General features: G+C 41.8%; 1 protein-coding gene across 1 annotated transcript; it reads left to right on the top strand.

Moving 5' to 3' along the window:
- The first annotated feature begins 87,671 nt into the window (after window positions 1–87,671).
- LOC145418777 (uncharacterized) lies at window positions 87,672–142,003 on the top strand. Its single transcript, XM_080287111.1, has 11 exons — window positions 87,672–87,806; window positions 92,023–92,036; window positions 92,935–93,064; window positions 126,873–127,064; window positions 128,582–128,618; window positions 129,499–129,662; window positions 131,349–131,507; window positions 135,502–135,574; window positions 136,635–136,828; window positions 139,117–139,248; window positions 141,800–142,003. Exons 1-11 carry the CDS (start codon window positions 87,672–87,674, stop codon window positions 141,812–141,814), a joined length of 1,245 nt encoding a protein of 414 aa, XP_080143237.1. The 3' UTR covers window positions 141,815–142,003.
- The last annotated feature ends 2,176 nt before the right edge of the window (window positions 142,004–144,179 follow it).

Below are 144,179 nucleotides of genomic sequence, written 5' to 3'. Positions count from 1 at the left end.
CCTTGGCAATGAAATTACCATTTTGGGTGATTTTAACATACACAATGTTGAATGGTTATTGCATTCTGCCCGGACTGATGACGCTGGTCTAGAATGCAAGCTGTTTGCGAAATCGTTTAATCTCACCCAGTTGGTAAAGCAACCAACGAGAATACCTGATAATCCTGACCATAATGCCCATCTCTTGGATTTATTCTTGACAAATAATCCAGATCAATACAGGATAGAGGTACTGTCACCACTTGGATCCTCTGACCACAATCTCATCAAAGCCTCATTAGTTAACCCTCCTACAGCTCCCCATTCCGAACCTGTCAGGGTGACCCGATGGCACTTTGACAGGGCAGACTGGGATGGATTTAGAAATTATCTTGCTGATGTTCCATGGCAGTCTTTCTTCTCTAGTGATCCCAATTCTACCCAGTCCCACATTTGTGACTTAATACTAGCTGGTATGGATTTATTCATACCAAGTCAACAATTCACTAAAAGATCAAACTCTCCAAAATGCTTTGATGGCAATTGTGCCAGAGCAACAGCCCAAAAGTCATTAGCATATAACTCTTACTTAAAATCAAAAACACCTGAATCACACTCCCAATATAAAATTGCTAGAAATCATGCAAAAGCTGTATTAAATCTATCTAAATCAAACTTTCTTCAAAAGCAAGCATCAAAACTACTTAACAACCCTAATGACAATAGAATATTCTGGTCAACTCTTAATTCTTTCAATAATAACTTTAACAAGTCATCCTCCATTCCCCCACTAAAATCTTCAGATGGCAATATTACAAATGACCCACGTGGGAAAGCAGATATCTTTGCTAGTACCTTTGCAAGAAACTCTACCATAGATGATACCAGCCAGAATGTCTCAGTACTGGAACTTGATTCTCCCGAAATTGCCCCACTTAAAATACAGACAAGATTTGTAAAATCCATCCTAGACAATTTACCTACCAACAAAACTCCAGGTCCAGATGGAATTCCGCCAATTGTTTTGAAAAAGTGTTCCCCTGAACTTGCCTCTGTCCTAGCTAAATTATTCAGACTATGCATACGTACTTCTTTATTCCCAAATTCATGGAAAGAAGCCAATATCCACCCAGTTCCGAAGAAAGGAAGTTCGTCGACCCCTCCAGTTACAGACCAATAGCTATCATATCTTCTCTTGGTAAGGTATTTGAAACTTTAATTAATAAGCATATTGTTAAACATCTTGAATCCAACAAATTAATTAATGATAGACAATACGGTTTTCGCCACGAAAGATCCACCATTGACATACTCAGTCTCTTAACTCATACCATCCATCAGTCAATTGATCTTTTTGGAGAAACTCATGCAGTAGCTCTTGATATCTCTAAAGCTTTCGACAGAGTATGGCACCGTTCCCTGCTGTCCAAACTCCCTTGCTATGGACTAACGTATTTTGTTCCTTTGATTTCTTCTTATCTTAGTGACAGGAAAATAAGAGTAAAAGTAGATGATGTATATTCGAATTTCCACTCAGTTAACGCCAGCGTGCCGCAGGGATCAGTTCTGGCGCCAACCCTATTTCTGGTTCATATTAATGATCTCTTATCTGTCACTCACAATCCCATTCACTCATATGCAGATGACTCAACACTACATAGTTCATTCACACTCAGACATCCATTTACAAAGTCTAATATCTCTACTTCTCAACTCAATACAGCCATCTCCATAAATCAAGATCTATCTACAATCAGTGAATGGGGACAAAACAACCTTGTCTCTTTTAATGCTAGTAAAACTAAATATATACAGTTTACTAATAGACAGATATTGCCAGATTCGTACATTACCTTCAGTGCTACTAATGTTCCCATCTCCAAAAGTATTGAAATTCTTGGTGTCTCACTTACAGTGCCCTCAGCTGGACCTCTCATGTCAGATCACTTGCTAAAACCACCTCAAAGAAACTTGGATTATTGTACAGAGTCCGTAACTTCTTCGCCGATGAGCAGTTAGCTATAATTTATAAGAGTCATGTGTGCTCTCAGCTTGAATATTCCTCACCCTTGTGGAATGGTTGTGGAGAGGTTGCATTAAGAAAACTAGACAAAATTCAGAATAAAGCTGTTAGAATCATTAACAACCCTGCCATTACATATAAACTACCTCCCCTGCAAGTAAGAAGGAATGTTGCCTCCCTTGCATTATTTTACAGATATTTTTTTGGCAAATGCTCAGACGAAGTTGCGTCCATGGTGCCACCTCTCCATGCCTTCCCTCGTGCTACACGGGCATCTGGTAGCGCTCATGACTGGAATGTCACTCAACCATATTGCAGAACTTCTGCCTATCAGAATTCTTTCATTCCCCGAACTGCATCTCTCTGGAACTCGCTTCCCCAGAGTTGTTTTCCTCCAAATTTCAACCTACAACTGTTCAAGTCTAACTGTTACAGATATTTTATGAACAGAGGACACCAGTAATCTGGTGTATGGATTATTTTTTTTCTCCATTTGTTTTTCCTTCCTCCGTTCTGTTATTTAAAAAAAAAAAAAAAAAAAAAAGGGGGGGGTTAGGCTTTGGTTAGCTTCCTTGACAGCTGTTGTGCCATTTAGATTGGCTTTGAACTTGTTTTTGGCCTGATTTGGATGGGTTTTGGGCTTGGTTTGGGGGGAAACCCGAGGCTGGTAAACACTCCATGTTACATGTTAAAAGTACTCTGATATACGATACCCCGCCTAACGATGGGGTTTTACCAAACCAATTACTGTACATTGTTAAACCGGTGTATGCCTGTATTTTATTTTATTTTATTTTGTGTGTGTGTGTGTATTTACCTATTTGTAGTATACAGGAAATGAGCAATGTTCGTGTTGTCCTGTCTCCATATCCACATTTATCTAGTCCACTTTTACACACATGAATGATTTTCTCCTGCACCACCTTTTCGTCTAAGTCGTTCCAAATATTTATGTATTTACCCTGTATTTTGTACCTAATTGTGATATACACGAAATGTGCTATGCTCGTGGGTTCACGTCGCTGTTTCTCAGTAAGTCAAATTTAACTTTAAACTCGTTTAAGTTTTTAGACTGGATGATCTCTTTGTCCAGGCTATTCCATAAGTCTGTACTTCTGTAAGGAAAGCTATATTTCTTGATATCCTTCAAGCAGCTTGACTTTTTCAATTTCATTCTGTGTCCTCTTTCATTTCTTGTCCTCTTATACCATAAAAACAGATCTTCTTTATCAATTTTATCTACTACCACCATACTCCTGAACACTGCAATCATGTCGCCCCTCTTTCTCCTTTCATCTAAGGAAGGCAACTCCAGCTTTTCCAGCGTCTCTCTGTATGACAGATCTGCCAGACTGGGGACCAACTTGGTTGCTGTTCTTTGTATTCTCTCAATCTTGGTTATATCTTTCTTTTTGTGTGGGGACCACACTACCACCGCGTATTCTAACCTGGGGCGGATCATGGCCACTATCAGTTTTTTCATCATCTCCTCATCCATATAATGAAATGCTACTCTTATGTTAGTCAAGAGTTTATACGTCTCTCTAACTATCTTGTTAATGTGTTTTTCAGGTGACAAACTATCTTGGACCAGCACTCCCAAATCTTTCTCTTCTCTCATTTTTGTGATTAATTCATTACCCAACAAATAATTCAGTGAAGGCCTCCTGGTACTTTTACTCATTTCCAATATTTTACATTTCTTTACATTAAATTTCATTTCCCACGTCCGGCTCCAATCATATATCCTATCCAGATCCTCCTGCAGTATTTTACAATCCTCCTCAACCTCTAGCTTCCTCAAGATCTTTACATCATCAGCAAACAGACTTGCATAACTGTTCACTCCATCTACCATATCATTTACGTAAATCAGGAACATTACTGGTTCCAACACCAAGCTTTGAGGGACTCCACTTGTTACTTCCCACCATCCAGACATCCTATCCTTTATTATTGTCCTCATTTGTCTGTCTCTCAAAAAGTCTCCTATCCATTCCAGGAGCTTCCCCTTCAGTCCTCCTGTATACTCTAGTTTCCACATTAGTCTCTTATGAGGTACCTGTCAAAGGCCTTCTCTAAGTCTAAGTACACACAATCCACCCAACCATCTCTCTCCTGTACCACATCCATCGCTCTTGAGTAAAAGCTCATCAAGTTGGAAACACATGACCTTCCACTTCTGAATCCAAACTGACAATCAGCCAAAATATTAATCTCCTCTAGATATTTTATCCATATGTCTTTCAGGATTCTCTCACACAATTTTACGACCATGCTGGTTAGAGACACTGGTCTATAATTCAGAGGTTCTTCCCTGTTTCCTCCTTTATAAATTGGTACCACATTTGCCCTCTCCCATTCTTGTGACACTTTCCCCTCTTCCAGAGAACACACGATTAAACTGTGAATTTTATCCGCCAGTTGTTCTCTGCATTCCTTCAGTACCCAATTAGAAATTCCATCAGGTCCTGGGGCTTTCCTTACATCCTGAGTTTCCAGTAATTTATACACTTCCTGTACCTCCACTTTTATATCTTTTATCACCGGTACATTTCTAATCACTCTCTCCCTTTCCAAAAACTCTTTTTCATTAGTGAAAACCAATTGGAAACATTTGTTCATTATTTCAGCTTGCATTGCTGCATCTTTATAGACCTCTCCTTTTACTTTCAGTTTGGTGATTCCTTCCTTTTGTTTCAGTTTGCCATTAACAAATCTATAAAACGGTTTGGGTTCATCCTTGCATTTGTCTATTATACCTTTTTCAAAATTCCTTTCTTCTTCTCTACATATTCTTGTGTATTCATTTCTAGTTCTTTTATATTCTTCCTTTGTTCTGTTGTTACCTCTCTTTCTCCAGTTGTTCCACGCCTTGTCTCTCTCTTTTTTTGCTATCATACACCTTCTATTAAACCACTCTTTTTTTCCTGTTTTCTCTCCCTCTTACTCCACTCCCAAATTATAGAGGTTTAGAAAGATATCCCACTTCCTCTGTATCTCTTGTTTCTATGAACTTTCTCCAATCTGCAGTTTCAAAAAATTTTCTCAATCCTGCAAAATTTGCTTTCCCAAAGTTGTATCTTCCCAGTCTATGAAGCTCATCTCTTGGCTCGACGTTCCCTATTATCATCTGGAACTTAATGACCACATGATCACTTTTTCGTATAGGACAGAAATATTTCAATAATTCTATTACATCGGGTTCTTTGGTAAACAGTAAATCTAACCTTGCTGGTGTGTCCTCACCTCGGAACCGTGTCTCTTCTTTAACCCATTGCCTCATCACATTATTCATTATTATATTTAATAATATAGTGCTCCACGAATCCTCGCTGCCTCCTGAGTCCCATTCCTCCCAGTTCACCTCTTTACAGTTAAAATCACCCACCAAAATGTGTGTGTGTGTGTGTGTTTGTGTGCGCCTGCGCGCAGTGAAGAAGGAACCAAAGGACAGGAGCCAGCAAGATTTTTCCCTCAAAGAAAAAAACAAAACAAGATAACATAGAGCCAGATTCAAGATCCATTCATTTTTAGGTGCCTGGACACACTGCATTTCAAACAAACAACCTTGTCTCATTTAATGTTAGTAAACTAACTATATACAGTTTACTAATAGACAGATATTGCCAGATTCATATATTACCTTCAGTGCTACTAATATTCCCATCTCCAAAAGTACTGAAATTCTTGGCATCTCACTTAACAGTGCCCTCAGCTGGACCTCTCATGTTAGATCACTTGCTAAAACTGCCTCAAAGAAACTTGGATTAATGTACAGAGTCCCTAACTTCTTCAATGACAAGCAGTTAGCTATAATTTATAAGAGTCATGTATAGAAAGAAAGAGGTGAAAAGATTAGTAAGAGAGAGTAAGAAGAGAGCGGATGAGGAAATTGGAAGGAACTTGAGTGTAAAGTGGACGGACTGTAAAAAAATGTTCTGGAAAGAGGTGAAAAGAGTAAGACGGTGGAAGTGAAGTTAGCAGGGGAGTGAAAGATAAAAATGGTAAATTACTAGTGGAGAAGGGAGAAAAAGTGAGCAGATGGAGAGAACACTTTAAGGAATTGTTGAACATAGAGGATGGAAGTAATGCGAGTATAAGTGGCTGGGGAATGGCTGGGAGAAGGAGGTAGGTGAGAAGACAAGAAGAAATCAGTAGGATAGAAGTTGTGGAAGCAATGAAGAAAGTTAAATTGGGGAAAGCCCCAGGAATTGATGGAGTGTGTGGTGAAATGCTGAAGTATGGGGGAGAGATAGTAGTAGAATGGATGTGGAAAATGTGCAGATTGGCCTGGGAGGAAGGTAGAGTCCCGGAGGATTGGAAGTCAGGTATAATTATTCCCTTGTACAAAGGAAAAGGGGAAAAAGAAGTGTGTGGTAATCATAGGGGCATCTGTCTTCTTAGTATAATAGGAAAAGTGTATGGTAGGATACTTATTGACAGAGTTAGATAAAGAACAGAGGAATTGGTTGGAGAAGAACAGGGAGGCTTTAGGAAGGGGAGAGGTTGTGTAGATCAGATATTCGTACTTAGATCTTTAGTGGAAAAGTTTCTAGAGAAGGGAAAGAAGTTGTATGTGGCTTTCATGAATTTGGAGAAAGCATATGACAGGGTGGATAGACAAGGATTGTGTAAAGTATTAAGAATATATGGAGTAGATGGGAAGTTGTTGAATGCTGTGAAGAGTATGTATGATGGTGCTGAGGCTGCAGTGTGTGTGGATGGTGAACTGAGTGAATTTTTCTCTTTGAAGGTTGGGTTGAAACAGGGATGTGTCATGTCTCCATGGTTGTTCAATCTGTACATGGATGGAGTAATAAAAGAGGTACAAGGTAGGGTAGTGGATTTTGGAGTGGCCCTGGTGAGAGAGCATAGTGTTTGGAAACTCCTTGTACTGTTGTTTGCAGATGATACTGTGTTGTTGAGTGAAGACGAAGGAGAGCAGCAAGGCTTGGTGGATGAGTTTGGGAGTGTGTGTAAGAAACGGAATCTAAAGGTGAATGTAGGGAAGAGTAAAGTGATGATCTTTGAGAGAGGTGAAGTCAGTGAATGTACAGTGAGGTTGGATGGTGAGGAATTGGAAAATGTGAGTACGTTTAAGTACTTGTGTAGTGTGATGAGTAAGGATGGAGGTTTGGAGGGTGAAGTGCTTGAAAGGGTACAGCAGGGAATAAAGGTTGCTGGTTTCTTGAAAGCAGTGATAAGAAGCAGGGAAGTGAGCATGGAAGTGAAAAAGTTACTACATGACAGTATTGTGATACCAACTCTAACGTATGGAAGTGAAGCTTGGACGTTGCTGGAAGGACACAAGTCAAGAGTGAGAGCAGTGGAAATGAGTTATTTAAGAGGAGCCTGTGGAGTCACATGGAGAGAGAGGCTGACAAATGAGGATATAAAGGAGCGTTGTGGTGTGGATGTGATAGGAAGCTTTAGGAGGAATACACTGAGGTGGTTTGGCCATGTGGAGAGGATGGAGGATGAAAGACTGATGAAGAGAGTGTGTGTGAGTGAGGTGGAGGGGGGAAGAGGGAGGGGGAGGCCAAGGATGAGATGGAGGGATGGGGTGGAGAGGTATATGAGAGAGGGGGGTATGAGTTGGGAGAGGGGCAGTGAACTGGTGGGGGACAGGGCGACGTGGAGGTGATTTGTTTGTGGCCACCCCGAACGGGATTGAGGTGTCTGGCAATAGATAGATAGATAGATGTGCGCCCTCAGCTTGAATATTGCTCACTCTTATGAATGGATGTGGAGAGGTTGCATAAAACAACTAGACAAAATTCAGAACAAAGCTGTTAGAATTATTAACAACCCTGCCATTACAAATAAACTACCTCCCCTACAAGTAAGAAGGAATGTTGCCTCACTTGCATTATTTTACAGATATTTTTTTGGCAAATGCTCAGACGAAGTTGCATCGATGGTGCCACCTGTCCATGCCTTCCCTCGTGCTATATGGGCATCTGGTAATGCTCATGACTGGAATGTCACTCAGCCATATAGAAGCAACAGGTCTAATGCACTACTGCATCAGTACACAGTTTGAATCACACCCCCTCCCCTTCCACTCCCTTAATCTCCTTTTGCCCAGCAGAGACAATAAAAGGGAAAGTGCTGAAGCATGTTTTATTAGTGAATGTTTGATCTTTTGATATGAACATAGTACACGTAAATAGCATAAGCAGATAATGGTGAACTGTATGTGTACTGAAATAAGCTATTTGGTAGGGCCTGTCTTAGTAGTTGTAGTTGTAGATCCAGGTTCATCTGAAATGTGCACCCAGTCACTTACATGCTGCAGCAGCCCTCCTTTTAGGGAAACAGGTAGGGAGATGAGGGATGTTTGTACAACCAGGCAGTGGAATTGACAGGTTATAGAGTGCCACCTCAAGAAAACATCCCTCTAATCTTTTAAACACAGTGTGCCCAGGCATCTCAAAATGAACAAATTTTGAATTTGACCCTCTTATGTTATTTTTATTTAGAGCTTCTAGCCTTTGGTTCCTTCTTCCTTACGTGAAAAAAATAAATAAATAAATCACACCAGTCTGTCACAAAACACTCCTTTATATCTTTTCAGTCCTTGCTCAGCCCTCTTTTTGCCCTGTAATCATTTATTCCTATCACCAGGGCCCTTTTTTATTTTACTCTATTCTTTTCTTTCTGTACTGCAATCAGAAGCACATATTAGTCTTCCCTTCAATACATCTTTCTTTCATGGGTGGCAGAGTGGTTACTAATGCTGGTATGAAGCTGCCAGCCTGTTAACACCAGGGAGAGAGACAGAGACAGACAGAGGAATAATAATACAAAAGGGAAAATGAGTACTGTACAAAGGAGAGTTCAGTGTGGTTACCAAGATGACACAGTGCCCTTGTATCCCAGGATGGTTTAGGAAAAGCTTGGCACAGGCTCAAAGGTCCCAAGTTACGAAGAGGAGCACTGCAGCATAAAAATTTCTTTGTATCTATTAGTCTGCCTATCTGTCAGGCTGTTCATTTATTCTTCTGGCAATCACATACTGTATTTATCTACCCAACCGTTTATATATCCGTTGTTGCCCCCAGCTTTATAAACAGATGTAGGGCTTGGAAGGAAGGGGAAAAATGAGGACAGAAGGAAGTAGCATATTAGGTTAATGATATGGATGGAGAAAATGAAATAGTGTAATGGAAATGACAGTAAAATATGGGAGGAAGAAATGAAAGTGAAAGTATACAACAAGGGAAAAATCAACAAATGGCCAGTGAAAGCCTGTCTGGGATGATGCAAGATTGCTGGCTGTTGCAAAGGAAGACAAGTTTTTTTTTTTTTTTTTTTTTTTTTTTTTTTTTTTTTATTTGAACAGAGAAGGAAAAACAAATTAAATGTGGGAAAATTAATCCGTACACTCCATACACAATACTACAGGTGTCTTCTCTTCCTGAAAAGATCTGTAACAGTTGGACTTGAGCTGCTGTAGGTTGAAGTTTGGGGGGAAACTAATCTGGGGAGAGTTCCAAAGAGAAGCTGAATGGGGGATTTGATTGGAACAGGGAGGAGCTTAGCAGTGTTGAGCCAGTGCAAGACCCACCAGCACAGATTAGGGAGATTGTATGATTGTACATCAAAATTACAGTTTCCCTTCATTAAATGTTGAAAAATGGTGGATGAACCATTTAAAAATGTTCTCTAATTACTTTTCATTTATCTGTATGCTTTCTATATCATCAACACCTCAAAAAGCATGAGGTTTATGCAGTTTGTGATATAAATAGTGGTAGGTGGGGGCACTCACCAATCATTCACTTGATGTAGTGCTGCTTTGGGTGTTTGCCCTTTCCTGTCTGCCATCCTTCTCTTCTGTCTTTCTTTCCTTCATTCTTTCCTCTTGCTTCTGCCTTCAGGTGACTTTACACTCTCCCTTCTGTCTTTCCTTCATTCTTTCCTCTTCCATCTGCCTGTGAGTGTCTCTACACTGAGTGACAAGCCAATTGGTTTCCTGTACCCCAGGAAACCATTTACTGTGCTGGATGGTAACCATATAACCAAATTATGGCTCCTGGTGGTTAAGTGGGTAATTAAGGTGTTCCAGTCAGATTGAGCCTGTGTAGGTTTACAGTACATCCAAGGGATGGTTGGGGTTTATTGCTCGTGTTATGCCACTCAGGGTTTAGTGAGAGTGGCCACTCTCATCTTAAATGCCAGGACCAACTTGCTTAGCCCCAGGCTCCTACGCTCCTCATGGGGCAACATAGGGTTGGATGGTGGATGGAACTATCATTCAGCTTTTTGCTGTAGGAAGAAAATGCAAACAACAGCAATGCTCACTGAAACTGTCAGTTGCTTGTTTAGAGATAAATTTTTGATTCTGTGTACTGAAAGTGTTGAAGCTGTTAGATAGAAACTTGTTATGAGAAGTGTCACTGAGAACATGGTAAGGGAGAAGGTGGGTGTAAAGGAATATTCATTGCCCAGCAGCTGCAGGAGAAACAGAGTAAAAGCTGTTCCAGTTGTTGTTGATCAGTCCCAGTTGTCTGGCTGAGCAGACCCATCAACTACAGGCAAGCAGTTGCTCCTGCAGGGCCATCCTGCACAGTGAATTGATGTTCCCTTGCAGCTGACAGTGCCTAACCACAGTAAGGCACTGAGAATATTGTGGAGGCCCAGTTTCTGGATGGACAGCGGATGTGCATCAATCCACCCAGTTGACGGTCACCATAGCAGGCTGCACATCACCCCATTATCTGGTTATATGGTTACCACCCAGCATTGTAAACAGCTTCCTCAGTTACAGGAAATCATTAGGCTTGTCACCCAGTGTAGAGCCTCCTGAACTGAGGAAGTAAAAAAAAAAAAAAAAAAGTGACAGGATGGATAGGGAGAAGCAGGAAGAGAGGACACACACAGATGGAATGAAAAAGGAGAATAAAGAAGTAAGCAGGCCTACATCAAATGAGTTGGAAGTTGGTTGTGGATTTGGAGAAGGCATTTGATAAAGTTCCACAGGTGATAGTAAAAATGGGCTGTGAGGAAGCTTTGTTTTATTGAATGGATTGTCAGGTTGGTGATGAAATTTAATGAATGGGCAGCTGCTGTACATCTGTTAGAGTGAATGGAGAGCTAAGAATTATCAGTAAGTCTTTACAGGAGTTCACATGAAACAGGAATAACAGGGTGCCTATTACCCAAGGTTAAGTTTATCAATAAGTCTATACAGGAGTTCACATGAAACAGGAATAACAGGGTACCTATTACCCAAGGTTAATTGGTGAGAAAAAACGGGTGGATGTGAGGCTACAAAGATAAACATGTGAGAAAAGAACAGAGAATAGACAGGATTAATACTGTCTTCCACCTTCTTCACCATCCAGCAAGGGAGGGAGGTAGGAAGAAAGGTAGGGAAGTGTTTGTAAAAAGACCAAACATTAGAGTTTTTATAGGGAAGGGAGAAGCGATGCACTAAATATTTAGTTATATACACTTCTAAAAGAAAAAGAAAAAACCCAATATGGCTTTTTTTTTTTTTTTTTTTTTTTTTTTTTTAAGATTGAGGTTATGGTAACAGACATTCACAGGAGTCATGCAGCACCAGCAGAAACCCTTTGACCTTGTCTGTTTATCTGTCTGTCTATCTGTCCAACTATTACTAGACACGTTAATCCCTCAAGGAGTGGCCACGGACAAATCGCCTCCACATCGCTCTGTCTTCTGCCATTTGGCTAACCTACCTCCAGCTCACAACTTCTCTGATATCTCTCTTCATTCCATCCCACCGTCTTAGCCTTAGTTTCCCTTCCACCTCACACACATACAGTCTCTTAATTAGTCTCATTCTCTGTTCTCTCCATGTGGTTAAACAGTCACAGAGTATTTCTCTTAACATTTTCAGTCACAGCCACATCCACAATGCTTCTCACCTTAATCATTTGTCATTGTTTTTCTGTGTAACTCCACATGCTTCTTTCAAATAACTCTTTTTCACTCTTTTTCCACTCTTCCACTGCTCTCACCCTTGGCTTGTGTCTTCCGACCAGGGATGAAACCAGCATGTTAACCCTTACACCGCGGGCATGTTTCCCAATGTTTTGCGTGTCCAGCGGGGTTATTCAGGCTCCGACAGACTCTCAAAAAATATTTGCCAAAAATCAGTTATTAGTCCTAGAATATTAAAATTACATATGCATATGGCACATACCTTCAGCTTTCTCCTGGGATGTTTGTTGAGCCTTCGTCGATTACCGTAGGACTTGTGGAGACCTCTGAAGTTGGGTAACGAAGTCTCCACTTTACACTTCCTGACAACCCGTAATATGATTACCACAGCCAGATATAAACACTACTCTGTGATTATCAAGTAGTTTGGGATCCATACTCCAAAAAAAACCTACTGTGAAAGCAATGAAAATTACGAGCGCGTATGACCTTCCCACTTGCGCTAGTTCGCTGTTGGTATTCTGTCATTTATTATTCATAAAACCCCTCACACTTTATATTTCTATTACTATATAACACTTATATATATCTGCAGTCTTTATCCATAAGTTTCCTTCAGTAGTATTAGTTTATTGTCACTGTAGGGATTCAATTTCTTTCTGCAAATACGTAGCATTCACTTTCTCGTCCTGTATACTAGCATTGAGAGTGAATGTCACTTTCACCTTCACTCTCATAACTCAAAGTATTCATACATGCTAGAGTGAAACTTTCACTTTCATTACTCCTAGGGTATATACTCGTATTCTTATAATACTATTCATTTACATTTCTATTTACATTCTCTATTTTATTTATTTTATTTACATTTCTATTTTATTTACACTGTGTTATGCACTGTCACTTGAAGTAACTTATAAAACTATTTTCCACTGTTCATGTATATTTACATTCATTACTTTCACTTGCTGTTTAAACATTATTTACAATTCCACTTGCACTGTTTTACTCAATAGAAAGATCGTAGTCACTCTTTTATCAATTGTCAGCCCTTTACCTCTTTCCACACGAGGTTTAGTAGGGGTTAAAGGTCACAGGGTCCTTTGCATGGGGGTGAAAAGTGGCTGAAGTCAGCAGGAGCAAACAGACGTACCTTCACATTGGAAGATGAGAGCGAACTGATAAGGGTGGGCCGGGGTGGTGGCCTACCTAGGGAAATGCATGACTACCAGCGTCAGCCTCTTGACAGCAGCTAATATACAGCAGTGAAATGATTGGCAGGAAATCTAGACAATACATTATAAATTAGGTAGTTCCAGGTGAATGTAAATATCACTTAGACTTCTCCCTTCCCTCCTTATATGTATATTTATTACGAAAATAGATTATACGGCATATTTCAAGGGGAAATAAACAGCGAAAATTAGCGAACGAGTGCACGTGAGGTGTTGTCAGGTGATAATTAGCCAATTCCAGGTGTATGGCACTATCACTTACCTTATTTCTTTTTTGTATATATTATTTGGTATAAGAATTGGGCATACGGCTTATTTCAGTGGATGAAATCAGTGAGAAATTCCAGGGAAGATTTACTTAGCGTAGCACGGCCGGGCAGGCGAGAGGATAGGGTAATGGAGGGGGGGGTAGGGAAGGGAGTCAAGAACGGGGAGAAATGGCTAAATTGTCAACAATGGATGGGAGTACAGATGAGATTAGGAGTGCTGACTAGTGTTGGACATTGGCAGTACTGATAGATGATACAAGCCAACGCTTGAAAGCCCGGGTGAATTCAAAATAACACAGAATCACAAAAGTGACGCCCCGCGGTATGATCCCTTGCTCCCAAGCGTCATGAAAGTGACGCCCCGCGGTTAAGGGGTTAAGCCTGTGGAGGAGTGTGGTACTGCCCAAGCTTAAATAAAAGTTCCATAGCAAGAGGGGAAGATCCTGCCACATCAAAGAATCCAAAACAAAGCCAGCAGTTTCATTATACCAGGGCTTAAGCTGGAACACCCTGCCTAGATATTTCACAAACATGCTAACCTGCACAAGCCAAAATTAGACGGTTTCGTGCACAAGATCGGAGACACCACCTCTTGCAGCATACAACACCATTGATCCAATGGCACTGTGTAACTGAGGCTGAGTGGCCGAGATCTCCATAGGGTGTCACAAGGTAGGGTCAGGCTTCACTTCCATATGGTAGAGTAGGGATCATAGTACTGTCATGCAAGTTTCTCTCTCTCTCTCTCTCTCTCTCTCTCTCAAGCTCAAGCTCAAGCTCAAGCTCACTTCCCCATTCCTTTTGAGATGCTGTCTCATATTCTCCATCAGCTCTGCCTAAACAGTGTCAGTCATCAGTGAAACTCCATGTAGGGTAATTTCCTTGGGCAAATCATATGTGCTGCAGCATAGTTACATATAAAGAAACACTGTCAGAATTCTGAAATGAAAGCAAAAAAACTTATATTTTTGCAGAGGTAAACGGCACCCATATAAAACAAACTGTTGGTGAACTTTCATGGATGAAAAATCTAGCCACCTAGTGTGACTCATTTGAAATTGTTTTGTGATTGAAAGTGCTTAGAGAAATATTTTAAGATGGTTTGGCTAAGTGGAAAGGATGGAGAATGACAGACTGGCTAGAAGAGTGTATGGAAGTCAGACTGGCTGAAGGAGTGTGTAAGAGAGCTAGAAGAGTTTGTGATTCAGGTGGAGGGGGGGGGGGAGAAGGAGGGGGAGACCAAGGATGAGGTGGAGGGATGGAGTGGAGAGATATATGAGGCAGTGGAGTGTGAGTTACAGAAGGGTAAGCCAAATAGAAGAAGACAGGGCCACATGGAGATTTGTTGGAGTCAGGTGGAGGGGGAAACCAAGGATGAGATGGGGTGATGGAGTGAAGGTAGATTTGAGAATGGATGTTGAGTTGCAGGGAGGTCAGCCAAATAGCAGAGGACAGGGCAATATGGAGATTTGTTTGTGGTCACCCTGTATGAGATTAAGGCATCTCACAACAGGTAGATAGATAGATAGACATCAGATGAATTAAAGCTAAGGACTACTGTAACCATCCAGTATTACACAAATGAACCTGTGTGTGTGTGTGTGTGTGTGTGTGTGTGTGTGTGTGTGTGTGCAGATTTTTATGGTATAGATAACTGAAAAAAGAAGCCTTGATGTATAAACACACCCTCAGTAGTTGACAAAATTATACCCAGCAAGGAGATATAAAATAGATGGTTGGTTCTGCACTTACTTAGGTAGAAATATAGAAGTGGTAATTTTTTTATTCTCAGTCTTTGTATGCTCATCATGTTGTATATAATTAGGGATTTTTTATTTTCATCATGTAAGGTGCTTAATGTTGCAGCAGGAGTTATGGTATAAAAATGTACATGAAAACATTATTGTGATGAGGATTGGTAGATTGAGATGGTTTGGGCATGTGGAGAGGATGCAGGATGGCAGTTGGGTGGGGAAAGTGAGAAGTGTGAACGTCAGGTGGGATTGTGAGAGACAGACCAAAAGAGGCCTGGGACAAGGTCATAGAGTGTGACCTCAGGGATAAGGGACTGAATAGGGAGTCTTGCACAGATCAAGTGATGTGGAGAGCTGCCATTAAATGTCTGCAAGCAGGTTGGAGCATTTATAAATGATACAGTATGATTTTATTTCACTTTCACTTCCTGTATTATTGTTCTATGATGAAAACAAGTAAAATAAATGAATATATTATTTCTTTAATGCCTTAACTGCATTAGGGGGTAAATCTGCCACGAATCCCCCCCTCCACTTTTTTTTTTTCTCTCTTTAGTGCTGGGTGTATTCCTGAATGTGGTCAAGTCTGATTCCTTTATTTGTATTGAAAGGCACTTTAATTCAGTCTTTGGTGACATTTTTTTTTTTTTTCACTCTTTAATTTGTAAACTCTGTAATGCAAGAGTTAATCATTACTTTCATTACTTCATGTATGCAACTGGTCAATTCTGGAACTGTCTGTGTATTTCCTACTGCCTATGATCATTAGTGTTTTAAATGCAGTGTGTCTAGGCATCTTGAAATGATTGGGTCTTGAATTTGGCTCTCTGTTTTTGTGTTTTTATTTTTTCTTGGAGGGAACAACCTTGTAGGCCTGTAGCCTTGTGCTCCTTCCATGCATAAAAAGAACTTGTCCCCAAATGATATTGTTCTTGATGCCACCAAATACTTTTTATTACCAGGTAAACTTAATCAAGGTTCAGAAGGAAAGGACTAATGTGTAATATAATTTTCAGGTGTGCGAGTTGATGTCAGCTGTGGAAGCTGCCTAGAGAGAGGTGGAAAGGAGAAGATGAAGAATCCCCAGCAAACTTGAAACTGTAATGGAACCTGCTTGTACACTGTGGTAAGTATGTGAATGTGATGCCTCTTTGTTCTTGTTATGGAATCAGGCCCATTTGAATATGAATCTGGTGGACTGCAAGCTGATGTTGCTCTACTCCTGCAGTCCACCATCCTCTTTTTTTTTTAAATAGGGCATTGAGGGAGGTTAAATATTAGTGCCACCAGGTGAAACCAACTCTCTTTGTGTCAGTTCTTTTAATTTTCACAGTTGAGGGTTTTATACAAGCCAAGGATGAATATATTTTTTTCCCCATCATCCTCCATACACGAGATAGGAAAAGTGTTGAGGGATGTTTAATTAATGGGGCAGCTCCACCACTCACTCACGTCAGTGCCACGACATGAAGGCACCTTAATCTAAGTAAAATAAGTCTAGTGTTGGACCTTGTAATGTGATGTGTTGTATATGTGTTGGTCAGGAAATTTTAGTCATCTTGGGCATGTGTTAGGAGTGTAATGCTGTATGGTAGTGAGACTTGGGCAGTAAAGGAAGAGGATATTCACTGGCTCAGACGTACAGATGACAGTGATTAGATGGATGTGGGGTGTGTCCTTGAATGCTTGGCCTGGGAGTCTAGGTTTACGATGGAAGAGTTGAGAGAAAGGACGAGACTTGAATGTACTCTTGCTTTCACATCAGGCAACTTTGTATTGAGTGACAAGCCTAATGGTTTCCTATAACCCAGGAACAGACGTACACCTCTGCGTGGTAACCATTTTTCAAGATAAATTGGAGCCAACTATGGTGCCCCTGTTAACTGAATGGAGAAATGGAAATGCGATATTCATCCAGGAACTAAACCTTCACACTATTCCCTGCTATCATCTGCAAGGGAATACAGACTCAGTGCATGAGAAGGGCAGTTACTTCCCTGCAGTTGATGGGTCAGCTCATCTAAACAGACCAGGGTTGATCAACAGCAACACCATCCCCTGGAGTGTGATATAGTCTGATTTCTTTAATTCTTTGTATTGAGAGGCAGATTAATTCAGCATATGGTGAAATTTTTTGGCCCTTTAGTATGTAAACTGTAGCCAGTGTATACTGTATGTGGACTGCAGGCTGGAGTGCTGCATTTTTATTATTGTTATACATTGAGTGAGTGAATGGTGAGTGTCTCCACCTACCACGAATAAAAATAATAATCCATCCATCCATCACCCAATCCTACATTGTCCCATGAGGAGCGTAGGAGCCTTGGGCTAGGCAGTTGGTCCTGACATAAGATGAGAGTGACCAGCCTCACGCATCCCCGAGTGGCATTATGTGAACAATAAACCCCAACCACCCTTTGGATATAAACCTTCACCAGCTCAATCCGACTGGAGTGCCATAATTGTCCACTAAACCACCAGGCGCCGAAATTTGGTTATATGGTTACCACCCAGTGTAGGAAATGATTTCCTGGTGTACAGGAAACCATTTGGCTTGTCACTCAGTGTAGAGTCACCCTGAGTGACAAACCAAATGGTTTCCTGTACACCAGGAAATCATTTACTACACTGGGTGGTAACCATATAGCCAAATTTTGGCGCCTGGTGGTTTACTGGGTAATTATTGCACTACAGTCGGATTGAGCCAGTGAAGGTTTATATCCAAGGGGTGGTTGGGGTTGATTGCTTACGTAATGCCACTCAGGGATGAGTGAGGCTGGTCACTCTCATCTTAACTGTCAGGACCAACTGCCAAGCCCCAGGCTCCTATGCTACTCATGGGGCAATGTAGGATTGGATGATGGATGGATGGATGGATTATTATTTTTATTCGTTGTAGGTGGAGGCACTCACCGTCCACTCACTCGATGTAGTGATGCTCCTGGGGTTCTGCCCTTTCCTTTCCTCCATCCTTCTTTCCTTCCATCCTCCTCTGTCATTCTTTCCTCTTCCTTCTGCCTGTGGGTGACCCAACACTGAGTGACAAGCCGAATGGTTTCCTGTACACCAGGAAACCATTTAATACTCTGGGTGGTAACCATATAACCAAATTTTGGCGCCTGGTGGTTTAGTGGACAATTACGGCACTCCAGTCGGATTGAGCCAGTGAAGGTTTATATCCAAGGGGTGGTTGGGGTTTATTGCTCATGTAATGTCACTCAGGGATGAGTGAGGCAGGTCACTCTCATCATAAATGTCAGGACCAACTTGCCTAGCCCTGGGCTCTTGTGCTTCTCATGGGGCGACGTAGGAATGGATGATGGATGGATGGTTGGATTATTTTTATTAGTATTAGTATTATTATTGACTCTGTCGGATACGTTAAGTGAAGCTACAGAGCGTGGTGAATGTTTTTGACATATCAGATAGAGCCAGGGTTCCGGGGGCTTGAATAATGAGCGAATGGAAGCATGACCCATTGGATTGGGCAAATTTGGTCTGTCTGAACATTGCTATTCCTCATCCTGCCCTAAGGTGGGAAAGGAGGTCAGGATGATGATGATGATGATCATTATTATTATTAGTAGTAGTAGTATTAGTATTATTAAAGACATTTGGCCAATTTTTACTACCATGTAATTAAACCCTACTGTCCCCAGGTGATATTGTTCTTGCTGCCAGCCAGATGCTTTTGTTAATCAAGGTTTGGAAGTTAAGGACTAATGTGTACTCTATTTTTCAGGTGTGTGAGTTGACCCAACTGTGGAAACTGCCAACAGAGAGGGGGAAGGAGAAGAAAGCCACATACCAATTAGCGACCAAATTAATATCAGCCAGCTGCCAAATTAATTCCAGCCAGCTGCCAAATCACGGTAATGCCAACCATCTGCCTCTACAGTACTCTCTGGTAAGCATCCTATTGTGATTTTTTTTTTTTTTTAATTATTTCTGTGGTCCCATCTGTATAGGAAACCAGAAGTTACTTTCTCGTACAGTCCACCATCCTCCTTTTTTGGGATATGGAGTTGAGGGAGAGGGAGGAGGAGACTGAGGATGTGGTGAAGGATTGGAGAGGTATATGAGAGAGGGGGTGTGTGAGCTGAGAGGAGGGCAGTGAATTGGCAGGGGATAGGACAACATGGAGGCAATTTGTTTGTGGCCACCCCTTACAGGATTATAGCGTCTGGTAGTAGATAGACAGATAGATAGTGTAGATATATTAAAACCAGGGACTAGTATCAATTTTAGTGTATATTTAATTTTTTACTGAGTAGATAAAGATGATGAATAGATAAAAGATGATAATGGAGTTGATAAAAGGTGAAAGGATGAGTTTTGTATGGAGGAGTACATGACATGGGTTGACAGCACTTATTTAACTTGAAAGGTGTTGGATGGGTTATTGGATAGGTGTTATGAAGTGCTTGCGTGTGTGTGGATAGTTATGCATGTGTGGTGATGTCAGGATTTCAGGGTCTTGAATAGTGAGTGGGAGTGTGGCCCATTTGGCATGCCATTGAGACAGAATAATTATTATTATTTTTATTTATTTTTATTTTTATTTATTTTTATTTTTATTTATTTATTTTTTTGACTAACTGAACCTTACCTCATCCTGCAAGGGTTGGAAGAAAGTTGCAGGATTTTTTTTTTTTTTTTTTTTTTTTTTTTTTTTTGGGGGGGGGGGGGGTATAACAGCTTTTACTTTACTTAACCCTTTAACCGCGAGTGTCATTCCAGAATGACATCGACAAAACTGGACCAAACCGCGGGTGTCATTCTGGAATGTTCGTGAATATTTTGAACACCGCGCGTTTTTCCTGTGCGCAAATTGTCTCACACAAGAGTAGCTGTCGAGTTCTTTCACGCCAGCCATCCCACACCTCCCTCCTCCCACCCCGAGGGGGCCCCCCCCACCCCTGCCCTGACACGCATCAGTCAGTATCTGTCCAGCTCTGTGCGTGATAATGGCGCTCCGTCCCGACTCATCGTTGCTCGCTTCCTCCTCGCAAATGATCAGTGCTAGTGTGCCTTCAACCTCTACACCGGTGAAGGAACTGCCGACGGCGAGGCAGAAGGGGTTGAGCACTCCAGAAATTAGAACAGAGCTGGACAAAACTGTAAGCTACTCTGGATTGTGGCAGTGAGAGTGATAAACTTACAGCAAGTAGTGACGATTTTGCAGTGATTGGTGGTGAACCCTTTACCATTGACAGTGACAGTGATGAAAGTGAGCGTGTAGTTTCCCCCCCACCACCCCCAACTTACTCTGGGAAAGGGAAGGCGCCTATGGGGAAAACTGGTGTTGCACGTGGGAAGGGAGTGAAGCACAGACTTCTGTCTCCTACACCAGGCCCTAGTAAGCATTTCCCACCACTTTCCCGTTCCCCTAGCCCTATTGCCCTCACATCATCTTCTTCTTCTGCCGTGCCCTCTCCTCAGTCTGCATCATCTGAGGAATATGAATTCCCAGAGCCTGCACAGCGAGGGAAGGCAGGCCGTGCAGGCAGGGTAAGCAGGGCAGGCCGGCCTAGAACAAAGGGGATGCGTGGCAGCTGGAGGGCAAAGCTGGGCGATAAGCGGGGAAGAAAGGGTCAAATTTCACCACGCACCAGGTCAGTAACCCCCCCGCCTGCCCCCCGCTCAGCTCCCTCACCCTCGCCACCCCCCCACTCACCGCCCCCGCACTCACCCCCCTCCCGCTCGCCTCCTGCCTCACCCATTGCCTCCACCTCAGCTCCTTCTCACGGGGAAACGAGTGCAATGCAACCTGCCACTTCCACTGAACCACGCACAGGGAAAGTTGATGCATTTGTTTGGTCTGACGGTGCGGATTTTCAGCCACACAATCCGCCGTTTGATATGACAAATTCTGGAATACAGCCTGCCTTTCCATGCAGCGCAGGAGATGATTTTGTTGACTACTTCCTGGCCTTCATGGATGACGAAATCGTGCAGCATGTCAGTGATGAGACCAATAGGTATGCAGCTCAGTGTGCAGCAGAAGGGCTGGGACGTATTGGCTTACCAAAGCAAGTGTCGTGGTTGCCTGTCGGGATCAGAGAGCTGTATGTGTTCTTTGCACTGATGTTCTTGATGCCCCATATCAAGAGACATGAGTTGGAGGAGTACTGGCTCATGGATGACATTACTTCTATCCCAACATTCGGGAAGTATATGTCACGGGATCGGTTCCGACAGCTGCTAGGATACCTGCACTTCGCTGACAATGGAAACCCGTCCCAAACTGACCCTTTGTGGAAAGTGAGGGATTTTCTCAACAGGATTAGGGATCGATTTATGCGATTTTTCCGTCCTATGCAGAAAGTCGTCATAGACGAATCCCTGGTATTGTTCAGAGGACGTCTCAAATTCATACAGTACATCCCCAGCAAACGCCACCGCTTTGGGATAAAGTTCTTTGTGCTGTGTGACTGTGAGACGGGGTATATCCTTGATTTTGTCATCTACTCTGCAAGCACAATGAACGTGAACAGGAAAGACCCCCTTGGCTTCTCTGGCTCCATTGTAAAAGTGCTGATGGAGAGGTATTTTGGTGGGAATCATGTGCTGTACACAGACAATTATTACACAGCACCGAAACTCTCCAAATACCTGGCTGAACACGGTATTGGCACTGTTGGCACTGTACGGAGCTATAGGAAAGAGTGGCCAAGTTTCCCAGAAGCATCATCCTCATCCAAGGGAGATGTGCACCTGAAGAAGTCAGACAAGCTTCTGGCGATCAGGTGGCATGACAAGAAGGTCGTGAATATGATCAGCACCATCCACAAGGGGGAATTGCAGAGAACTGGGAAGGTCAGCTACAGGACGGGAGAGCCAATCATGAAGCCTGATGCCGTCATTGATTACAATGTGAACATGAGACTTGTTGATAAGTCTGATATGATGATTGGCGAAATAGACTGTCTCAGGAGAAACACCCGATGGTACAGGAAGGCTTGCCTGCACATGCTCGGTATGTGCATGCTCAGCGCCTTCATCCTCTGCAAGACACAAGTCGGGGGCATAAGGCAACCATCCCTGAGACAGTTCTCCAAGACTGTCGTGCAGCAGCTGCTTGCACGATTTGGTCAGGTGACGGCATTGATCCCGAGGCGACACTCTGACACACAACCTGACCGTCTTGAGTGCCGCAATTACATGAGCCGGCACCAGCTTGTGAAATTGCCTCTTACAGCAGGCGGCAGGTTGTCACAGGGCCGCTGCAGAGTATGTCATAACACCACACGGAGGCCTTGGACGAGAAAAATGAGCACACACCAGTGCCAGGAATGCCAAGTCGCTCTCTGTGTGACTCCGTGCTTTGCCGAGTACCACTCTCTGAGTAAATACTGAAAGTGACAGTGATATACAGTGATGCGACAGTGACTTGCTTTACCAATAATTGTATAATGGATAATGTAGTAATAAGGGATATTTTGCCTAGAAAAAAATGTAAATATTGGCCAGTATAATAAGTGATATTGTAATAAGAGAATCTGCGGCACTTGTGTAATTCTGTGATGCGACAGTGACGCAATATAGTAATAAGTGCAGTGTAAATATAATGTATATTGCCCAGATTATATGTAAAATAATATTAGAAGTTAGAAATAATGAAAAGATCGCCGCTAACCAAACATCAGTGAGCGGGTGAAGCCGCAGTGAAGTGGGGCGCAGCCGCAGTGAAGTGCCTTTTACCTACCTCAGTGAACACAGAGTGGGTGTTTATCGTATGTGCAGTGTTCATATATGTTTATATTACTATTATCAGAGAGTGGTTGGCATTTGGTAATGGTGTGTGGGGCGTAAAATAGTGATTTTACACCCCTCACTTCTAACGGCACTGCCCGTCCTGTGAAAGTCAACAAAGTCATGAAACCTACATCAATGGAAAGCTGAAGGTTAGTACTTTCTAATGGTATCTTATTTTTTTCTCTAGCTTTATTCTGTGCAGAGTTATTAAGGTTTAAAGGTTTGTTTACATTTGGCTGAAACCCCCGCGGGAGAGGTCAGTCAGGCCAAAACAATGCCCGCGGTTAAAGGGTTAAGAAACCTGTAGTATGGGACCTTGTGATGCCGTCATAGCGCCTAGTTTATACTTGTTGCCACCAGACTGTTTTATTCATATTAGGAGAGACTTATGGGAGCTCAGTGGACTGCAGGCATGAAGTTAACCATCTGCTGCCGTCCACCATTTTCCTTTCTGGGAATAAGGAAGTACTTGAGGGACTATAACCAGGGAACTGAGCCAGGCAGATGATGTAAAATGGATTTGTTCATCTTAGGTCTTGTGTACTTGTAGTTGTAGTAGTTGCAACCCCAGGCACAGCAGAACATTAACCCAGTGGACTGCAGGCTGAGTTACCCTCTCGTAGTCCACCATTTTCTCGTTGGGGGATAGGTGTGGGATTGAGAAGTGTAAATGTAATCAAGCAGCCCCCCCCATCCTATTAGTGCCACTCCAGCACCAATACGTAATCAAGCAGCCTCCCCCATCCTATTAGTGCCACTCCAGCCCCAATACACCAGGGGTTAATTAAGATCTGTATTGAACTCCTCCACAGACAAAAGGGTTAAGTTATCAACAGTCCTAAAACCTTGCCTTATTTTCAGGGTGTGTCTGTTACTCAGGCTGCTGTTCCTGCAATTGCTGTGTTGGTGCTGCCATGCTGGAGTTGATGCTACCATGCTGGTGGTGCTGCCGTGCTGGCGTTGATGCTGCCATGCTGGTGGTGCTGCCCTGCAGGAATTGATCCTGGTGGTGCTGCCATGCTGGAGCCAGTGGTGCAGGCTAAATTTTTCTGTCGTTACTCATTGGCTATATCCAAGGTGTGGTTGGGGTTTATTGCTCACATAATGTCACTCAGGGATGAGTGAGGCTGATCACTCTCATCTTGAATGTCGGGACCAACTTGCCTAGCCCCAGGCTCCTGTGCTGCTCATGGGGCAATATAGGATTGTATGGTGGACAATGAACAATACTCAGTGGCCTCTAGTCTCTGGGGAAATGCCTCTGATAGGCGTACAGAGGTTCCCCAGGGCCATTGGTCTAGAAAACCTTCAACATCTCAGTTCCTTCTGCAACAACTACAGCTACAACCACCCGTCTGAAATGTGAGTTAGAAATTTTTTTGTTTGTCCACCTTGACTTGGCAGAGAGTTTTGTCTTTGGCAGGCTAATCCCTATAGCCCAGAGGCAGAGTAAGACAAAGATAACAATACTGTGGCTCTGCATCCTTTCCAGATTACTTTTGAGCCAAGTTGAGATGGACAGAATATAACAGTTACTCTCCTACTTACGATATTTTAATAGAGAATTCCTTACCCCATCATTGGATGGGAAAAGGAGATAGGACTGATGATGATAATGCCTGATGATGATGATAATTATGATCACTGGCAGTTCTAGGCTTCAAAACTAGATCATTCCACCACTAGGGTATACAAGGCCAGTTAGCCTAATCTACAGTAGATGCCGATTTTACTGGCCAGTCAACGATGATGATGACGACAACGATGATTGATGGTAGAATAGGATGATGCAGTGCCAGGAGTCAATCCCTGGCACTATCAGGCTGGCAGCCACAAAGCCTAATGAAATCTCAAGCCTGTAAGTCTTTAATTTCAACAGCAATTTTTCTTAGCTAAGATGTTCGTAAGTGGGAGAGCAACTGTCTTTATTCCAGCTGTTACCAGATGGTTTTATTCAACTGAGAGTGATGCATTGGGGATCTAAGGATAATAATGATCTTTATTTTTAACTTATTTATATTCTTCTGTGCTCAGTTATCATACTACTTGCACCTTAACTTGGCCCGGGATTTGTCCATTCACCAGCTTTTTTCATATATCTCAGTGGTAGAATAACACAATACTGCAGGTCTACATCCATCCCATTGCACTTCTTCATGACTAGCATTCTGCTTGATAAACTATGGCTAAGATGCTTATTTTATGCCTGGGTAGAGTAACAAGAGTATAGTAAGTAAATTCCCCAGGTTTACCAGTTGCAGATAGTTATGAAACCTTTCCCTTGCGTTTCTTCATGATTAGCTTGTCTCCTTGCTAAGCTGTTGCCTCAGCTCAGCATTATTTCAGGCTGATAAATAAAGTACACAGATAGATAAACATTACACAGATACACATAGATATTAGATATAGTGCAGTAAGTGTTAGCTAGATAGATATACTGCAAGAATTTTGTGATAGAAGGGTTCCTCATGTTATTTTTTATGCCACTACCTGCTAGTACAGTGTTTCTCTCAGTTGAACAATGTCTGGTGATAGTTCAGTCAAAGTGGCTTTTCTTCATTGTGGCTGGGGTGATTTCCTAATGTGAATTGTGCATATGATTATTGACTGATTATTATTATGATGTTTGTATTGTAATTGATGCACAGTGGACTGATTTTTAGAGCCTGTGGTTTGGCCAGTTGTTTCAGGTACTCATTTATATTGTTGCTGTGCTATCCATTTCAATCACCCACACCAATCAACCCTGCAGTGCTGGCCTTACTCGTTGTTTACGAACCTCGGCCCTATTGATCCCCCCTTGTGGAAGTTGGAACGCCAAGTACCAGTATGCTTGTAAAAAAAATAAGCGCCAAATCAGACTGAGGAGATTAAAGTTTTGCACTGGCAGTAAATGAATGAAAAGTCTGCATCGTAAAAATAAGCTTTAAAAATTTCATGCTGAATTAGTTGCTATAATACTGTTGTGTAGTGTGGCCCCAAGTCCCTTTGCTACTAGTGGGGTTGTGGGGGATTGGGGATTGACTGGGTGGTTGGGTAAACCACTTTTACAGCACACACAATCCACCATTGTGTGCCACAATATATATCGGTTCCAACATCGGTAATGGGGGCTTTCGGACATAGAGAAGGAGTCGTCATTGCATATGTTGGAAGGATAAGCGGCACACAGGTGGATGATTATACAAGTAAACATGCACACAGCCCTTGCTTGCAATAACCACGTTGTGGCCGTACAGTAAGGGGGCGGAATGCTCTATGAGGGGGTTGTGTTCACAGCTAGTTTTGTTTTTTATTTTTAACGGCCCAGGCAATGCCTCAAAGATTGGGCATACGCTCTTAAATGGATATTGCAAGCCAGACGTTGCACACTTTGTTCACGTCTATGAGATGCTGGACCACACATTCACAGCCACCCATTCGTTCCCCAATTTCTTGTTTCCCCTTTTTGCAAGAGACCTGGGACTAGCTACTGACTAATTTGATACCGTATAGAGCCACATCCAGCTGGAGCGCCGTAACTCCTTTCACCAACACGTGACTGTCTAGCTGCATGTTACCACCAAGTGTAATAACTTATATCCTAGGTAGCAAGTAGCCACTTGGCTTGTCACTCATCGTACCCATTCGCCAGATTCAGGTGAACCGACTAAGGTTACAGACAACTGGCCAGCCATATGCAGCCGTAGGCTATCAAATGCTTAGCAAGACTACTGTCCTGAGCATGAGCAAAAGTATGTAGGCACTTCTCTGCTGGCTGTGGGAATGGAAGGTGTTGTTTGAAATATTTTATGTGGTAAGGAGTGCATTCTTTCATAATCCAGCATTCTGCTTTAGGGGGATTGTAAAGGAACTGAAGGCTGTTAGTATAACGTGACAGCTTCAATATCTGATCATTGCTGTATGAAGGTGTCCGTTCCAAGCATCAGTAAAACAAGCAAGAGAAGGAATGTTACTCTCTAGTCATTTGGGGAAGAGTGATAAATATGACATACAAGTTAGTGCTGGCAGAGTATTGTTGGCATACTTTTGCACGTGCCTGTACATCACAAACAGATGCGATAAGTCCTGGTTATATGCCACAGATGCTAGCAAATACAGGGTGGTTCATATATAACATGTCAGATCTCGTGTGTTTTGTTGTTGCTTTTTGAACCATACCTTACCCCATCCATAGGTGGGAAGAAGAGGCTAGTAGGATGATGATGATGATGATTGCAGTGATGATTTTAATAATGAATGATGAGTATTACATTGATTTTAATGATTATTTGATGATTGGTATGGTGAAGGCTCAGTCAGCTTTACCATCTCTACCCTGCATCATTTTGTTTACCATAACCCATTCTTACTTTATAGTGATTGCTTGTTTGCATCCATTGTTTGCATTTTTTTTATACAGTAGTTAAATATCTCCTCTTGCATGTGTGTCAATAATTGCTTAACGTTCACTCATTTTAGTAAGCAGAAATTTTTACTTTCCTATGACTTTTATCTATCCATTGCCAGACATATCAGTCTCATAAGGGGGGGGCCACAGACAAATTAACTCAGTGTTGCATTGTCATCTGCCATTTGACTGTCGTCTCTCCAACTCACACGCCCCTCCCTCATGTCTCTCCACTCCATTCTTCCATCTCAGCCCTGGTCTCCCCTCCTCCCCTCCCCCTCCACATCATACACATACCTTTTTCTAGTCAGTCTCTCATCCTTCCTCCTCTGTTAAACTGTCTCAAAGTATTTCTCTTAACAGCACCACAGTGCATCTTTACTTCATTTGTATATCTATCTGTCCATAAAACTCCACACACTCCTCACTTCATTTCCACTGCTCTCACTCTTGACTTGTGTCCTTCCAACAGGATCCATACCTCACTTCCATGCTCACTTCCCTACTCCTTATCACAGCTTCCAGTGATCCAGCAACCTTTCTACCCAGCTGTACCCATTCAAGCACTTCCATCCATCCTTACTCATCACACAGAAGTACTTAGATGCACACTCATTATCTGTTTCCTCACCATCCAGTCTCACTGTGTATATTGTGACTTCCCTCAAAGACCATAACTTATATATACATTCTCTTTTAAGATTCCATTTCCTACATACACCCCCAGACTCATTTACCAAGCCTTGCAGTTCACATTCCTCACAATACAGTATCATCAGCAAGCAACAGTTCAGGAAGTTTCCACACCTTACCCTCTCTCATTAGACACTCCAATATATTCATATCCCTGCCTGTTATCTCTCTTATAGCTCCATCCATATACAAATTGAACAGCCACAGAGACATGACACGCAGAAACATGAGACAAGGAGACATGATACACACATGCACACATGACAGACAGAAACATGACACAACATATGACACAGAGGCATGACACAAACATGACACAAGGAGACATGAGATTTTTGTCCTTATGCAGTTTCATTTCCCATACCTCTCTGGCAGAATATGATAGCACTGTGTCCCAAAATCCTTTTCATAGCACTTCTTCATGACTAGCACCATATTAGTCTTGTTTCAACTAGCATTTACAAAGGAAAGATGGTAATTTAATCCCCAGTTAAACAGAGCATAATTGAATAAAGTTGTCAAAAGACATGCATCCCCAATACCTGCAGACTGAGCTGACAACACATCAGATATATATGGGCAGCCCTGTATTTTGGTTTAGTAAATTGTGGGCTGCTGTTGCTGTGGTCCTGTATTCCTCTGTAGTAGCCCTGTAACCAAACCACTTCTCTGAACCAATATAGCGTCAGTTTCAGCATTTTTGCCGATACAGTATTTGAGCCCTAAGTAAAACAGTGTCAGTTGTTTGTAGCTTATCTGTGTGTGCTGATCATCTAGCTTCTTGAATGAGCTGAGAAATTTTGTTAAGGATATGTGCATGTCATTTTCCAAGGTAGACTGTTGAAAGATGCACACGCCTGTCTGAAAAAAAGTATTAGAGGATAATCTTTGTTGTAAGAATTTTGGAGCTTAACTCATCCAAAAGTTCACATTGCCTCTTTTCTTTCATTAAATTCCGGTATTTAGTTTCTCCAGCTTTAACTTTGATTGTTTGTAGTCAAAATAAGCCTGGGACCACCACAACAGCAGGTATTATCAGCCCAAAAGACCGTAAATAAATGTGGCAAATAAAAGGACTCTGCTAAAAGCCATAGTGCATTTTTACCCAACAATAAAAATAGGTGTTTTGCATTTACTATCCTTCCTGAAGTGTTGATGTTGGTTATTTTATTTGTATGCCAATTTTTATGCCCATTTTCTTGTTATATTTGCATTATTATTTTTGCCATGTCATTGTGATGTACTGCACAGTCAGCTGCAGGAAAAAATATGCTGAAAAAAATATGTCCTCTTGTTCTTCTTTGGTTGATTTTAATTGGCAACAGGTCAGCTTGAATTTATTTTCCTCAATCTGTATTTCCCCCTGCCTGTGACCTCCAGTCTTTTAAATGCAGTGTGTTCAGGAATTCCAGATGTAAGAGGTCTTGAATTTGGTTCTCTTTTGTGTATTATTTCTTGCACCCTTCAGTCTTTGCTTCTCTGCATTAAAAAGAAAAATGTATTGCCCTAAATAGCACTGAGATTTTAAAACTAACAAGCATCTTTAGTTAACGACCATTTATGTCAAAGGTTAATGAGCATCTTGAGTTCATTCCTTCATTAAACATCCCCAGATGATTCCCTTCATTTAGGTCAGAGATTAATGAGTTGAGATTTTTCCCTGCATACATGTGAACATTTGTCGTTAATGCGGTTTTTGTTTTTTGCTAACATTTTTTTTCCTGTGGCTGACTGTTTATATATTGATGTGGGTGTGTTTTTTTGGTGCCTGTTTTTTTTCTGTTGGTTTATTCTGTAGTCAGTTTGCTTTCACCTGACAGAGATTCATAACCTTTAGCTTGGATTATGGCCAAGTGTAGTCAGACAGGAGAGTTAATTTGAATAGTAACCAAGGACTCTCATCCCTACTTCATCACTAAGGCTTATCACATTGTACACAGAGATTCATAACCTCTGCTTGGATTATGGCCAAGTGTAGTCAAACTTGAGAGTTAATTTGAATAGTAACCAAGGAGGCTTATCCCTACCTCATCACTGAGGCGTATTGAACTTTATACACCAATGATTTAGTACTAAAGTTATAAAAGTTGCCTTATTTTGTCAGATGGAAATAAACTGGCTATAGTTATGTATGTGTTGAATTGTAATATGTTATCTTTATATTTCTATTCTAATTTGTATTATTGTTGGAAAGTGTGCCTTTGTAATGTCATCTTCAGCTCTTTAAAATATTATAACTATATGGAAAGTTTCTAAGGTGCCCCAATGGACTGAGCTGTTTTGATATAGTTTCAAATCACCGCCACTTGCCATATTTTATTAAGCATGTACAAGAACTAATTTGCTTGTCAGGTCCCTATCGTCTGTTAACTCGTGGCATCTCAGAAATCAGCAATATTATGAGCAGATTATTTTGTGTAGTATGCAGTATTAAGTTAGGCAGACTATGTTGCATAAAGTTGTAAGCCTTGCAACATCACAGCCCATTGTTCATACGTTTTAACAGTTACTGTCGTTGTGCTTATTCTTAGGCTGTGCCGTTGATATTACTCCTACTTTGTTGCTTTTTATTTTTCTGTGTATCGTTGGGTGTTTGTGATGGTGTCGGTTGGGTTGGGTTGTGGTGGTTTATGATTCTGGAGAGAGAGGGAGGGAGAGAAATATGTAAATGACTGTGATTTATTATCAGTGTTCGAGTGAGCAAGGACATGTAATGTCCTCATGGTTGTGTGTGTGTGTATGTAAGATTCTGGGATTTGAATGGTGAGTGAATGAGTGTCAGAGTCATTTCAGTGGGATTCCAGATAGCTAGTTTCTCCCTCTTTTGGGTTTCCTCTTTGCTTTATGTTTATGGGCCTTATGCATTTCATCCATATGTATTTGAAAAAAATAGGATGGTAATAACTGCTTGAAAAGGAAAGAAAATGATTATGATGATTGAAAAATAATTGCCTATGATGTATGATTTTCCACTTCACTAGGCATGATACTGATAGTTCCCCCATTTATTGCTTGTTCATTCTTTGCTCTTTGCTCCCACCTCAAATATTTCTATCGAGAGAGAGAGAGACCCTGTTGTCGTAGTGCTAAAAATTATTACAGGCCTCTGACCTTCCCATCACCTGTATTGACTGTCTCCCCCCACCATCCCTTCGTCTCATGATAAATTTAATTCCTTTGTCAGTAGATGATAAACCTATTAGATCAAGGTTATGCCGTTTTGAAGAATATTTACTATGTATTAGTAAATCTTGGCTTGTAATCTCACTTGACTGACTACAGAAATCCTAGCAACCTCAAACATATATGTTGAAGGATTGTCTTTTGTGGTAATGTGGTGAGTGTGGTATGGTGTGGGAGGCGGCCTTATGCTGTGGTATACATGTGGTGAATATTTTATGGTAGTATGGTGTGATAGTGTGTGTGGTGAGTGTGTTGTAGTGTGGGAGGAGGTATTACACTATGGTAAATGTGTGGTATGGTGTGGGAAGAGGCATTACACTGTGGGCATAGTGTATTGTCTGTGAGTTGTATATTGTGTTGGCACTGAAGCAGAGAAAGATGTTGCTTGTGTTGAAGTCTGGTTATACTCATTTCACTCTAACTTGGCACAAATTTTAACATTTTCGCAGCTTTTTTTTTTTTAACATTTCCCACTGGCAGAAACAAAGTATTACAGACCTCCATTCTTTCCATAGCTTTTCATTGTGACAGGCATCATAGTTTAATGCTTGTTTACTGTATTCTTACAACTCAGCATTCATGAGAGAGCATAAGCCATTTTTAAACCAAGTTAGAGAGAGAGAGAATATAGGTGTAATTGTGTTTCTCTGGGTTTGGTTGTGTCTGAAGGGTGGGTGTCTCGTGATGGTTTTTGAAGGCATCTATTGTGAGCTGTGGCGGCCATGTATATCTAGGTAGTAGCTATGAACCATCTGAAATAGTAAAAAAAAAAAAAAAAAAAAAAAAAAAGTGGATGACGGTCACAGCCACTGGTGGACTGCACTTAGGCTACCGATATTGCAGGTGGTCGGAGCCTGTGACCTGTGCTCTGAAATTCCATATGCTCTTCTCGGCACAGTTCCATTGGAATGGGGGCCGTTTAAAGGGAGTAAGAAAAAAATATGTATCCTTGTGAAATTTAATGTTGGGTATAGGGTGAGAACAGATGTTTTTAAAGCACTGTGTGTAGTGTAGGTTTTGAATACATTCATTCCATAGCATTTCTTGATAACCAGCATCACAATTTAGTGGTTATATACTGTATTCTTTTAACTCAGTATCCATGAGAGAGCACAAGGCATTTTTAGACTAAGTTAAGAGTAAAGAGAGGGAGAAAGAGAATAGGTGTATTCACGTTTCTCTGGATAGGGTTGTTTCTGAAGGGTGGGTTTCTGGTGATGGTTTTTGAAGGTTCCTGTTTGGCTGGAGATTTATGGGTGGCTGTAGTGGCCTTGTGTGTATAGATACTAGCTATGTACAGTCTGAAATAATAAAAATAAAGTACTGTATACATGAAAAAGGAAGGAAGGAAGGTTGATGGCCACAGCCATCAGTGGACTGCGAATAGTGCAGGTGGTTGGAGCTGATGACCTGTACTGTGAAATTCCATATGTTTTCACAGCACAGTTCCTTCTGAATGGGGGCCATTTTAAGGGGGAGAAAAAAAATGTATCATATATATCTTTGTGAAATTTAGTGCTGGGTGTAGGATGAGAACAGATGTATTTGAAGCACTAGTGTAGGTTTTGAATGGGTGTAGGTGCTTGGTAGTGAGTGTATACAGTACCTAAAACAAGTATCTGTACAGGAGGGGGTCACTGTTGCCAAAATTCTGAATGTAACGAGTGATATCTCGGGAGGGTTGGTATACGTGATTTCACCCACCTCTCGTGTTATCATACAAGAACTGTATTACATTTGATTACTCTCTCCCAGTATAGGGAGACATTTACCACAGTTGATATTTGGCTTATGTAGTCCATCTGCCTATAGCCAGGCACCATGATCTCATAAAGGGTGGTCATTTGTCTTTGAGTTGGTTATTTTATGGGGAGGGGTACTAACCTCCCACCAAGAACTTGTTCACACACAGGGAACATGTATGGTTGGGTTATATGGTTACCACCCGGCATTGTAAATGGTTTCCTGGCTTACAAGAAGCCCATGGGCTTGTCACTTAATGTAAAGCCACCTGAAAAGGAAAAAAGAGTAAGAAAAAGTGACAGCATGAATTTATATAGCCCTGGAGTTAGTGCATACAAATTGCCTTGACCCCCCACTGCTGTACCTTGTAAGGTGTCTCCTGTTGTTCTTGCCATCTGTGTCCTGTCCCGCCATCACTTACCTGCCCAACACCCTTGCACTGTCCTCCCCTTCCTCTGCACACTTGCAATACACAGCCATGCCCTCCCCTGAACCCTTCCAATACACAGCCATTTCCTCCCCTGCACCCTCCCAATACACAGTTATGCCCTCCCCTGCATCCTTCCAGTACAGACATGCCCTCCCTTGTACCCTTGGAAATCAGCAATATTTTCTCCTGCACCCTAGCAGTACACAGCAATGCCCTCTCTTGCACCCTTCCTATGCCATGGCATGTCTCCCCTGCCCAGCTGTTCCTGCCATCCCTGTCTTGTCCTGTCCTGTCCTTCCATCAGTGTTCTGCCAACCCTATTCTGCCCTGCCATGTCTTACCTGCCCTCCATCCTTGCTATGCCCTGCCATGTCCCCCATGCCTTGCTGTTCCTGCCATCCCTGCCCTGCCCTCTTCTGCCACCTCTGTCCTGGCCTGTCCTGTCCTTTCTTACATGCCCTGCACCCTTGCATTGTCCTCCCCTCTCCCCTGCACCCATACTATGCCTCCTCTCCCTGTCCTGTCCTGCACCCTTGCTGTACCCAGTCATACATTCCCTTGCACACTTACTTTGCCCTGCTGTTCTTGCCTTGCTCTATCCTGCCCTGCCCAGCCAGCTCTGCTGTGTTCTGTTGTTCTTGCCTTGCTCTGTCCTGCCCTGCCATCTCTGCTGTGTTCTGCTGTTCTTGCCATGCTTTGTCCTGTCCTGCCATCTCTGCTGTGTTCTGTTGTTCTTGCCTTGCTCTGTCCTGCCCTGCCACTTTGCTGTGGTCTGCTGTTCTTGCCATGCTTTGTCCTGCCCTGCCATCTCCGCTATGTTCGGTTATTTTGGCCTTTTGTCCAGCCATCCCTCTGAGATACCTTTATCTGCAGTGCTCTCTTTCCTCTGCCCTGCTTTCATCTGCTGCTCTCTTCTTCCCTCCCTTGCCTTGCCCCTTGTGTAATTTGTTTAGGTTCTGTTGGAATAGTGTCCAATTATGTATTGTGTGATGGTTTTTTCCCTTTCTCTCAGAATTCTCTTTGAGTATATGTGATATGTTTATGGGCCAGTGATTAGAATGTCATGTATTCTGAAGTTTTCATTTTGACAAGGCTGAAATTTTAATTCCTTTAAAACTTGTTTTTCCATTGCTCCATGACAGAATATTAAAGTACTGTTGCTCTATATCCCCACTAACACTTCATATCTAGCACCATATGATTGTCTCTGGTTTCAGCTTGGTATTGAAGAGGAAGAAAGTGCAATTTCAAGCCTAGTTGTTTCAGTGACTAGAAAAGAGGCACTTAACGTGAGGATGGGAGAAGGCAGCCTCATTTAACCATGTGAAGATCTTGTTGTGGTGTGGTGGTGCTTTAGGATGTTAACATTTTTGGGTTGGTGTGTAGAGGAGCCCTGCTTGTGTCAGAGGTTCATTGTGTCATCCAGAGGTAGTGACTCTTAGTGTCTTTAACCCATCATGTCCCGAGCTATTTCGCACCTCCGACACCCCCCAATCCCGAGTTTTTTTTTTTTTTGTTTTTTTTTTTTTTTGCTAAAACCTCCACGTTTGGTGAGAAACATCAAAAATTCATAGAGAAATCACTCACCTGTGGTTTAAAATACTCGATCCAGGTAGCAGTACCTCCTTACCTTACTGGGTTTTCTAACAGGCTGGCACCAAAGAAAACGAGTTCTATGGGAGGGTAACTATTTCACACCACTCATAAACAGTATTTATTTATTTACTTGGTACGAATTTATATGTAGTACGAGAGTATATTGGTTTTCAAACAGTAATATAGGCATTATAAGCATTGTTTCACTCACTAACTCATCACCATACCTGACCTTTTTTTGCCGCATTACCTGATCATCATTTCTGACGGTTTCTTCCTCTAATGCTTTGTAAACTTTGTCCTCCACATTGTCATCGATTGGGGAATCACTCTGGCCCTGAATATCTTTATTGGCCAGGTCACTGATAACAGGTGAATTGCCGAGACAATGGCGTGCAGGGGGGGGGGGAGGTTATACGGTGTAAGGCATTGTCCCTGCTTGGCATCTTGTAAAGGAATAGAGGAAGGTGTCCCGTGTATACGTACGAAAAATCACGTGTGAAAATTGAAAATTGTGCAAATTATGAACCTTGCAATTGCACGACGTACCAGTACGTCGTTGGGACTGGCAAATGCAAAATGTTGCAACGTATCCATACGTCAATGGGACGCCTCGGGTTAAGACATAAGTTTACGAGTTTCCTTTATACTGATGCTTGTAGGTTAAAAGTTTGTGTATGTATCCAAAGTAAGTCCAGGAGTTTGAGATGTCTAGATTAGGAGGGATTGAAATGGAAGACTTTACATGCATTTGAGATTTTTATCAGGAATGAAAATAGTGATTGCTGATTTAGTTGTTGAAGCAGCCATTCTGTTATGTGTGTGCTAGTGTTTGAGTAACTGTTGGTACTGTTTGACATGGGCTGCTCTTTATTTAGTGTGGTGCTACTAAAATGCAGCTTGGTCATCTGCATAGGACGGTACTGTTACCGAAGAATAGAGGAGGAGGCAGGTTGTGAAGTGATGGTGAGAGGATTTAGCAGCACACTGACTAACTGAACAGCACTGGTGTGCCTGTAGGACACTGGCACTGTCAAGTATTGAATTACTCGTGCAGTACGATCATCCACTACAAGTTTCAAGGTCACTGGGGCACCTCAAAGTACAAACTTAAGATAAAATTGTTCAACACATTCGTTGAAAACTGAAAGGCACTTTCTGCACATTGTATTTTTTAAAGTTATTTTTTACTTTTGTAAAATGCCAACAAAAAGTATCGACTTATAAACAGCAATTCCTCACTTAACAATGAAGACATATGCCTAAATATTATTGTATTAGGTGAAAATGATCCAGTTAATGGTTAGGTTCCAGCAATACAAGACATACCATATAAAAAAATACCAGTGTATCTGTATAATAAATTCTAATGCATTGACAAGGAAGTAAATTTTTACAGAGTGCAGCAACAAGCTTTTGTGATATTGTATTAACCTCAGTCCTTCACTGCACATCTTATGAAATATGTATTATGTGGAAATTGTTCATAATTTGGCCAGCAGTTTTGTTGTGATAAATGTTAGGTGAAAGCTTGTTAAATGAGGAATTTACTGATATCTCTGGTTTCACAAAATTTTTGTTGTTTATATATTTATTTATCTATCTTTTTTTCTAACAGCCATGGACATAAGTTTCTGTATGATTCCACAGTTTACTCTTAGGGCAAGTTTCAGTTTCCACTCTGACATTTCACATTAAATAGGATCATTAGTAATAAACAACAACAATTACTTCACACTTTAATCAGATGTGTCTGAGTTTCCACACATGTGCATCACGTGAATCATTTACAGTAATAATAACATGAAGAGAATGATTATGGTAGTATTGACAGTATTGATGAAGATATGGAAGTTTAATTTCATAAAAAAAAAAAAAATTGCTGTCTTTAATAATAGTAGCCAACAGGAACAGTTAGTGTCCCTGACTCTCAAGGGTATTTTGTAATTCCATGTTAATAATATAACAAAGCTAAGCAGTTACTGTAAAGCATAATTGTAAAAAAAAAAAAAAAAAAAATTGTGGGCATTGTATTTCAATGTAAGAGATTTTGTTTGCACTTTATTTTTGTTTGTCCTGTTTGTTATGTATTTGATCTATAATGCTTTTTCTTACCCTCATCCTCTCCTTCCTTATCTTCCTCCTCCCCCCTCCCCCCTCTCCTTTCTTCCTTCTCCTTTCTATTCCCTCTTCATTTTCCACACCCTCATCTTCCTTCTCTTCCCTCAACCTCAGTCTCCACTTCACCTCCTCCCCCCTCCTTTTCCTCTTTGTCTCCAAGCTTCTCTTCTTTTGTTTATCTTATCGGTTTTCCTCTCCTACTACTATTTTCCACATCCTCATCTTTGTTCTCTTTCCTCACCCTCGGTCTCCATTGCACCTCCTCCCCCCTTCTCCTGCTCCTCCTCCTGTTCCACCCCCTCCTTCTCCTATATGTCTTCCTTTCCTGATTTCTCATCATTTGTTCATCTTCCACTTCCTCTCCTACTACTGTTTTCCCCATCCATCTCCCTTTTATTCTTTTTCTTCTTTCTCTTCCCCCTTCCCCTCCTTTCTCTTCTTCACCCTCTTCCGCACCCTTTCCTCCAATTCCTTTTTCCCTCTTTTCCTGCTCATCTTGTACCACTCATATATCCTCATCTTCCTGTTCCTTCATCTCCTCCTTCCCTTCCTGTCTTTACCCTCTTCCTCATTGCTCTCTTCCTTTCCACTTCTACCTCTCCTTCCTTCTGCTCTTCATCTTTTCATCCTTTCTCATCTTTTTCCCCATCTCTCTCATCCACCACCAAACCCATTTTCTTCACCCTCTTCCTCTCCTTTCCTGCTTCCTCTTCCACTCCTCCAATTTTCCTCCTCCTCCTGTCCCTCTCTCTCTCTATCCCTCCCTGTGTCTCCTCCATCCACTTTACTCTTTTCCTGTCATTTCTGTTCCCCTCTCTCTCATCTTCCTCTTCTTTTCCTCTTTTTACCCCTCCTTCCTTCTGTTCTCCCTCTTTATCTCCAACTTCTCTCTTCCTCTAATACTTCCTTTCTTATTCTTCCTCCCATCCCTCCCCATTTCCTCTGTTCCTCTACCATTTCTCTTCCTCCTCCTTCTCTTATTTCTTCTCCTTCCTCTCACCTTGTCTTCTCCACAACCCTTTATCCTTTTTTCCTCTTCCCTCTCCCATTCTTCATTCTCTTCCTCTTCTCCTATTTCCCCTTCATTATTTTTCTCTCCTTCCTCTCTTCCACCCCTTCCTCTTACTCTTCCCTACTTTTCCTCTTCCCTTCCCTTTCTTTTCCCCCTTGCCATCTGCCTCTCCTCCTCCCTCTGCCTTTACCCCCTCCACTTCCTACTTTTCTCTCGCACCTCCCCTTCTCTTCTCTGTACTCTTCTTCCTTCTCTGTATTATTTCCATTCTCCTCCTCTCCTATCTTCCTTCCACATCCTCCTCCTCCTTCCCCCCTCTTCTTCCATCCTTTTCTTATCATGTGCCCCCCCCCCTTCTCCACTTTCCTTCTTTTTCCACCCTGTCTTCCCTATCCTATTCCCCTCCCCCTTCCTTTCCTCATCTACTCTACCCCTTCCCCATTCCTCTCATCTTCTACCACTTCCCCATTCCTCTTATCTTCTGCCCCTCCCCCATTCCTCGTTTCCTCTTCTGCCCCTCCCCCATTCCTCGTTTCCTCTTCTGCCCCTCCCCCATTCCTCGTTTCCTCTTCTGCCCCTCCCCCTTTCTGTCTTCTACCCCTCCTCTACTCCTCCCCCTTTCTCCTCTTCTACCCCGCCCCCTTCCTCTCCTCTTCTACCCCCTCTTCCTCTCCTACCCCCTCTTCCTCTCCTACCCCCCTCCCTTCCTTCACCTCTATCCCCCCTTCCTTTCCACGTCCTCCACCATTTTCTTCATACTCTTCCGTTTCAACTACTTCTCTTCCTTATCTAGTACCCCTTCTTGGCCTCCTCTACTCTCCTCTCTCTTCTACTTCTGCCCCCTTCCTCTCCACATCTTGCACGTCTTCCCTCTTCTTCTCCTCTACCCCCCTTTCCTTCTCTTCTGTCCCCTCCTTCCTCTCATCTTCTAGCCCTCCTCCTTTTCTACCCCTGCTTCCTCTTATCTTCTAGCCCTCTTCCTTTTCTACCTCCCTTCCTCCTCTTTTACCCCCCCTCCCTCCTTTTGTATCCCCTTCCCCTGCTCTTGTACCCCCCTTCCTCTCCTCCTCTTCCTGCCTCTCTTCTGTCCCCCCTTCCTTCCTCTACCTTCCATTCCTCTTCTCCTTCCTCTCCTCTTCCACTCCTTCCTCTTTTCTACACTCCATTTTCCTCTCCACTCTTCTACCCCTCCTTCCTCTCCTCTTCTACCTCCCCTTCCTTTCCTTTTCTACCACTCCCTTCCTCTCCTTTTCTACCTCCCCCTTCCTCTCCTCCTCTTCTACCTCCCTCTTCCTTTCCTCCTCTCCTCCCTCCCTTCCTCTCCTCCCTCTTCTCTTCTACTTCTCCCCCTTCCTCTCCACCTCTTCTATTTTCTTCCCCCTTCCTCTCTTCTACCTCTCATTTCCTTCCTCCTCTTCTATCCCCCCCCCCTCCTACCTCCCTTCCTCTCCTCATCTACCTTCCCATCCTGTACCCCTCATCCTCTCCTTTTCTAGCACCCTTTTCTCTTCTAACCCCCCTTCTACCTGTATCCCCCCTTCCATTTCCTTTTCTACCCCCATCCCTCTCCTCTTCTACCCCCCCCATCTTCCTCTCCTCTACCCCCCATTCCTCTGTGCCTCTTCTACCCCCCCCTTCCTCTCTCCTCCTCTACCCCCATTCCTCTCATCAACCCCCCTTCTCTACCCATCCTCTTCCTCTCCTACTCCCCTTACCTCTCGACCTCCCTTTCTTTTCTACCCCCCCTTCCTCTTTTTACCCCCTCTTCCTCTCCTCTTCAACCCCCCCTTCCTCTCCTCTTCAACCCCCTCCCTTCCTCTTCTACTCCCCCCTTCCTTTCCTCCTCTTCTTCTCCCCCCTTCCTTTCCTCCTCTTCTACTCCCCCCTTCCTTTCCTCCTCTTCTACCCCCCCCTTCCTTTCCTCCTCTTCTAACCCCCCCTTCCTTTCCTCCTATTCTACCTCCCCCTTCCTCTCCTCCTCTTCTACCTCCCCCTTCCTCTCCTTCTACCCCCTTCCTCTCCTCCTCCTCTTCTACCCCCTTCCTCTCCTCTTCAACCCCCCCCTCTGTCCTCCTCTTCTCCCTCCCCCTTCCTTTCCTCCTCTTCTCCCTCCCCCTTCCTTTCCTCCTCTTCTCCCTCCCCTTTCCTTTCCTCCTCTTCTCCCTCCCCCTTCCTTTCCTCCTCTTCTCCCTCCCCCTTCCTTTCCTCCTCTTCTCCCTCCCCCTTCCTCTCCTCTTCTCCCTCCCCCTTCCTCTCCTCCTCTTCTCCCTCCTCCTTCCTCTCCTCCTTTTCTACCCCCTTCCTCTTGTCTTCTATCCCCCTTCCTCTCCTTTTCTACCCCACCACTCCCTCTTGTACCTCCTTCCTCTCCTCTTCAATACCCATTTTCTCTTTTCCTCCTCTTCTACTCCCCCTTTTCCTCTCCTCTTCTACCCCTTCCCCTTCTACCCTCCCTTTCCTCTTATCTCCCTTCATCTCCTCTTCTACCTCACCACTCCCTCTTGTACCCCCTTCCTCTCCTATTCAATCCCCCCTTTCTACCCCTCACTTCCTCCACTTCTACCCTTCCTTCCTCTCCTCTTTTACTCCCCCTCTTTTTCTCTTCTACCCCCCCCTTGCTCTCCTCTTCTACCCCCTCCCTTTCTCTCCTCTTCAACCACCCCTATTCCTCTCCTACCCCCTTCCTCTCCTCTTCTACCCTCCCTCTCCTCTTACCCCCCTCCCTCCTTCTCTTGTACCTCCCTCCTCCTTTAGTACATCCTCCTCCTTTTCTACCCCCTTCCTCCTCCTCCTCCTCTTCTACCACTCCTACTCCCTTTCTTCCTCTTCTATCCCCTTCCTCTCCTCTTCTACCCCTCATACTCCCTTTCTTCCTCTTCTATCCCCTTCCTCTCCTCTTTTGCCCCCTTCCTTTCCTACTCTTCTACCCTCCCATTCCTTTCCTCTTCTACGCCCCTTCTTCTCCAGCTCCCCCTTCCTCTCCTTTTCTACCGCACCACTCCTTCTTGTACCTCCTTCCTCTCCTCTTCAATACCCATTTTCTCTCTTCTACCCTTCCTCACCTCTTCTACCCCCCCCTGCCCTCTTCAACCCTCCCTTCCTCTCCTTTTCTACCCACCTTTCCTCTCTTCAACCCCCCCTTCCTCTCTCTTCTACCCCCCCTTCCCCCTCTTCTACCCCCTTTTCCTCCTCTTCTACCCCCTTTTCCTCCTCTTCTACCCCCTTTTCCTCCTCTTCTACCCCCCTTTTCCTCCTCTTCTACCCCCCCCTTTTCCTCCTCTTTTCAACAGCCTCTTCTCTTCTACCCTCCTTTCCTCTCCTCTTACCCCCTTCCCTTCTGTTCAATCCCTCCTTCCTCCTCCTCTTCTACCCTCCCTCTTCTCTTATCCCCCTTTCTTCTACCCTCCCTCTCCTCTTATCCCCCTTTCTTCTACCCCTCACTTTCTCCTATTCTACCTTCCCTTCCCCTCCTCTTCTGCCCCCCTTTCCCCTTCTCTTCTACCCTTCCTCTCCTCTTCTACTCCCCCTATTTTCCTCTTCTACCCCTCCCTACCTCTCTTCTTTAACCCCCCCTTCCTCTCCTCTTCTACCCCTCCCTTCATCTCCTCTTCTACCTCTCTTCTTTAACCCCCCCTTCCTCTCCTCTTCTACTCCCCCTCTTTTCCTCTTCTACCCCTCCCTTCATCTCCTGTTCTACCCCTCCCTACTTCTTTTTCAACCCCCCCCCCATTCCTCTCCTCTTATCCCCTCTCCCTTCTATGCCCTTCCACCTCTTCTACCCCCTTTCTTCTCCTCTTCTACTCCCCCCTTCCTCCTCCTCCTCTTCTACTCCCCCCTTCCTCCTCCTCCTCTTCTACTCCCCCCTTCCTCCTCCTCCTCTTCTACTCCCCCCCTTCCTCTCCTCTTCTACCACTCCTTCCTCTCCTCTTCTACTCCCCCTTCCTCTTTTCTACCCCCCCCCCTTTCCCAGTTATTTTTTTTTATCCAATTACTTTCATGTAGCGTGTGCTGTTTGTAGACAGAAAATAAAATGGTATAAGCTTAATCCATTTTATCCTTGTCAGCACAATAATTTAATTCCTGCTGAGAGGAGAGGAGGAGGAGGGGAGGGGAGAAGAGGGAGGAGGGAAGGAGAGGAAGAACAGAGGAGGGGGGAGAAGAGGAAAGGAGGAGCAAGAGAGGGGGGAAGAGGACGGGGGAGAGGAAGAGCAAGAGGGGAAGGAGGAGAAGATGGAAGGAGAGGGAGAGGAGGAGGAACAAGAGGGAGGGAAGGGGGGAGGAGAGGAAGAGGAGGGGGGGATAGGAGAGAAGGAAAAGGGGAGCAGGGGGGGAGAGAAGAAGAGGAGGAAGAGCAAGAGGGAGGAGGAGGGGGGAGAGGAAAGGAGGGAAGGAAAGGAGAAGAGGGATGAGGGAAGGAGGAAGAGCAAGAGGGAGGGAAGGAGGGGGAGGAGAGGAGGAGGCAGAGGGAGGGAAGAGGGGGGAGAGGAAAAACAAGAAAGGGGGAGAGGAGAAGATGGAGGAGGGAAGGAGAGGAAGAGCAAGAGGGAGGAGGGGAGGGAAGGGAAGGAAGAGGGGGGAGAGGAAGAGCAAGAAAGAGGGAGAGGAGGAGGAGAAGATGGAGGAGGGAAGGAGAGGGAGAAGGATGGAGGAGAAGAAGGAAGGAAATGAGGAGGGGAAGAGGGAAGGAGAGGAGGAAGAGAAGAGGGAAGGAAAGGACAAGGAGAAGAGGGAAAAGGGAAGAAGAGGAGGAGGGGAAGAGGGAAGGAGAGGAAGAGGAAGAGCAAGATGGAGGAGGATGGGGGAGAGGAGGGGAGGAAGAGAAGAGGTAAGGAGAAGAGGGAAAAGGAAAGGAGAGGAAGAGAAGAGGGAAGGAAAGGAGGAGGGGAAGAGGGAAAAGGGAAGGAGAGGAGGAGGGGAAGAGGGAAAAGGGAAGGAGAGGAGGAGGGGAAGAGGGATGGAGAGGAAGAGCAAGAGACAGGGAAGGGGGAGGAAGCAAAGAGGCAGGAGGGAAGGATAGGAAAACAAAGCGGGAAGGGGAGGAAAGGATGATGGAGGAGGAGGGGAGAAGAAGAGGAAGGGGGAAGGGAGCAGAGGGGAGGAAAGGGAGGATGAGAAGAGGAGAGGAAGAGGAAGGAGAAGGGAAGGGGAGAAGAGGTAGCAGGATGGGGAGGAAGGAGGAGAGGTAAAAAGGGGAAGAAAGGAAGAGGGAGGAGGGAAGGGGAGGAGACAAAAAGAGAGGAGAAAGTGATGAGCAAGAGAGGGAGGAGAGGTGGAAGAATGGGAAGAAGGGGAGGAGAGGGAAGAGAAGGAGAGGAAGACAGAAGAGGGGGAGGGGACAAGAGGAATGAGGAGGGGACAGGAGGAAGAGGGCAGAGAGGAAGGAGGAGGAGAGGTAGAAGGATGGGGAGGAGAGGAAGAGGGAGGGGGAGGAGAGGAGGAGGAAGGAAAGAAAGGAAGAGGGAGGAGAGGATGTAGTGGGAGGAGAGGAGAGGATGTAGCGACAGGAAGGGAGGAGAGGCAGAGGGAGAAGGGAGGGTAAGAGTAAGTGGGGAAGAAGATGGGGAGAATAGGGAGGGGGAACAGGGCAAAAGGTGGAGGGAGAAATTGACAAAGGCATTTTTAATACATCAAGAATTAATTTTAAAATCCATTCCCAAATACTTGGCGGAAAAAAAATAAATAATGCTTACCGTACAACTATCAACCACCTGACTGATGATACTTTCTGGAATTGGTGCACAGTACAGTAATGCACAAATGCAGACAGTTTCCTTTTTTTCTATTTAAAAAACTATACTGTATTATTGGCATTTGAAAGCCATTGTGGCATCATTATTACCTTAATTAGATCAGTATTTATGTCTGTGAATGTATATTACAGTGCTGACAATATGATCAAGAGTTATCAACATAAACAAACTAATCATGTAAAGACATCTGTCTATCAAAGGTGTGAACCATAAACTGCATTAATTAGACCAGTGTGATATGTTACAAAAGTAACATATACTGTACATACCAGTGTACCATATTAGTTGAAAAGATCTACTAAAACGATTTTTATTACAAATATTAACCCACTGAGCAAGATGATGTAATTTTCATGTTACAGTACTGTTATTATTATTATTAGTCCTTTATTCTATCTTGGGATAAGCTCTTTAAACTGAAAGAGTTCAATGCAGTTTCGGTTAAGACTTTTTTAACTGAACCTTTCCAAGTTGAATAAAACTACAACGTTGATAAAATCTTCCATAATTAAAGACATTCCTCAGTTGAATAGAACAATCTTGCTGCAGCAAGAACAAACTGAAAAGGATATTATCAAGACTCAAAAGTCTGACACACTAAAAAGTTACTCATTGTTACCATCCCACATTCTTTTTCCCACTAAAGGGATGGAGTACAGTGAGGTCCAGAGTGCAAGGACGGAAAACATAAAAGTGGAATAAATGATCAGGAAAATTACTAATGAAGACAGCCAGATACTAACACACTCACTATTCAAGCCCAGGAATCCCACATTACGTTTCACAGGCGGATGTACATTGTACATATATTTTTCAATAGATGCACTTCACATTACGATGAAAACAACTCATTCGGATGACTGTAAAATGTAATAAAGTTAAATATGGGACATTAAACTTTTATCATATGCCCTCCATACATACTTCATCCAACCAGCTCAACCCAATCCATTCCCTAGCCACCACCATTTTAACTGTTTTTGTATACAGTACTCGTTCATCATACCCATCCACATTCTTGGCCTACAATACTTCCTCTCACCTTCACTCACTAATGTCTATTTTTTCACCATCTAAAAAATAATTAAATAAAAAATAAATTGTCTCAGATATAAAGGGTCCAACATGCTTGCATGTGTCAGCCTTAGGCATGTATGTCAGCTCTCCATGCTGCTTGATCTCTAGCAACTTCTCCATTCAGTCCCAATAACCTAGCAACTGTTTCATAACACTAACTCAACAGTTAGCAGATAATCCCCAACAGTACCTATGGTACACTCACTTTGACACAGGTCTACGTAAAATGACTGCTACACTAACCAACTTAACCATCACCCTTCCAACTCTAGACAAGCACCTCAAACACACCCTCATGTTACCCTACTCAAGCAACCACTTCCACCGGAAAGACACCAAAAATTCTAAGTTCTACTAAGGGCACACATGACCTTTTCTCAATACATAGATAACATCACAGCAAAGGCATATCATATTGTCTTGAAAACAATAACAGGCACCACCTTCATACAACATATATTCTATGGGCAATTCATTAGAACAGTGAATTTAGCACAAGATGAGCCCCCTATTTAAATGGCACAAAAATGGAAAAGCTTAAGACAACACAAAACAAAGCCTTTGGAATAATGACTGGATGCACAAAGGCAACAAATTCAGGTCACTTCTATCAAAAAACAAGCGGCCTCCCACACAAGGATCATAATTATGAGACACAGTTCATCACTTCAGGTTAACGCTCTTCTCAACCCTGCAACTGTATGTTGCATCACCTTCCACCAGAGAGAAACAAAGAGGAAAACCACCAAACACTAAGCAAACTGCTTCACCAACATTCCTCTTTCTCCACACAGCACAATATTTCACCCACACACAAACCCACACACCCACACCCACACCCACACAGAACATTCAACCAAATCACACCCTTCACAAACCTCCATCAGACAACACTCCTAAGAAACTACCCAACCCAGAAAGACAGACTACACCTAACCAGAATGCAACAGTCACCACCCTTCCCTGCTACAATGCCAACACAAAATACAACTCAGGAAATTCAATATGCACAAACTGCAATGCAACCTCTCACACCACAACACACCTGCTCACATCAGGGACCACACACAACACAAGCAATCTTTAAACATAAAACTAAACAAAACAACTATGAGAATGGATACAGTATGCAATTTACAAGTTTTCTAAATTCTTCTCCCAAGTAAGAAATTCTGTCAGAGTTGCATCCTGTGTATTCCACAGGTCTGAATACTACTCTTAGCAAACACTTCAGACTTCAAAGCAGCATAACCTACAGGGTCATAAAAGCCAACCTACACAAAGCCAGAAATTCAGAGTTGCAATGCTGTAAGCACTGCAAATTTTGTCCATAATACAGATAAATAATCCACACAGCTATATTCATGAGACTGAATTTGTGGTATAACAGGAAATATATCAAAAGAAGCTATTTGAAATGAGACAAAATATATCTGAAAAATATAACATGCATAATGCCAGACTTGTATAAATGAAATATACTAAAAGAGGCAATATGAGGTATAAGACAAAATATATCTGAAAAATAAAAGCATAATACTGGATTTGTGGTATAACTGGAAATATACAAAAATATGGGATATGAGGTATAACAAGGCAACATTTATCAGAAAAATATAACAAGCATAATACCAGACTTGTGGCATAACAGGAAGTATACCAGAAACAAGTATGTGGTATAACAAGGCAAAATATATCTGAAAAATATAACAAACATAATATCAGCCTTGCAGTATAACAGAAAATACCAAAAAGAAGCAATTTTTTGGTATAATGAGACAAATACTGTACCTTCATACTGCCCTAGAAAAGTCCATCTCAAACATGTACATATAAAATACAATATTATTACACTATGCTTTGATGCATTTTTTTTTTTTTTTTTTTTTTTTTTTTTTTTTAAATACTGATTCCCTTTAGGATGTCACCATCATATTTGGATGTCACCAAACCACAAAGTAATCCAAGTACAGTACCTCTTCATCATTAAACCTCTATGTCAAAAAGTATTATGTTACCAAACATCTCGACCTATCACTAAGAACCTCTCTGTGTCACCAGTCATATAAGTTAGTTACCAAGCATACACTATACTGTAATATCACTAAGCATATATCATACTGTCACCAAACAGATAGTTTGTCACCAAGCATATAGTTTAATGTCACCAAGCATATATGTTAATGCCAACAACCATATTTTAATGCCACTAAGTAATTGTGTGTTGATAGACAAAGTTTGTCAATAAATTGCAGCTTTCAGCTAGAGTGATCTTCATTCATGTGCTTCTGGTAACTCTAATATATGGTTGTGGAGAGGGATGAATTCATGTGGTGGCACTGACATACTGGGTGCTTCTACTGCCCACCTACACAAACATCCCTAGATTCATCTCCCAAACAAAGGTTGTGGGCTGCAGGAGGACAATTTAAACATCCCTCAATCTTTTTTCCCAAATGGGAGTTGTGGACTGTAGGACAATTTCAACATCCCTCAACTCTTTCCAAAACAAGGGTTGTGGGCTGCAGGACAAACATCCCTCGACTCGTCTCCCAAACAAGGGTTGTGGGATGCAGGGGGATATTTTCAGGCTGCACTCACAGGGTTCATATTTCCAATGAACCTGGAACCAAAGCAACAATATATACATGAAGATCACTCTACCCAGGTCCACCACGAGGAGGTAAGCTGCTCGGACCCACACCATGCCCATCCCAACCACCCTACCATTGGACATGCTGCCATCATCATCACTGCAAAGGCCTTGCAGTTTTACATGTTAGTCTGTCTGTATGTTGACTGATGGCAGTAAAAGTTTGATTTTAGGAGAAACGTTTCAAACTGGAAGCATTAAATATAGCCTTCAATTTCTTCTTGACCTTCGTCTTGATCTTCTTTAGAACACACCAAGAACAGGAACTGGTGCGTGTGAGGAGAAAACACACCCACAGGAACCGTGTGTGAGGAGAAAACACACCCACAGGAACTGATGTATGTGAGAAGGAAAAAACACACCAACAGGAACTGGTGTGTGTGAGAAGGTGAAAACACACTAACACAGGAACTGGTGTGCCTGAGACAAAGAAAACACACCAAGAACAGGAACTGGTATGCATGGAAAAAACACACCAGCAGGAACTGGTGTGCATGACAAAGAATACACACCAAGAACAGGAACTGGTATGCATGGAAAAAACACACCAGCAGGAACTGGTGTGCATGACAAAGAAAACACACCAAGAACAGGAGCTGGTGTGCAGTGAATAGTGAGCTCACACCGAGAACAGGATCGAACGCCAGCCGCAAACAAATTTCCGGTCGCGCACACGTAGCACCTTCCACCCAACAAATCTACATCGAGGGTTGTACTGAGCGAATCATGCCAGCCATATCACGGCCTTTGTGCAAATACTTTTGTAAGGTGTAGCTTGGTGACATTTTGGTGACATCTTACTTTTCTAATACAGAAAAGTTCATCCAATTTGGAAGCCTACTTTTCTAATACAGAAAAGTTCGTCCAATTTGGAAACCTTATCGTTTGGTGACACATATTAAGTAGGATGGAGGATGTTTTATATTAAATATAAAACAATTTCACCCTTTTAGAAACCTAAAAGAATAGAGGCACCCTAGGATTATTATGTAGAATATTCAGGTGCTGCATGTAGATGTGGACGAAACAGATCTAAATCATGACGGGTGGTTGGGGTTTATTGCCCAACTGTGTAAGGGAACGTGAAGACTGAGAGGATGTGCCTATGTATCAGCGTCCCATGTGTGACATTCAGATAAGTGATGGTGCCCTGATTAATGAGCAACACATCGGCCCAGACTATACTCAATTCAACAAGTCCGACACCATCAGGAATGACATCAATGCCTCAGATGTTGATGACCTCACAGATATGGTGCCAGGCAGGGTGAACATGGCATATAGCCCGATTGTTTGTTGTGCCCAAGGGTTATGGCCTCAAAAGCGTCCTCTCAGGTACATCCAACACCCACACGGCATATAATAAACATTTTAGATAAAAATTATTAAAATCAAAATTGAAAAGACATTATTCAATGGAAAAAAATAAAAAACAAGCAACCACGTGATTGTCACACACAAGGGCCGAGTGCATGTGATGGCTGGAACGTCCCGCCTTTGAGACATCTCGCCGTTCACCTTACGTGCCTGTTGTGGGTTCGCACGGTACACCCTAGGGCCAGGGCATCACATTTAAGACCCCTTCTTAGCGACCCCCTCGTAAGATGCCCATCCCCACACAACTACCACACATATGGCGAAACGACATCAAATTGACAGAAACTGGCGGGGTGTGTATGTGTGGACTATTCTAAGCGACCCAGCCACCCAGACTTCACATGAAGAGACAGTGAGAGAGATAAAGATGGGAGGGGGGGGGGACATTTACTTAATTTAGCCAGTGAAAACACCTGATATTCAGTAAGATAAACGATATGGTAATGAACCATACCATGTCTGGGCTTGGCAAATTTTTACGGCCGAATGCCCAATCCTGACACCAACCCTCCCCTATTTATCCGGGCTTGGGACCGGCATTGAGTTGAGCTGGCTTCCTCCTGGGATCAAACGCAACTCAATGGCTGGGTTAAAATGTCATATGCTCCTTTCAATCTAACTTGGCCTAAAACTGCATTTTTACTCCCATCCATCCATACACCATCAGAGAAATAGGACATAACTTTGATAAATTCAAAAAGAGTACATGAGGCAAAAAGAGGAAATGTACCATGAAATTTATGACAGAAATAAAAGGAGGGAAGAAATCCATGGAGAGGTTACTTAAATACTTCCATCTCCAAAGACTCTCACTCTGATGATGAGGAGTTAAAAGTCAACAATGCCAACAACATGGAGCTTGATCGCAGGAAGCAGAAGTTTGATCTGACTAACAACTAAGGAGATTCTAAAGCTTGACTGCAGAAAACAGAGGTTTGATTTGACTCGTAACCATGGAGATTCTATAGTATGATTGCAGGAAAGAAGTTTGATTTGACTGGTAATGAAGGAAAGTCTAAAACCTGACTGCAGGAAACTGAAGTTTGACTAGTAACCAAGGAGATTCTAAAACTTGACTGCATGAAATAGAAGTTTGATCTGACTAGTAACCATGAAGATACTAGTGTGATTGCAGGAGAGGTTGTGATCTGACTAGTAACCATGGAGATTCTACAGCTTGATTGCAAGAAACAGATTTGACTAGTAACCAAGGAGATTCAAGAGTATGATAGCAGGAATGAGTTTGACTAGTAACCAAGGAGATTCTAGAGTATGATAGCTGGAAAGAGGTATGATATGACTTGTAACCAAGACTCTTAGTGTTAACTAACTCTCCAGTACCTCTAGCTAGTATTCATCTAACACTGCTTCTTTCTCAGCTTCTTGACTTCAGTTTCACTCAAAGTATTCCTCTCTGCCTATATTCACCACACTCCTCTCAGTTTTACAATGCATACCACAGTCATATAATCAGGTAAACCTCTACATCCCTCTCTCTCTATGTTCTTGTGTTAGGAAAATTAAGTAAACAGTACACTGTACTACACTTCACAAACATAGCTACCAAAACATTTCAATATCACAGTTAACAAGTATAAAGTAACTAAATCTTACTCCATCCTTAGCTGGGAAAAAGCAATTCGGATTATGAAAAAAAGTTAACAGAAAATTATACATATAATACTGGAGTGCTATTACTCTAAGCAATGGTTTGTCTTCAACCTGGAAAAAAAAAAAAATGACCACAAAATGGATACTGCATGATTATACAAATGCCCTTCAACTCTCTACCAATCCCCCCAAAGAATGGTGGACTGCAGAGGGGACCATTTCAGCCAGCAATACACTGGGTTTATATTGAATGACGCTTAGGCCACAACACTAACAAATGGTTACATGTCAGCTGTGCATTGAATGGAATTCATGTGGAAATTAAAATGTAAAGCCATAAATTTTCTATAATATGCAGCATTATTCACTTGAGCAATGGTATAATGTATGGGTATAACTAGGCAGCCTAGTGAAATACAGTACTGATAACCATTGATTTCACATATCCCAGTCTTCATACATGCCTTTCCATGATAATATACATTTTATGATGATGAACAACAGATGCTTCTGAAATAATATACTGGGTACATACAACTGCATACAGAACAACACACATAATATACATTTTATGATAATGATGCACTACTGAATCCTCTGAAATATACTGGGTACATACAAATGCTTACAGACCTACACACATTGATGAACAGTTTTCTTGTCTTCATATGAAGACAACCATTTTTTTTAAACATCTTGTACAATAAGACCTGTGCTCAATGGATACATTAACCAGGTGGCTCCACTACCTGGTTATACTAACATCTCTCAACCACTTCCCTATCCCCTGAATGAGTGTGGTAAGCTGCAGGAGAAGGGCAATTTGAGTCTCCAGTCCACTGTGTCTATCTTACAGATGAACCTGGGGCCTCAACAACATACCACCAATATGTATCAATATTTCACACCATTTTCAGACATCTTGAGCTGAAAACCTGGTGACACTGCCAATCCAGCATTTATGTGCACCAAAGGACCTTTAATATCCAATTTTTCTGCAAAGTATTGTAAAGAAAATAAATAAATAAATAAACATATGAACTTTCAGTATTACCAATGACATATCAACCATTTTCAACACCCTATACCATTACTCAAAAATGCATTAAGTTCCTACACAACCAGCCCCTCCACCTATCAGCTGTGTTGGTCTGGGAAGTGTAAACCAGTGCTGGTGGAGGATGCCTTCATGTGGCAGTACTGATACAACAGAGAGGCTCCACTGCCACTGACCTAGGGGAAATAAGCTGCAAGAGGAAAATCCCTTGCCACGTAAAGGTGAGCAAAGAACTGTAGGGTCTCAATGTGTGACAGACCTGAGTAAAGTGTGCTGAGAGAACTGGCATAAGTACCATGAGGGAAGAGATGTCCTCTGGTATGTTTGGATATGATGAAAGGAAGGGGGAGGGTTACTGGATGAAAAGGATCACAGGTATGTATGCTGAGGGTAGTATACTAGTAGAACCCAAGGCTCACCTGTATTGTGAACCTCGTGGACTGCAGGCTTAAGCTATCTTCCTCTTGCAGTCCACCTTCTCCCTTCATGGGGCAAGGGAATAGATGTAGGACCTTTGTATATGTAAAACTGCTACTGCTCTTTTTAGAATACTACCACTGTACACAATACTATAGTGAGTGGGAGAGAGAGAGAGTGTGTGTGTGTGTGTGTGTGTGTGTGTGTGTGTGTATATATATATATATATATATATATATATACACTATATATATATATATATATATATATATATATATATATATATATATATATATAGTGTGTGTGTTTGTGGACAGAGAGAGAGAGAGAGAGATCCAAGGAGGAACAGGTTCTTGAGGGAAATGGACCCGTGAGAATATCGGTCCAATGTCAAAAATAGATCCAAAGAAGGATATAGGTCCACGAAAGATACGGTTGCTTCATAATGGGGAAAATAGGTCTATGTTGAAAGTAAGTCCAAGTAGGGAATACATGCAAGGGTGATAAAGGTCCACCGGTGACAATAAATCCATGAGTGGAAATACAATAGGTGCAGGGATGACAATGAATCCATGAGTGAAAAAAAATTGGTCCATGGATGATAATAACTGAGTGAAAACAAAATAAGTTGTTAAAATAGGTCCATGGATGACAACAAATCTATAAGTGATAAAATAGGTCCATGGATGACAATAAATCCATGAGTGATAATAAAATAGGTCCATGAATGACAGTATGACCTTGAGTGATAATAAAATAGGTCCATGAATGACAGTATGACCTTGAGTGATAATAAAATAGGTCCATGGATGACAGTGTGACCTTGAGTGATAATAAAATAGGTCCATGAATGACAGTGTGACCTTGAGTGATAATAAAATAGGTCCATGGATGACAGTATGACCTTGAGTGATAATAAAATAGGTCCATGAATGACAGTATGACCTTGAGTGATAATAAAATAGGTCCATGGATGACAGTGTGACCTTGAGTGATAATAAAATAGGTCCATGAATGACAGTGTGACCTTGAGTGATAATAAAATAGGTCCATGGATGACAGTATGACCTTGAGTGATAATAAAATAGGTAAAATGACAGTATGACCTTGAGTGATAATAAAATAGGTCCATGAATGACAGTATGACCTTGAGTGATAATAAAATAGGTCCATGGGTGAAAGTAAATCCTTGAGTGCAAATAAAATAGGTCCATGGGAGCAAATAGGTCCATGAGTGGAAATAATACACATCCATGGGTAAAAATAGGTCCATGAGAGGAAATAACTTAGGTCCATGAGTGAGAGTAAGTCCATGAGTGGAAATAAAAAAGGTCCACAAGTGACAATAAACCTGAGAAATAAAATAGGTCCATGGGTGACTGAGTCCATGAGTGAAAACAGAATAGGTCCATGGGTAAAAATAGGTCCATGAGGAAATAAAATAGGTCCATGGGTAAAAATAGGTCCATGAGGAAATAAAATAGGTCCATGGGTAAAAATAGGTCCATGAGGAAATAAAATAGGTCCATGGGTAAAAATAGGTCCATGAGGAAGTAAAATAGGTTCATGGGTAAAAACAGGTACATGAATGGAAATAAAACAGGTCCAGAGGTACAAATATGTCCCTGGTGAAAGTAAAATAGGTCACTGGATGAAAATAGGTCCAAGGGGAAAGAAGGTACAGGGTGAAATAGGGCCCTGAGGAAAAATGGGTTCTTTGGGGGACAATACCCACTGGGGGAGGGGATAGAGGTGTGGGGGAAGATGGATAAATGGGGAAAAAAATAAATCCACTGAGGGAAAATAGGTATAACTCCACCTAAATCAAGGAAAGGGGGGATAAAAAGGCAGAAAAAATATCATTATCATTACTTTGACCTTTATTCCCACCTAAATATGGAGATCGGTAGAAAGGAGAGAGATATTGGCTGATGAAACTGATCTGAAGCTTCAAGTAAAATGAACCCCTGTTCAGAGTGGCTATTTTATATGGGGATTATGCTTCAGTGAAATGGAACTAAGAATGAGTGAAGCTTCAAACCTCAGTCTGGAATGAGTTAGGCAAACCATTTGGCTGTTGGCTCCTGCAGAGTGAAGTGCTGGTTCATGGGAAGGCTTTATCTATGCTCTCCCCTGTAACTGTGCCTAAAACTGTTATCTCTCCATCTTGAAAGGTAAGCTGTGACAACAGATTAACTCTAATGTATGGTGAAAGTAATGAAAAAATGTCTTATTCTGCCAATGACCTGCAACATATGGTGCTAGTGACTACTGGAAGTGTTAATGGAATGAGATCTATCTATAGTAACATGCACTCTTAATCTGGCAACAACCTGTAACATATGGTGCTAGTGACTACTGGAAGTGTTATGGAATGGGATCAGATATATAGTAAAATACATTTTTAAAAACTATTTTTAATCTGACAATGACCTGTAACCAATGATGCTAGTGACTAAAGGAAGTGTTATGGAATGAGAACAAACCTATAGTAAAATACTGTACTCTTGTTCTGGCAAAGAGCTGTTACTGTGCAAGATATTAACACTAGTTTATGGTGCTAGTCACAAAAAGGTTACAAAAAGTGTGTAAAGTCACAGCACTGTCTTAATCACAATTCACCCGGGTGAAATATGCTGAAAATGGACAAAAACTACTGCTAAGTCAATGCTGTGAACTATAAATGAAATTTACCATATAATTTCCTTCACGCAATACTAGGAAAAATGACAATGAAAGGGAAAGTCTAGTGAAAAGTCCCGTAAGTACAACCTAACCATGCACCTATGAGCCTTATAACTCAATAACTAACAGCAATGTGCTATATATACTGTGACAGGTACACCAAAAATAGACCGGGACAACATCAGTGTGACACCAGGGATCAGCAATTGATCAGAAAGGCTGCAAGAAATTGAGCAGTGCGGAGAGTTGCCATCAGATGACCAAGGCCGACGCATGCATCATGGAGTCTTTACAAGCAAACAAACCAATATTAGCAGTTGGAAACCATGACTTATTAAGATCTGTGCCCTTCAGGACCATAAAACAGCTGGAACTGCAGCCCTATGAAGCCAACAAAAAGGTAGAGTACAGCTGAATATTACACGTTTACATTACCTAAACTCCTTTTATTTTATTTGCCATCATTCCATGCTGAAAACAGAGTTGTAATAACAGACTGAGACTACATTAGAGTCAACCTTGCCAAGTTCAAACTTGGGTTGAAGCTGTATTTGAATTTTAGAAATAACTGAGAGCTTTAGAATGGTGTACTCTAGTATGAAATCAAATAATGCACACTTTTTCTCAATCCATCGAGCAGCATGAAGGGCTGCCATTTGGTGACTAAGGCTGATGCATGCAAGCATGTTGGAGCCTTTATAATTTATAAACGGACGAAACAAACAAATAAAATTCAACTGGCCTTTCCATTCATACTGATACTTATTCCCCTTCCCAATCAAAACTTCTTGTTTCAATTTTCATGAATAAGGATAATCAAATTAGAGTGGCTGAAAAAGGCAAGGACGCTTTATCAGAACAATAAAATGATTTTACTTTTCTTACATAAACTGGGGCACATAATCAGGTGACTGAAACACTCTGCAATGACTTTCATTAGACAATTCCCAAATCTGATTCATCATCAACTAAAAAAGCTTTTCATTACTTTGTTATAACATATTATACCTCCACTACCATAATGGATTCTTGGAAACTGGTTGCACAGCCTTGTCTAACTTCTGTAAAAATGTAGTCTTTCAGCTTTTTGTACAATGGAAGTCTCACATATTTCTGTTTTTGGAACCCCACATTCAAAACTACAGTACTAATATGCTGTGGCCACTGTCAAGAATTAAAACTTCAAATTAGTGTTGTCTAAAAGAAACATTTGCACTCTCAACCTGCATTAATTCAGGGACTGCTTGTGGACTGCTATATGTTGTCTGTGCATCAATTAAACAAATGGTAAAATTCATAAACAGCCATGTTTGGGCAGCTAGTTTAATAGAATTGAACACTGGACATATTTCATGCTTAGAAGTTAGAACTTGGGAAGGTTGCCTGCACGATCATAGTCATGAAGAAGTACTATAGATAAGAGGTTGTGCCAAAGCAATGTCTTTTTCAGCCAAACACCTACAGTACAGAGATTAAGCTACATGGATAACAATGGTATTTAGGCCAACTTAAGATAAAAGGATTATAATACAAAAAGCTGTCACAATCACCCACAAACTTCAGCACACAAACACACGTGCTGTTTACTCACAAAGTTTTTAATGTTGCCTATATTGCTGCAACCCATCTCACAAACATACATGTTCAGAACTTCTGGAGGTACATGCTTTTTGGGAAATCTGCTGAGTTACAGCTAGTGCGTTATATCTACCAAACATTGTACATGTTGTACTGTACAAATACTTAAGACAAAAAAAAACATTGGTACTGTGCTTCAATTCCTACCAAAGTTCATGTTTTCACCAATGATTTACATATTTTTGTCAAGAGTAAACAGTATTGGCAAATTTCACATTCTAACTTTCTGAATTATGGGGCAACTCAGTCCCAATTAAGTTCATAAGTACTCGTACAGAAGCTATTGTATTATGTATGTCCCTGCTTTATTTTCTATGGTTATTTATTGTTTTCTGTTTATATTATGACTGTGTTTGTTCTCTGCTTATTATGATTACTTGTCCTTTTTTGTATTTATAACTGTTCTTTTTTGGTATTTATGATTATTTGTGCATGCTCTTTATTTACTGTATGAGTTGTTATGGCTTTATAATGCTTTTGGAGAAGGCCCTCTTCATGTCTTGAAACTGATTCTAACAGGGTAACTGCATTATCCAATTATACAAAGATCCCCCAACTTCTTCCCTATCCCTCAAGAGGAGGATGGTGGACTAGAGTAAAAGGGAAACTTAGGTCTGTCCAATCTATCTATCTGCCTACCTATATGTCTACCTAACTGTCGATGGATGCTTTAATCCTGGAAGAGGTGATAACAAATTGCCTCCATGTCAATTTGACTCCTGCCATCAGCAGTTTCTTTCTCTAATTCAAACCCCCTCACTCATATAGTGTCTCTCCACCCCATCCTTCCATCTTATCCTCGGTCATGCCTCCACCTCACTCACATAAACTCTCCTAGTCAGTAGCTTTCTTTATTCTCTCCACATGGCCAAACTAATTGACAATTATATTTAAACTAAGAAAGACCTCTCATACTGAATGGGAAACCAATGTTGTATCTAACCTCTCCAATTAAAAAACAAAAATCTATCGGGCTGGAGAGGGATGTCTTCATGAGGTGGCACCAATACAGCTGCATGGTGGAGTTGCCCAGTTATACTAATGTCCATCAACTTCCTATCACACTTAAGGAGGATGGTGGTCTGCAGGATGATGGCAGTTTTAGCCTGCACTGAGTTAGATGTTTTATAGGAAGTGGCAATAAACCTCTGCCGACCCACTTCCTGACACATAGGGAACATGTATGAGTTGGTTATATGATTACCATCCAGCATTATCAATGGTTTCCTGGCCTACAGGAAACCATCAGGCTTGTCACTCAATGTAATGCCACCTAAAATGGAAAGAAGAAGAATTAAAAGTGACAGGAAAGATGAGTGAAATAGGAAGAGAGGAGGGCAGACACAGAAAAAGAAGATAAAAGTGAAGGCAGCACTATACTGAGTGAGTGGATGATGGTCACCACTACATGGGCACCAAAAATTGTGAACCCTTGCAATGAATGTTTTGACCGAGAATAAAGAACTTCACATTCTATTCCAGCTTACCATGCCTGATTTTATTCAGTTCACTGAAAGTCAACAGAGCCAATTTATTAAGCTGAATAATCACCAGAAAATAGCAAGAGATACACAACAAAAACCACCCTGTCTCAAAGGCCTCGACTCATATAACTGAATTTTCCCATAGCTGCTCTGTTTACCATAAAGAAAACTGTGCTATACTTCTGTCACTTTAAATTGGCCCAGATATTTGGTCTTCTGAAGTCTATTTCACACAGCTAAATGACTAAGACAATTCTACACTTCTTCATGACTAACCATTATTTTTATACTGTAATGCAAAAGTAGGTACCCAAGGCTAGAAGCCTGCAAAGCTGTTCCCTTTAAGAGAAAACAAACAGGAGCGAAATTCAGGACCCATCCCTTTCAAGATGCCTGCACACACTGTTTACTTTCAAAAGCTGTAATGTACATCTTTTACCTTAACTTAGCTCAGAGTTTCATCATTTTGACACTGATTTCACATGGTTCAATGAGAGAATCAGAAAATTCTATAGCTCTACATCCTTTTCAAAACACTTCTGCATGACCAGCATCATACTATACTGATACTCCTTCATAAATTGTACTATACTTCTTTCTCCTTAACATGGCCCATTTTCAGCCTTTTAAAGCTTACTTCTCAATGCTCAGTGATACAGCAAGACCATTTCTGTGGCTCTACATCCTTTCCATAACACTACTAACACTACTTCATGACTAACATCATATTCTGGTGTTTAATTTCAAATGCTCTTCCATATTTCACTCACCTTAACTTGGTCCAGATGTAAAGCCTTTTGAAGATTTACATCAATTAGCTCAGACAGTACAAGAGACTTGTAAGAAATGCTACCATTTTTGCAAACAGGTATTTTTAAAGTCTACCACAAACAGGGGACATATTTACAATTATCACCTGGGAAGCTCACTTATTATAATGTGACAGGCTTTTGTTTGCTTGTGACAGACTGTTCCCTGTTGTAGACAGTTGCCTTATGTGGAGGCACTGATACAATCTAGCGGCATTGCTGTGTGGCTGTACAAACATCCCTGAACTCCTGCATAATCCTCTTAAGTAAGGCTGGTGGACTGCAGGAAAAGGGCAGTGTCAGCCTGCAGTCCACTGGGATCTTGTTCAGTTAAACTTTTGGAGGCACTGATACAATCTAGCGGCATTGCTGTCTGGCTGTACAAACATCCCTGAACTCCTGCATAATCCTCTAAAGTAAGGCTGGTGGACTGCAGGAAAAGGGCAGTGTCAGCCTGCAGTCCACTGGGTTCTTGTTCAGTTAAACATTGGACCACAACCTTTTTACTTCAGCCATTCTTGATTGGGCCAAATAAAGTAAATTGGTAGTAGCAGGAAAAGATCGGTTAGGTTCAGTTAGGAGAGTTAGGAGCTGTTGGGATTAGGGCAAGGAGAGGTTAGGATTACTTAGAAAATGGTGAAAAGTGATGGGCTTTAAACACAAATTTCATCCATTTTGCTCTACAACGCACCATTTCTAAGACATCGACAACCCTTTCAGTCTAACCTCCCTTGAATAAGTTTCTAACATTTCAACTGTGGGGTAAGTCCCTCTACAGAGTAATGTTGCCTCTCTGAAATTTCATACCGGGTAAGCTCCAGTACAGGTAACCGAGAGGTATGCTAGTCTTCCAAAGCTGCATTCTCACCTCTGCTGTTTGCAGCACACCAAATGAACTATGCTTGCTACCTCTCTGCAATGGTCTTGAATATGATGGACCTCCCTTTAACTATCCAGGAAGTATTTCAAATTGACATTTTTGCTACCAAGCACACTGATGGCCATTTCAATTTAGTGTGGACAGACTCTGCCCTTGAGACTACAGAAAACAAGACCCTGAAAGGTGGAAAGGGGAATGATAGGATTCACCCTCTGTGAGAAATCACTAGTTTCATGGTGCATGGCAAGGCCAATCACAGCTCAATAAGCTTCAAAATTCCAGGAAAGTCACCATGGTTCCTAAGCAATGCCAAGCAAGACACCACTCAATGACTGAGTCATCAGTGAAGAAATGGAATGATAATATTTCAAAACTGAAGGCAATGTGTGTCAGTTCCTACACTGACCCTGTCAGTCTGAGCAACGACAAATTGGTAATACAGCCACAGGTGTCACTGCATCACCAAACACTAAGAACAGCATTCTTCGAGCTCTGGACAATAGAGGGAGAATGGCAGAGACATCTGTGCTGTGATCCAAAGAGCTATGACCCAGTGTAACAGGCCAACATTCTGACAATGTCAGACATGCAGAAGGTTAAAGTCAAGAGGAAATCAGTCAGTATGATATGCAACTTCTTGCACAGAACTCTAAGAAGCATGTACTCTTTACTAAAGTGACGCCCTTCAAAAAAGCCCCTGGTCCCCAGAGTCTAATAATAGATAATGGCATGATGAACACCAGCATGAAAAGTGATTTCCTCCATTAACTATGAGGAAATTATGATGGAATACATCAAGACAGTGCTGGAAACTTGACATACACTCATTATTGATGGGTTTGCATTGGCACAAACAATGCCAGAGCCAAAGTCATGCTTGCAGTATGTGACATTTGCTCAACTCAGTACAAAGCACCTGGACAGAGTGCTCAAACTAGCCAAGAGTGTTGGTTGCAATTCGGGTCCAATTCACTGTATAGGACAAGTGCTTGAGGGACAGCATTAACCCGTCACGTCCCGAGGTTTTCCGCACCTATGACATCCCCCAGTCCCGAGCCTTTTTGGAAAAATTTTTTTTTTGCTAAAACTTCCGCTTAGGTCGAGAAACGAAGGAAAATCACAAAGAAAGTGGTTCCTGCGGTCTATAAGTGGTCCGTACAGGTGCGGTTCCCCCCGGCAGGTATCGTATTCTGTAATGGGCTGGATATGTGTTTACGTTTTCTATGGTAAGGAATAATGGGAGAAACAACACACAACACCTCTATATTTATTGAATTTGAACTAATAAACAATAACAGTAACAATATAATGGATTTCAGACACATATATATGAAAAATAAGCATTGTACCATCGCGCGAGCATAGCGAGTTTGGTCCGAGTCATAACATGCTATATGCTAAGTTTCTGGTATGAGTCAACCTATCATTTTTTCTACTTGTATACTTCTGTTTCAATGACAATTTACCAATTACAACTGTTTGTAAGTGTTTTCAGATGTTTTCATTCATTATGATGACATGCAGCATAAGTATAGCGCACATCAGCTTAGTAAGCGCACTCGCTATGACTCGTATTTCAACGTACCAAATTGTTTGATCACTTTCCAATTATTTTCCCCTTTACATAGAACCTTTCCTCCACCACTGTAAAGGTTTTCAATTATTTTCATTCATTACGAGGGCATTTAGCGATATGCTAGCGAATATTCACGTAGCAACCACGATCTCAAACACTCATGTTTCATCATCTACTCTATTTATTCACTCCAATTATAATTTCCCACTTACATTACACACGTTTACACCCCTATAATGCACTGTACTGACATTATTTATTCAAGTGAGCGTGAGAATATCGCCTGAAAATACCCTCGCAAGGAATGTTTCGACATACATAATACTCACACACTTATATACTAATTCACTCACACACTCATATACAAATTATTCACTTTATCACTTGCTGACTTTTATTTTGACTAATACGTGCCTTATTCATTCAACTGAGCGTCAGGAAATCTTATCTTTATACACACGCTATGAATATTTGACTTAGAATATATATCATCACATACAATAATTTGAACTTATATTATACCCGTAAGAATGTCACATAATAATAATTATATATTTACGGGCCGTATTTATTGCACTGAGCGACAGAATATCTCATCATACAACCCTCTCTATGTAAGTTTCAACTTAGGGCAGATTTATATACTTACACACAATGTTTCACTTATGTTCTACCCGTAGGCACTTTATACTAATATTTGGAGATCCACATGATTGATAATTTCATTGAGCGTCTGTCTGTCGCATTTCCCTCATAATTTCAGCGTCCTTTCGCATTCACACCATGCTAAAATTGCATCAACGTGTGATATTCACTATAACATGGGTGAATACAGAGACCCACGTCACACTGCACGCACTCATAGCGGGTGTCCTTCCTCTGTGTCGTGAGTCTCACCTGGGAATTACTGCACACGTGACACCTGCTTTGGGGCCTAGGTCTGTTGGGCTGGGGAGGGATAGGAGTGGGGAAATGGCGGCCGGATATTCTCTGTGGAGTTTGGGCAATAGGGGCAGTGCGGGTGCGATGTTGGGGCCTTTCAACAGCATACTTAGCAAAGATTTCTCTTGTGAGCTCCCTCACAAACCCTTCAAATGTTTCCTGAACTCCTGTGGTCATGGCGTGAAGGTGGTGGCAATTCAGAGCAGTGATATCTAGTAAGTGAAAGAACAGTTTTTTATACCACTTCATCGTTGTCCTGGCACACTCTACCGTCGATATCATGGAGTCTGACTGGTCCACGAGGCGCATGTTTATATTGTAATCCATAACACACTCAGGTTTCCAAACACGACGCCTGCTCTCGCTACGGTAATCTACAGAATCAGTACGGTGCATCAAGGGGCGGTGAACCGTGGACAAGAGGCTTACTTCTCTGTTGTGGTTCCACATTGTTGCAAGGATGTTGTTGGCTTTGAAGAAGACAACCTCACTCCTTGCAAGTTTCCGCCCTACCTTGGCCATGTGACGCCGGTTCACCTTTACGGTTCCACAAACTCCCGTTTCATGTGTGTGAAGATAACGAGCGAGAAGAGGGCTAGTGTACCAGTTGTCGAGGTAGAGAACGTGACCGCGATGAAGGTAGTCTTGTATCATTGTCTTTACCACTGCTCCCGACAGTCCAATACTTCGATCTTCTATTATGTCTGTCTGTGCACCGGTGTACAAGACTATGTCTTGCACGTATCCAGTCCTACAGTCACACATAACAAAGATCTTGAACCCAAAACGGTGCCTTTTGCTGGGTATATACTGTCTGAATGAAATATTGCCTCTCCACAACACGAGACTCTCGTCTATGACGAGATCTCTATAGGGATAGAATGAGGAACGAAAGGTTTGCCTGAGGTGATCAAAGACCAACCGAATTCGCCTCATTTTGTCAGTGTTGTTTGCATTTGCAGGGTCATGAGCATCATAAAAATGGAGGCGACTTAGAATTTGTTGAAACCGATTACGGCTCATCACTTGACCAAATATGGGGGTAAACATAACAGGGTCCCTAGTCCAGTAAGCAGGAATTCTATTCTTTCTTATAATACCTATCAAAAGGACCAGGGCAAAAAATAAGAACATTTCTGGAAGGGAGACAGGGTAATCATTGATCATAGAATGCCTACTCCTTGTTCCCAATCTTTCACTTTCTAGGCGCTGGGCGCTTGCAAACAGGTTTGTTTGGTAAACGATCTGCTCCACGAATGCCTCACTGAAAAGCAGGTGGAAAAAATCCAACCTGGTGGAATTACTGTGAATACCTGGTGCAATGCAGCCAGATCGCCCCTGCTCAGTGAAGGGGTGAATGAGGGGAGAAAAATCACTCCCATCCTCCCAATCCCACGACACAAATCCCTCGTCCCCATCAGCCCCATCACCGCCTTCGTCTGGGTGGGGAGGAGATCCTGGTTGGGGAGGTGGGGGAGAAGGAGTACGGAGGGCTTCCCCACTGTCACTCCTCTTCCCTCTGCCTTTACCCTTTCCCTTTCCCTTACCCTTACGGCCTTGAGGAACATTAGGGGGCTGTGGGGATGAAATAGTAGAATACTGGGGAGCAGAAGACGTGCTGGGGAGTGGTTCCTCCCCACCTTCCCCCTCCATTACCACACCACGTGCTCTCTCATGCAACCTAGCTCGACCACGTGTTAGGGGATATTGGGGAGCATAAGACGTGCTTTGGAGTGGTTCCTCCCCACCTTCCCCCTCCCTCACAACCCCACGTGATAAGGAATGCACCCGCACTGGCCCACGTGATCCACTATGCCGCCTCACACTACGTAGGGAGAGCAATGACTCACGTCACTCTCACTTTCCCTAATCCCTGGACTTTCCGTTTCACTCCCCACTCCCTCCACTTGACTTCCTAGCTCCCCAAACAGAATGCTAGGCCCATACCTGCTCATACGATGTGGTGTGCGCTCTGGGCCACGATGTGTAATGACCTCCCGTCCATACCACGTGGCAGCACGTCCCACGGCTCCGTCCTCGTCCTCGTCCTCGTCCTCAACCTCGAATTCTGCTTCCAAATCACGCTGGGGATAGGGATAGGATATACCACGTGCCTTCTTTGCCTCCTGCCCCTCTCTAGCAGCACGGTAAGTCACGTACTGCCGCTTCCTGGGTGACGGAACTTCCTCGTCACTGCTGGTGGTTTCTTCCTCCTCTGGCTGCACATAATCTTTGTCCATCTCCTCGTCGTCCAGTGGGGAATCACTGTCGCCGGTAAAGGTGTCCAGGGCGACTTGAATCTCGCTGTCTGAGAGACCTCTCTTAGCCATGTCTGAGCAGGACCGTGGCTACCAGGTGAGTAGATGAGGGGCGGGCTAGCGCGGGTCGCGCGGGGTCGCTGAGTGTCCCCGCCTGGTGGCAGGTAGGGGAAGGTCAGGCGAGGGTACGTACTGCAAATCAAGCGCGAAATTTGAAAATTGTCGAAATTATGCACATTGCAATTGCACGACGTACTGGTACGTCGCCGGGACTGGCAAATGTAAATCGTTGCAACGTACCCATACGTTGACGGGACAGGGCGGGTTAAGGCCTAAACAAGGCATCACAGAAACTAAGATTATAGAGCTGTGTACCAAGTAAAATAATAGCAGATGGCTTCTCCTAGCTGGATGCAAGTCCTTTCTGTTGAAGAACACAAAGCTGACCTAGTGGAATGCTTGTGTACACATGAAAAACAAACCACAGCAGCACCTCAACACTAACCAGTGTCTTTTTCCAGGTGGCAGTATCAAGGATGAGGCAGAAAAGATATGGAAAGTTATAGGTCTGCCAGATTGTACATAGTAATCTGGTGGTAGCAAGAACAGAGTTTTGTTTAGGTTCAGTTAGGATGGTTAGGAGCCATTGGGGTTATGGCAAAGTCAGAACGTTAGAAATTGTTTAAAGGGGATGGAATTAGGAGCTCTTGGGGTAACAAAGTTCATCCATTTCGCTCTACAACACACCTTTTCCAAGATATTGATCATTAAAGGTTTAACTTAAGCTCAGGCTGCTGGATGCTGGTACTAGGGTTAGGATTAGTTTATTTCTTTTTAATGTTGAGAACAGGATAGGGAGGGACAGGGAGAATGAATTTCAACTCTGTCACTCTACAACGTGTCTTTTTGATATATCGGCCATTAAAAATGTTGTAAGATTTTTTCACATCTGATTTGTTAAGCAGCTGTTAGGATTAGGGTAAGGACAAGTTATTCTGTAGGACCTCATCCCATGCCTTCTTAGGTCTAGGTTTTTGTGCTCTAACTTCCACATTCACCCATTTATCTTTTCACTCAATATTCATCCTCCATTTTCCCTACATGTCCAAACCACCTCAATCTCCCCTTTCACATAACAGCATCAACTATTTCAATTCCCAGCCCATTTCTCAGCTTCTCATTTACAATTATCCTTATTTTTATGTACCACAGAAAGAACTAAAAGCTGCAAGTATATTGAAAGCTATTCTTTCCAAGAAAAATTGAAAAAGTATTGTCAATTTCAGGAATAATTCATTTCAACATGAACCTGGATGCAAAGCATTTTGAAGACTATAGTCTTTCTATTTTATGAAGGTAGTTTGGGTGGGGCCACCTAAGACCTCACACTGCTAACTCAGTTGCCATATCGCCGCCAAACACGTGCTCCTCTCTCTATCTCTCATTTATATTAAATATCTCTAATTTTTGTTTTTGTTTTTTTTCTCTTGTTTTGACTTTTGATGGGCAAGCTTCCACGGCAGGAGACTGACTAAGCATGACCTGCACACGCACGGCTATCTCTCGTGTCACTGCACTTGACATCGCAAAAGCAACGCTGACAAGTCATATGGGATTTATACTATAGTATAGCCTTTTTTAAAATTACATCTATACAGAGTAATTAGAATTCATCTAGAAGTAGTTACTAACTTAAAATAGGAGAGAGAGAGAGGGGGGGGGGAACGAGAGGTGGCCAGAAGTAATTGTACTGTACACGTGTGTGGCGGGGGTGATGTGGCAACTGAGCTAGTGGTGTGAGGTCTTAGGTGGCCCCTACCAAGCTGCCTTCATAAAATAGAAGGCCTATAGGGGTCAAAAGATACTTTCTTTTTTTTTTCTGAGGATCAAAATATACCTATTTTAAATACTTAACTGCAGTAAAAGTACATCAGGGTAGCTCAGAAGTTGTGGCACTGGAACAAAAAATTTTCAGTGAATCACAAAGCACAAACTTGCTGCTAGAACTGCAGCCCACTCAGCAATACACATCTAAGACTATGCCAGAAGCATAAGTAGTATATATAAACTTACTGTGTCTGCAACTTTCACTGTGTAAGTTTATCAGAGGGCCCTAGTCCTTTAAACTTTAGTACTGTACCAATATTTTGAGACCCTGCTTTACTTATTCTGTAGTCTGCTTACTGAGCATTACTAACTTTAAAATGCTTCCCAACTTTCTGGTATCACATCTTCACCATAATTGCTTCTGATCTCTATACCTTCACTATAATTCCTAATTTCTTTCTTCATGTTACCCTATCATCACTGTGCATGAGTGCTTCCCCTCCTAAAACTATGATCCCTAGCCTTCATCCACTTTGTTTCAATTTACTTCCCTGGCTTCCTTCTCATGCCTTAACACTGTACTGCTCTACATCCATTGAGTTCCTTTAAACTGACAAATCTCTGAGCTTTCCTGCTATAACTTTTCTCCAAACACACATGTTAGCAATGATTTCCTTGAGAACTTGATTAAAATTACATCTTGGGGAAATATGACAAAGGGGAAAAAATAAAATATAAAATAAAATAAGATCCATCAACAGGTTTTTCCCAGTAACAGATTGCTGTTGCACAAATGCTCTTTCACAATATAAAGCAAATGTATAATAACCAAACCTGTACGATGCAAATGACATCTCTTGATTCATTACATACTGCAGTACAATATGCAGCAATTCCCCCCCCCCTTTTTTTTTTTTGAGGGAGGGGGACAACCTGACCCCCCACCAACTACATCATTACTTCAAACTTACCCCCTATCCCCCAAAAAGCAGATAGCTGACAACACAGGGGAAACTTCAGTCTTTTAAAGGCAATGTGTTCAGGCATCTTGAAATGAACAGATCTTGGATACAACTTTCTTAACTGCATAAGAACAGCATAAATCTTTCCAACCCTACTCAAAGACAAAAGTGTACTTTTTAGCCCAGCTGAAGGCCAGGAGTCATCAGATTAGAATGCTGATTTGACCAGAAACCAATGAGATTCATTTCCACTTTATAACTAAGGCTCACTAAATTTCTTTAAAGCACGATTTAGCAATCAAATTGTAGAACTGGCCAAATTTCATAGGATGAACACAAATCACCTTCAGTAACGAAGGAGATTTCATTTTTGCCACACACCTAAACCTCACTAACTTTAATGCACCCATGACTTAGAATTCAATTTGTAGGAGTAGCCCATTCACATTATATGAAAACAAACCTATTATAGCCAGACTTCAATGTAGCCACCACCTTTCCCTGCTACAAAACCAACACAAAACGCAACTCATGAAAAAATCCACATCGTCCACATTGCAATGCAGACTCCCACACCACAGCACACTACATGCACCATAACATCACAAGACAGACAGTCCCTTCAACATAACCACCAAAAAAAGACTTCTAGAAGTGACCAGTCGAAGTCACCAATTTCCTGCAGTCAACAGTAAGATGTGATGGGTTTCAACAACAAAAACACTAATATATGAAGTTAATCATGGAAAGCTGCTATAAAAAGAATGTTCATGCCACAGTATTATCGTACTCTACCAATGCTGAGCTACAGTGTGGGGAAAAAAAAAAAAAGTCAAGGCGAAAGATTGTCATTATGGCTTACATCATTCCCACATCAAAGCTACTGTGAGATGAAGAGCTGGTTGGGTGAAAGTCCATGAGCTTTTGTGTGAGGAAGAACATGTACAGTACATTTATGGACGTGGTTTACCTATTATTCATTTGCATCCATTGCATCTAATTCACACTTGGGGATATGTCTGTTACCTGGCTCCTGATCATCAGAATTATCTATGGGCAGATATATAGATAAATCAAAACTTTCCCAGCTAAGAATATTAGCCAGCAGAGGAAAGTGGAAAGTAGAGGAGATAAAATCCATGGTGAAGTTTTGTCAACTGTACAAGATAGAGCATTTTCTACTTTGCACTGCACTGTTTTAGTTAATGTTTGATGAACACTTGGTATAGTTATTCAATTATGTACCCAGTATCAATAGGTTTAAATGCATACACCAAAATGCTGTAACCCTAATTTAAAAAAATAGATCATTTCCTTCAATTCTGCTTCACCAACTATACAGTACACATTAGTAGACAAAGCAAATTTTTCTACACACCTTAATCAAAATAATGACAATCACCATCATCATTAGTGTTCATCATCATATAATAACAACCATTAATCATCATTATCATTAATCCCATACTGGTATGCCTCATGACAATACTCACCTCTAGAGAGAGCCAATTGGGTTGAAGGGTTTATTGCAAATGTGTAAGAACATACCATTTTTTATCATTTCAAACAAGTTTCACAGTGCTAAGACAGTAGTGTATATAATAAAACTAAAACTAAAAATAATAATAATAATAACAACAACAGTAATTCCTCATAGTGTCTGTAGTATACAAAATTTACAATTAAGTTCTCTGTATAATAAGCAGAAGATAATTTTCTGCTACACTTTTAGTTTATCTCCTATAATTCCAAGATATACAGTAAAAGTCCATTAATCCGAATGGCAGTGGACTGAGAATCATTTGGACTATCAGATTTTTCGGATTTTTGGGTGGGACCCCTAAGACACTTAATTTCATGTTTAAACTGAAATTTCACTGAATGGATCACTTTTCATTCATTTATAATATAATATGGCACATGTTAACATTATGTAAAACACAAATTTTTTACTTAATAATGTAGAGTATTACTGAAGACATGAACTGTAATTGGTAAATTAAGAGAGGTTATGGATTGTTTAACTCACCAGTACTGCATAGTACTGAAAACAGCAGTTGTAGGCAGGTAAATCCAATTAGAGACAGTAAGTCCAGGGTTAATAAAAATATGCACGTATTGTAAAAGAACAATTCACCGTCGCAATATGGATAATTCCCCTCAGGACGATTCCCCATCGTTTATTTACATACCAGTTTATTTAGCAAGCACACTAGTTTTTTAATACTTGCACCTCTTCAAAGTTGTTTTAAAACATACCCAGGATGTTGTAGTACCAATGGAAATTGATGAAGACAGCTATGGGTGACACTAGAATATACTTCAAAGTCAACTACAGCGGGGTAGGAACAAGTTAATTACTGTCTAAAAGTGCAACTTATAAATGATATCCAAAGCCTATACTATTGAATGAACATACACTTTGATAGATCCCCCTAAAAATTAGTTATTAAAATATCAATTAATCAATAATAAGCATACTTGTAGAATGGAAGGGAATCATCCAGGGTGCAAATTGTCCTCACAGCGAATTGTCGTTTGTCTGTCTATCTATCTATCTATTGCCAGACGCCTCAATCCTGTTCGGGGTGGCCACAAACAAATCGCCTCCAAGTCGCCCTGTCCCCCGCCATTTCAATGCCCCGCTCCCAACTCACACACCCCTCTCTCATATACCTCTCCACCCCATCCCTCCATCTCATCCTCGGCCTCCCCCTCCCTCTTCCCCCTTCCACCTCACTCACATACACTCTCTTCGTCAGTCTTTCACCCTCCATCCTCTCCACATGGCCAAACCACCTCAGTGTATTCCTCCTAACGCTTCCTATCACATCCACATCCACACCACAACGTTCCTTTATATCCTCATTCGTCAGCCTGTCTCTCCATGTGACTCCACAGGCTCCTCTTAAATAACTCATTTCCACTGCTCTCACTCTTGACTTGTGTCCTTCCAGCAACGTCCAAGCTTCACTTCCATACGTTAGAGTTGGTATCACAATACTGTCATGTAGTAACTTTTTCACTTCCATGCTCACTTTTCTGTTTCTTATCACTGCTTTCAAAGAACCAGCAACCCTTCTTACCTGCTGTACCCTTTCAAGCACTTCACCCTCCAAACCTCCATCCTTACTCATCACACTACCCAAGTACTTGAACGTACTCACATTTTCCAATTCCTCATCATCCAACCTCACTGTACATTCACTGACTTCACCTCTCTCAAAGACCATCATTTTACCCTTCCCTACATTCACCTGCATATTCCGTTTCTTACACACACTCCCAAACTCATCCACCAAGGCTTGCAGCTCTCCTTCATCTTCACTCAACAACACAGTATCATCTGCAAACAACAGTACAGGGAGTTTCCAAACACTATCCTCTCTCACCAGGGTCACTCCAACATCCACTACCCTACCTTGTACCTCTTTTATTACCCCATCCATGTACAGATTGAACAACCATGGAGACATGACACATCCCTGTTTCAACCCAACCTCCAAAGAGAAAAATTCACTCAGTTCACCATCCACACACACTGCAGCCTTAGCACCATCATACATACTCTTCACAGCATTCAACAACTTCCCATCTACTCCATATATTTTTAATACTTTCCACAATCCTTGTCTATCCACCCTGTCATATGCTTTCTCCAAATCCATGAAAGCCGCATACAACTTCTTTCCCTTCTCTAGAAACTTTTCCACTAAAGATCTAAGAATGAATATCTGATCTACACAACCTCTTCCCTTCCTAAAGCCTCCCTGTTCTTCTCCAACTAATTCCTCTGTTCTTTATCTAACTCTGTCAATAAATATCCTACCATACACTTTTCCTATTATACTAAGAAGACAGATGCCCTTATGATTACCACACACTTCTTTTTCCCCTTTTCCTTTGTACAAGGGAATAATTATACCTGACTTCCAATCCTCCGGGACTCTACCTTCCTCCCAGGCCAATCTGCACATCTTCCACATCCATTCTACTACTATCTCTCCCCCATGCTTCAGCATTTCACCACACACTCCATCAATTCCTGGGGCTTTCCCCAATTTAACTTTCTTCACTGCTTCCACAACTTCTATCCTACTGATTTCTTCATATCTTCTCACCTCCCTCCTTCTCCCAGCCATTCCCCAGCCACTTATACTCGCATTACTTCCATCCTCTACGTTCAACAAATCCTTAAAGTGTTCTCTCCATCTCCTCACTTTTTCTCCCTTCTCCACTAGTAATCTACCATTTTTATCTTTCACTCCCCTGCTAACTTCACTTCCACCCTGTCATACTCTTTTCACCTCTTTCCAGAACATTTTCTTACAGTCCCTCCACTTTACACTCAAATTCCTTCCAAATTCCTCATCCACTCTCTTCTTACTCTCTCTTACTAATCTTTTCACCTCTCTCTTTCTTTCTACATACAACTCTCTCTTCCGCCTCTCAACTTCTTCCACGCCCCTATTTCTCATCCATTCATTGTATGCTTTCTTCTTTTGTGCCACAGCCTGTTTCACCTCTTCAGTCCACCACGCTGTTCCTTGCACCCCCCTCCGTCTTCTCTTCCTTCCACACACCACATCACATGCTGCACATATTTCTTCTGTAAATATCCTACACACACCTTCCACATCTCCCATCTGCTCCAATTCATATTTGCCCAATCGTTCCTCCACTTCTCTCTTATACTCTGCCATTTTCTCATCCTCTTGTAACCTTTCCACTCTCCTTGCAACTACTCCTTCCTCTCGTCTTTCCCTTCTTCTATTCCTCCATCTTACTTGATGGAGATATAATATGTATTAGACGTGGGGCTGGAACTAGCTCTTTGTCTACGATAAGGAGTGGTTGGAAGTTAAGGGAACTGTCGCCTCTCCAGACATTCAGAGGACTCTCCCTACAAGCTATGGGGTCCTTATATGCAGCATGTTAGGAGTGTAATGTTGTCCAGTAGTGACATATGCAGTAAAAGAAAGGATGCTCGTAGGCTCAAATGTAGAGCGATGATAATGATTATATGTATGTTTGGTGTGTCTTTGAATGACAGACCATTGAGGCTAAGATTGCAAATTGAAAGCTAAGAAAAGGATGGGACTTGAATGTATTAGTACTGCAATGAGAACGGGTTGACTGAGATGGCCTGGAAATGTGAAGAGTAAGGAGAATGATAACTGGATGCAGAGAGTAAGAGGCATGAACGTTGAAGGTACGGTTGCAAGAAGCAAACCAAAAAAAAAACTGGGACGAGGTCACATTTGGACTGAATAGAGGCTGCTACAGATCAAGCAAATGGATAGCCACCATTTGGTGACCAAGGCCAACACATGCAGGCATGTTGGTGCCTTTACAAATGATACAAACAAAGGCTTGAAAAACTACTGTATCTTATGTAACACATTCTGTGATTGGTCTGTGTATCAATGTCACCAAATCCTTTTTTACCCCTGATTTTGCTGATACAAAGTAATTAGAGAGAAGCCAATCCCATACTACCTCTTTTGAGGTGTAATGGCCAACAGTTAAGCTACCACAGTATAGTACATTAATGGTAATCGACCAACTTCCCCAGAGCGACATGACTGAAAACCCTTCAGTCACCTTTTCGGATCTGAACCCATGCACGCCATCACACTGACTGGGGTATTGTAACCATATGATCACCAGGTCCTCTAGTTCATGTAGGAATTTCTTTCAACTAATAACAGAGAACTGTCTGAGATATTACAGCAGTCAAAGGGTTGGCAGATGAATTTAAAATGAAATCTAATAAAACTGATGCCATGATTCCTCTTGATGACGTCCCCAATTTAGGTTAGCCATGGTACAGCTGATGTTTTCAACGGACTCGATGATAAACAAAGTGGTAAAACCAGCTTTTTGTTTATTCCTATGTGTGTGTCTCAAATAAAAGGCATGAACAGATCTTGAATTTGGCTGTAATCTTGGTTTTGTATTTTCTTTGAGGGAACAATCTTGTGGGCTCCTGACCTTTGATTCCTTCTTCTTTGCATTAAAAAAAAAAAAAAAAAAAAAAAAAAGTCTGCCAAGGTACAGCTGCTGCTTTCTATGAACTGGAAGCTAAATCAACTATCAAATGGACTTACAATGAGGAATTACTGCATGGTTCTGCCACATTACTGACCTGGCACAATTACAGTCAAAATTTTGTTGACACTTCCCTGCCAGCTGTTGAGTGGAAGGTGATATATGGTATTGAGAGAGCAATATGAAACAACAAAAGGGACTGAGAAGAAAGGACGCTCTTATCTTCGGGAAAGAATTACATAAAATACTGATGTGTTTGGGAAAGACAGAGAATTATAGAAAATAGAGTACTGTGATGTGATTAGGAACATAAAGGGAATGAGAAATAATATTAGTCTTTGATGTCTGGGACGGAATGAGAAATCTGATACATGAAATACTTTCTTGTGAGAAGCACATGACAAATGGGTCTGAGGAGGAGGGACACTGACATTCAGGGAGGAATTAGATATAGGGAAGGCAGAATACAATGCTGGAAGGGGATTGTCAGTGAACTTTTGCTTGCAATTGTAACTCAGGTCCGTGGAAAAGCAGTGACTGGCTTACCTTGTAATACACATTTAAAAAAAATAATAACAAAACTGAACACAGGCTTCTTCCAGTGCCAATGGTGCAGATAGGAGCTGCCATTATAAAAGCACCTCAACTCCCTCCCCCTCCAAGGAGGATAGAGGACTGCAGGGTGAGACAGGGTCCAAAGCTTTTATACTTAATATGGTATGGGTACAACACCAATTTTCCAGCATCAACTGGTCCAGCTTTTAATCTGGACAATATCATGAAAGGGCACTTGAAATTCCCACACCTGCTAGACTAATTTGCCAGGTGGCCATAGTACTCAGTGTAGCGGGTACTCACTGGAATTTATTATGCTGCATGTCTTGGTGGTGACACCTGTATTTTGTCTGATTCTTATCTTACTTACATTAACCCTAGCTACGGCTTCTAAGAAAGATACAAGTGTCAGTGGTGGTGTCATGCATAAACACCAGTCTATTTCAATACAGTCAAGCCCCCTTCATCATGGCTGAATGGTCCACACAATGACAAAACCCCACCATCACTAAGGCAATCAAAAATTCACAGCCCCCAAATTTACACTCACTATTTAGCCTAATACCCAAATAATAATCCCTAAAACGACTGAAGGGACTGGATCAGCAATGTTTACACCAATTCTGCTACTCTCGACTGTGAACCAGGCAGTCCTTTTTACTTCTAATTAATTTTGAGCCACCATAGTTATCAGTTTATTTTGTAAATATGAAATTCTCACAATTAACGATTCCTATCAACCTCTGTTCTGGTGAACACTTCATCAAATTTCTCATTTTTTAGTTAAGTTTAACTTTACATACTTTATCACCATTTCAGTTAATATTCTTAATGACTACCATGGTAAATCCATAAGATTATTTTCATCACTGGTATCTATTGAAGCTTTATAAATGAGTGGAGTGCATAAAACATTATTAGATTTCAGAGTTATTTGCATGTGAAAGTCATTCGCCATGATGTAGGCCATACCACAGTAACCAATACGTACTGCATTGGCCGCTTGTATTCTTAAGTATATTTTCACTCACCTGTCTGGCCCTAATAGCGTATTAACAGCCATTTGGGGAGATTCAATGCAGTTACACATTTTATTATGCTAAAAACAAAAACAATATAGCAAGATAAGATAGAACTGTTGAAAAAACTGGACCGTAGTGTTTCCGCGTGGAAGTTGCATGAACACATATGGTACTGGTTCCTCAACTGCTTATGATACCAAGAAGCAAAGGGAAAAACTATCGATTTTCTAGGAAGACTCTGATTCGAAAAAGCAAATGAACATAAGCAAAACTATGAAAGAGGGTAAGATTACCGAACATGATATCGAATGGTATCAATAGCGTCGGATGAAGTGGACTTGTCAGGTAGCTTGATAACAAACCAGGCTCAGTTCTTCCATAAAAAACTTAAATTAGAACATGCGTGTGATTACTCTGAAGGAAAGTGAGTCAGAGGAATATTGCTGAAATATTATACATGATCTCCAATGGTCCCAGTTGAATTATCGTACAATACGTGACATAAGTAGCCTCGGTTAGTCCGGCAAAACGGTTTATCCAATACGGTTCTGGAATGGAGGGTGCCAGAAAACTGGTGTTGTACCTGTATTTAAAAAATGGGGAAATGAAACACAGTAGCCTAACATTTATTTTTGTTGCTAAAGAGCTATTAGTAAGAGGGGTGCCTTCATGTGGTGGCACCGATACAAGAGGGCAAACTACAGGAAAGCTCTTCTGCAGTCTTTTTTCATACATCCCATGAGGAGGACTTTGGTCTGCAGGAGAATGGATATTTCAGCCTGCAGTCCAGTAGGTTCATATCCAAGGGCCTCAACAACAGTTTAACTGAATGTGGCCCAAATCAACGACCTATAATCTTATGTCAATATTCCTCCATCAATATCAGTTTGTAGCCAAATTCCTTAATCCCATGCATTCCCCATGGCAAAATAGTAATCTTAGGTCAGGCTAAAGTGAAATGAGTAAACAGTACTTACAGTATAACCAAAAGCCTTCATCCCAGATGGGGCAGATAGCACTGGCAGAACCATTTTTGTACTAGGGCAACAATTAATGAAAAAATATCTTGTTACTCACAGAAGCCCACAAAAAGCAGCAGAGGCACTGTTGGTGTGGGTGGTGATGGTTGTGGAGGCGGTGGTGGTTGTGTTGACACTGGTGGTGGTAGGCACTTATAGTAGTAGCAGTGTTGGTGCCTCTTTCTCAATTTTCATTTGGAACATGAGGACACTCCCTGAAATCCAATAATAAGCCTTAGTGCTGAGGTCCGAACATAAGATAACCCTTTTACTACAGAGGAGTTACATCATAAATCCTTTTAGTTTACAAAATCAGTGCTAAGGAAGATGCCCTCATATGCTGGCAATGACATAACCTGGCAGCTCTACTAGCTAGCTTTATAAACCTTCAACTCTTCCCTATTCCCCCAACAAAGAATGATGTGCTGCAGAAGGAAAACTTCAGCCTGTGGTCCATTTAGTTCATATCTAGATGAGGTTGGATCACAACAAAATAATAACAGCTAATAATCATAATGGCTGAGCAATATATTACAATTAATTTTTACAAATATCACCTACGGTAAATTAAGAAATAGCAAATCAACTTTATCACTGGCAAGGGAATTTTAACACAAAAATTCTGTATATCATACTGAGGATTTAACAACAAAAAAGAAGGTACAAAAATGCTACTTAACAGTATGAGACAACCATTTTACATACAACTACCAGTACTGTGAACTGGGAGCTAATATATTTATGAGGAGCAATGGAACTTCAATATGCAATTTCTTTTTATATACCTAAAACTGAATAATAAATAATGGCAGTACTTATAATAGTGCCATTACTAGTAAACTTAATATACCATATACAGTAAATGAACAACCTACTACCATACAGTCAGACAGACTATCATCATGGCAGTGACCATGAACAAACTGCCTCCATCTCTCCATCAATCTGCCCTCCCTCCATGTCCCACCACCTAAAAAAAAAAAAAAAAAAAAAAAAAAAAAAAAAAAAAACTGTTTTGAAAACCAAAGGCATATTCTTGTGGGCCCCTGAGGCTTTGTAGCATTTCTTCCAAACCAATTTGAATATTTCACCTTACTATTCCCTTGTACGCTATTTATGTCAGTTTGAAGGTGCTGGAGAGGAATGCCTGCATAATAACTCCTACTAATATAATAACTCTGCTCCACTACTTCATAAAAACATTCAACTGCTTCCCTATCCCTCCAATGGAGGACTGGAAACTGGAAAAAAATGGCAACTTCATCCTGCAGTCCACTAGGTTCACATTCAGATGAGCCTCAGCCCACAAAAAAAGCAACATCTTAATGTTTTATTTATTAACTCTGAGGTGGATCTGTAGAAGTGAAGGGGTTTATTAATGCTCTGTCTAACTGTTCCAGTCTGTTACCTCTCTCCTAAGCTGAGCAAAGGCTTCATTTCAAAAAGCTTAAGCTCAGTGGAGATAAAGAGCATAATATGCAAGTCCCTACACTAGATGTGATTATTATTTTTTTATTTAATTAGTTATAGTCAGGCCTTGGCTCAAGTTGCTACAAGCCTGTTTCTTGTGATACCTGTATCAGGAATGCAGATTTGTTTTCCTGTATCTATGTTAATATTTAAAACTACACATCTCTTCACAGTACACAATGTAAACTGTAGGGCCAGAGGGCTGAACATCATTATCCCAACCTCTTTGCCTCTTTTTTCCACCTATGAATGGGGTGAGGTAGGGTTCAAAGAAAAAATCCAATACAGGACAAACATCTGCCCAGTTTAGATACTAAAAAATAAAAAATAAATGAATAAATAAGTGCCTACAAGTTTAAATTTAGAGGAAAGGTATTCAATCTTGACATGCTGCTGAAAGGAAAGAGATAAATAGGCGAGCGTTTTATAACTCAGTGCAGTAACAGAAAAGTAAACCGTCAAAAATAAATAGTGATCCCTCAATTATCCGTAATAACAGAACCAAACGCATGAATGGATACGGGCAATGAACGGCTACGGAACAATATCCTCTACTGTACCCATACTCTACCTATATCCATACCCAACCTATTTGTACAGTACCCCTCCTGATTTTGGCAGTGTTCTGTGGTCTTTCAGCTATTTTTAGACATCAAAACACACATTGCAATATGCAATGTAATCCTAAACACTAAGAAAACAATGGAAAAAAAAAAAAAATCCTGTGTTGCCCCAGGGGGAATGTAGGAGCCCAGGGCTAGGCACGTTGGTCCTGACATTTAAGATGATAGTGACCAGCCTCGCTCATCCCTGAGCAGCATTATTTGAGCAATAAACCCCAACCACCCCTTGGATATAAACCTGCACCAGCTGTATCCGACTGGAGTGTCTTAATTACCCACTAAACCACCAGGCCCCGTAATTTTTTTATATGGTTACCATCCAGCATAGTCAATGGTTTCTTGATGTACAGGAAACCATTTGGCTTGTCACTCAGTGCAGAGTCACCCACAGGCAGAAGGAAGAGGAAAGAATGAAGGAAAGAAAGAAGAGAGGAATGGGCAGTCGCTTGTAAGCAGCACTACATCGAGTGAGTGGATGGTGAGTGGCCCCCTCCCTAAATATATATTCTGCATATATTGTATATACATATACTGTACACACACACATATATATATATATATATATGTTCAAAATCATACGAATACGTACGGTACAGTACCGGTACTGCTAATTTTGGCAGTTCTGCGGTCTTTTGGATGTTTTTAGACATCAAAATACACACTGCAATAAGCAATGTAATCCTAAACACTACGAGAAAAAAAAGAAAAAAAAAGTGTAAAACCATACAAATATGCACATTACCCCTCCTAATTTTGGCAATGTTCTGAGGTCTTCTGGTTGTTTTCAGACATCAAAACACCCATTCCAATATGCAATGTAATCCTCAACACTAAAAAAGTCAATCATCATTTGACAATATGTACGACGATTTTGTCAGAGATGACAGCGTCCCTGACTGCCCGCAGATCCATGGCCAGCTTGAGTGGCATCAACTTCGTGTCACACTGATGGTGCTTGGCATATCTGAGCAATTGCTCAATACCGGCCCGCAGAGCATCAAGACGAGGTAGTGATGGAGTGGCGGGATAGCCAAAGTCATGGTCCTCGTTCTCATCCTCATCGCTTTCCTCTATTGGTCCCGCAGAGACAGCAGCAGCAATCTCCTCATCAGACAACGTCTGATGACCTGGATCACGGCCATCATCGTCCAGCCAATCCCTCAAGTCATCTATGTCCACATCCTCGCCTGAGTTTCGTAGCCAAAGGTGGAAATCGTCCATGTCAAATCCATCTAAGTCGTGCATGGCCTCGCATCCCTGAAGGAGACAAGACCAACCACTTTCCAAGGTTTTGTTGGAAAATTCCTTCCAAGCATTGGCCCAGTTGAAAATCGCAGACTTGATGTAACGCCACAGATTCTCCAAGATCCACTCCCCATGTGTGTCGACCCCTTCCTCGTCCTCAGGAACCACCATCACCTCATCAAGGAACCTCCAACGGTACAATCTCTTGCCCGCAATGACAACATCGTGGTCCACTGGTTGAATAAGTAAAGTCATATTAGGTGCCAGAAACAAGCACCTAATCTGCCCGTCATCAGCAACCAAATCTTTCTCTAACAGATGCGCAGGGGCATTGTCGAGGATCAGGAGAGCGTCAACCTGGCCACGAGGGATTCCAGGTTCCACCGTCTGATAACGGATAACCTCCTTGACAAAGTGTCTGAGGAACCAATCTCTGAAGATCTTTGTGGTAAACCAGGCCTTCACAGACTGGTACCACACAACAGGCAGGCTATCCATCAACCCATGGAGACAATGTGGCTGTTTTGTACATCCAACAACAGGTTTGAGGTGATGCATCCCATTAGCACTGGCACAGCACAACACCGAGACATGCTGTTTAGACAACCTCCAACCAAGTACAATCTTCTCTGTCTCTTCTGCCAGGGTGTTGGTGGGCACAGTGGAAGAACGGGCCAGTTTTATCAGCACTGTACTGTACACCTGACCGAAAGCAAGACCCACATTCTCGATCAGATGCTGCACTTTCTGGCGAAACGGCTCAACATCCTCCACTGCTGCATCCAAAGCCTAATCATGTGCCTTACAGCCAGTAAGTCCAGTTTGAAGTTTGAATCGGAAGAGCCAACCCTCGGATTTTTTTTTTTTTAATGCAAGGAAGAAGGAACCAAAGGCCACGAGCCCCCAAAAACTGTTCCTTCCAAGAGAACAAAATACAAGAGATAGCCAAATTCAAGATCTGATCATTTTGAGATGCCTGGACACACAGCGTCTGAAAGACTGGAGATCACAGGAAGCAGGAAATACAGACAGAGGGAGACAGTTCCAGAGTTGACCTGTTGCATAAATGAAGGATTGGGAGTAATGGTTAACTCTTGCATTAGAGAGTTGGACAGAAAACGGATCAGAGTTTGCTGCTTGATCAGTGCTACGCGCCCGTTGTAGAGGTGGAGGAATGCATGCAGACAGTTCAGAGGAACAGCGACCATTGAAGTAGTGATAGAAAAAAGATGAAGATGCAACAGTGCGGCGAAAAGACAGAGGTTGAAGGGGGCCAGTAAGAGGAGGAGAGTTAATGAGACAAAAAGCCTTTGACTCCACCCTGTTGAGAAGAGCTGCATGTGGCGAACCTCCCCACACATGAGAGTTGTACTCCAAACAGGGGTGGATATAACCCCTGTATGGAGTCAACAATTGTGCAAGGGTAAAAAAGGAACGGAGTCGGCTTAGCACACCTAATCTCTTGGAAGCAGATTTTACAAGAGATGTAATATGATCTTTCCAAGATAAGTCCCGAGTGAATGAAACCCCAAGTATGTTCAAGGATGATGCAGGATTAAGCTGAGTATTATTAAAAATTAGTGGGTACACCTGTGGAAGATTTTGTCGGGTTGATAGGTGTAAGAACTGAGTCTTTGATGCATTAAAAACAACAAGATTATTTTTACCCCAGTCAGAGATATGAGCCAAGTCAGACACTGGGTGTGTCATAGCCTTATCCCTTGTTTGTTGAAGTAACTGCTGAGATGGACATTGCGGGAACCGAATGGAAAGGTGAAGGGTGAAGTCATCAGCATATGAGTGGATAGGGTTATGTGTACAGCTTAGAAGGTCACTGATGAATAAAAGGAAGAGAGTTGGTGATAGGACACAGCCCTGAGGAACACCACTGTTGACAGATCTAGGAGAAGAACAATGGCCGTCTACAACAGCGGCTATAGAATGACCAGAAAGGAAGCTAGAGATGATGGCACAGATAGGATAGAAACCATAAGAGGGCAGTTTGGAAATTAAAGATTTATGCCGGACTCCCTCGAAAGTCTTTGAGATGTCAAGTGCAATGGCAAAGCTTTTGCCAAAGTCCCGAAAGGAGGATGATCAGGAGTCTGAATGGTAGGTGTGAAGATTCCCAGTGGAGCGTCCCGGACAGAACTCACACTGACGACCAGAAAGAAAGTTGTGATAGGAAAGATGCTTTAAAATTTTTCTATTAAGAATTAACTAGAAAACTTTTGAGATACAGGATGTTGAAGCAACTGGACGATAGTTAGAGGGTTGGGAATGGTCACCCTTCTTTGGGACTGGCTGAATGAGAGCAAACTTCCAGCAAGAAGGAAAGGTACAAGTTGATAGACAAAGGAGAATGAGTTTGCCTAAGCAGGGTGTAAGCACAGAAGCACAGTTCTTGAGAACAACAGGAGGAACTCCATCAGGCCCAATGTCTTATTAGTATTGAGGCCTGTGATGGCAGAAAATACATCAGCTAAAGAAATTTTAATGTCAGCCATGAGGGAGGCAGAGGGGGGATGTGAAGGAGGAACAGCACCGGAATCGTCTAAGGTGGAATTGGAGGAGAAAGTCTGAGCAAAGAGATCTGCTTTATCAACAGAAGAAATAGCTACAGAACCATCAGAGTAGAAAAGAGGAGGGAAGGATGATGAGGTAAAGTTGTCAGAAAGGTTTATGGCAAGGTGCCAGAAGGAGGGGGAAGAATTCGATTTGGAGTGTTGAGAGCATTTAGTATGGATGAAATTATTTTTAGCAGAGCGAAGAACATACTTAGCACAATTCCGGGCAGAAACAAAAGCAAGATGTGATTTAGGGGTGGGTTGGCTCTGGTACCTTTTATAGGCCCTCTCCTTGTTGCGGACAGCATTAGAACAAGCGTGATTAAACCAAGGCTTTCGTGCATTAGTCAAAGGATATGAGAAAGGAATGTATGCTTCCATGCCCGGGAGAATAACCACCGTAATGCGCCAGGCACACTCAGATGGCTCCCGGCCATGGAAGCAATAATCATTCCAGGGAAAAGCAAAGAAGTACTGCCTGAGGGCCTCCCAATCCGCAGCTCCAAAGTGCCACAGACGATGTTTCTTTGGAGCGTCCACAGGCTGTACCGGAGTGCTAGGACAGGTTAAGGTGATAAGGTTGTGACTGGAGGAGCCCAACGGAGAGAAAAGATTAACAGTGTAAGCAGAAAGATTAGTTGTACGGAAGGGGTCAAGTATGTTGGAGCTCTCTCCAAGGCAGTCAGGGATACGGGTAGGGTGCTGTACAAGCTGCTCTAGGTCATTAAGGATAGAAAAGATGTAGGCTTGTTCACCAGGTGGATCAGTGAAAGGAGAGGAGAGCCAAAGGTGGTGGTGAACATTGAAATCTCCTAAAATGAAGATTTCAGAGAAAGGAGAAATGGATAGAATGTGTTCCATCATAGAAGTAAGACTGTCAAAGAATTTTTGATAGTCTGTAGAATTAGGGGATAAGTAAACAGCGCAGATATATTTAGTCAAAGAATGGCAGGATACCCGAAGACTGAGTGTAGTGAATTCAGAAGAATCGAGTTCAGGAACACGACAGCAAGATAAATCATTGCGTGTATATAAACAACAGCCACCTGAGGCTTTGAAATGAGTACAGAGTAAGTAGGAGGGTACAGAAAAGGGTTTGCTGTCAGTTGCCTCAGACAGCTGAGTCTCAGTTCGAAAGAGAAGGTGAGGTTTAGAGGAGGAGAGGTGGTGCTCAACAGAGCAACAGTTAGAGGAAAGGCCACGAATGTTGCAGAAATGAAGAAGTGAGTCAGACAGTGGTTCCAGGCACCTCAAGTCATCACTGGGAGAGGGGTGGAAGATGGGGGCATTTATGGTCCCCCCCCCTGAGGACTCCGAGGCCGTGTGTTGGGTTAGCCATAATTTTCTTTTGAATTTTGGAAAAGGAAGTGTAGTGTGTACTTTGCATGTAGTTTGGTGTAGACAGTTAGAGAAACTTGTATTGGAGAGCATGCTGGCCTACTCTCTGTGTTACTGAGACACTGAAAAAGTTCAGCAAAGGGGGATGGTTAGGAACTAGTCCTAGGGGCTGATGAAATGGGAGCTCCAGCTCTCCCTGTCATCAGCTTTCCATCCACCTCGGGAGTACTGCCCTGCTCGACTGGTGCTACAGTCTACTCCTTGAAGTTGTGCGCGCCGTGCAGGCATGCAAACTTATCGGCTACAGCCTTCAACTCAGTCCCACGTACAAGCATGCCGGCACCCCATTGCTGGCAGAACCAAACCAAAGTCAACTGGTCAATGATGGAATGGCAGGGCTGGGACATCACCTTCCAGTCACCTTTTCGAGTAGTATCACCATGGTCCTGTCCATACTGATACAGCTCCTGTGATTTCTTGAAATCAGACAAGGTTGAGTGGGGCAAGTCAAATTCACACAGAATGCATGAAGTTGGCCTGCTGATGTCAACCCTGGTCAATAGAGTATTTCACGCATCTTCTCCAAGGTCAAAACCCTCCTCTTGCGTTTCTCAGGTGGTGGTGGAGCCATCATCACATAAACGGGAACACCACAAAGGAGAATTAAGGCCTGCAGAAGGTAGGGCACCACCACAAACGCTACAATGGAAGCTGCCATTGTTTAACCTCTGCCAAGCACACCCACACGCAGAGAAACAAAGGCAGGAACTGCGGTGCGGTAGCACTTAGGAGTGTACAATGTTGCCATGTCTCCACCCATGCTTGGCTATGAGCTTGCAAGCAAAAAGCCACATACTGTACTGACCTATGAGTACATGGGTCCATTTTGCTCGCCCAGGGAAATGTAGCAACACTGACAAAAACACTGGGTTCCCATAAATCGTAGGCCTAAGGGGTGGCCAAGTAATTCGGAGGACAATGCGACTTTGACCATTCGATAAGGCAGCAGATGGCAATGTGTGTGGCCAGGAGTTTCTGACTAATCCAGGCGGCTGGGGGTATTTCAACCATACAGTAGAGATCCGTACAGCCTTTCTTTCTCATCTTGTGGGTTACACTCTGTCTTCCTCATGCACCTGCAGAATGTTACTGGTGATTGAGGTGGCCAGGGGATTTCCACCATTCGGTAGGAACCTGTACGGCCATTCTCGCTCAGCTTGTGGTTTATGTCTGATCTCCTCGCACACAGCCGTATGTTTCCATTGACCAGGGTGGCCGAGTGACTTCAACCATACGTTTGGGATCTGTACAGCCATTCTCACTCACCTTGTGGGTTAGTGGATATTACCCATGCGTGGACACGGAAGCCGGTGAACCACGGCATGAATTTTTTTTCCCGTCAGTGGCCAGCCAGCTGCCAAAGCTGGGACTTTTATGAATGGTTATGGACAAATAAATTTGGTTGCAGTTATAATACTGCAAAGGCCTAATGAACGGATATGGGCTGTACGGATAATCGAGTCATTACCGTACTGTATATTTAAACAAATTGGTGGGTCGGGATGCCATGACACGGTGTCAGTGATTTAACTGTGATGTCAGCGATTGAACTGAGCAGCTTCAGTGCCCTGCTGTATGCATGTCCCTGTATTCTCTCATACCCACCATAATGAAGTTGGTACACTACAGGAAAACTACAGTCTGCAGTCCACTAGGTTCAGATCCAACAAACACAAGGCCACAAAAACAAGAATAATGCAAGTTTCATAAGTTGAGGTTTGATACAGTGAGGGTCTAGTATAATGTACTACCAGCTTAGGTGCGCTGGAAACTGTGAGAGACAGGAAAGAAATGGTTGCATAACTCTTGGGCTTACGGAAGTGACATCTTGCTTTCCAGGAGATGGACAGCCAACAAACTCAATCTGAATTTATTGCAGGACTGGCTGTGCTGTCAGCTGCACAGGGACAACATACTGTACTCAAAATTATCTTCAAATTCCACAGAAACTACCCTTTACACTTATTTCTGGTGTTAAGCAGCAAGCGAAGCGAAATAACTACCAGTTTAGATGGGTTCCAAACTTGTTTTTAGACTTTACAGAGTAAATGACCCTTTAGACAAAAACATATCCCGACTGGACCCATTATAATTCATTCGTATACAGTATACATTAAATTGTTCTGTAATTTTTTAAAGCACATCCTCATTAATAAAACAAAGGCGCATAGACCTATGCTGTACTTAAACATATTTATTTTCAAATGATATTCATCTTTTTACAACATAACTTCTGCTAACAATACAAAATTATCAATGTCAATTTTTATATAAATGTTGATATTTAATATTACCAATCACATCTGAAGGAGAAACTGACTAGAAAAGTGTGTGTGCGCGAGGTGGAGGGGGAGATGAGGGGAAAACAATGGTTGAGATAGAGGGGTTTGTGCATTGGTGGGAGGGCAATCAAATGACAGAGGACAGAATGACCTGAAGGCAATTTGTTTGTGGCCACCCCTTACAGGATAAAGGTGTCTAGCAACAAACTGGTGGATAGATAAGATGAAATGAACTACTTCGTAGTCCAAAACTTTGCAAGTGGTCAATTCCAGTCCAAGGCAGGGAAAAATGAAGGTACAGTACTGGGTACCCAGAAAATCCTTTTGCAATGATACAAATTTTTTTTCCTGGGGAGAAAATATACGGGTCTCACTCCTCATTTGGTGATGCTATCTGAATTAACATTTGGTACTCAACTTACTGCATGTAATTTTTTTACAGGGATGAAGAAAGTCTTTGGAATAACCAGTTTCACCCAAAAACAGGCTTATACAGAATAAAACTCCACGTCTGCAATCTCGGGTGATTTTTTGTGTGTTGCGGGGGCAGTTCTGTCTGTGTTATCAGCACTGTCTTTGCCCTGTATCATTTACTCATTTCCTACTCCAAACACCACAACCACCCCAGTTTAGCCAACTCATCCTTCCCTGCACCACAGAAGATACCACTACAGGTATACCCCGGTTTAATGATAAAACTGGTTAGGTAAAAACCCATTGTTAGGCAGCATATCGTATATTGGGGTAAATTTAACATGTAAAGCAATGGGATGCATTTTTCAGCCTTGGGTTTCCCCCCCAACCAAGGAAAAAATCCACCCAAATGAGCCCAAAAACAAGTTTAAGGTCAATCTAAATGGCCTAACAGCTGTAAAAGAAGCTAACCTAAGCCTAACACCAGTAAACAACTCACTAAAACCAACAAATAAAATCTGAAAATCATCAAATATCCATCTGGAATAAATCAAACTTACTAAACTGTACCCCAAAATGACATATTTAACTTACCTATGGCTAAAACACATCAATCTAAGTCAAAAAACAGTTTATAAATCAACCTAAACATTTTAGTCCAAAATATCAAAATCAGGAAAAAAAAAAAAAAAAAAAAAGTTAAACCAGGGTTTGGCTGTCATCAAGCAGGGTATGGTGGTATTTCTACCCCCATCTTTAAGCCAGGGTATCACATCTAGCGGTATGTCAAGGTAAACCTGTACGTATTTCTTGTGGAGTGCTATTTACGCGATACCTGTATACTGTACATACCAATCTCTCTCTCAGGGTGATGTTTGTTTCCCACTGAAATCATTTTCCATCTTAGGATAAAGTAGATTAAACATGCTCAGGTCAGGATAAATTAGGTTAGTTATGAAAGGTTAAGGTATATTAGGTTAGCTATGAAAGGTTAGGACTAATTAGGTCAGATATGGGTAGGGTAGAATAAATGAGGATAGGTTAAGATAATTCGGGTTTGGTTTAGATAAACAAAAACTGATAAGGACAAATCAGTAACATACTAAAATAGTGTTTTAGGATGGCAGTTGTCTGTTTTAGGCACTACTGTGACTGTAAACAAAGACTGATATTTAAACACCAATCACTACTTACAAGAAAATATAAGGCAGCGTCACACTGGGACAAAAATGGCTAACATGCGAGCCAGTTTTGTGAGCCGCTAGCCAAACTGAGCCACGGTGAGTGAGATTTCACTTGCAGGGCGAAATGTATAACAATTTTCACTCACAGTTTATTGGTGGGATAGAACTCAAATAAGCCTATACAGTACTAATTTTGTGACTGATGAGAAAATATTGTTATTCACAGAAGGAAACTAGAACTAAAATTAAGTAAACATAATTCTTGTGGTTTTTATTCATTCCTATTTTTTTCTTGTTTATCTATCTATCTATCTATTGCCTGATGCCATAATCCTGTAACGGGTGACTTTATTTGTTTTACAGGGAGGGGCACTAACCCTCCACCAACCCTTTTGCTGACATATAGGGAGCACATATGGTTTGGTTATATGGTTGCCACCCAGCATTGTAAATGGTTTCTTGGCTTACAGGAAACCTTTGGCTTGTTGCTCAATGTAAAGCCACCTGTAAAGGAAAGAAAAGCAATAAGAAGTGACAGGAAAGATGGGAGAAATAGGAAGAGAGGAGGGCAGGCACAGAAAAAGAATGATAAAGGCTATGGAAGAAGTAGGCAGCACTACATCGAGTGAGTGTATGATGGCTGTGGCATGAAATATTCAGACACTCGGGTGACCAGCCACGAAGGCGGTCTGTTTTGTTTCCAAACAAGTGGAAATCAGATTGTGACCAATATCGATATGGAACCTGCAGCAAGGAAACCTTTAGAAGACTGCCTTGTGGCTCTGGAGTTGCTGAAGTATAAGAGGCAGTTGCAGAAACTGAGGAATAGGGAGTGGGTACTCCGTGCTGGTTTGTTTATGAATGACCATGAGGTGCCAAGGCAGATGACACTGCTTGTCATTTCGGCTTACAAAAACGCAGGCATGCAATGGCAACTCAACTTTGCTAGCCGTTTTGCCTCACAAAAGCTGCTCGCATGTTAGAAACTTTGGGCCCAGTGTGACACTGTCTTAAGAAGCATCAAAACTTGAAAAAACCCTCTGAAAAAAAAATAAAACATCAGAGAAGAGGGAGAGTAGTCATGTGCGATTTGCTACAAGGGTGTGGGAAATAATTCCATGTTGTGCAATGTTTGTGATAGGTGGGTGCATGAGAGATGCAGTGGTATTTGAGGTAAACTGCATGATAATGGTGATTTCATGTGTGCAGTATGTTGGGGAGATGATGTGGAGATTGTCATGCAAGAAAGGATTGTACTTTCTGATGAGCCTCTTGAGAGTAAAGAATAGTTTTGATATTTGGGAGACATGTTATGTGCTGGAGGTGGGGCTGGATTTTGCTCTGTGGCTAGAGTGAGGAGTGGTTGGAAGAAGTTCAGGGATCTGTTGCCTCTCCTGACAATGAGAGGACTCTCCCTCCGTCCTCTGAAATCTTTGTATGCAGAATGTGTTAGGAGTGTATGCTGTATGGTAGAGAGACCTAAGCAGTAAAGGAAGACGATATTCATAGACTCAAACATACAGAAACGATAATGATAAGATGGATGTTCAGTGCGTTCTTGAGTGCGAAGACTGGGTGGGCTAGGTTCACGATGGACTTGAGAGGTAGAGTGGGACTGGAGCGTATTGGTGTTGTGATGAGAAGAGGTAGATTGAGATGGTTTGTGGAAATGGAGAGGATGGGGGATGATAATTGGGTGCAGAAAGCACGAAGTGGTAACATTTGGGATAAGGTTGTGAGACGCAGACCGAAAAAGACCTGGAATGAGGTCACTGAGTGTGACCTCAGGGATAAGGGGCTCAACAGGAAAGCTGAAAGAAATTGAGCAGCACAGACAGCTGCCATTAGGTGACCAACCGACACATGCATGCATGTTGGAGCTTTCGATAACGAAACAAAAAATGAAAAGATCACGACTTTAATAAAGGAAAAAACTGCAAAATAAGACAGTCCCAAGTCTCCCTGGAGAGTACCAAGAAAAATAAATAAGTAAAAGATTAAAAACAAAATTGATATCACTACAACAGTGCCCTGAAAACTTTAATATTTATCTAAAGTGGGAAAAACTGCATAATATGGTTGTCCCATGCCTCCTGAAAGGTAAAAAAAATTAAAGGTATAAAAATTGGCTTGTAATTCATGTTTCTTTGCATCATGTTAGGTAACACATCTATATTTTTCTGTTTTTTAATTGCACAATATCTGGCTTTCTTTCAGATCAAAATATGTTTATCCCATGACTATACTGTACTGATTGATTTTTACTTTGAAAATCGTCCCCCCAGTGAGGCTGGCAGGTCAAAAACTATGAAACTAGTGATCTGCAAATGATCAGATTGTCAAATTTCTCAAACCATACCAAACCATACAAATTCATGTCTATAATCCAGTGTTATGGTTTTCTGATAATTCAAATGCTGTATATGGTCTACCTTACCTCTAACACCTCAATCCAACTTTTTTTTTTTTTTTTTTTTTTTTTTTTTTTTTTTTTAATGCTACCTTCAGACAATGCTAAAATCTTGAAAGGCCATACATAATGTTAAACAACTGCCCTTAACTTCCTCACAACTTGATACCATTCACAAGGGTGGACAATGTTGCCTGAAGGTAGCACGAATGAAATGGAGAAATGAATTCCCCCAGCTAGGCAACTAAGGCCATACATCCCCGCTACGTTACAGGAGAGAGCTACCCCTCCCAGAACAGCGGTCCCGGGCGCGGCTCGAACTCACGACCCCCCGGCCCTGAGCTCGATGCTCTACCTCTGAGCCACCATGCCCCCAAGGTAGCACGACTGACAAAAAATTTTACTACTAGTAAAATATAATACATCACACTGAACCGGCGACCAAGTGACGCTACCATTTTCGACATCATTACCAGTGAAAGGAATTTAACCTTTCACTTAAATTTACTCTGTAAAAACTTTATTTTGTGAGTTCAAACCGATCTCGAGTCTTTAATCACACGGCATATGCTGCCTATTTCGCGTAAAATATGACATGAAGTAGAAAGAAGTAACAAATAAAGACCACTCACCTGCGACAAAACGTCGCCCCCTTGCGTTTCCGTTCCAGTGATGGGCCTGATGGCTCAAACCTTATACAGGACGAATAAAAGGAAAACAGACATCGTAAAAAGTCAAAATAATGCTTTATAGATACGTAAATAATTCATTCTACAAGATAAGATTATTATTTGGTTACCAGGTCTAACAGAAATAACAATAATCAAGGCAAGAATACGTTTTATGGAGAATTTACTATGACCATTTCGAGTTTTGGTGCCGGGGATTCGTATTACCAAAGTTAACCATTTTTCTACTCGATGTGGTATTCTACTTAGGGCCAATTTTAGCGTCTAGATGCAATAAATCTAGGTTTTTTCTATATTAATGTGATTCTCTAGCAATCTTTACGTGGCTGCACGTCTTTCTGAAGCTATTTTCTCGAGAGCCTTGTATTTAGCGTCAATCTAGTGTTTTTGCTCTACTTCCATTTAGCAATTATATTAACTTTTAGGTGCAAGATATCTTCCTATATTCTTGAAATTTCTCCATATTTATTGGTATTCCGTTGATTATATCATGTTTTTACGATATGGTAGAGATTTTTTGCTATTCAATATTCTAGCGAAATTTGAGAACAGGTCGGTCTAGCAGCATTGGTTACACTCCTTCCTCCGGCATTTAATGTTTAAAGGTGGGCGGGTTGTAAACCAGCTACGTCGTTCACTAATCTTCTATGTTATGGTTCATAGGAGGTACGTGACTTGGATATTTATACAAAGATGTTTCCACAGGCGCCATGGATTTAATTACATGCAAAAACTCCTAGACAGGTCAGCTTTTCTTGCTGTAAAGAGGACTGTTTATGGTCACTTGCCAGAGAAAGCCGGTGGCCCATTAGATTCATTTAGCCACTGATCTTCCATATTTGGGTGTCATGAGTGAATTGTGCAGTCTTTAGTAACATGAAGGATATTTCCACACAATCTGGGTGTCGAAAGTGGATTTATAAATGAGAAACCCCCGTTCTTAACTTTGTTAATGGGAGCTCCTGCAGATTGTCCCTATATTATTTTGTTATTTTCTTTATTTATCTTGTAATATAATTAAATATACAGAACCTATCCCATCTGTGAAAGCCGTGCACAGTAGGAATATTAACTTGATAATTTCATTACCACAGAATATCTTGATCCAATCTTACCTCATTTCATTAAAGCAGGTTAGCCTAAGCTATCCATATAATGTTCATTAGAATATATAGGCTCCATTATCATCAAGATATTTTTCCATGTATGGAAAATCATCAGGAAAATTATATTAACAGGAAACAGTCAGAAAATACAATTAAAAATATGAAAAGGATACTTTAATCCCCAATTTAACAAACCCAATTTAGCATGCAGAATCCGTTCTAATATTGTCTGTCTATCTATCTATCTGTCTACTGTTACTGCCCAATATGGCAACCATATACAATAATTCCTTGTTGTTAGCAACTTTTTTTTTATGGTCACTTTTGTTTATTCAGCTGGAAATTTCAGAAAACTTGCTTATCAAAGACCCATTCCAACCCATAAAGCTGATTTGCCACATTCTCTGATTCTGCAGTACCAATTGTGTGAAAGAAGTTTGTGATATTTTGGAAATGTCCTTGATTTACAATGAGGACTGTATGTACAATGTTTATCTTTTTGGATATACTGTGTGTGTTTTTGTTGCTCTTTAAACCCAGCTTTACTGTGTATATCTGTTTTCAGTGCTCTTTGAACCCAGCCTCACTGTGTGTGTGTGTGTGTGTGTGTGTTTTGCTCTTTGAACCCTACCACAGTGTGTATGTGTTTTTCATGCTCTTTGAACCTAGCTTCACTGTGTACCGGTATGTGTTCTTGTTCCCCTCTGAACCCTGTCACAGTATGCATGCATATATTTCTTACTCTTTAAACCCCACCTTACTGAATTCTTAGGTGGGAAATGAGCTGATGATGATAATGGTTTTCAATCATATATTCATCGTGCAGAGTGGTTTTCTTGCCTTCATGGATCAGGTTATCTTCATGCATGACTTTTTGTTTCAGGTGCCTGGTGGTCTGTTAGTCAAAATGCCTCAGTTTGGGTGACGGCCTTGCATACGTTCAATTCCCAAGAGGTGGCTGGAGGTTTTTGACTGAGTGGTGCCACCAGGGGAAGAATGGACTACAGGAACCAAGGTAAGGAATTGGGGCTGGATAGTCAGAAAGTCTTTGGTGTGTGTGTGTGTGTGTGTGTGTGTGTGTGTGTGTGATCCCCACTAATTTACTGGAAAAAAAAAAAAAAAAATGGCAGTTTAAGTTCCGTTGGTATTGTTATGCCCAAAAGTTCACAGACAATCCTTGCCAGGGTTGTGCTCTGCCTTCCATATTTCTTAGTCCTCCCTGAATGACGGAGTACCCTTCCTTCTCATACTCTTTTATGTGCTTCATATTATCACATGGTTATCAGAAACCAGAACCGAGTGCATGTTGCCCAAAAAACTCATCCTCTTGTGTGCCATTATCATTCTAACATAAGCAGCGAGGACCCCCTCTCTTTCTAAAATTAGCACCTCAGAGCCCAACACATACCGATGTTGTACTGAAAAGCAAATGGCATATGATGGCGAGTTGTGTGTACTGCAAGATTACCCACCCACCCACACATCAGTCAACCTTTTAGAACCCCACGAGGAGCATAGCAACCTGGGGCTTAGTGGACTGCAGGAAGAACTATCCTTTTGAATTCCTGCAGTCTCCTTTGGGGGGATATGGATGGGACTGAGAAATGTTAATATAAGCAGGCAGCTCCTCCCCCCCCCCCCCCCGAGTCCTATTGGTGCCACCACATGAAGGTGTCCTTCTCCAGCACTAATACTTTGGGAGTTAAGTAAGATCATTATTGAACTCCTCCACAGAGAAAGGGTTAATCACCAACATACCTGAGATGTCTCCTAAAAACTTGTCATATTTTTACAGGCCACCTGTGCTACTCATGTTGCTTTCCCTGCTACTGCTGTGGTTGGAGGTGGTGGTGGTGCTGCTAGGATTGTTGCTGTCACTGCTGCTGCTGCTGCTGGTGTGGGATGGTGATGCTTATGCCACTGGGGTTGGTTGGTGATGCTGCTGCCGCTTGGCCTGTGACATTGGACTCCAGTTGCTGCTGCTGCTACTACCGGTACCAACCTCTGAAATATGTGAGTTGGACATTATTTGGTCTGTCCACCTTGACTTGGCGGAGATTTTTGTTCTTTGGCGGCCTAATTCTCATAACTCAGAAGCAGAGTAAGACAAGGATAGCAATACTGTGGCTTTGGATCCTTTCTAAATCACTTTTGAGCCAAGTTGATGTGGACAGAGTATGTTAACAGTTGCTCCCCAACTTAGGAAATTTTTCTTGAGAATTCCACACCCCATCCTTGGGTGGGAAAAGAAGTTAGGGCTGATGATAATGATGATGCCTGATGATGATGATGATGATAACTGCAATCAGCATCAGTGCTAGGCTCCATAACTAGATCATTCCACCAATGGGGTATACAAGTCTAGTTACATCATCCAGGTACCCATTTTACTTGCAATTGGACAACAGTGATCATGATGCAGTGCCAGTAATCAGTCCATGGCACCATCAGGTTGACAGCTTCTAAGCAGTTATAGTAGCCACAAGGCCTAATAAAATATCAAGCTAGAAAATCTTTAATCTTGACAACAGCAGATGTTCATAGCTCAAATGTTTGTAAGTGGGAGAGCAACTGTCTTTATTCCATCTAACACCAGATTTTTTTAAAACTGAGAGTGATTCTTGGGAGTCTAAGGATGATTATGATCTTTAGTTTATAACCTGTATATATATTTATTTATATTAGTCTGCAGGTCTTTATCCTTCCCATAGCAATTTTTCATGACTGGCATTATTCTGTTTGATTATTGGTGAGATGGTAATTTTATGCTAAGTTAGAGTAATGAGAGTATTCAAAGCAAATTTCCCAGGTATACCAGTACCAGAGAGTTTTGAAACCTTTCCATTACACATCTTCATGATTAGCATGTCTCCTTGCTAAGCTATTGCATCAACTCATTATTATTTCAAGTTGATAGACAGATAGGTAGACAAGTACACAGATAGATAAACACACAAATACACCTAGATAGTAGATGGACATGTGATAGATAGATAAACAGTACACAGATACACATAGGTAGTAAACAGATTGCTGTAAGTGTTAGCTAGAAAAATTGCTAGAATTTTGAGATAGAAAGGTTCCCCATGTTATTTTTTATGCCTTTGACTGCTAGTACAGTATTTCTCTCAGTTGAACAATGTCTGGTGTTAGTTCAATGAAAGTGGCTTGTCTTCTTTGTGGCTTTGGTGATTTCCTAACATAATTTCTTAGCAAGCCTCCTATGTCACCTAAAAGACACCCCAGTGAATCATGCATATGATTATTGAGTGATTATTATTACTGTATTATTATTGTTTTTATTGTTATTATTATAATTAATGTTGTTGTTGTTTTTAACATTATTATTGTTTGTGCTGTACTTGCAAGATGTGCAGTGGACAGATTTTTATGGCCTGTAGTTTGTTCAGTTGTTTCAATTCAAACCCTTATCATCAGCATACTGCACTGGTATATATTGTAAGCTCCCAAATCAGATGATCAATTTTCCAAAAACCTCCACCTACCAATCTACATTTTCATGCAAATTTCCCTTCAGCGTTATCTGTGCTTGAGATTATTCCTTGAACTTTTGGAGGTACCTGCTGTGTTTTCCGTTTCAGTCACCCACACCAATCAACCCTACCCTGTCGACAATTCGCTTTGTACTCAAACCTTGGCCCTGTCAGTTCCCCCTTGTCTTTAGTTAACTTTATCGTTCCATCAAAGTGTGCGGCAGGAAAAGCGATTATAGTATTCTTAACATCAAATAGAAACTGGATGTACTTTTTAAAATGTGTGATAGAGTATTGTTGGCATACATTTGCACATGCTTGCAGTACATCACAGACAGATGCAGTAGGTCCTGATTATATGCCACAGGTGCTCAAAATACAGGGTGGTTCATATGTAAAATGTCTGATTACATGTGTTTTGCCCATTCTCTTTTTTACCATACCTTACCCCATCCTTAGGTGGGAAGAAGAGGTTAGGATGATGATGAATATGATTATGATTGCAGTGATGAGTATAATATAATGGCTGATGTTGATTATTATAATGATTATGATAAATGATGATGATGATTGATGTGGTGAACAGCTCAGTCAACAGTACCAATGTCTACTGTACATCATTTTCTGTTTCCCACAACCCTTTTTTACTTTAAAGTGATTGTTTGCATCCACTGTTTACATTATTGTTTATAAAGTAATCAGATATCTCCTCTTGCATTTGCTACCAGTAACTGCATAAGTTCAGTCATTTTAAGTAAGCAGAAATTTTTCCCCTCCTCTGACTTATATCTATCTAATGCCAGACACCTCAATCTCATAAGGGGTGGCCACAAACAAATTAACTTCACATCACTGTCTTCCATTTGGCTTCCCTTTCTCCAGCTCACATCCCCCTAACTTGCAACTCTGCACTCCATTTTTCCATATCAGCCTTAGTCTCTTCCTCCTCCTCTCCCCTGCCACCTCATTTACATACAGTCTTCTAGTCAGTCTCTCATTCTGCATTGTCTCTACATGGCCAAAGCATCTCAAAATATTTCTCCTAACAATACCACAACACTTCCTTACTTCCTCATTTATCTTTTTGTCTTCATAAGACTCCACACAATCCTGCTTCATTTCTGCTGCTCTTACTCTTGACTTGTGTCCTTCCAACAGGATCCAAGCTTCACTTCCTTATTCCTTATCACAGCTTTCAATGATCCAACAACTTTTCTACTCTACTGTACCCTTTCAAGTACTTCCATCCATCCTTACTCATCACACTACTTAAGTTCTTGGATACACTATCATTCTTGTTTCCTCACCGTCCAGTCTCACTGTGTATGTTGTGGCTTCTTTTCCCTCAAGACCATAGTTTTACTCTTCTCTACATTCTCTTTTAGACTGAGTTTCCTACATACACCCCCAGACTCATTCACTAAGCCTTGTAGTTCACATTCATCCTTACATAACAATACAGTATCATCAGTAAGCAATATTCCAGAAAGTTTCCACACCTTTCTCTCTCTCATTAGATACTCAATATATTCACTTCCGTACCTATTGTCTCTCTTATAGCTCTATCCATATACAAACTGAACAACCAGAGACATGACACATAAAAACATGACATACTTACACAAAAACATGACATAAAAACATAACACAGGAGATATGAGACACACACACACACACACACACACGCACGCACGCACGCACGCACGCACACACACACACACACACACACACACACACACACACACACACACACACACACACACACACACACACACACACACACACACACACACACACACACACACACACACACACACACACACACACACACACACACACACACACACACACACACACACACACACACACACACACACACACACACACACACACACACACACACACACACACACACACACACACACACACACACACACACACACACACACACACACACACACACACACACACACACACACACACACACACACACACACACACACACACACACACACACACACACACACACACACACACACACACACACACACACACACACACACACACACACACACACACACACACACACACACACACACACACACACACACACACACACACACACACACACACACACACACACACACACACACACACACACACACACACACACACACACACACAAAGATTTTTGTCTACCACAAGTATGGGAAGTAAATCTGCATAAAGATTTTTGTCTTTATGCAGATTTACTTCCCATACTTGTGGTAGGTGGTGGCGACCATCATCCACTCACTTGATGTAGTGCTCCCTACTTCCTTAGCTTGTATCATTCTTTTTCTGTGCCTGCCCTCCTCTCTTTCTATTTCTCCTATCTTTCCTGTCACTTCTTATTCCTTTTCTTTCCTTTACAGGTGGCTTTACACTGAGTGACAAGCCAAATGGTTTCCTGTAAGCCAAGAAACCATTTACAACGCTGGGTGGTAACCATATAACCAAACCATACGTGCTCCCTACGTGTCAACAAGTGGGTTGGTGGAGGGTTGGTGCCCCTCCCTGTAAAACAACTAACTCAGTGTCAAATGGCCACCCTTTACGGGATTATGGTGTCTGGCAATAGATAGATAGATAGATAGACTTCCCATACCCCACTGGCAGAATAAGATAGCACTGTGGCCCAACATCCTTTCCATAGCACATCTTCATGACTAGCATCATATTACAGTCTTGTTTCAAGTAGCATTTACAAAGGAGAGATGGTAATTTATTGCCCTTACCTTAACCGAACGTAGTTGAATACCCAGTAGCTATTTCTGAAAGTCGTCAAAAAACTTGCAGCCCCCATACTAGCAGACTGAGCTGACAACACGCAATAATTATATGGGCACCCCGTACCGTATTATGGTTCAGTAAATTGTGGGCTGCTGTTGCGGTGGTCCTGTATTCCTCTGTAGTATTACTGTAACCAAACCACTTCTCTGAGCCAGTATAGCGTCAGTTTCAGCATTTTTACAGCACTGTATAGTAGTTGCTCCCTGACAAAGTGAAACAGTGTCAGTTGTTTGTGTAGCATATATGTGTGTGCTGATCATCATGGTTCTTGAATGAGATGTTGCAAAATGTGTTGTGAAATTTTGTGAAGGAAGCAACGTTGGGTCTGGTTAGTACTTGGATGGGTGACCGCCTGGGAACACCAGATGCTGTTGGCATCCCTACGTGTCAAGTGGGGTTGGTGGAGGATTAGTGCCCCTCCCTGTAAAAACAATTAACTCTAAACCCTTGGTCACCCCGTTTGGGATACATGGCGTCTGGCAATGAATGAAATGAAATATATGCTTGTCATTTTCCAAAGCAGACTGCTGGTAGTAATATTCACACACACGTCAGAAAAAGATTATTTGAGGATAATCTGTGTTGTAAGGATAATTTTGGAGCATCAAATTGCCTCTTTCTTTTTCTTCACTAAATTCGAGTATTTGGTTTCTCTAGCATTGATTGTGATTCTTAATAATGAAAATGAGCCGAGGACCACAACAACAGCCAGTATTATCATCCCAAAAGATCATTAATAAATGTGGCAAATAAAAGGACTTTAATAAGCCATAGTGCTTTTTTACCCAGCAATAACAATAGGTGTTTTGCATATAATTATCCTGCCTGGAATATTCATATTTGTTGTGTTATATTTTTATGCCTATTTTCTTGTATTGATATGTTATTTTTTGCAATTTTATTACTGTTATATCATAGTGATGTACTGAACAGTCTGCCACAGGAAAAAATAAACTAAAAAACATGCACTTATAGTCCTTGTTTGGAAGATTTTAATTAGCAACAGGTCAACTTTGAAACTGTCATCCTCAGTCTTTATTTCCCTCTGCCTATGACCTCCAGTCTTTTAAACTCAATATTTCCTGGAATCTCAAAATTAACGGATCTTGAATTAGTCTCTTTTGTTTGTTATTTCTTAAAGCCTTCTGTTTGTTCTCGGCATGAAAAAAAAAAAAAAATGCCCTGAATAGCTCTGAGAAATTAAGAACTAACGAGCATCCTTAGTTAACTATTAATGGGCATCTTGAGTTGTTTCCCTTCATTTTTATCCAAGAATAGCAACCATTCTGAGTTGATTCCCTTCATTAAACATCCCCACTTGATTCCCTTTATTTATGTCAGAGATTAATGAGTTGAGAATTTTCCCTTCATAAATACGAACATTTGCCGTTAATACAGTTTGCATGTCCCCCCCCCCCCGTGGCCGACTGTACATTTATATGTTGATGTGGGTATGCTTTTTGGTGCTTTTTTATTTCCCTTGACTTATTCTGTTGTCAGTTTGTTTTTACCTGACAGAGATTGATTACTTCTTAGCTTGGTTGATGGCCAAGTGCTGTCAGACTAGAGAGTTAATTGGACTAGTAACCAAAGAGGCTCATCCCTACCTCATCACAAAGGCTTTTAGAATTATGTACACCCATGATTTAGTACTGAAGTTATAAAAGTTGGCTGGCTTTGTCAGATGAAAACAAACTGACTACAGTTATGTATGTGTTGAATTGTATTATGTTATTTTTACTTTTTTGTAATTGTACGGGAAAATGTACCTTTCTGTGGTTATCTTCAGATGTTTAAAGTTGTATGGAAAGATCCTGAGGTGCCCCAGTGGAGTGAAATATTTTGATGTACTGTTTCAAATCACGTAGCCATTTGCCGTATTTTCTTAAACATTTGCAAGAACTAATTTGCCGGTCAGGCCCCTATCGTCAATGAACCTGTTGTGGCTCAGAAATCAGCAGTATTATTTGAGTAGATTATTTTGTGTAGTATGCAGTATTAGGGTAGGCAGAGTATGTTGTATAAAGTTGTAAGCTCTAACATAATAGGCAATTGTTTAGACTTTGTAAGAGTTACTATTATGGTTTTTTGGAAGAGTAATATTCCCAAGGCCGTTCATTGCCTATGCTGTTGACATATCTCACTCTTTGATGCTTTCTGTATATCTGGATCTTTTTAGTTGATGGTGATGGTGATTTTTATGCTTATAAGGTTTCCCAAGATTGTTAAAGCTAGTCTTAGGCATTGCTGTTGATGTTTCTCATACTTTGTTGCTTTTTCTTCATATGTGGATCTTATTGGGTGTTTGTAATGGTGTTGGTGTCTGTCAGAATAGGTTGTGGTGGTTTGTGAGAGAGAGAGAGTATCTAAATGACGGTGGTTTAATATCAGTGTTGGAGTGAGCAACGATGTGTGTGCGCGCGTGTGTGTGAATGCGCATATGCGTGCGTGCAAGCTGAAGATTTTGGGATCATAAGGGTGAGTGAATGAGCGTGAACCATTTCAGTGGGCTTGCAGTTGGCTAGTTTCTCGTATTTGGTTTCCTCTTTGCTTTATGAACCCTGTACATTTCATCCATATGTAAAAAGAAAAATGGATAGGGTATTGGTGATGATTGCATAAAAAAAAAAGAAAATGATGATTGAAAAAATAATTGGTTACAATGATGATGATGATGATGGTCAGTCCACTTCACTGGGCATGGTACTGATAGTTCTGCCATATAACTGCCTGCCCATTCTTGGCTCCTACCCCAAGCAGTTCTAGATGGAAATAAAACTGAGAGAGAGAGAGAGAAATTGGAAGAAAGACCCTGGTGCCCTAGTGGTAAAAATCATTACAGGCCTCTGACCCTACCCTCACCTATACTGACAATCTCTCCTCTCACCTTCCCCTCAGGCCGAGAAATTAATTCTTACAATATATTTTATTCCTTTGTCAATAGATGACAAACCTATTAGTTCAAGATTATGCAGCTTTGAAGAGTATTTGCTACATATTAGTAAATCTTGGCTTGGTTTGAGGCTCCTGTGTTTTGGCCCATCTCCCAGGCCCTGGATAAAATAGATGTTAATTGATTGATGAATGTGGTTGCAACTGCAGTCTCATCTATACATAAACTCAGAGGGCCGACTACAGAAATCTTGACAGTCCCAAAGATAGGTAGTGTGGTGAGTGCAGTGTGGTTTGGAAGGATGCATTACATTGTGGTACATGTGGTGAGTGTATTGTGGTAGTGTGGTGTGATAGTGTGGTACATGTGATAGTGTGGTACATGTGATGAGTGTGTTGTGGTGTGGGAGGATGCATTAAACTGTGGGCATAGTGTATTGTTTGTGAGTTGTATTTTGTGTTGGCATTGAACAGAGAAAGGTGATGGTTGTTCTGGAGTCTGGTTACAATCATTTAATTATAACTTGGCACAAATTTTAATGTTTATGCTTTGTTTTTGTTTTTTGACAGTGCTCAATGGGAGAAACAGGAAATATTAGACCTACATTATTGCCATAGCATTTTTTCTTGGCAAGCATCATATTTTACTGCTTATGTACTGTATTTTTACAACTCAGTCTTCATTAAAGAGCATAAGGTATGCAAGTAAGAGAAAGAGAGAGCATAGGTGTATTCATGTTTTTCTGGGTAGGGTTGTTTCTGAAGGGTGGATGTCTGGTAATGGATTTTGAAGGTTCCTGTTTGACTTGAGATTTTTGGATGGCTTTAGTGGCCATGTACATGTGGGTACTAACTATGTAAAGTCTGAAATAGTAAAAATAAAATTTAAAAAGTACATGATGACCACAGTCATTGGCGGAATGCAGATGGTCATAACCGATGACCTGTACTGTGAAATTCCATGTGCTTTTCACAGCACAGTTCCTTCTGAATGGGGGACGTTTAGGCAGCGGGAAAAGAAGTGTGAGGTTTTGTGTTGGTAAAGGAGGAAGAGAGAAGTGTAGTGTTGGGTAGAGGAGGAAGAGGGATGTTGTTGAGGCACTGTGTGTAGTGTTGTAGGTTTTGAATGGCTGTAGTGGCTAGGTAGTGAGTATATACAGGATTGAGTATTTATAGAAAAAGAAAAAAAAAGAATTAAATAACAGGGCATAATTAAACACTAAGGCAGTTCCACTCACATTTCATTTGGATGAAGGTTGCCTTTTAATTAATTTGGGCCATTGGTCGAGTGAGAAGTCTAGTACAACTTCCTTGGTGGTTTTAATGGCCATAATTCATTTATTTTACTCTGATAAAGTGCAGTTAGACTGGAGGGTCAGTTGAACTAGGAACCAAGGAGACTCATTCCTGTCTTCTAACCAAACTTGACAAAGTTTCATGGGATTGGTCCAGTTGTCAGATAAAAGTGAACTAACTTGTTGTGATAAGGTACATAGTGAGGCTGGGGGAGGAGGCAACATCATAAGTCTGTGTGAAGGTCGTGTTGGGATGTGGTGGTTGTTTATCTGTTGTGTTTTTCTTGATTGAGAGTCCTTTGGTTGTCTTGTGTCTGTGTTTAGCCACATAGGATCTTTAGCACTGAGAACACCAGCTGGTATTGCATTGGTGTTGGTGTGGAATGGAAAACTCCTGGAGCTGATAATTACAATGTGCTTATGTAGAGAAAAATGTGAGATACTCTGGATTCCAGAGGCTTAAATGGTCAGAAAGTGAGCATGTGGCTGTTTTCACTGGACATGGCCTGGTTATATCAGTGCCATAACATGAAGGTGTTTCCCAAGCACCACATTTGTACTGCAACTGGGTGCGGAAGGTGAGAAATGTGAATGCAGGGGGTAGGGTTGAGTGAGGCAGTCTGAAAAAGACCTGGGATGAGATCATAGTATGTGACCTTAGGGATAAGGAACTGAATGGGGAGGCTGTCCGAGATCGGGCAGCCTTTAGATGTCCAAGGCCAACGCATGCGTGTTGCAGCCTCTATAAACGACCTGATAGACGTTACGAAAATACCGAACCGCTTCTACAGAATCATCATATTATCTGACTTTCAAGTTATCCATTGCAGCACCTCGGTATATACATGCAGAGGATTTAAATATATTTAAACATATCATCTGTGATCTCTTGGCACATTTTCCACACTATTACAAACTGAATATGCGTAAATTGTGAGTTTCGTTTGTGTATAATGGCGGCAAAAATTAAATCCTCATTTAATATTTGATATATATTCCTGTAAATTGCTGATAGGTGAACGTTGCTTGAAGTTAGGATTAAGTCCCAACAAGAGGGAATTTTTCTTAAGCATTTAAGGGTCCTATTCAAGACAGCAAGTAAGTAATAAGATATATATTAATGCCAAATATAAATTAGTGATATTTGTAAATGAATTAACCTTGATCTTTCACAACACACTTTTGAGATTAATTAAGAAGTTTGTGAAAAGTGCTTGTATTTTGACTGACAGATTAAGAGGGAAACTGTGCTTAGTGAAAGTATCTTAAATGAGGACTTACTGATGGGGGTTTCCACAGTGTTTTTATTGTTATTATTATTATTATTATTAATATTATTATTTTACTCTAACAAGCAATTCCTGAAGCTTAAACTAGTGGTACCCCTTGTCGACATTATACTTCAAAACATTGGAGTAATATTTTCTATGCATTTTAGTATTTCCTAGAGTTTTGTATTGTATTAGGCACCCTCCCTGTTTCCACTCCCTCCTCTCCATCTCTCATCCTCCTCCGCCTCTCTTTCTAGCTTTCATCCTCCTCCTCCGCCTCCGCCTCTCTTTCTAGCTTTCATCCTCCTCCTCCGCCTCCGCCTCTCTTTCTAGCTTTCATCCTCCTCCTCCGCCTCCGCCTCTCTTTCTAGCTTTCATCCTCCTCCTCCGCCTCCGCCTCTCTTTCTAGCTTTCATCCTCCTCCTCTCTTTCTACCTTTCATCCTCCTCCTCCTCCTCCTCCTCCTCCTCCTCCTCCTCCTCTTTTTCTACCTTTCCTCCTCCTCCTCCTCCTCCTCCTCCTCTCTTTCTACCTTTCCTCCTCCTCCTCTCTTTCTACCTTTCCTCCTCCTCCTCCTCTCTTTCTACCTTTCATCCTCCTCCTCCTCCTCCTCCTCTCTTTCTACCTTTCATCCTCCTCCTCCTCTCTTTCTACCTTTCCTCCTCCTCCTCCTCCTCCTCCTCCTCCTCCTCCTCCTCCTCCTCCTCTCTTTCTACCTTTCCTCCTCCTCCTCCTCCTCCTCCTCTCTTTCTACCTTTCCTCCTCCTCCTCTCTTTCTACCTTTCCTCCTCCTCCTCCTCCTCCTCCTCCTCCTCTCTTTCTACCTTTCATCCTCCTCCTCCTCCTCCTCCTCTCTTTCTACCTTTCATCCTCCTCCTCACCTTACCATGCATCCAACCTTCCTACCACCACCACCATGCAACCAACCATACCATCACCACTACCACCACCCTGCTCTGCTATCATTCCTGTCCTGCCCTTCTCCCTCCATTTCCCTTCCCAGTCTTCTGCCTTACCTTGCTGTGCTTCCTTGTGGTGCCTTGGCATCATTGACCTGCCCTTCCCTGCATCCTTACTGTGCCCTGCCATCCATGCTATTCTTGCCTTGCTGTCTTGTCCAACCATCTCTGCAATGTTCTGCAGTTCTGACCCTGCTGTGTCCTGCTGTTTTTACCTTGCTATCTCTGCTGTGTTTTGTTGTTATTGCCTTGTGTCCTGTCCTATTCTTGACCTGCCATGCTCTCCTTCCTCTGCTATCTTCTTCCCTTCCTTGCCTTACCCCTTCTGTAAATTGTGTATTTTTGTTCATTTATATGTTTGATGTATTAGTTTCTAAAATTATCAAACTACAAGCAGAATTATTGTATCAGTCTGAATATATGTTCATGCTCAGCTCTTGCCTGTTCATAAGTCCTGTGTCATGTTCCAAAGGTTCATAATTTTCTAAGTCCAGTTGGTGTTAAGTGCAAAATTTGTATAAGTTCAAAATTTTTTTTATATCCATCAACAGTCGGCTTTTCCCTGCATAAGATGAAGTGATCTTTCCTTCGTACTCTTCAAGTCCGTTGTATTCTTGTTCTGATATTTTACAAAGTCCACATATATATATACTGTATGTGAAGGTATAGAATAAAGACATAGTAGTATAAGACATTGGTTTTATTTCCACTAGATATACACAAGAGTGGTGGATGTCAAAAAATAACCTATCTCGATAAATGGGCCAGAGAAATACGGACTGGTAACCCCAAGGTGTGAGGGTTGCCAGTCCGTATTTTCGTGGCCCATTTATCGAGATAGGTTCAGCGCCCTTCCCCAAGATGCTTCCAAGAGCGTGCCCTGCTCATCACTTTGTATATGCCATGTCTCGTATTGCTATAAGCCGAGCAGAGCTATACAAAGAAACATGGCAGTCAACAAAGGATGAGAAGGGCTTTCTTAACATGCATTGATTGCTAAACACACTGTGCACTATGTGTCTGCATTAATGCATGTTAAAGATCAACACAAAAAATCACACGTCAAAAAGGCATAGCAAAGGACTGAGTAGGGACAGTTAACCTCTTCTGTACAAAGACGTTTTATGCTTGTTGACACCACACGATTTTGCTCAGCTGAGGAGTGTGACATACTGAAGGGGTGGGGCAGGGCATGAACAGCAGGACATGGTAGGTATGGCTGGGTATAGCAAAGGGATGACATGCTGGAGGGGGGTAGGGGAGGGTATGGCACATATATGGGTAGAGGAGAGGAAGGCAGGGATGGTACGAGAATTCCTTCCTAAGCTGAATAATATAGTGTGGCAGCAGCAAGAATTAACCTATTAGGGATGTAGCAACAATAAACTAGGAAAAGACATCACGGCACTGAAAGGGTTCAACGATACTAACATGCATTGGTTGTGATGCATGTTAAATATCCGTCGTAACATCACATTGTACTGAACCTAACATTTTTATATTAGTCACTAATTTGGCCCAATTTTCCATTCTTTTCCAGATGTCACACAACTTGCAGCACAGAAAGGCAATGCTAGGGCTCAAAATCCTATCACAGTGTTTGTGACTAGCATCATGTTTTAAGACTATTACAACTCAAAAATTCTGGCTGGAAATGTTTAAATTTTAGGCCAAGCTAAGTGTTCCAAGTATTATCTCAGCAAACAAAATTTTCAAAATATGTAACTCAAGGCCATATTACCATAACTGAAAATGTGAAGGTGTGGACAAGCTCGCTCTACCTATAGCCAGATTCACTTATACTTTAAGGGTACAAATTGCCTCCCTGTCTCTTGCCGTTTTGCTGCCCTCCCTCCGACTTACAACCCTCTCTCTCATATACTTCCCCACTACATCCCTCCATCTCATCCTCAGTCTCTCCCTTCCACCCCTCACCTCAGTCACAAACTCAAGTCTCCTACTCTCCATTCCCCCAAATAACCCCCCCCCCCCTTCTCATATCTCCACTCAGTCTCCCCCTGCCTCTTCCCTCACCTCCACCTCATTCACATATATTCCTAGTTAGTCTCACTCTCCATCACCCCCAGCTTACACCATTCTCTCTCCTATACCTCTACTACATCCCTCCATCTCATCCTAAGTCTCCCCCTCCACCTCACTCACAAAGACACTCCTAGGTAATTCTCTCTATCATCACTCTACTACACCCCTCCATCTCATCCTCAGTCTCCTTCCCCACACACACACCTAGTTAATTCTCTCCATCATCTCCATAATATTTATCCTCAGTCTCCCATTCTAATTTTTGGAGCAAAAGACAACAGAATGACCTATTTCTGACTATACTAAGATGTGGAATTCAGGCATAACAACCAAAAACAGGTTTTCCTTAAGCACCTTCACTCCAGTGATGATAAATACGGCCACAAGTTACATATTTTCAAGTTATTTGGCAACATTTCTCGCCTTTAAGACTCAGTTCCCTTTAAAAAAGTTGGAAACAAAAAAGGGGTTACTTTTTCCTCTTACGAACAGACTCCCACAGTTTACATCCCTTAATTCCTTGAACATACATTAGACATACAGCTTAACCGCGATGGGCTTAAGTTTAAATTTATTGCTCATGGTCTGGTGCAAGTAGGCAACTAATAAAGTATATATAAAATCATTATGCTCTTCCTGGTCTACTCAGCCATTTCATACCCAGGCAACTGGTCTTAGATTAAGTCCAACATGACAGATGAACATTACAGCAGATAATTTTTAGGCAATGTTGTTCCCACAACAATTTAAATATTTTATGCAAGAAGGAACCAAATGCCAGAAAGCCTGAAATATTGTTCCCTCCAACAAGACAAAAAGTTTATGAGCCAAATATAAGATCCATTAATTTGGAGATGCCTGGACACACAGCATTTAAAGTGCTGGAGGGTTATAGGCAGTGGGAAGTGAAGATGAAGGCAGTTCCAGGGTTGATCTTTTGCATACATAAAGGAATTGGAGTCATGGTTAACTCCTGCAGTAAAACGCTGAACAGAAAAGACAAGTTTGCTGCTAGACGGGTGCTATGCACCCACCACAGTGGTGGTAGAATGCAAGCAGATGTTTCAGAGGAGCAGTGACCATTGCCGTAGCAATAGAAACAAGATAAACATGCAACACGTGTTGTCAGAGGGAATAAAAACCGGCACGCTGCATCACTGTCACTAAAGCAAAATATCGAGGTTTCAAATAATTTGTTGTCTGTACCAGGAGCATGGACTCCTTTTTAAGCTCCAGTTCTTGGGTTACATGTTTAGTAATCTAATTAAGAGTTGCAACAATATTTCACTCATTAGCATAACTGATGGAAAATTTTATAAAGGACGATTAATTTTACTACCTCAATAACATGATATTCTACGACTGCCTCATCAAAATCAACCTGTTTTTAATTTTACCAGAGTCTTTAAGACAAAAATAATTTACTCCAATAGATAGAATATTAAAACATTTATATTAAAGAATCATTTATTGGAATAAAGAAAATGTTTTAGGGTCAGCATATATATATATATATATATATATATATATATATACACACACAAGTAATGGATGTGGGATCATAAGGGCTGCAATATATAAAAAAAAATATACACTAGTGAAGAACTGCTGAAAAATCAAATGGTCTGACTGACTGACTGACTAAGAAATGCTCCCACATCCACAAACACAGACAGTGCTTATACAGATGTCCTCGTTTAGTCACAGGTATGGCCTAAACTAACAGTATTCCATCCATACAACTGGTAATGGAAAATTTTGTACCCTCACTAAGCTTTATAGGAACACTTTTTAACTTTAAGCTTTATCTTAACACTTTTCAACTGACAGAACTGGAAAAAAAAAAAAAAAAAGGAAGGGGAAGAAAGGTCGCATTGTTTGATGATCCTACGTTATGAGGTACGAAATCAGTCTGCTTAGTTACTTCGTTTACTTTCATACCGTTTAAAAAGGCTTCAACATGCTTGCATGAGCTGCCCTTGGTCGCCTAATGGCAACTCTCCATGCTTCTTGATCTCTGGCAGTCTCCCTGTCCAGTCCCTTATCCCTGAGGTCTCACTCTATGACTGCATCCAAGCTCTTATTAGCCTGCCTCACACAACTCTACCCTAAACAATCAACTCACCTCCATCCTCTACTCATGTCCAAACCATCTCAATCTACCCCTCCTCATCACTACACCAATACACCCCTTCCTTCTCAACTTTTCAACTGCAGTCCTTACACCCCTCTAAAGGCCTGTCATTCAAGGATGCACTACATACAAATATAATCATTGTCATTTCTTTATGTTTGAGCCTACGAACATCTTCCTTCACTACCCGGGTCTCACCACCATACAGCATTACATACTGGAACAAAGATCCCATAGCACTGAGGTAGAGCCCTCTCAATGTCACGAGGCAACAGCTATCTTGAACTTCCTCCAACCACTCCATACCCTAGCCACTGAGCTAACACCGGCCCCACCTCCAGAGCATAACATGTCCCCCCCCAAAAAAATATATATATATATATATATATATATATATATATATATAAAATCCTCCATACACTCAACTCACCAGCAAGATCAATCCTTTCATGCCTGAATCTCCATATAATCTTCCCCACAGACTGCACACACCAAAATCCACAATTTTCACAGCCTACCTCTAATGCAGTACCACTACATCTCATGTACCTGCTTACCAAACACTGAACAAGATGCAGTTACTTCCCACACCCTTGTGGGTAAACCACATATGGCCACACTCCCTCTGCTTTGACAGTACTGCCACCAATCACCTTTGTTTACTAGTCATATCAATCCTCCAATCTGACAACACACTGCCATCAATTTAGACAAAAGGAAATAGAGACCTGTCAGGTTTGAAAACATGCTATAACAATTAAGTGTAACAATGGAGAAGATTGCGTTCATGAGATGGCAGTCTCCTTGGTTAGGGTTACTAGTCATATCAATGTGGTATAGCAATAGACTTTACAGGTACAGGAGACTTGCTTTCACGTCTCCTTGGTTACTAGTCTCTCAGGTGGTAGGTGATTGTGATCATCACCTCCCTTGACATGCAGTGCAACCTCTAAAATACGAAGTGCTTGTGTCCAAACTATCTGAAATTTTGAAAATTTTCAACTACATATACAGTATTTCCGTGGCTATCCTTAATTCTCATAAATTAGACACGCTTTTGACACAAGCATTGTAGTGTGGGCTACCTACCTGGCTTCAGGCATCCAGTTTTCCAATGTTTTTTTAACAACCATTTATCTGTTAACTCAAGGTAAGAATTATCAAAACAATTCTTGTTACAAACCATGAAGTACTTTTATATTCTTGCACATTTTTCTTTCCTCATCTTGTGTTTGTTCCCTTGTTTTAAAACACTTTACAGTTGTATTCATATTTAACATCAAGCAGTAAGTTGTAAGGGACAATATTTTTGAATTCATCTATTTATGTTAAACAACTACAGTAGTGTACATGAATATTTACATCCTTCAGCAACCATTATCCACTATTTTGTGCTACCTACTGTACTTCTTCCTTCATCTTTATAATTCTTTTTTTGTGTCTGTCCTCCTCTCTTCCTACTCCCATCTTTCCTGTTACTTTTCATTAATCTTCTTTCCTTTTCACGTGGTTTTACACTAAGCAACAAGCATAATGGTTTCCTGTAAGCCAGGAAACCATTTACAGTGCTGGATGGTAACCATATAACCAACCCGTGTGTGTTCCCTACTAAAACAACCAACAAAGTCAAACAGCCACCCCTTATGAGATTATGGCATCTGGCTATAAACAGATATAGCCCACTGCTTTGAGTTGCTTAGCGGATGATCAATTGTTTATATTACAGCCCAACCAATGTGGTGTGATGCTGTATTTTTCTTCACATATTGTGCATTGCTCACTTACAGAATGCTTAGTTTATTTATGATGTATTTTATGATAATGTACTCTTTTCCAAGCCTGTATTATTATAATCTTGCAGAAATACTGATCTCAAATAGTGATGCAATATTGTGTGTATGTGTGTGTGTGTGTGAAACGATTGGAAAATGATGGAGGTTTATATCTACTCAAATAAAGAATGCACAGTGGTTTAACAGTGATGCAAATCTAAGAATTATATTAGGAGACTGCTGCCTACCAACAATAATGCATGTAAAAGTAAAATTAAATGACATATGACAAGTGGTGTTCCATGGCGTTGCATGAATAGGAAATATTTACCATAATTTCACTCAAAAATTAAAAATCTTATCACCCTGCTTCGTCAAGTCATATACTGTATTGTTATGTTTAACACCACCACTATCTTTCAGAACACCTGCAAAGAGTTATTTACTCTAGTTTCAGTTGGTACAGAACTGAGTATTCAGTTTTCTATGCCATACATGGTATAATCACCAATCGTTTCAACACCCACCCACCCACACCCACAAAGTGTACTTGTGGCTGGATTGTTATGTTGCATTTTTTTTTTTCCCACAGCACTGCACTATTCAGTTAAGCTAGGACACCTTTTTAAAGCCACATTTATGGTGAAATTTGAATACGATAAAACTGAATCAAAGAATAAAGAGATTCTTAACTTCAAAGAGGAAAGGAAATTATGGGTGACCAGACACTATTTTATAGTGAGGTCATCAGTACCAGATGTGTGTTGCTGTCAGCTGTAGATGCTAGGGTCTGTGGTCATTTGTGAGCTAATTTTGGGAAAAAAAAAATTACAGACCACAAATTATAGTATTCAAACTTTAGATGTTTCTGAACTTTGAGGTTGCACTGCAGTACTCCCTACTTCAACTACCGTTCTATTTTTGTTTTCTCCCTACTTCTCCCCGTCCTTCCTGTCGCTTTTTATTTCTCTTCTTTCCACTTCATGCGGTTCTACACTAGGTGCCAAGCCTTATGTTTTCCTGCAACCCAGGAAACGAGGACTTTCTGTATAGCCTACTGAACTACAGTTCTTTCACTTTAACTTGGCCAAAAATTATCCTTTAGCTGCTTACTTCACTTAGTACTGTGGAGAGAGAGAAAAAAAAAATTAATTGCTCTACATCCTTTCCACAGCACTTCATGACTAACATCACTAATTTTAATCTACTGTTATAGCTACACAAATTTCAAAAATGGTAATTTCTGGCCAAAGTTAACTCATCCCTCAGCACTTCATGACTATCAACATATTTTAGGCCAAGTTTTAGCCAAAAGGGAGATGCAGTTTTAACACATTACCAATTTTCTTGGAACATCAGGTGTTTTTCTTTACACAGCTGGGTTGATCTTCCTGTCTTGATACTATCTTCAACCATCTTGTTAGAAGTCATCTTGCTTCCTGCAAATATAAAAAGACATTAGCTGGTTTGTTATCTGATTGAACTGAACCACTCCCAAAACTGAAACACTATGCTGTGGTTGCTGAGGCACTAAGCACCCAAGCAATAGATCACCAGACACCCAAACCCAACGGACAACCATCCACCACCCAAATCCTCTGGACCACCATCCACCACCCAAATCCACTGGGCCACCAGGCACCACCCAAACCTTCTAGGCCACCAGTCACCTAAACACAGTAACCTAATCTGAGCACACACGCACTTAACGTACTCAAACACCTGCCAACAGGATCATCTAAATCAGAAGTTTAAGTTCCATACCTAAACAAGAAGAGACTATCTTCACAGACCTGCAGCAAAACTACAGCAGCCAGTTTTTAAGTTTCTCCTTGAAACTCATTGAATGTGAAACTGATTAAAATGCCTCCTCATGGCCAAAGCTGAAAACTGCTAAATAATCAGCTGATGTAACAGCTGACATGACAAATAAGTTTTTCAAGCTGCTTAACTTTTTATTTCACAAGCCATCAACATGCCTCCTCCTAGCCAAAACTGAAAATCGCTCAATGTTTGGCTGATGCATCACTGACGCAACAGCCGATATGTTAAATCAACAAAATTTCAAGTTGTGCAACTCTGTAATTCATAAGAAAATCGGTCAGAGCTCTCCAAGACCAGATATTTAAACTCCTTGGAAAAAAAGAATGTACCACTTCTAGACCTGTCTGCTTCATCACAGGTGAAAAACACCTAATATTCCAAAGCACATCAAACTGGACCACTTTAATACCACCAGACCATCAGGCATCTACAGTAAATAACAGATAGTAGCAAATACACTCAAATTCCAAACATCAACTAATGCGAGAATCTTAACCTGCTCAACAATGACAATTATGACAATGACGATGGCCAAATTTATAAGGTAAAAACTGCAAACAATGTTAATACACCTAAAGATAATTCATCAGTGTGTGCTGACACTCTATACCTACTGAGGTATTCCTAAAAATAGCTTTTAGAAGTCTGGATTACATAAGAAAGCAAGAACAGTTTTTAAAAACTTTCCAAACAAAAAATGAAGAAAGTCGAGATCCATTCACCGAAAGATGCCTGGACACTGCATTTAAGGAAGCAAGGAATAATGAACTGGCACCAAATCAAACTGGCTACATGCCACTATGACTGGCATGAAAGCGGCTTTGGTGAAGACACTTGGTGATGAAACGGTTTGGCGTTAAAGCACAGGGAGGAAGGGTCAGTGTCAGAGGTCCTTAAACTATCAATGTCATAAAACCTAATGACAACCTGATAGTACAGAGAAAATAAAGGCCAGAAGAAATAAAGAAATATCAAGAGAGGTGGGAGAGGAGAGAAGAGGACAGTAAGGAGAGTGTGTCCCCTTCAGTTGCCTCTTATGACAAGCAAGATACTGGGAAAGTATTCATTCCCCCACCTTTCCAGGGAAGTCACTACCGAAAACAGTTGTTCAGTCACTGGCAGAGGGAAACCATTATTTACAGTCACTGGTATAAGGAAACAGCCACAAGCAGGAGGAGAAACAGCCACAGGCAGGAGAAACAGCCACAGGGATAAATTCAGACAGGTATTTTAATTCCTTAACTCCCCTTCCTTAGTGATTTATTTTTTATTTTATTCTTCCAACCATCGGGCAAATTTACAACTCAGGGAGGACCCATGGCTCTGACGGGCTTGTATTCTTGTGGAGGCTCCCCTACTGTCTGATTTATTTCTAGTTTTATTCTTGCTACCACCATGCATTTTACAACTAGGGGAGGGCCTCTGGCTCTGATGTCTGAAGTATCTATATAACAGTAGGGCAGTAAGGTATAATAAGTACAATATAGTAAATTGCTTATGAATAATTAAGGTTAACGAAGGCTTTATCTTCTCCTTGAAAATGTATGAAGAATATAATCTGAAAATTTAAAAGTACCAATGGAACTTGGAAAGCATTAACTGGCATAAAACACAAGGGTATACTATCACAACAGTGCTAGTCCAACAATAAATATCTAAGGAAGAGGTGTTATGGAGCTTCCTTTTAAAAGCAGGGGTGGTCTCAAGCTGATTTATTTGAACCTCTAGAATAAATAAGGAACTTATGGAGCTTCCTTTTCAATGCAGGGATCTCATGCTAATTATATTTTAACCACCTGAATAAATAAGGAACTGTTAGGAAGCTTCCTTTTAAAAGCAGGGATCTCAAGCCAATTCTTATTTAACTCCTAGAACAAACTGCTAGGGAAGAGGTTTGGGAACTTCTTGTTACTTGTTTTAATTCACTCCTGCCAACATCAAATGATTTTATCCAGCCTAGGGGATATTTTCTTTTGTGTAGGGGTAATACTGGCCAATGATATGTTCCAAGTCTCCAACTACATCGAAAAGTTAATGAAACAGGAGGCAGAAGGGGTGACAATGATCATTTCCAAGGATATGGTTGTTAGCACTGCCGGTTTCACTGCTATACACCTTGTGCAGATAATTCTACTTAGCAAATGTGAATTTTTAACAACGTTCTGCAAGACTCTTGCAACTTTAGCTTCCTCAGCTATTTAACACAGGCTTTAGCTCATTTTGACCTTTCGAGGCAAGTTCAGCAACCCACTGGCAAGTAACAAAAGCTAGTACCATGGCAAGATTTAAAGAAAACTACAATACACTCCTCTAGGCCCATCCATGGTTATTTCAACAGACTGCCATCCAAGAGATTATGTATAACATTTTTAAAGGTTCTCACCTTTTTAGTATCCAGCAGTGTTGCTCCCCTGTATCAAAGATGGTGGTGGTGGATGTTTACCACCAGACACCATCCCAGCTGGGGTTGCCTCCTCTGCTATCAAGCTGTCCTTCCTCCAACTGCCAAAGTACAAATATGCTTTAAAATTCATTAATCCTTTAACTATAATGGCAGTGCTACCTCAACACTAGTTAAATCTTATGCTGAAGGGCATAACGAGAGGTTATATCTAACCCATCTATCAAGGTATATCAGTTAATATTCTGTACCTATCCCTCATAAGGAGGATGGTGAACTGAAGAAGAGTACTTTCTGCTTGCACTCCCCCAAATTCACAAGCAGATAAGCATGAACCAACAACTGAGTTATGGGCTCTAGTAAAGAAGTTTCTCAGTGAAATACGTTAACACCCAAATCTGCCTAGTAACCAATGCATTTATTCCTGTACAATATAATGCTGCTTCTAATCAAGTTAATGCAAACAGAGAACTATCTACGAAAAATCTTCATTTTCCTCATCCCGATCTTTTCCACCTAATGATGGGATGAGACGGGGCAGAAAAGGAATGGGAAAAACAATACAGGAAGCACTTAAATATTTATCTCAGCCTCTTTACCCACCTAAGGGATCAGAAAGAGAATTAATGAACACTTATTTCAGTCATAAAAGCTCAAAGGTGCTTGCATACATCGACCGTCATCACCTAATGGCAATTCTCCACGTTCCTTGATTTCTAGCAGTTTCTCTATTCAGCCCATTATCCCTGAGGTCACACTGACTTCATCCCAGGTCTTTCAGTCTGCTTCTCAACTTTACTCTCAATGTTCACACCTTTCACTCTCCACATCCAAATGTCATCCCCCCATCTTCTCTACATTTCCAAACCATCTCAAACTACCTCTTCTTATCACAACACCAATACATACCAGTCCCACCCGTCCTACCAGACCATCTCAAGCTACCTTTCTCATCAAAACACTGATACATTCAAGTCCTACCCTTCATCCCAAACCATTGCAATCTACCCCTTCTCATTCCAACCAGTCCCATCCTCCCTTCCCAAACCACCTCAATCTGCCCCTCCTCATCGCAACACCAATACATTCCAGTCCGATCCTTGCTCCCAAACCATCTCAATCTACCCCTTCCTCTCAGTTCTACCCTCAATGTTCACACCTCTCACCCTATGCACCCATTTGCCATCCTCCATCCTCTCAACATGCCCAGTGAAATGGACCACATCAAATTACTATGACTACACCCACATATACTTTCCCACTGCCTTCATCCACACTGAATAAAACTGTTTGGTCTCAAGGTTTCAATCACAGCAGTCCTATTTCTTGTATGGTTCACTGTATATTCTGTTAACCACCTCTAACAACAGTATCTATATGATCTGATACAATTACACTACTCAAAGTAGTGCTATGGCAAAGTTGTATAGGCAAGGTATTGACATTCTGGCATTAAGCTTCATCAAACTACAAAATATATATATACCAATTTAAGACAAAAATTACCATGTCATTTCAATTTCTTAACCACCAGAAAATGATCTTCCCACTTAGCTATATTGTGTCCTTCACCTGATGGAACTGACTCACCTCTACAATTTTAGTAGCAACTTAAGTGACAATCTATAGTTATGAAGGTAGGAATGAGTCTCCTTGGTTACTATTTTTTCACCGGACATAACACACCCACATCAATACTGTGTGGCAGCTTAAAGTTCAGTTAGCTACCTATCTAATCTATTCCTAGACACCTTAATCCTATGGGGGTGACTACAAACAAATTTCCTCCATACTGTCCTGTCCCCTGCCATTTGGATGCCCTTCCTCCAACTCAACCCCCCCCCCTCTCATATACCTGCTCCATCCCTCACTCACCCCCCCCCCTCCCATATCTACACTCCATCCCTCCAACTCACACCCCCTCTACCATCTTCACTCCATCCCTCCACCTCACACGCCCTCTCCCATCTCTCCACTCCATTGCTCCATCTCATCCTTGGTTATAATGTAAGAATGAATGTCCTTAGTCAATTCAACTTTCCATATTTATCTGACTACACTAAAAGACAGACAAGTGACAGGAAAGGGAGACAGACAAGAGATTAGACAGTCAAGAGAGAGACAAGAGACAGGAGAAAGACAGAGGAGAAACAGGAGATAAAGACAGGAGATAAAGATAAGAGATAAAGATAAGAGATAAAGACAGCAGAGACAGACAGGAGGGAGACAGGAGAGACGTACTTTACTTATCGGAACAGACTTCAACCACTCTCCAAGTAGTCATGGCCCCTCCACTACTTGAGTTCTCCAGTCTCCCATCACTCCTCTTGAACCAGAATCAGGCTGCCCTCTCTCTGGAACAACGCTATCTTGACACTGTTCACACCCACACGAACCCAGGGCCGCCATAGGAACACCACTGCAATGATTGAAGAAATATAGTACAAATTATTTAAACAGTAGACAATTATACAGGAGATAACACTGCTTCTACCTACTTGTCCTAGACTTTGCTTCATGCAGTCCATTCCACAATTCAGTGGCCGACCAAGATAATGGTATGGCTAGTTATCCACTCCACTGCACTTCATGACAAGCATCATTCTAAGTGTTCGCAGACTATTACAACTCAAAATTCAAGATGCTGAGATTTCAAACAAAAAAAGAAGAGCACTGCATCATATTCAATTAAACTTCTCTTACAGCCATGTATTCAAAATGGCAAGTTGTCATTTTCAGACCTACAGCAATTTTTCTGACATCTGTCGCTCCCACAAAAAATACGAATGAGGTTACATTGGATGACCCATAGTTATGAGTCTCCTTGGTTACTGTTCCAATTTACAGCTAAATTCTGAGGCTAGTCATGAAGTGCTACGAGTCTCCTTGGTTACTAGACTGCTTTTACTCTAATGGTCTAAAACTGTCATCTCCATCTTGAATGCTCAATTGAAATACTAGATTAACAATAGAATATGAGGCTAGTCACGAAGATGTGCTATGGGATGAATGTACAGTCATACCACTTTCTGCCAATGAGCTAAGTGAAAAATTACAAAACGAAAATCTAGGCCAAGTTATTAAGTCTCCTTGGTTACTAGTCAAAATTGCCCTCCCAATCTGACTTCACTTGACCTACTAACTGAAAAAGGGCTAGGGATCTTTATGAAGAGCCTTGGTCATGAGTCTCCTTGGTTACTTGCCAAAATTACCCTCCCAACCTGACTACACCTGGCCACCAAGTAACTGAAGAGGTTGGGGATCTTTACATAGCTACTGCATGGAATTTGAGACTTGGGCAAGGAATGAGTCTCCTTGGTTACTAGTCAAAATTATCCCCCCCCCCAGTCTGACTACACTTGGCCATTACAACATAAAGGAGGCAAGGAATCTTTATGAACTCTTGGTTATGAATGGGTCTCCTTAGTTATCAGCCAAAATTGCTCTCCCAATCGCACTACACGTGGCAATAGAGTAACTGATAAGGGGCTTGGGCTCTGCACAGTTGTTGCATGGAATTTTAGCCTCAAGTCTTCTTGGTTACTAGCCAAAACCACCCTCTCAATCTCACTACACTGCCATCAACTAGCTGAAAAGGGGGAAGGGATCTTTACAAAATGCCTTGGTCATAAGTATCCTTGGTTACCAAAAACTGCCTTTTCCAATGTAACCACCTGGCCATAAAGTAACTGAAAATGGGCTAGGGATCTTTACAGTGAGTCTTGGTCATGAATATGGATTAAGTCTCCTTGGTTACTCGTCAAAACTACCCTCCCAATCAGACTACACTAGGCCATAAAGTAACTGAAGGGGCTGAGATCTGTCATTGAATACTCGCTATACCAAACGATTAGAATTTAGCTGCGAAAGTTAATATACCTAATCCCTTCAGAAAAGCCATATGGAAGTGGCAAATAAAGAAGAAGAAGAAGAAGAAAATGTTCTGGCATACTCACCTAATCAGTCTCCACTTAAATGTCCCTCCAGAGTGATGGTTGTGGTTGTGGTTGTGGTGGCTGAAGCTAAGCTAGTGGAAGCAGTCTCTCTACAGCTACATGATCAAATGCCGGAAAGGATGCCCACAAATTACTTCACATCCATGGCATTCTTTTTCGCTGTCAGGCTGCCCTTTCCCCAACTCACCCCCCTGAAAAAGAAATTTTTTAAGCCATCACACAAAAAAGTCCATAAAAACATATACCCTATATATCCACGAACAAACAGAAAACCAAAATTCCACACACATACACCCCAAAATCCACATACCCAAGATTTACACATACACACCCCAAACTCCACACACACACCCCACCTCAAAGTCCACACACAGCTCTCCTTATTTTATTATGATATCAATTATCTGAGTAAGCTTTACAAATGCTCAGGAGTGTTTATAAGACAAATCAGAATCAATGTAATAATCACAGATGCGGTTAATGTAAAGAAAAAAGGAAATATATCTTACCAAAATTGCACAGCCTCCTCCGGTCATTGCTCATGCCCGACTGACCGACCAGAAGCCGGCAATCCACCTACCCCCACATTCTTTCCTTCCCTCCCTCCCTACCCCCACTAGTTCTCCCCCGACCTCCATGATTTTCCTCCCCTCCAACCCTCTCTCGCTTTCTCTCCTTCCATCCTTTCCCCTCTTTGTCTATCCAACTCTTGTCATCCTTCTTCCTTCCTCCTTTTCCTCCTCCTTGAAAAACATGTTTCCTCCAACTCCCCCATCCTGACCCCCATTAGTTCTCCCCCCCCTCCACCGCCTCCCTCCCTTCACAGCCCCTCTTTCCTCCACCTCTCTCTCCCCTTTCTTGCGTTTCCTGTTTTCCTATCCTTCCTTTCTCCTCGTTGTCTTTCCACCTCTTGCTTTCCTTCTTCCTTCCTCCTCCTTGAAAAGCACGCTTCCTCCATCTCTCTCCTCCTCCCTCCCCTCCACTCTCTCCCTGCCTCCTCCCTCCCTTCAACTTCCCCCCTCCATCCTTCTCTCCTCCTCCCTCACCACCACTCCCCCCTTCCCTCCTCCCTCCCCTCCACCCCTCTCTCCTCCTCCCTCCCCTCCACTCTCCCCCTCCCTCTTCCCTACCCTCCACTTCCCCCCTCCCTCCTCCTTCCCCTCCATTCCTAAAGCTATTTAACCTATCGAAGTGCAGACTACGAGGGGATCTGATTCAAGTATTCAAGATTATTAAAGGAATCGATAATATGGATGTTGACAAGTACTTTGCAACTGATCGTTCGAACTATACTACAGGTAATGAGTATAAGAATATTGAAAAGCATTTCAACTGTAATGATGCGAAGCTTTTTTTCTTTAACAGGGTTGTTAATTTGGAATAAACTACCCAGGGATGTTGTTGGTTGCAGTACAGTGGTGATATTCAAATATAGCTTGGATAAGTATCTCACTTCAAATCCACAGCTAAACACCCTAATGACAATAATAATGTAGGCCTATGCTGTTTTTCTCGGTTTCAGATCGTGAAGAAACTATAGCAGGGAAATACTATGTGAATAATGATAACTGTAGCTTACTGGCATAGTGTACAGATACACTAGGAGAGAATAGTGTTTACCACTTTTCAGTCTTTCCTATGAAAATTCCATGTCAGCTTTTCCATGTTGCATGGTGGTCCTTCTCACTTTTTTCCTGCCAGCTTCGTCTGAGGGTTTGATGGGTGAGGGAGAACCTTCTTGCTTGACTATCCTTACTTGTAGAATTAGATATCATAGTAACAGACTTCTCTGTAGCAAGCAGCCTCGAAAGGGCCATTAGGTCTGTTGCTGTTGGCTTTCGTTTGTACTCCTTTGTACTACTCCTCCCTACCCTACCATCCCCCCTCCCTCCTCCGTACCCTCCACTCCCCCCTCCTTTCTCCCTCCCCACCACCCATCTCTCCTCCCTCCCCTCCACTCCCCCCTCCCTCCTCTACACTACCCCCTCCCTCCACTCCATTACCCCCCTCCCTCCTCCCCTCCAATCCCCCCTCTTTCCTCCTTCCCCTCCATCCCTCTCCTCCCCTTCACCCTTCCCTCCTCCCTCCCCTCCACCTCTCTCTCCTCCTCCCTCCCCTCCACCCCTCTATCCCCCTTCCTTCCCTACAACCCTTCCTTCCTCCCCCCTCTCTCGTTCGTCAAATCTCTGGTTTTCTATGGCAGTCGATATTTTACAAATATATATTTACACACACACACACACACACACAAAAGCGATCATGCAGTACTAAATTATAACTTCAGGATAGCATATGATATAGTAAACAGCAATGACAGTTACAAAAAGAGCCTAAACTATAAAAAGGGAAATTATCAAGACCTAAAGAAGTATTTCTTAGAAGTTGATTGGGAAAATGAGCTTAGAGGACAAGATTTAAATGCTGTATATAAAAAATTCTGTGAATTTTATGAAATAGGAGTCCAGAAGTACATCCCACAGCACAAAGAAGCAGATAAGAAAATACAGAAATGGTTCAATACAGAATGTAAAAAATCAAAAGAAAGAAGAGATTTGTTGTGGAATAGATACAGAAGACACAATAGTGAAAGGGTGTATAATAATTACGAACAGGCAAGAAACGACTATACAAGAATAAGGAGGGAAGCCCAAAAACAGTTTGAGGAGGATATAATAAATAAAAGTAGTGATCAACCAAAGCTGTTTTACAGCTATATCAGAAGCAAAAACAAAGTAAAAGATATAATACAATCCATTACGGACGAGGGAATCACTTATACACAAGAGAAAGATATTTGTGAAGCACTAAATAAGAATTTCCAATTAGTTTTTACAGAAGAAAAAAATTTTGAGAGGGACTATGTGGAACACGCATGTCCACACATACTACCAGATATACAAATAGCAGAAAAAGTAATACAGGAGGAGTTAAGCAGATTAGACAGAGGAAAAGCAAGTGGTCCTGATGAAATTTCATGTTGGGTATTACGAGAATGTGCAAAGGAGTTAAGTAAACCATTATTTTTAATTTTCAAGAAATCCTTGAGTCAAGGTAAACTACCCGATATTTGGAAAAAAGCAAATATTGTCCCCTTATTCAAGAAAGGAAATAGACAAAATCCACTCAACTACCGACCAGTATCACTGACCAGTGTTGTAAGCAAGGTATTAGAAAAGCTTATAAGAAAAGCTTGGGTAAATCATCTAGAAGAAAACAGTATGATAACAGAAAGACAGTTTGGTTTCAGAAAAGGAAAATCATGTGTTACTAATCTGTTGAGCTACTATGACAGAGTAACAAACACAATACAGGAAAGGGAAGGATGGGTGGACAGTATCTATTTAGATTTCAAGAAAGCTTTTGACACAGTACCACACCAAAGACTTTTATGGAAACTGTACCATCAAGGAGGAATTCGAGGCAAACTGTTTTGTTGGATGCAAGACTTTCCCATAAAAAGAGAAATGAGGACAGTACTAAGAGGAAACTACTCATCATGGAAAGAAGTGACTAGTGGAGTACCACAGGGTTCAGTGCTGGCACCAATCATGTTTTTAGTGTATATAAATGATATAAACAATAACACTGGAAATGAGAGCTATCTGAATATGTTTGCAGATGATGCAAAAATACAAAGGAGAATTACTAGCACAGACTCTTGTAGGGAACTACAAGAAGAATTAAATAAACTTCATGAATGGAGTAGTACATGGCAAATGGAATTCAATGTGGACAGGTGTCATGTAATCAAGTTTGGTAAAAGTGGAAAAAGACCTGATTGGGATTATAAGTTAGGAAATAAAACCCTATACACATCAGAAAGAGAGAAAGACCTAGGTGTGATTATCAATAACAGACTATCTCCGGCTGACCACATCAGCGAGAAGGTACGAAACATGTATACACTGCTTACAAATATGAGAATAGCATTCACATACATAAATGAAGACATGCTAAGAAGGATAATAACATCATTCATTAGACCAACCCTGGAATATGCATCAGTAGTCTGGAGTCCTCATCTCAAAAAGCATATAGACAAGATTGAAAAAGTTCAAAGGGCCGCTACAAGATGGATACCAAGCTTAAGGGACCTAAGCTACGAAGAAAGACTAAATAAACTGAATCTACCAACACTACAGGAGAGAAGGAAAAGAGGTGACATGATAATGCTATATAAGTGCATATCAGGGAAGGAGAAAATAGACATAAATGATTACTTAACATATGGAGAAGCATCAGCAAGAGGACACTGCAAAAAACTGCATAAGAAGAGAGGTGATAAAGACGTAAGGAAATTCAGTTTCCCAAACAGAGCAATTGATCAATGGAATGCACTACCGAATGAAATAGTGTGTGTCAAAACAATTCACAAATTTAAGGATATGTACGATAAATATGGTTTAAGACACGGGACAGTACGAGCTTGACTCATTCCTGTAAAGATACAATTAGGTAAGAACAATTAGGTAAGAACACACACACACACACACACACACACACGCACACACACATGATCTACAGGATGATGATGATGATTATACCAATATTTAAGGCTGTATAATTTCACACAGGATTCCCACTACCCCAGGTATTACCGCCAACTACCACCATTACCACCATCCCCACCAACCTCCACCATTACCATATACCACCACTACCAGCTACCACCATTACCACCACCACAACAACCTATCATCATCGCAACCACCACCATCCACCATTGCCACCACACCACCACCACCACCACCCTCTACCCTCCCTCCCTACCACCACCACCATCACCCTGCTACCCTCCCTACCGCCACCACCACCACCACCACCCTGCTACCCTCCCTACCACCACCAACACCATCACCCTGCTACCCTCCCTACCACCAACACCACCACCCCCACCATCTTGCTGCCACTACAGGACACATTTTGAAATTCTCCTCCACCATACCGCCATAAGGTCGCCCTGCACTGCTTTCCACTCCATCCCGGTCTCTGATTCTTCCCTGCCTTCTCAATCATTCTAACACAATGCTGGCAGTCTTTCTGGTTGTCTGCTAACGGTGCCAAACTTCAAGCCCTTAAGCCCATCGTCACTCCTTGGTCCATCCCTTGTAATCGCGGCCGCCTTTGGGAGACTGCGTTGGGGTATAGTACATCCAAAATTGACCATACCCGTCCTACTCACAGGCACCTGATGTCAGTGGAACCCCCTCTACTTTTTTTTTTTTTTTAAGCTGAGGGTACGTCCTTGTCTCTTCACCATATTCTTTCCACCTGCTTTCTTCCTAGTACTGTTTATCATCATTCTTTCTCTTATTTCTTTAGTCTTGGCCGTGCCCATCTTTTCTTTGGTGTTTTGAGAGAGTCCCAAACATCTTTTGTCGAACCTGTCATATTGCTTTTTATTTCCAATTCGTCTTTTATGTGACATTTAATGGTCTACTTTTCCTGTCTTTTCTTGCTTGTCTATATCTTACCATGTCCTAACTGTGTGTTTTACTTTTTCTTGTTTCCTTCTCCTCTTCTGCCGTTTCTGAATCACTGTCTGGAACATATTCTTCTTTTGATTAATGTCATATGATCTTTGACATCTGGCCCTCGGAATCCATTGTTCATTTCCATAACAAACCATACGGTATTCAGGTTACTATTCAGGCGACTGGGAAACCTTCAGAAAATAAGAAACCTTTGTGCATGACATTGGTTTTTATTGAGAAACCATTTCGTTCAACTGAAACAGCTGCAGAGATGAGAGAAATTTGTGGACAAGGTTTAAAAAAATGTCCATCTACTTATCTATTGCCAGACGCCATAATTCCGTAAGGGGTGGCCACAAACAAACAGCCTCCATGTCGCCCTGTCCCCCGCCATGTCGCTGCCCTCCCCCCAGCTCACACCCCTCTCTCTCATATACCTCTCCATCCCTCTCTCTCATCCTCAGCCTCACCCTCCCTCTCCCCCAACCCCTCCGTCTCACTCATACTCTCCTAGTTAGTCTCACTCTCCATCCTCTCCGCACAACCAAACCACTACAGTTCAAAACATAGATGGAGCTGGGCAAGTCACATCCTTCATTGGCTTAAATACATACAGATGGAGAACGTGAGCTGGTTAACTGAATGGCAACGCAGAGATGAAGTGAAAGAGACGGACAAATAAACAAATAAAACATGGAGATGAATTTTGTATATATCATGGGAATGGATAGGAGAGACTAACACCCGAGAAACAAGTGTGATATATTTGCATTTGTGTTTTTATCATTTATCTTGTTATTTAAACCTTTATTTATTAATATATTCGTTGATATTTCCAGTTATTTGTCCCTCTATCTATCCATCCCACACAAGCACCATCTTCACCCAACCGTCAATCTCCATCTCATTACCTCTTTGACCGACCATCCCGCACAAATTCAAACTTACTGAATCTAGGGCTCATCACGCACACTGCATCCCAACAAGAAGCCCTCCATGAACACTGTCATTTGCCCCAAACACGCCGCTGCAGCCAATCACCACGCATTCGGTCAGGGGCACAAAAACATCAGAAAATCATGTCTTGATTCAAAAGTTTTGTCGCGAAAAATGTGTCGTCTCAAATACTTTGCCGCCAGTTTATATATTTCTTTATCATCAGGTAATGGCGCCGAAAACTGGGTATATAAGGTGGCTGGAATCTAAAGACTTCACACTTGGTGTCAACCACTTCAGCGATCACCAGGGTGAGTTCTCTACCTCACCGAAGACACTTTTATTATCTAAAAAATTTCAGTGTAATTTTCTTCACCATTCTATATGTTTTTTTTTTTTTCCACCAGACTTTTCTGTTGTCACTCTGTTCACTATATAAGGTTCTAGCTAAATGAGAACATCCTTTTCATATCTCAGAATTTCATCATTTAGTTCACTGTCTTAACACTCTTGTTAAAGATCACGAATCTATCTATCTATCTATTGCCAGACGCCATAATCCCGTAATTCCTTTTTGTTAAATTTCATTAATTTCACTCCATTCACCGTTTCAAAATTAGTAGAACGTAGATCTCTTTTCCTTTTCACTAGAAATCAATAACAACAATATTCATCATCAGCCTAAGTCAGTCCACTACACAACTAGAAGAGCCAAGTTGTTACTGTCAGACCCATAGGGGCTCAGCCTATCAGGAACAAAAATGACCTAAGGCGGCCCTGAAGTGCTTGTTATGAATATGACGTCGCATTCATACAGTATCCTTAAGATAAAGATATTTATAAACATTCTCAACTTAACACTATGAATACATCTCAGATCTTTGGGAAACATCGCCTGGGATCCAGTTGACAAATGATGCAGCCTTGTGGCCTCCAGTCTGGTCCAGCTCTCCTGGTTATAGTGACTCTTCTGGTTAAGTGACTCAGAGATTAACACAATAGCAGGCCGGTTCCTGGCGCTAGCAGGGTCCGGCACCAAATGCTTTCCCCTTCCTTTTCCACTCTGAACTTCAGGCCAACAGCCTGTTCCATCCAATCCCTGCGAATTTTCGATCATCATCTCGCCATCTCGTCCTCTTTCTGCCTCTTCCTCTCACTCCATCTTTGGGCTGCCATTCATTTACCCTGGTTGTCCATCTCCTATCTGTTTCATCTCTTATCTGTTTTACGATGGATGTGACCTGCCCACATCCACTTGTGCTCTTTTACACCAGTAATTATATCCTCTACTTTCGTCTGTTCCCTTATCCAGGAAGTTTTTTTTTTTTTTTTAAATCTCCAGGTAACCCCCAACATAATCCTTTCCAATCCTCTCTGAGCATTCCAAAGATTACGTTCCAGGGTTTTTCTTAGACGACACGTTTCCGATCCGTCAGTTAGAACAGGGAGGATACACTGATTATGCAAGCGTCTCTCTTGGCATAAAGGTAACTGCTTATCCTTCGTGTGGTTTCTTAGTTTGTCGATAGTCCTCCATCCCATTCAGTTCTTCGCTTGATGTCACTGTCTTGAATGCAGTCTGCCTGAACTGTCTTTATGTATTCCTCAACACATTGTAGTTCTCAATCTCCTATTTTTCCTGGGTGTGAACGAATATGTTTGTCAAACATAACTTTCGTCTTCATAATTATTCAGTTTCAAACTATTACTCAGGTCCCCGCTGTTCAGATCACCTACCACTTCTTGTAGTTCCTCCCATGATTCACTGAAAAGAACTATACCATCCACAAATCTAACACTGTTCAACTGTTCACCATCTATGTTAATTCCTTTGTCGTCCCAGGTAATATTTCTGAAAACGTCCTTTAGACATGCAGTTAGTAACTTTGGTGAGTGTGTCTGCTTGTCCAACACCTTTCTTTATTAATTTGCATACTTAGTCTATCCTTTATCTGTTCGTGATGACGGTAATATTGCAGACGACGATTAATTACCTATGCAAACAAAGTTCGAGGAAATTATGCATTCATTCATGTGTGTCTGTGTTCAAGATATCTTAAGAAGTTATCGGACTTCAGTGAAATTTAATGGATAAGTGGTCAATGGGTTAATGAAGGGTTTATTCAGTTTTGAGGTGGATGCGGATCCGGATGCAGAAAATCACTAATTTTGTTGCCGCTGGCGAAGGCATGCGCTCTCTGAATTTGTGTCACAGGGCAAACCAAGACCGTACAATTGTTTTACTATGTGGGACCGTGAAAATATCCGTCTAGTAGGAAGGAGGAATTAAAGCAATAATTCGTAAATCTGGGGGGCGTTAGTTGAGGTATGCATTATTTGAGTGTTTTCTAGTTATACAGGTAAAAGTATTTAGAGTGATGATAAGTGTCTTTCGTCATCTGTTTATGCTGATAATGTATTATTTATCAATATTCCCACCTCCTTCACAGATGCTGATGCCGTGTGTGTGGTTAGCCTCCGTGACTCTTCAGGTCTTGGGTGGGGTCCTGGCCTCCCCCCCACCCCCTTCCCCCATCCTTCCACCATTCCTCGGCCCTGCCCGACCCCTCTCCCTCTACCACCACCACCCCTCACCCCTCATGGCAGCCCTCAACAACATCAACAGCAACAACAACGGCCAGGTAAACACAAGTGGTGCCAGGTTAGTGTTTATGTGAGCACTTATTCACCTGTGGACCCTCCCATAGCACTTATTCACCTGTGGACCCTCCCATAGTACTTATTCACCTGTGGACCCTCCCAGAGCACTTATTCACCTGTGGACCCTCCCATAGCACTTATTCACCTGTGGACCCTCCCATAGTACTTATTCACCTGTGGACCCTCCCAGAGCACTTATTCACCTGTGGACCCTCCCATAGCACTTATTCACCTGTGGACCCTCCCATAGCACTTATTCACCTGTGGACCCTCCCAGAGCACTTATTCACCTGTGGACCCTCCCATAGCACTTATTCACCTGTGGACCCTCCCATAGCACTTATTCACCTGTGGACCCTCCCATAGCACTTATTCACCTGTGGACCCTCCCATAGCACTTATTCACCTGTGGACCCTCCCATAGCACTTATTCACCTGTGGACCCTCCCACAGCACTTATTCACCTGTGGACCCTCCCATAGCACTTATTCACCTGTGGACCCTCCCGTAACACCTCTTTCCTAACCCATCCTCTGCCAGCACATCTTATTCAATGTTATTCTTAATATCTCCGAACAAACTCAAGCAGCTTTGGAGAGAGATTTCGAAATGGATAGGTTAGATTGGCCTGTACCCTTCATTCAAACCTTTAAAAAGAGGAGGAAAAGGGGGTCTAGAGTTGAATAAAAGAGTCAGCCGTTGGGTAGATCACAAGGACAACAAACATCGTGGGGTTGAACGAGCTGAGATTTGCATATCTTGTCACTTACACCGGCGCCTGAGATGAATTAACAGGATATATCGTAGCAGTGATGACAATTCCTACCTGCAGTGCCCATGGCTTAGCGTGCTTAGATGGTATGGCCGTATGGAGAGCATGAGTGTGAATAGAGTGGCGACAGTGGCAACTCTGAGCCAGTTTGAAAGTGGGCGGAGGCGTGGTAGGGAAAAATGTGCATAGATACTGGTATGGTAAATGGGTGTGTGTGAGAACAAGAGGTATATATGGAAGCTGACGAGGCGCGGGAACTGACAAGCGACCGAGCTGGTTGGATGAACTTACAGAGGAGTGTATGTCAAGTGTTTGGCACCATTTTTAAGCATGACACTCATCAGATTAATTCTTTTTGATAGGTAATTATGATGCTACGTGTGGATATGTGTACCTATCAGATGATGCAGGATTCCGGGGGTTTGACTGGTGAATGAATGAGTGGTTGGCCCATTTCACTAGGCATGCTTGTGGGTGAACAAGTTCTCCAACTGTCGTCTTATGTCCTCTTTCTGGATTTCATCACCCTACCTCGCCCCGCCTGTTGGTGGGAAAAAAAACGTGGCCGGGATGATGATTATGATGATGATGTCGACAGTTTGCATCAATAATGCACAAAAGGATACTATGACGCAATGTGCAAAATAACTCGCTGCGGAAGAAGCGTTATGAAATCTCCACAACCACTTAAAATATGAGCCTAAGCATTCTCCTTCCTCCCTACAGGTTGGCCTGCTGGATTCCCCACAACATCTACGCAAACGTAAGTACCCACTGATTCTACTTCCCCGTCAACAGTCCTATACGTCTTTCACTTTAACTTGGCCGAGATTTTCGTTCGTTTGCAGCCTCTTGCATATAAGTCAGTGGCAGAATAACACAATACCACAGCCCTACATCCTTTCCATAACACTTCTTCGTTATAAGCACCGTATTCTAGTGTTGATCTCTAGCGTAGCTCAGCGTTCATGATGGTGAGGTGGCAATATTACGTAGAGTTAAAGTGAACAGAGTATTGGTTCGTACCAGTATTCTCGTGGACATGACAGGACCAGTTTGCTCACAATTACTACCTTGGCCATGAAGGCATAGAAGAAGAAGAAGAAGAAGGAGACAGATGATGATGATGAAAAGTATGGTGATGAAATAATGGTGATAATGATGATGACGCTGTGAATGAGATTTTAATGATAACGATGACCCCAATGACCATGGCAATCATGATAATGATGATACTACAACTGCAACTACTAGCAGCACTATTATAACAACAATACAACAACAACTACTACTGCTACTATTACTACCACTACTACTACTACTAATACTATTACAACAACAACTACTACCTCTACTATTACAACAACAACTGTTACTACTGCTGCTACTACTATTACTGCAACTGCTTCTGCTGCTACAACAGCAACTACGGTATTGCTACCACTGCTGCAACTACCACCACCGCAACCACCATCACTCCATCGCCTCCTCCTCCTACTAGTGTCACTAGTACTACTGCTACAACACTACTATTACTACCACCACTCCTTCTCCAACTACTACTACTAAAATGAAGGCGCCGGCACTGGATGCCCATACTTGATCTACCAGTACTAATGCACCTAATCTGTTCTTGTCTTCAGGTGTGGCCACGTCCGCCCCCTCTACTGAGGTGGTGTGGGGGTCGTGCGCCCCCCGTCGCGCCCACGCCAAGAGAAGTCAGGACGCTCGGCTGCAGTGTGAGGCCACCGTACCAGCTGGCACTAGTTTTACCTGGTACAAGGATGGCCAGGTGTTACAGCGTCCAGTAAGTACCTTTTATTCTGGCACAAGTTTTACTTGGTACAAGGATAGCCAGGTGTTACAGCGTCCAGTAAGTACCTTTTATTCTGGCACAAGTTTTACTTGGTACAAGGATAGCCAGGTGTTACAGCGTCCAGTAAGTACCTTTTATTCTGGCACAAGTTTTACCTGGTACAAGGATAGCCAGGTGTTACAGCGTCCAGTAAGTACCTTTTATTCTGGCACTAGTTTTACTTGGTACAAGGATAGTCAGGTGTTGCAGCGTCCAGTAAGTACCTTTTATTCTGGCACTAGTTTTACTTGGTACAAGGATAGCCAGGTGTTACAGCGTCCAGTAAGTACCTTTTATTCTGGCACTAGTTTTACTTGGTACAAGGATAGCCAGGTGTTGCAGCGTCCAGTAAGTACCTTTTATTCTGGCACTAGTTTTACTTGGTACAAGGATAGCCAGGTGTTGCAGCGTCCAGTAAGTACCTTTTATTCTGGCACTAGTTTTATCTGGTACAAGGATGGCCAGGTGTTGCAGCATCCAGTAAGTACCTTTTATTCTGGCACTAGTTTTACTTGGTACAAGGATAGCCAGGTGTTGCAGCGTCCAGTAAGTACCTTTTATTCTGGCACTAGTTTTATCTGGTACAAGGATGGCCAGGTGTTGCAGCATCCAGTAAGTACCTTTTATTCTGGCACTAGTTTTACTTGGTACAAGGATAGTCAGGTGTTGCAGCGTCCAGTAAGTACCTTTTATTCTGGCACTAGTTTTACTTGGTACAAGGATAGTCAGGTGTTGCAGCATCCAGTAAGTACCTTTTATTCTGGCACTAGTTTTATCTGGTACAAGGATAGCCAGGTGTTGCAGCGTCCAGTAAGTACCTCTGAATACCTCTTTCTATCTGCCTATCTTATCTGCCTAATTTATCATTTTTGTCCATCTTTCTGTCAGCCTGTCTGTTTCTCGGTTTACCTGGTACAAGGATGGACAAGGTTTACAAGTCGGTCTGCTTATCCCTCTCCTGGTACTTCTCTTGGTAGTCAGGAACACTATACCCTCTCTACTCTAACCTGGCCTAAAATTACCATCTCTTCAACTTGAATACTAACTTGTAACAATAGATTAACACTGGAATATGATACTAATCACGAAGAAGTGCTATGGAAAGGATGTAGAGGCACAACATTGCCTTACTCTGCCACTAAGCTACGTAAAATAAGCTGCAAAAGGACGAAAATTTGAGCCAAGTTAAAGGGAAAAGCGTATAGTAAGCAACGGCTGGAATCTAAGTGTTAGTTGAGGTTTTTCTCCCCTGGTAAATACTGGCAGGGACGTAGGGTGGACTCCTGTGGTTTAAATTGTCTGAACTACCGTAGCCTTCCCTCGGACCCTGCCATGCCTAGGCCTTCCGGAGCCAGCAAAGGTGCAATATGTAGTTACCTCTTATCGCATTCTTTAATCTATTTATTTATCTGAGTTTAGTTTTCTGCTTATGTTCTGAAAATGATGGTTATAGTGACAATGATACTGACAGTACTGAGAGCAATATTACTGTATGATGATGGGAACGATGATACCAACGACGATGATTATGATGATGATGATGATGATAATAACGACGATGATTATGATGATGATGATGATGATAACGATGATAATGATGATGATGATGTTAATTTCCACACCGGTTTTCTGTGCCAGGGCGTGACCGTAACCCCAGTGAGCGCAGCCAGTCTTCTGGAAAGCCTGGAGGAAGAGACCAACATGGTGGGCCTCACCGCGGCGCCCAGTGCCTCCGCCTCATTCCGCCGTGTCGTGTCCACCACCATTTACCTCGACTGTATCACTGACCAGGACGCGGTAGGTGTGTGTGTGTGTGTGTGTGTGTGTGTGTGTGTGTGTGTGTGTGTGTGTGTGTGTGTGTTACCACCGTCTACATCGACTGTATCACTGACCAGGACGCGGTAAGTGTGTGTGTGTGTGTGTTCTTACCTAATTGTTCTTACCTAATTGTATCTTTACAGGAATGAGTCAAGCTCGTACTGTCCCGTGTCTTAAACCATATTTATCGTACATATCCTTAAATTTGTGAATTGTTTTGGCACACATTATTTCATTCGGTAGTGCATTCCATTGATCAATTGCTCTGTTTGGGAAACTGAATTTCCTTACGTCTTTATCACCTCTCTTCTTATGCAGTTTTTTGCAGTGTCCTCTTGCTGATGCTTCTCCATACGTTAAGTAATCATTTATGTCTATTTTCTCCTTTCCTGATATGCACTTATATAGCATTATCATGTCACCTCTTTTCCTTCTCTCCTGTAGTGTTGGTAGATTCTGTTTATTTAGTCTTTCTTCGTAGCTTAGATCCTTTAAGCTTGGTACCCATCTTGTAGCGGCCCTTTGAACTTTTTCAATCTTGTCTATGTGTTTTTTGAGATGAGGACTCCAGACTACTGATGCATATTCCAGGGTTGGTCTGATGAATGATGTTATTATCTTTCTTAGCATGTCTTCATTTATCTATGTAAACGCTATTCTCATATTGGCAAGCAGTGTATACATGTTCCGTACCTTCTCACTGATATGGTCAGCCGGAGATAGTCTGTTATTGACAATCACACCTAGGTCCTTCTCTCTTTCTGATGTGTGTAGGGTTTTATTTCCTAACATATAATCCCAATCAGGTCTTTTTCCACTTTTACCAAACTTGATTACATGACACTTGTCCACATTGAATTCCATTTGCCATTCATGAAGTTTATTTAATTCTTCTTGTAGCTCTTTACAAGAGTCTGTGCTAGTAATTCTCCTTTGTATTTTAGCATCATCTGCAAACATATTCAGATAGCTCTCATTTCCAGTGTTACTGTCTATATCATTTATATACACTAAAAACATGAATTGTGCCAGCACTGAGCCCTGTGGTACTCCACTAGTCACTTCTTTCCATGATGAGTAATTTCCCCTTAGTACTGTTCTCATTTTTCTTTTCATGGGAAAATCTTGCATCCAACAATACAGTTTGCCTCGAGTTCCTCCTTGATGGTAAAGTTTCCATAAAAGTCTTTGGTGTGGTACTGTGTCAAATGCTTTCTTGAAATCTAAATAGATACTGTCCACCCATCCTTCTCTTTCCTGTAATATGTCTGTTACTCTGTCATAGTAGATCAAATGATTAGTAACACATGATTTTCCTTTTCTGAAACCAAACTGTCTTTTTGATATCATATTGTGTTCTAGATGATTTACCCAAGCTTTTCTTATAAAGTTTTCTAATACCTTACTTACAACACTGGTTAGTGATACTGGTCGGTAGTTAAGTGGATTTTGTCTATTCCCTTTCTTGAATAAGGGAACAATGTTTGCTTTCTTCCAGATATCAGGTAGTTTACCTTGACTCAAGGATTTCTTGAAAATTAAAATTAATGGTTTACTTAACTCCTTTGCACATTCACGTGGCACCCAACATGAAATTTCATCAGGACCACTTGCTTTTCCTTTGTCTAATTTACTTAGCTCCTCCTGTATTTCTTTTTGTGATGTTTGTATATCTGGTAGTATGTGTGGGCATGCATGTTCCACATAATCCCTCTCAAAAATTTTTTCCTCTGTAAAAACTGATTGGAAATTCTCGTTTAGTGCTTCACAAATATCTTTCTCTTGTGTATGGGTGATTCCATCGTCCGTAATGGATTATATTTTATCTTTTACTTTGGTTTTTCTTCTGATATAGCTGTAAAATAGTTTCGGTTGATCACTACTATTATTTATGATATCCTCCTCAAACTTTTTTTGGGCTTCCCTCCTTATTCTTGTATAATCGTTTCTTGCCTGTTTGTAATTATTATGTGTGTGTGTGTGTGTGTGTGTGTGTGTGTGTGTGTGTGTGTCACCAGCGTCTACCTCGACTGTATCACTGACCAGGACGCGGTAGGTGTGTGTGTGTGTGTGTGTTTGTGTGTGTGTGTGTGTCACCAGCGTCTACCTCGACTGTATCACTGACCAGGACGCGGTAGGTGTGTGTGTGTGTGTGTGTGTGTGTGTGTGTGTGTGTGTGTGTGTGTGTGTGTGTCACCAGTGTCTACCTCGACTGTATCACTGACCAGGACGCGGTAGGTGTGTGTGTGTGTGTGTGTGTGTGTGTGTGTGTGTGTGTGTGTGTGTGTGTGTGTGTGTGTGTGTAGACCTAATATATTTGCTCATTTTCTTTCTGTCTTCCAAACTAGTGATAATCCATTCTTACAACTCAGCATTAAAGATGGACAGATGGCATTTTGGGTCCACGGTAGAGTAAAAGGGGTATATTGGAGTTAATGAAGGCGGTAAGTAACCCCTCCAGGTGGAAATGTCTCTCGTGAGGTACATTAAAGAAAATGGCGTGGCGAGAGTACGAAAACACAAACTATGGTACTGAGGGGATAAACAGGACTAAATCAAATGAGTGGATGGTTTGCCTGTGAGGTGAAGCCTAGATTCTGGAAGGTGTGAATGGACGTGTGGGTCATTTTACAAGACATTCTGTTGATAATTGTACAGCGTTTGTGCTTTTATGTCACTGCTTCGATATCCTTCCCACCCTGTGTATTAGTGGGGGGAGGAGGAGGAGGACTGATAATGATTATGATGATGATGATGATGATTTGGACGCATCTTTTACATGAAACTATGTGTGTGACAAAATGATTAATATAGTGATCACCAGGAGCGATAGTATTTTTCCTCCCCAACGAAGCTGGACGGAGGTTATTTATTCACCCGTGTCTGTTTGAAAATGATGTCTCAAAAATTATCAGATTTCAGTGAAAGGGTGGATAGGTGTGCAATGAGTCAAGGAAAAGCTGATTAAATTAAAATTTAAGGTGGATCAGGATGAAGAAATATATCATAAATTTTGTTGGCGTCGGGGGAGGGATGAGCGATGAGCTCTCTGAGGCAGTTTAAGATGGTAGACATACCGTAGAATTAACTGCCTATGTGAAACCGTAAAAGTATTCACCTGATAAGACGAGGCGATACAGCAGTAAATCTTAAATCTGTATGGGCGTTGGTGGCGGTATACGCTCCGTGAGTGATATCTAATCATCATCATCATCATCCTGCTCCCTACAAATATGTTTCGTCTTCATGAAAATAATCATAATGTTTTACTTTAATATACAATTATTAAGTTTTAGTAAGATAGACAGGAAATTTTATACAAGAAAACCGTAAAAATTCATGGTTGGTTCTTGCCTACTCATCACCAGTTTGTATTAAGTTAATGGCCGACCACTGAAATAAAGAGCCTAATTAGAAGTGGACAAAATTTACCGTAATTCATTCACTTTTACTAGGCGGGGATTTTCGTTCTTTTGCATTTTATTTCCCGTAGCTCAGGGGCAGAAGACAATGTTACGGCCCTGCATCCTTTTCATAGCACCCATTCCATAGCACATCTTCGTAACTAGCACAATGTTCTAGTGTTAATATTTTCTTGCAGATCAGCATTCAAGATGGACAGATGACAGTTATAGTAAAAGTGAATAAAGCACAGTACAGTAACCGAATGAACATTAAATATGGTCGGATTATTTCAAAGCATAAAACAATTCTGTCTGTCTGTCCATCTATCGCCAGACGCCTTATTCCAGGAAGAGGTGACTACAAACGAACCGTCTCAGCACCTTCCTCTCCTGGGCCATCAGACTGTCCTCTCTCCAGTTCACGCCCTTCTCTCATATATCTCTCCATCTCATCCCTCCATCTAATTCTCGGTCTTCCTCTCCCCCTCCCAACTCCCCCTTGCCTCAGTGACATGCACTCTTCTAGTCAGTCTCTCAATTAAAGTATATTATTGCTTGTGTGCACTCAGGGTGAATACATGCTGGAGGTGAGAACAGCCACCAACAACGTGTACTTCAGGAACTTCACTCTTATTCTCCAAGGTAAGACACACACACACACACACACACACACACACACACACACACACACACACACACACACGTCCTTTACCTAACATCACTGTACTGTACTTTTATTTTTACCATGGCACTTATTTTCATCCTTTTGCGACTAATTTCATGCATCTCAGCAGCAAAATCAGACAATGCTGCGGCTCTACATGCATTCCTTAGCACATCTTCGTGACTAGCACCTTATTCTAATGTTAATGTCTTATCACAAATCGAGGTTCAACACAGAGATGGTAATTTTTGGCCCAATTAAAGTGAAAAGAATACAACCTGACACTGTCCAACGTTCAGCTTTTAACAACAGATAATCTTAAATATTCATTCTTGTTTCAGGCGATTTTGATTGGCTCAGAGGAACCCACGGCAGACAAATTAATAAAAACCCTATGTTCGACTCAAGGCGGCTACAGCTATGGTGTGGAGGCTGTAGTAAGAATGTATTGTGGCACCTTTTTCTCTGCGATTTATCATGGCTAAAGGACCTCACATGCCGACATAATTTGCCATAGTGACGAACAAGACGAGTAATAACTATTTTCCTGTTGGCACGGGCAGAGACGAGCCAGAGGGGTCCAACCTCCAGAGTGGAAGCAGCGACAAAACCCTATCGTAGTACCCTTTTCTCTGCGATTTATATTTATTAGATAATTATAGTATACCGATATAGCTTGCTTCAGTGACGTACGAGAGGATTGATACATACCGTTGGTAAGGTCAGAGATAATTCAGAGCGACCCCAGCTGCAGTGTGGAGGCAACAGTAAAAGTCTATTGTAGCACCTTTTGACTTACGCTTTATCATGCCTATTAGATATCATATCTTGCCTCAGTGCAGCACGAGAGGACTGATATATATTTTACTATTGGTCCTGTCAGAGATGGTGCAAGCTACAGTGTGGATGCATCAATAAAAACCTATCATAGCACCTTTTTCTCTGCGATTTATCTTGTCTGTTAGATCTGATACACCGACATATTTTGCCTCAATGCAGTACGGGAGGACTGATATATTTTAGTCTTGGTCTTGTCAGAGATGGGTCAGTCTGGCGCCAGCTGCAGTGTGGAGGCGTCAGTAAGGCAGTACATTCCCCGCATCTACCAGTTCGCCTGGCGTCTGGAGGCCTCGGTTGGAGCCTCTGTCACCCTGCCTTGCCGCGCCCAGGGCTACAGCATATCAACAGCCTGGTTCAAAAACAACCTGTCCCTCCCTCAACCAAACTATCAGGTAAAAACAACAGCCTGGTTCAAAAACAACCTGTCCCTCCCTCAACCAAACTATCACGTAAAGATTTAATCTTTGTAATTTTTTCTCACTTCTTCCATGGCTACGGTTTTTATTCATCGGGTAACACTATGGCTATACAGTGCTGGAGAGGGACGCCTTCACGTGGTGACACCAACATAGTCGAGCTATCACTGCCCGGTTATGCAAACATCCTCCAATTCCCAGTCCCCGTAAAGGAAGATGGTGAGCTGCAGGAGGGCAGATTCAGCCTGCAGTCCAATGGTTCACGTTCACATGAGCATCGAGTTGCAACTACTTCTACTACTACTACTACTTCCACTACTACTACCACCACTACTACTATAGGTGTACAGTTTTGTGCTTAGCCATATTCAGTCCGAAGACGCCAAACTCCTCACAATGCCTATCCAAGTAACTTCATTGTTGTATTTGTATTTTGCTGCTGCCATTACCTGGCAATGTTTATTCACCATCCTTCCACGTAGTGTCCAGGGAAAAAGTATTGCCATAGCTTTGTGAATCAGCAACGGAAGCAGGATGGTTCACACACAACAAGCTCTATAACATACAACTCAGTGTTTATACTAGAAATCAGGCATCGCAATTCTGTGTGGCCAGGACGCCTTTGCTGGTGTGGAGGGCGTATAAATTTTACTGCCTCTGTACATTTCTAGTCAACAGTACAAACAGAATATACATAAAAACAAACACTATAAAGCATGGATAAAGTTATGCGAAGTAGATGAGGCGGTGGTTCAATCGGTAGAGAGGTGGCCTGCAGTCCTACCGGACCCGGGTTCAAATCCCCGCTGGGGCAGGGAACAGTTTATGAATTTGAATTTCATTAAATCAGGTTTTACTGATCTACCAGAATACCCGCCAACATGTCGTAAAAATACCCCCGCTAATACCAATACGCAGCCCTAGTATGTATTAAACACGGAGGGTGGGTGTTAGCGCCGAAGTGGTGACATGTAGAGGTGTATGGTATGTAGGAGGACTACTGGGCCTTGATAGCAGGCTGTGGAGCCTATGCCCAGAGTCGGACAAAAAAAAAAAAAAAAAAAAAAGACACCGGTAACGTTTCCTGAGCCGTCCCCGCAACACACCACATTGAGACGTTATAATGGCCACTTTGTATATCCCTTACACACTACCACACACGTTGATTTATAAGTCGCTACCTGTTTTAACCCCATTAGTCTGATGACTTATCGACGGTGTTAGGGAGAATACCCGAGGAACTGGAGAAGAACGAGGTTCTAGGATGGTTGCATAGATCAGATATACGGTACTTTCTTGGATATACTCGTATAACGGAAAATATCAAGAGGCGAGAAAAAGGCGTATGTTGCCTTCATGGATCTGGCTGGAGAAAGCATACGGAAGGTGCTTAAAGTATATGGAGAAGATGAGAAATAGCTGAATACTTTCAAGGGTATGCATTAAGGCGCAAGGGCTGCATTGCATGTGGAGTGAATTCTCTTATCTGAATGCTGAACTGAAAATTGGATGTCATGTCTCTGCGGTTGTTCAATATAGACAGATAGAAAGATACACAGAGAAACTGACATATAGATATATAGAGACACAGATACATAGATTAACATGAATGGCGTTATAAAAGACCTACGGAGGACAGTGGATGTTGGAATGCCCTTAGTGAGAGAGAGTAGAGTTTAGGAACTGCGCTGTTGTTTGCTGTATTCATAAGTGATGGTGAATGCGAGGTGCAAGGTTTGGTGAATGAATTTGGCAGTGTGTGCAAGTCTATGCAAACTCTAAAAATGCATGAAGGTGAGAGTAACGTTATGGTGTTTGGGAAAAATGAGGTAACTGAATGCGCTGTGAGACTGGATGGCCGGGAAATAGAGAATGTGGGTGCCTTCAGGTATTTAGGCAGTGTGATGATTAAGGATGGAAGTTTAGATGATGAAAATACATGAAAGGGTACAGCAGGGAAGAAAGGTAGTTGGTTCACTGAAAGCGGTAATAAGGAACAGGGAAGGGAGGGTGAAAGTAAAATGGTCGCTGCATGGCAATACTGTGATTCCTACTCCAGGGAATGGAAGTGACCTGGACCCTGTTGGACGGACACAAGTGGTGGTGAATGTGACAGTGAAAGTGAGTATTAGTGATGAAAGTGAGAATGGGTATTAGGGATGACAGAGTGACTTCGTGATGAAAGTGAGCGAAAATGAGTGGTAGGATGAAAACGACTGTGAAACTGAGTAAAAGTGGTGCTGGTGAAAGTGTCTGCCCTACAGGTACTGAGCAACGGTGACCTGGTGATAGTGAACTTGGACCAAGGAACATTCGGCACGTACCAGTGTCGCGTGAGCAGCACCCTGGCTCCTGACCTGACCGACTCCACCTTCACCGTTCTCCAGCCAATCACAGTAAGCACAAAAACGAATAATAATAATAATAATAATAATAACTGGAGGTTTCCCTTAACCCCTTCCTTTTAGTGATTTTTTTCAGCTCATTACGCCTCAGTATCTTTGGATGTTACTGATACAAACTATTTTGATATGAAGAGTATTAACGTGTAATATGCAAAACAAATCGCTCAGGATAGGGTGTTACGAAGCCTCCTATGCCACTCAGTTCACCCCTTCAGCCTGACATCACTGAGGTTTATATACAGGTATACTTGCTGCTCTGGGGCAAGCTTATTCAGCTTAGGAGACAAGCCTAGTAGCCAAGGAGTTAACGAAAGCGATTCCTAACTTTTTCACATAAAGTCTCTTCAACTAGATAAGATGGCCTAGAGACAGTATCACTAATGTGAAAGGACGTCATCCCACCGCTGCTGCAACTACTACTACTACTACTTCTTACTACTATTACTACTACTAGCTTGCAGTAATAGTAATAGTAATGGTGGTACTGGTGGTGGTAGGCCTAATAGTTGCAACCCCAGGCTCATATGAACGTGAAGCCGGTGGACTGCAAGCCGAAGTTGTCCTTCCACGGTCCACCACCCTCATTTCGGGGGATAGGGGATGTTTGTATAACCAGGCAGCACCATCGCCCAGTCATATTGGTGCCCCCACTTGAAGGCATCCCTCTTCAGCAACAAGTTATCGGACTAGAGTGGCTATCATCGGAAAGGAGGGGGGGGGGGGGTTGTGCCATAAAAATCGTCCAGGGCAAACTGAGGCTTCTTCAGATTTTAACATGCAGATCACTTGCCCACGTATCACAGGAGTGATGGTAGTTTGACCACCATCTCCCATAGCAGGCTACCCACCACATTATTTTGCAATTTTCTAGGTATTTCCCTTCACTACAGATCATATACTCTTGCTTTGAGTTGTCCGTGAATGCGTTTTCAACTTGACTGTTTTGGCTTTTGCTTTTTTCTATTTAGTTTCAGCTGCTTTTCTTTCATGATAAAATTCCCACAAGATCTGAAAAAATTCGGAAAAATATTGGATAAATGGAGACAGGAACATGGGCAAGTACCGATAACTCTTGCTTTGTGATGAGCGAACATCCTTAAAATTGCAAAACAGCCAAACCTTACCTATTTCAACCTAACCTAACCTCATGTAACCTATATTAATCTAATCTAACCCAACGACCAAAAAAGAAGTACGTATATACCTATTCCCAGCCCATCACTATCACCAACAACAGCCTGACAAAGGTCTCATCTTTTCTTATACTGAATTATTGGCTGATCTCTGAAATTTCCGAATCTCATCCCACCATCTTTGTCAACGTCTACCTCCTCTCACACCATCTCTGGGCTGTCACTCAGTTACGCTACCCTGGTTAGCCATCTGTAACCCGCTCTATGAAGGACGTGACCTGCCCACATCCGTTTATTCCTTGTAATGTAATTATTTTATCCTCCGACTCATTCGTTTGTTCTCTTATCCAGGAATTTCTCTTTTCATCTCTCCATGTGACGTCTAACACTTCGCCATTTCTTTGCGAACTCCCAAGTTTATATTCAAGGATGTTATGCTCCACGTACGCGATCCAAAAGTAGAAAAGGAAGGACACTTTAATTATAGTCTAAAACCGTCTAATCTGACATAACAGCAATCGTTTTATCTTCGTGTAAGTTAGCTACTTCTAGTTTGCTCTAAGTCCATCTTCCCACTTAGCTATTTAGCTACTTACCTGTGATGAAGTGATGTGAGAACAACACTAATCAGGCCGTCATCTATGAGGTGTTGTTGAAGTAGATCTGGTTGCACAGAAAACTATAAATACTGTAAAAGCAGCTGTAGTAATAACGTTGCTGCCATAGACACTACGCTTAAAAAAACTAGCACCATCATGACTATGCAAAAAAGGTTCAAGAAAGCGATTAATAACAAAAGACTATCGTATATAAAGACTAAATAACTAAATAGAGAATACTGGTCCCACGTAAGCGCATGGTTTCGCCGTTTATAAATTTGTGGCGTCTTCGCAAATGAAACCGCAAGAACGAGGATTTCTCGTCGAGCCTCTCGTACCCAGCATTTTGATCATTTATAGATTTAAAATTGCCGCTTTACTCAGCAGTTCCCTCCATTTTCATGCCCCTTCTTAGGTTGGGCAGATCACAAATGTCAACGGTTGGAGTAAGAAATAAAGATTTTGACCTAAATGATGGTCACCAGTGTAAGTACAGTACCTGCATGTGAAAATTACGGGTTACCATACCTCATTACATCTTTATATTTTTATCAAATCAGCCCAGGAGTAGGGTGTGGGATTTTTTTTCTTCTGTAAAAATTAAGAGGCGGCCCCCTTTTCCGGTGACGCCTATAGTCTGTTTCGTTCTCTCTCTCTCTCTCTCTCATTGTAGCCTACTTCTTTTCCTGGGCCAAAAATAAGATAGTGACTAAATAGAGAAGAATATAATAACACAGTAGGCCTTTGTAAATCAAATCTGCATCGAGCAAGCACAGACTAAATACATACTAATACGTTCTACTTTTTCAGGTCAGCACTTCCTAGGCCAAGTTTAAACTGATCTTTTCTGACCACCTGACCTGGCCTGACCCTCGCTTTTGATGACCTGCCGGAATATAGGCTCATCATTTTCTTCTGATGATGTGGTTGACATGTTTATATTTACGTAGCTAGAACTGCTGTATTGCCATCAAACAGCGAGAATTGTTGTACTGTAGAGAGAAAGGCAGTTATGAAACAGAACTCTCTTAAGTAACTACAGTATAACAGTACTGCTGTCATGTAGACAGATGAGAACCCTTATCATACACGAATCCATCAAATGAGATCTGAAATGGTGTTGAGTTCCTAATGAACATGCTCATTAAGTTCTTAGTTCTGTTTACGTTAGTTTTAGTTCCTATATGATGACAAAAATGATGCACCTTTGAAGTGAAGCTGTCTTTACTCTGAAAAACATTCTTTGAAACGGCAGTTGTACTGTATTTCTTCATAGCATAAAGATAAACTGCAACTAAATGCTGTATTTCAATTCCAATCCTGTCCTCTCCGAAGATGCAGAAGCCAGGGAACCTCTCACATTAACAACAAAATATACTGCCTAACACTACATCATGCGAAGGTGGGGTGTCACCATCATCATCCAGACCTCTTTTTCCCACCCAAGGATGAGTGAAGTAGGATCCACAGAGCAATAAAGAACTTGACAGAACAGAACTAACCAAAGTTTACATAATTAAATGGGCCACATTCTCTTCCACTCACTATTCAATCCTCCGAAATCCTGGGTCTATCTCACAGACACACCTTCCACTGATAACTTGAATAAAAGGGGTGCCAGTACCGTAATATGTTCCTCCGCACATAGCCTAAGTCATCAAAGCAATTGCATCGCCTGTCACTTCCGTATAGCTTCCTCAGCTTATATACCTCCCTTGGTGGTAAGTAGTGGCGACCATCATCCACTCACTTGATGTAATGCTGTCTTCCTCTTCCTTTACGTTCATCATCCTTTGTCAGAGTCCGCCTTCCTCTCTTCCTATTTCTCCTATTATTCCTATCGCTTTTTACTTCAGTTGCCTGTACACTGAATGACAAGTGTAAAGGTTTCCTGTAGCCCAGGAAACCATTCATAATTCTGGGTGGTTGCCATATAACCAAATAACAGGGTGATGTGGAGCATACTATGGTGCCCTTGTTAACTGAATGAAAAGACACAAAGGCAGCTTCCATCAGAGAACCAAACCCCCACACTCTTCCCTGAGCCCCACTGTCTCTCACAAGGGGACATCGGGACAGTACTGAAGGGGCGGTTGCTTGCCTGTGTCTGATGGGTCTGCTCTGCCAGACAAATCAAGGTTACTCAGCAACAACAAAACTTGCTTCTTCATCCACCTTCTTGGGCTACCATATCTCCTCCCATCCTGAAACTCACTGATATCCATTTCACCACCCTACCTACAGCCATGCTCATCATATGACTATATACCATCTAAGCACACACTCTTCAGCCATATTATCAACAGACATCCTTATGCCACAACGTTTGCATATCACTGGGTTGAATTGTGGGTGGACACTGGACACTTCATTGCAGCTTTTTCTTAAGTATTTATTGATGCCTATTACATCTTGACACTTTCTTTTATGTCATTTTATAAAGCTTTAATATCGACATGGTTGCATCAAAAACATGCAAGATGATACCGAGTGTCACCATTATCACAGACACTTTGTTCCCTCCTAGGAACCCACGAACAGGGTATAGCCATAACACAACTCCTCCAGGCTACCTTATCCCCACACAGCCCTCTCCTCTCTCAGACACTCCTCTTCCTCCTGCTACTGTTTCACCAATGTACTATACTGTTCCATTCTCCTCCAGCGTACCACATAAGGTCCCCTACCGGCATTTCCCTTTGTCTCACGTTCACAAACTTTCTTCGATAGTACCCTATCTAGACATTCTTTGTAGCCTACATGCCCATACCATCTCAACGAACTCTTCATCATCAACTTAGCAATTAATGCCACAACTCACTCGTACAGCTCTTTCTTCCATTCCGTAACACCCATAGATTTCACTGTTATTTAAACCCTCCTTCCTTCTCATGCCTGTGGCAGTTCTAAGAAAGGTAATTCTACAGCTTGCAACCTAGACAACTCTCTAGCACTCGCTGCCCAGGTTTCACTCCCATACCAGAGTGTTGACAGTAACAGTTTCAAATGTGACTCTCAGCCTCCGTACCAACTGCCCACCCTTTCAGAATACAGCCAAGCTCTTCAGTTACTTTTCTTCCCTTAAGTGATCTCTCCACAAATGCAACCTCCATATTGCCACAGTTACACAATACAAATTAGATAATTAAAATTATTGACCTCGTCCAGCACTTCACCTATCTGGACCTTG

Source organism: Coenobita brevimanus, chromosome 116 (assembly GCF_032717465.1).
Source record: "Coenobita brevimanus isolate Jiangsu-jjx chromosome 116, ASM3271746v2, whole genome shotgun sequence".
NCBI lineage: Eukaryota > Metazoa > Arthropoda > Malacostraca > Decapoda > Coenobitidae > Coenobita > Coenobita brevimanus.
This window is presented reverse-complemented; position numbering and strand designations above follow the sequence as displayed.

Bases quoted from the DNA above. Each gene is read 5' to 3' on its own strand.
- LOC145418777 (XM_080287111.1), top strand. From the start codon at position 87,672: ATGGAACCTGCAGCAAGGAAACCTTTAGAAGACTGCCTTGTGGCTCTG. The intron at 93,065-126,872 runs GTTGGTTGGTGA...CCTCCTTCACAG, and splicing joins GTGATGCTTATGCCACTGGG to ATGCTGATGCCGTGTGTGTG. The intron at 131,508-135,501 runs GTAGGTGTGTGT...GTGTGCACTCAG, and splicing joins GTATCACTGACCAGGACGCG to GGTGAATACATGCTGGAGGT.